Source organism: Trachypithecus francoisi, unplaced genomic scaffold (genome assembly GCF_009764315.1).
Source record: "Trachypithecus francoisi isolate TF-2019V2 unplaced genomic scaffold, Tfra_2.0 Lachesis_group12, whole genome shotgun sequence".
Taxonomy (NCBI): Eukaryota; Metazoa; Chordata; class Mammalia; order Primates; family Cercopithecidae; genus Trachypithecus; species Trachypithecus francoisi.
Window position 1 is genome coordinate 114943985 of NW_022681457.1, and position 141678 is coordinate 115085662.

Genomic DNA, 141678 nt, shown 5'->3' on the forward strand with positions numbered 1-141678 from the left:
GAGCCACCACGCCTGGCCTGCCTGGCTAATTTTTTTAAAGTTTTTTGTAGAGATGGGGTCTCACTATGTTGCCCAGGCTGGTCTCAACTTCCTGGTCTCTAGCAATCCTCCTGCCTCAGCCTCCCATGCTTGGGATTACAGGTGGGAGCCACCATACCAAGCACCAAGTGAATTTTGGAACTCTGGAGATGGAGCGTGCAGGACTGCCCTTCCCAAGCCTCCCTCGTGATCTGCTCTCAGCTCTGGCCCAGATGACCCAGCAGCTCACCTCCAATCCTCTGGGCTCAGCGCCCATCTTCTCTCCACTTCCCTTTTTCCCTCCAGCTCCGGAACGGGTGCCCCGAAGCCAGGAGCTCTGAGCCTCAGCCGCAGCTCACCGTTCTCACCCTGGCTTCAGGAGGCCCAGACGTGTATGCCTCCTGCCACCTCCCCTCAGAGCTGAGCCCTGGAGATGCCTGCATGGAGCTAAGGGGCATTTCATTCAAGCATTCATTCAATGTTTAATGAGGCCCAGCTACGACCCAAGGGCCCTGCTCTCGCGGAAATGACATTCTGTTTTTTTTTTCTTTTTTTTTTTTTGAGACGGAGTCTCGCCCTGTCACCCGGCTGGAGTGCAGTGGCCGGATCTCAGCTCACTGCAAGCTCCGCCTCCCGGGTTCACGCCATTCTCCTGCCTCAGCCTCCGGAGTAGCTGGGACTACAGGCGCCCGCCACCTCGCCCGCTAGTTTTTTTGTATTTTTTTTTTTTTTAGTAGAGACGGGGTTTCACCGTGTTAGGATGGTTTCGATCTCCTGACCTCGTGATCCGCCCGGGAAATGACATTCTCATGGGGGAGGCACGCGGTCCAGCGGTCACGAGACATTCACAGCCCAGATTTAGTGGAAGTGATTTGCGGATATTGAGAGCATAGGGTGAAAAGGCCTCTCACAGGCGGCGGGTGGCCCTTTAGGATGAGAACTGAAGGATGAGAGTTGCTTGCTGTGTGGTTGTGCAGGCTCCAGGCAGGGAACAGAAGGCAGAGGACTCCGGTGGGCATCTCTGAAGCGTCCAGTGCAAATGTTCAAAACTAAGCTGACAGCCTGGGCTACATGGTGAAACACCGTCTGTACCACAAAAATATAAAATTTCTTTTTTTTTTTTTTGAGATGGAATCTTGCTCTGTTGCTCAGGTTGGAGTGAAGTGGTGTGATCTTGGCTCACCGCAACCTCTGCCTCCTGGGTTCAAGCAATTCTGACTCAGCCTCCTGAGTAGCTGGGATTACAGGCGTGCACCATCTTTTTTTTTTTTTTTTTTTGAGACGGAGTCTCGCTCTGTCGCCCAGGCTGGAGTGCAGTGGCCGGATCTCAGCTCACTGCAAGCTCCGCCTCCCGGGTTTACGCCATTCTCTCGCCTCAGCCTCCCGAGTAGCTGGGACTACAGGCGCCCGCCATCTCGCCCGGCTAATTTTTTGTATTTTTTTAGTAGAGACGGGGTTTCACCGTGTTAGCCAAGATGGTCTCGATCTCCTGACCTCGTGATCCGCCGTCTCGGCCTCCCAAAGTGCTGGGATTACAGGCGTGAGCCACCGCGCCCGGCCTACGTGCACCATCCTGCCTGGCTAATTTTTGTATTTCTAGTAGAGACGGGGTTTCACTATGTTGGCCATGGTTGGCCGGGCTGGTCTCGAACTCCTGACCTCAGGTGATTTGCCCGCTTCGGCCTCCCAAAGTGCTAGGATTACAGGCATGAGCCACTGCGCCCAGCCCCCAGTTTTTTTTATTTAGCTGGGAGTGGTACACGTGCCTGTAGTCCCAGCTACTCCGAAGGCTGAGGCCTGAGAATCCCTTGGACCCAGGGGATGGAGGTTGCAGTGAGTCAAGTTCGTGCCACTGCACTTCAGCCTGGGTGACAGAGCGAGACCGTTTCCAGAAAAACAAAAACAAAAAAAGAAAACAAGACCCTGAGAAACTAAATTCACAACCTATGCGACGCCCCTGCTAGCATTTCCCTTGGCCATGAAGGGGCTCCTCCACCGAGCCCGCCGTGTAAGTCCAAAATCCAGAGGCCACCTTGTGTCCCCTCCTCCTCCTCCCCCCAGGGACTGGTGGGTCGTCATCCATCTGCTCTCTGAGCCACCTGGCAGCACCTGCTGGCTCTTTGATTGCTGGGTTCTTCCAGCCCAGTCTCCGTGTTCAGCTGAGTGTCTTTTGCAAATGCAAAATTTGCTCCTGTCTCTGGCTTCCCCTTTGTTCTTAGGATGAGACCCAAAATCCCTAACGTGGCCTTTGAGGGCCTTTCCTGGGTGGCTCCTACCCTCTTCCTCCTAGTGTGGTTCTTGCCACGCTAGCCTTTCAGTTCCTGGAAAGCTGGCCCCAGGGCCTTTGCACCAGTGTCTCCTCCCAGCTAGAGGCAAGCTTGCCTTCAGCTTCAGCTCCACCTCCCAACTATTCCCACTGCTCTGCTGCTTTTTTTTTTTCCCCTGGTGTCACCATACCTGGCTAATTTTTCATATTTTAGTAGAGACAGAGTTTCACCATGTTGCCCAGACTGGTCTGAAACTCCTGAGCTCAGACAATCTGCCCACTTTGGCCTCCCAAAGTGTTAGGATTACGGGTGTGAGCCACTGCGCCCAGCCTCTGCTGCAATTTTTTTTTTTTTTTTTTTGAGACGGAGTCTCACTCTTTCGCCAGGCTGGAGTGGAGTGGTGTGATCTCGGCTCACTGCAACCTCTGCCTTCCAGATTCAAGCGATTCTCCTGCCTCAGCCTCCTGAGTAACTGGGATTACAGGCACGCACCACCAAGCCTGGCTAATTTTTGTATTTTTAGTAGCGACGGGGTTTCACCATGTTGGTCAGGCTTGTCTCGAACTACTGACCTCGTGATCCGCCCACCTCGGCCTCCCAAAGTGCTGGGATTAGAGGCGTGAGCCACCACGCCCGGCCCTCTGCTGCACTTTTAAGTGGATAATCACATGAGTATTTGTGTGCCTGCCCAAGCCTGACCCCTCCTCGAGGTAAACTCTCTGGGACAGGGACAGCTCAGTGTTGCTCACCATTGTATCTCCTCGGCCCAGCACAGCCTGGCACACGCTAGTGGCACCACATTGATGGCTGCACAGTGGTCGAGGATGGATGAACTAAGGAAAGAACCTGCTGTGGAAATCCCGGATTCCTCCCCTCCTTCACTGTGGTCCAGCTCAGTCCCACCCGGTGAACGGGGCTGGACTCGCACACTTGGGGGCCGGTGAACGGGTGTGTGAACTCCGAGTCCGCACCAAGCTGAGGGGGCTGCACTTCGGCCCTTTAAGGACTGAAAACAGCTTTCCCCACTTCCCTCTGCCTTTGTAGCAAGATACCCTCGGTGGCTATCACAGAAAGCATTTTGCAGTGGTAGAGCCACTCTGGACCCCACAGAAGACACCTATGGTGGGGGTGGGGGGAGAGTTCCTGCCTCTGATCATCCCTCAGAAGAAAGAGGGGTCACCTAGGCCCTTTCCTGTTGCACCGAAGGGTCCAGCGCCACACGGCTAGTAGGTGGCATGGTGGGTGGTAATGCTACAGTTTTTGAACTTAAAAAGAGAAAAATCAGTAGACTTTTCTGATGTAAAACAGAAAAAAGTGGGTTAGCACAAGACACAGGTCATAAAGACCTTACTGAGAAAACGGTTTGCAGTAAAGAAGCTAAAACCCACCAAAACCAAGATGGCTTATTTATTTAGAGGTGGAGTTTCGCTCTTGTAGCCCAGGCTGGAGTGCAATGGTGTGAACTTGGCTCACTGCAACCTCCGCCTGCCGGGTGCAAGTGATTCTCCTGCCGCAGCCTCCTGAGTAGCTGGGATTACAGGAATGCTCCACCATGCCTGGCCAATTTTTTTTTTTTTTTTTTTTTTTTTTTTTTTTTTTTTATAGAGACAGGGTTTCTCCATGTTGGTCAGGCTGGTCTTGAACTCCCGACCTCTGGTGATCCACCCACCTCGGCCTCCCAAAATGCTGGGATTACAGGTCTGAGCCACTGCACCCGGCCCAAAATGATTTCTTTACCGCAACCTGTAAATTCATCAGTTGAAACCCTGCCTAAGAAACCTGAGCTTTTCTGCTAGAGAGGGGCGGTGCCAGGCACCCTGCCTGCCTCTCTTCCCCTCTCCAAGTTCCTTCCTGATCTTCTGATTAGCTTTCAACTGCACTGTAGAAGATGCCTGGGAACCAGCGACAGGTTTCTAAAGCAAAACTCAGCTCAGGTACAAAACTAAGTTTTCTGTACCTTTCTGTAATGCAACACACAAAAAAAGCTTTAGCATCTTTTTGAGACAGGGTCTTGCTCTTGTCACTCAGGCTGGGCAGTGGTGCAGTCACAGCTCACTGCCGCCGTGACCTCCCAGGGACTCAAGCAATCCTCTTGCCTCCGCTTCCCGAGTAGCTGGGACAACAGGTATGTGCCACCACATCCAGCATTTTTTTTTTTTTTGAGATGGAGTCTCGCTCTGTCGCCCAGACCGGAGTGCAGCACCACGTCTGGCTAACTTTTTGTATTTTTAGTAGAGACGGGGTTTCACCGTGTGAACCAGGATGGTCTTGATCTCCTGACCTCACGATCCACCCGCCTCAGCCTCCCAAACTGCTGGGATTACAGGTGTGAGCCACCGCGCCCAGCCCCAGCTAATTTTCTTATTGTTTTTATAGAGATGAGTTTACACTGTATTACCCAGGCTGCTGTTGAACTCCTGGGCTCAAGAGATCCTCCTGCCTCGGACTCTCAAAGTGCTGGGATTACAGGCATGAGCTTACGTTGGACCCTTGGGATAATAATTGAGAGGTAAATCATTCTACTGAAGATTCTGGCCAGGCACGGTGCTCACACCTGTAATCACAGGACTTTGGGAGGCTGAGGTGGGTGGATTGCTTGAGCTCGGGAATTTGAAACTAGCCCGGGCAACATGGTGAAACCCCTTTTCTATAAAAAGTACAACAAAAATTAGCTGCATGTGGTGGTGTGCACCTGTAGTCCCAGCTACTGAGGGCTGAGACGGGAGGAATGTTTGAGCCCCTGAGGTTGAGGCTGCAGTGAGCTATGATTGCATCACTGCACTCCAGCCTGGATAACGGCGAGACCGTCTCAAACAAAACCACCACAAACAGATGCCAATATCTTAAATGCCAGGAGTATGAGTTTTTTTTTTTTTTTTTCTTTGCTCACTTCTATTTCTAGGTTTTCTACATAAATGTGTTACCTTTTGATAAGAAAACCATAGATGGCGTTACTACTGGTGCTCCCAAGGCGGGGAGAACCCTCCCAGCTGACGGCGTCCGGCTCTCTGCTGCCCTCACTTGGCCTCTCCACACCAGGCCCCGGTAGGAGCTGAAGCCGCTGCTGGACCTCAGGTTTAAACATGGTGTTCCCAACATCTTGAGGACCTGAGGTTACTGAGCTCAGAGGCGTTTGTGGCTCCCACTGCAGACAGCTCCTGATAGGGAGCTGGCCCAGCCCTGCACCCTCATCTGCCCTCAGGGTCTGATTCAGGTTGGTCCTGCCAGCCCCTGGGAGTCAGTCCCCTGCCACTCACTGGCTGTGGTCCTCCTGCCCGCTGGGCACTGAGCCAGAATGACAGGCCACCGTGGTAGAGCTCCCTCTGCACTGTGCTGTGGCTTAAGGTCCTCACATCAGCCCTGGATGGCCGTCCTGTTACTTCTGTGTCAAACTGAAGCCAACAGAAATGCAGATCTGTCACCAGGAAGGTGACCCCAGAGCTTGTGCTGTGACATCCTGGCCATTCCCCATCCCTGCCGCCTCAGCCTGGAGCCGTGCAGCAGCTCCAAGCCCTCTCTGAGGAACACAAGGTCTTTTTTACATGCTGACCCTGGTCCCTGCAGCCAGGGGCAAGGACTGTCAGGGATGACTAGTAGACTCAGGTTTTCTGAAGAGCTGAGCTGAGTGCTTCCTGCCCGGACACCCTTCTTCTCTGTGCAGCAAACTCTGGGGTGTCCTTCCGGCTCTGGGGTGCCAGGCTCAGCCAGGCAGCGAGTCTCCTGTCCAAATCCCTAAGCCCCTCCGGGGACACTGTCCGGTCACACTGTGGCTACCCCAACCCGAGTCCCCCACTGAAGAGGAAAGAGAAAGTGGATGAGAGCCCCCTTAGCAGGACCCTGCCCTACCTGGAGGGCCCAAGCTGCCCAGGCAAACGAATACAAACAGCCAGCAAGCATCATTCAAAGGCTGTATCGTTTTTGGTTTCCTTTTTTGCTTTTGTAAAGAAAAATAAGGTTGTGTTTTCTATCTGAAACAAAACATAAAACGCCCTCCCGCCGGGCCTGTACCCTGGCTCTGGGGGATGCTGGGACCACAGGTCCGGGCAGGAGAGGCCAGGCTGCCTGGCTGAGAGAAGGGAGCGCCCTCAGAGCCAGAGAGGAAGGGCATTTGGGAATGGAGTTTGGTTTTGTTAAGCAAAAAATAGAAAACCTCAACACACACGCCCACTATACAAAAATGGGGACCGTGAGGCGCTGCCTGTGAGTTGGAACCACTGCGGGCAGCTGGACTCAAAGGTCCTGACGCTGTCCTGGGGCCCCCGTGCCCCATGTTTCAGGGGTAGCCAGGGCAGGAGGCAGCATCCACAGCTCTCAGGGGTCAGGGGAGAGGAGGGTGACGTCAGAGCAAGCTCCTTCCCCACGTTAAAAAAAAGTATTAAAAAAGCACCCAAAGCTTAAAAAAATGAATCCTCCATGGCAGGGAGAGTTGGGGGCATCCTGCTTACTAGCAAAATGCCTGACCTGGCAAAATGTGTAGAAAAATAAAATTAAACTTTATCCCTGAATGGCAGAGTGAAGACCCTTCCTCCCGCCCCACAGTGAGTCTCAGAATCCACTGAGGCAGCTGATTCTTCTCCAACTGGCAAAAGCACACGACCAGCAGACACGCGCTGCCCCAGGCCCGTGGCCGGGGCCCAGGGCAGGACGGCGGGGGGCTCTGAGAGCCACGGGCACACAGTCCCTCCTCTGCCTCACAGCATCGGGAGGGCCCCTCCTCAGTGCCAGGAAGGAGCCCCAGCAGGGGAGTGGGCAGGTAAACCAGGGGAAGATGGGATTCTCAGGGGCTGAAGGGAGGCAGTGCCCAGTAGGGTGAGCGAAGGGGTGCAGTCTCATCGGAGATCTGAAGGCCCCCGTCAGCCTGCCCTGCAGGTCCATGCGCAGCTGAAGGACCAGACGTGTGCAGCCCTGGAAACACAGGGCGAGGTGGGCCAGGGCTCTCTGCGTTCTCAGGGTAATGGGACTGCTTCCTGGAAGGTCAACAGAGGTCACAAAGCGGGGGTATCTGGCTGGGGAGGGTGGAGCAGGGGCTTGTGCTGGGCGTTTGGCTGCTCAGACCTGGGAGCTCTGAGGATCCCGGGCACCGTTCTGCCCACTCCACAGGAAGGGGCAAGACAGGGCAGCTGACAAGGACCATGCTTCCCTCTCCCCCAGGGGGCCTTCAGCTTAGTGGGGCTCTGAGGTCGCCCCAGGTGGGACAGGGGAGTACAGTACAAAGATGTGACCACGCCTGTGGGCGTGGGGCCGGACGGCGGGCCGGGCAGCTCCTGCTGCAGTTACAGTAGTACTGGCGTCCCTGCCAGGCAGGGCTGAACGGTGTGGGGCACCCCAGGGTCATGCAGCCCCTTGGGGCTCCCTGGCTTCGGGATCCGAGTGTCAGCACCAAACACAGCCGATGTCAGCCAAGGAGGTGGGCGGCAGAGAGTGTGATCCCAGACACACACTCAGCCCTGCAGTCCGTTAGGTGAGGAGGGGCAGGTGTCCTGAGGACAGTCACAGTCCAGTGAGGTCAAGGCCCTGGAGATGAGGGCAGAGGCGGCAGCCCCTCCAGGGAGGGTCCTGAGGCCGGCAGTGGTGAAGCAGCAGGCACCGGGTTGCTCCCCTCCGAGGGGCTCCAATAGTGAGTCAGCGCAGGCTCTGGTACAGAAACGCCGAGGTGAAGAGGGCATTGGCGGCCAAACTCACGGCCAGGAGGCCCCGGACCAGGGAGGGGCCAAAACGACCTGCAAAGCAGAGAGACCCCGTCAAAACGTGTGTGTGGGTGAACAGCCCCCCAGAGCATGCAGTTTGTGGGGAGCTCAAGGCTCTGCGCAGGGTGCTCCCCGAGGCTGGTGAGGCTCACCCCCAATTCTCTTGGCCAAAGGCTTCCCTAGCAGGAAAGATCCCCCATCCCTGCCTCCCTGAAGGTGCAGCTTTTCCTAACCCTAAGCCACCAGGAAGGCCGTGGGCTGGGCCGTCATGAGCTGGGGCCTGGGCGATGAGGCAGTGACCACAACGGCCACTTTACAGATGAGGACATGGGGGCTAGGGACAGGAGCACCCCGTCCAGGCCTCCGAGGGAATAAGCGGCCAACTCAGGTCCGCCTGCCGCAGCCTGCGTCCTCATCAAGGCCTCCAAGCTGCCGGGCCACCCTCCAGCCTGGGGCAGCACTGGCTTTGAGAGTCAGTGCAAAATGATCTGCCCAGGAAAAGCCCTGCTTGCTGATCCATCCGTCTCCCTCAATACACACCCCTCCCCACCCGGGGAGTGACGATGTGGACCAATGATCTGGTCTCTTGCCCCTGAGCCCGGGGTCAGTGAGCAGAGAACCTGGGATCTGAGCCAGGCAGCTCAGCATCTGGTGCAGGCTGCAGCCCCAGAGTGATTGTGGTCGCGGCGTGCCCAGGCTCTCCGGGTACTTCCAGCCAGGATGGCAGCCAGGGGCCACAGGTGCCTACTGAGCACTTGAAATATGGCTAGTGCAGCTCAGGAACAACATTTCAAACTTGATTTAATTTTAATTCATTAATTTAAATAGCTGCCCGGGGCCAGAAGCCACTGGAATAGCGCAGATCTGGGCCCAAATCCCGACGGTGGGAGTGCCATCTACTGAGTCCCTGATCCTGGATTCGGAGGCGCCGGGTGGGTTACTTGTTGGTCACTCAGGGACTGCAATGTCCTGGAAGATTCTGTCAGCGCTCTGGACCCACCAGGGGGGAGATGGTGGCTTTGGATGCGTGCCTGCCCCCCTCCCCTCCCACACCTCAGGGTGCAGACCTCTCCAAGTGGCAGCCTCCTCCGAGCAGCCCCTGGTGGTGGTGTCTACCACACAGGTGGATGACTGGGAAGAGTCGTCCTCTTTCTTGATGGAGTGGTTGCTGCAGGCACTGCCTCTTTCCAGCTTGGATCTCAGGTCTGCAAAGAGAAGGGTGTGCATCTCAGTGGCGCTCACGGCTCCCCCCAGCGACAGACATGGGGCAGCTGCACTTCCACTCTAAGGACAGTTGTCAGAAGTGGTGAGCCAGCCTGTCCCAAGCCACTCATCCACCCTGGACAGTGGGGGGCCAGGTCCTTGCTCCACTGTCGTGCCACCTCTGCCTGCCAGTATTCAGTGGCCAAGGTGACCAGATCTCTGACATTGTAAGAGACACAGGAAATCTAAATATTCGAGGCTGGGTGCAGTGGCCCACACCTGTGATCCCAGCACTTTGGGAAGCCAAGGTGGGTGGGTCACTTGAGGACAGGAGTTCAAGACTAGCCTGGGAAACATGGTGAAATCCCATCTCTACTAAAAATACAAAAATGAGCTAGGCATGGTGGTGCGCACCTGTAGTCCCAGCTACTTGGGAGGCTGAGGTAGGAGAATCTCTTGAACCCTGGAGGAGGAGGTTGCAGTGAGCCAAGATCACGCCACTGTACTCCAGCCTGGGTGACAGAGTGAGACTCCATCTCAAAAATAAAAAAAAGGAAATCTACAAATTCATGTGAAAGTTGTAGGTTTTGAAGGTTGGGGGCTAACTTTAAAAATTTTAAATGCTTTGCAGTACAGCACCATTTGCGTGAAACTATCTGTGGCCACACGCACCTGGCAATGTGTGATGTATTTTCGATCAGTTCCAAGGAACAGAAGACCCTGAAGGTCAACTGCAAAAGGAGAAACTGAAATCAGCCAGTAGAGGACAATGTCCCAGAGGGTTCGAGTCATGAGGACCACAGTGGGGTGCCTAGAGCTCCAGGGCAGGAAGGCACACACTGGAGTCAGAGCAAGGATGAGGCCCCCCACCGCTGCACAGCCAGGCCTCTTGGCAGCAGAGGCCCTCCCGCAGCCCCTCGGGGCTGTCAGAAGGCCTTACCCAGGGCGTGCGTCATGTCCTGCAGGGGCGGCTTCCGGGGAACCTTGGGCGGCTCCATGGTGAAGAGGCTGCCGTTGTGAGGCGAGTGCTCATCCGAGCTGCTGGGCGTGGTGGGGGCCTCTCCAGGGGGTGATGGGAACAGCAGCAGCTTCTGTCCCTTCAGGTTGAGCCGGGCAGGGCTGATGAGGGGCCTGCGGTGGCGCAGAGAGCCGGAGCTGGAGGCCACCGAGCCAGCCACGGAGGGCGCTGGGGAAGGGAGTGGGGAGGAGGGGCAGCTCCCCGACAGCAGAGAAAAGTAATCTGGAGAGAGGGAGGAAGATGATGTGAACGTGGGCTCTTGTCACTGCAACGCTACGATGCACTATTTCATTTCTGGGGGCTTTCTTCTATTAACCCTGGAAGAAAGGAAAGGTGCAGAGACTGGGGGCAGGGGGAAGTCCTGCTGCACAGCTGAGGGAGGAGGTGGCTGCCCGCTACCAGGCACCTGAGGGAGGGGAGAGATCCTGGAGCCTCAGCCACGACCTCCTGCCCTTGATTTCCATCCAAAGCCCCGGGCACCATCAGCTGAGAGCCAAGGCCAGATAGCAGCAAATCCTGGAGGTACAAGGCCAGCTCACCCAAGGCCCTGCTGCCAGCTGGCGCCTGGTGCACCAGCTCCAGCCATGACCGCCGCTGAGGACGGCAGAGCAGCATGGTACCATCTGATCCTAGCGACTGCCATTCCCATGTCACGCAAGTGGAAACTGAGGCACAGGCCTGTGGGTCACTTGCACAGGGCTGAGATGTGAACACACACTTGAGGCCTGTCTGACCCCAAAGCTCACATAAACCACTGTGCTCTGGAACGCCAGGGACTCACGCTGCCCCGTCCCCCCCTTAGCTCTCTGTCCTCCTCACCTGAAATGGGAAACTCCCCAGATCGAGACATCTGAGACGGTGGGCGGCTACCGCTGAACAGATAGCCTGAGTCTGGAGACAGAGAGAAGCAGACATGTCAGGCCTGTGGACTACGTGCAGAGGCCCCCAGAAAGGCTCTGTCAAAATCCCAATCCAGCCTTTGCTCTTCACAAATGTGCTTTCATGAAAACACAGGTGCTCCCGGATCCCTTGGACTGCCATCTGAGGGGTGCTGGGCACGTTCCCTTTTTGCAGATAAAGAAACCGAGGCTCTGGCTGGACATGGTGGCTCATGCCTGTAATCCTAGCACTTTGGGAGGCTGAGGCGGGCAGATCACGAGGTCAGGAGATCGAGACCATTCTGGCTAATATGGTGAAACCCCATCTCTACTGAAAATACAAAAAAATTAGCCGGGTGTGGTGGTGTGCGCCTGTAATCCCAGCTACCCAGGAGGCTGAGGCAGGAGAATCACTTGAACCCAGGAGGCGGAGGTTGCAGTGAGCCGAGATGGCGCTACTGCACTCCAGCCTGGGCGACAGAGCGAGACTCCGTATCACACACACACACACACAAAAACCGAGGCTCATGGCTCATGGCAGGTGGTGAGAAGAGTCAGCACCAGGCATATTGTCCACTCCTCAATCCATGCCCTCCTTCTCACACAAGGGCCAGCTTTTCCAGCCGTCTAGTCCCACTTTCTCCACTAATCGCAGGCCCTGACTGCCTGTGCTCTCGAACCCAGGTAGCAGCGACCATGATGCCTTTTCCTACATCAGGTGCATGTGCCCCAAGGGCAGGGGCCCCAATTCCAAGTGGCTGGCTGAGAGCTGAATGTGGGACCCGGGGACTGCCTGCCTCGTGTCCTATTGCCACCTGCAGGCTCTGAAGGGTCTGTTGCAGCACGCAGATAACCCTCCCCTCACCAGGCCAGGGGATAGGCTGGATAAGGGTGATCACAAGAGCCCAGCACGCCAACCAGGGTCCTTCTAGAACCCATTCTATGGATGCTGGGAGAGGCCGTTTTCCTGTTGGGCATGTGCTGCAGGACGCAGAGATGAGGCGTGCGGCAGGGGAGCAGACTGAGGACAGACAGGGAGACAGCAAGCTGGATTCTGGCCACAGCGCCTGAGCGCGCTCCAGCGGGTCTCTGAAGACATGAGCCAAAGCCCTGCAGGAACTCCTTCCCCTGACCCACCCTCTGGCGATGGAGACCAGGTTCCTCCCCCCAACCACCCTGGCAATGGAGACTGGGGTCCCATCTGTCACCGGACACTCCAAGACAAGCTTGTGCCCCACAGACCTCTGCTGCCGCCTCAGACAGGCCGCTACTGTGTCCCTGCCTTCAGCCTCAACAGGGAGATTGCCTGTTCTTCTCTACCGGCGGGAGGCCCTGCCTCAGAGGCCTGAACTGGCCCTGGGACTGCCACGCTCCCCTCCCAAGGGGCTTGAAACAGCAGTCCCTGAGCTCCACCGCTTCGGCCAGTGTGCAGTTTACTCGGAGTGCTCAGGCCCAGGGCAGGGCTGCTCCTGGCACCTCCCACCCCAAGTTCCATTCAAGTGCCACCAGGCTGGGGCGTCCTGAAAACGGGGGTCTCTCTGCTTAGGGGAAAAGCAAAAGCATCCTAATATAAACCTCGGCGTATGTGCAAAATGGCCTGCCCTTTAACCGCAGGAGAGGAGAGGGCCTTGGCTGTTATCAGCATCTCCTCCCCTAGAATAACTGCAGTGGCCCCATTTGCTGAGGGGCATGTTGCAATTTTAGAGGAAAAGATAAGGGCACAGCACGGTGCACACATTTCCCCAAGGTCATGCCACCAGAGCTGGGACCAAGCGGCCATGCTGGGGTTCCCAGATGATGTGGCAATTCTGGGCACTTTATTTTTATTTTTTTGACAGGGTCTTGCTCTGTTGCACATGGTGGAGTGCAGTGGTGTGATCATAGCTCACTGCGGCTTCCAACTCCTGGGTTCAAGCGATCCTCCCACCTCAGCCTAAATAGCTGGCACTATAGGCACACGACACCATGCCCAGTTAATTAAAACACCTTTTTTGTAGACACAGCGTCTCCCTATGTTGCCCAGGCTGGTCTTGAACTCCCAGCCTCAAGCCATCCTCCCACCTTGGCCCCCCATAAGTGCTGGGATTAAAGGCATGAGCCACCTATTCCTAGCTAGCCCCATTTCTTTGAGGGGAAACTGAGGCTCAAAGCTCCATTCTGCCTGTCTCTGTAGCGGGAACACTAACCACTCCCGGCCCTCCCTACACTATGTACCCACCCACAGTTCTGTCCCAGCTGCCCCCAGCCCTGTCTGCCAATGCCTGGGCACCCCTTACCTGCTCGAGTCAGAGAGGGTATGGTTCCCAGAGAGAGAGCCCGGCTGAGGCGGCCGGGCAATGAGGAGGGTGAGGCCCGTCGAGGAGACTGGAAGAGCTGCTGGTTGGCAAGGGGCAGGAAGCTGGGCGGGCTGGGGATGAACAGAGACGCTGGAGAGCCTCCGACACTCGGGTGAGGGATGGCCAGGCTGGGGCTGGTGGGGAAGAGGCCGGCCGAATCTCCTGGGAAGAACCTGCAAGGGCCGTCAGGCACGGGACAAGAAGAGGGTCAGCGGGAGGTCCTGGAGGCAGCCTTTCTGTGGGTCCCACCCCTCTCCCACGGTGCAAGGTGGGGGCCTCAGTTAGGGTCCCAGAGAAGGCGTGCGTTAGTTAAAGCAGAAAAGCAATCCGACCGCATTCACGCCATTAGGAGCGGGTGGCTGGGAGGTGCCAGCAAGACCCGGCCCTCCCTGCATGCCCCCTCCTACCCCCTGGACTCACAGCAAACTATCTCCACTACGAGTCTCGGTATTAAAGTGACACTGTCGCCCTTGCCAACCTCATGCCAACCCTTTCGCCTTGAAGCAAAAATTCCCAGCCCCGTGCCAGGCACTCAATGAAGATTAATGGACTTGGACTCCTTGCCACTTCTTGTGCTGTGCCGAGCCTCCCCACAGAGCGGCCGGGCTCAGGGACACCCTGGCTCATCTCCCAGACGGGCCTGGATCACAGGAAGTCAGGCCCCGCACGGCTCTGGGCACCCTCTGTTTCCAGGCATGACTCCTGGAAGTTCTCCCACAGCTCTCCCCTTTGGAGGCTGCCTCCTGCTCTCTGGCCTCGCACTCTGGAAACTCCTCTGAACTCCTGGTAGAGCAGAACTGGTGCGCAGCCAGGCCTTGGAATCCCCTGGAAGAGGCTCTCACGGGAAAACACCAAAACCAAACTTACAAGAGACCCGTCAACGACCGCAAGGCTGCCTGAAAGACGGAAGGTGACAGTGTCTCTTTAACTCGAGATGGTACAAATCACACAGCAGGACTTGATGGCCCCACGCCAGGACATCAACCATGCTTCTGATTAAGGCACCCAATTACAGAGGGAAGAGAGGGACAGAGGCAGTTAATACATTAGTCCACCGTCTGGACGGAGCTCCAGGGGTCCAGCCTTACCTCGGTGCCAAGGGACAAAGGAGCCCAGCGGACAACGTGCTGGTGAGCGGGCAAGCTGGCCCAGGCCCTGCAGGAGCCAGGGGCTTGCTAAGGGACCTGTGCCTATCACGACTGAATGCTCGGGGATCGCTAGCCAAGCCGCACGCCACCAACCTCCCAGCTACTTTCCCTCTAAAAAAGTTTTATAAGGAAAGTGTGAGGCCAGCTGTTGACTTCCCAGAGAATCATGTAACCTTTCTAATGCCTTCCAAGGTACCAGGAGGTCACCGGGACTTTGGAACCAAAGGCGAGGCCATGTTTGGGGAATTGGGCATGAAAGCAGCTGAGCTGGGGACCCTGGGGAAGGGCCTGGACAGCAAGACTGGACACACCCTTGCTCTGCCCACTGACCTGTGCTTCCCAGGCCCAATGCCCGCTGCTTTGCCCTCAAGACTCCAGGGAAGGCTCCACCTCTACACAGAAGATGAGATTTTGCGTTGTCATGTTAGAACTGTGATTCCATTGGGCAGGACAGCTCAGCGACTTCAGGGAATGACCCTGAGGGCACCCTCAGGCAGGGGCAGTGAAGGTGTGGCTGGGACCTTAAGGCATGAGCCTCCATGGGAGGAAGCTTGTGGGGCAGGGCTCTGGCCTCGAGCAGCGCCCCCAGCAGATGGCAGCAGGGCTCCACTCTGGGTTTCCTGTGTCCACCCTGCCCAGCCGCACCGATATAGCCAAGAGTCGGCCAAGGGTGACCAGGTCTCCCAGTGACCTGCAAGTGCCGCTGGGGGACGCATGAAAGGAGGGTCCTATGTGTGCTGTGGGTATGAGGTGGTCGGCTGGGCCCCGCAGCTCCTGGCCCTGAGGGGTCGCCTCCAGCAGGAGCGGCTGGGTCTTGCCAGTGCGTCCCCAGTCTTCCCAGCTCTTGCTCACACCACCCGGGGCTGCCTCAGTACTTAAAAGCTGAATCTCCTGGCTACCTGGCACAGGTGCTGTTGTTCCCAGTTTGGTGCCACTGAAGATGGTGCTGTGGGAACTTCCTTGGCAGTCTGACCCCCTCACTGTGATATGTGGGAACATCACTCAATGAACAAGACCTCGTAAATCGCTCCCAGGGATGGGCATGAGGGGCTGGGCTCTGTACGGGGGCCGCAGCAAGCATCCCCCAGCTAAAGGAGCCCAATCTGTTGGACCCTGGAGAACTCCAAAGGTGCTGACATTTCCTTTGGTGAGAGGCCCCCCGACTGCCCTGTGCCCTCAAACCATGTCTCAGAGAGGGATTAAGAGGCCAGGATCAAGCCTGGATGCTGGCTCTGGGGAGTGCCGGCGTGGATACACTCATCTGATACCAAGGGGAGATGTCTGGTCTTCTCCGACCCAATCCCAGCCCACGTCAGGAGTGGAAGGAGAGAGACCACGTTTTAAGCAGCAGTTTATTGAGATGGAAAAAATATGATCAAGCAAAGGCGAGCGAGGTGAGCCGGGCCCCCTAAGCCAGCTGGTGTCATTGTCACTGACTCCCAAACCTGACTCCTGTGGATGTGTCTGTACCCCAATCGCAGCTGCCCACCCCAGCCCTGGCACAGAGCCCTTCTGAAAGAAAGAAAAGAAGAAAGACGCGGCACCTGACGCCAGCGGGTAAAAGCAGGGCCCCAGAGGCATTTATTGAAAGCACAGCATCCAAAACACGACATCTAGGCCAGGCGCGATGGTTACAGTGATGAGAGGGTCACTAGACAATTATCCACAATTCTACGACACGAGACAGAGACTCGGCAACAGTCACAGACAGAAAGGTCACAGGTTCCTTCCTGGGCAGGACAGGGAGGGGTGCGGCAGGTGCGGCGTGGAGGCTGCGTCCTGGTGGGTTGCTCCCAGGCAAGGGGTACAGGGAGTCTGCTTGGCCTGGGTGGGGACCCCAAGTCTGAGAGTGAGGATGGCCGAATCTACCTCGCTTATGTCTCAGAGACGGTCACCCATTACCGGGATGACCCCACCTGGACCCTGGAAGGTCTGATGGCCATCCCAAGTCCCCTGTGAGGAGGAGTTCCCTGGCAGGGGAGACATTCCCAGTCAACAAGCCACAACACAGTGATGCCTGCACTCCCTCGGTTGTTGCCACAACACTCGAACGTGCTGGAATTTTCTCCACATAGTGAAACTTTAAGGGATAGATGGATAATTTAGAAAGTCACACAAAACTCTAAAAAAGGCAGGAATCCTCACTCTGCTGAGAGCTACCTCCTGAGATGTCGTTCCGGACCCCGGCAGAGGGCAGGAGCGACACCAGCTCGGCAGGAGGATCCTGGCCAGTGCGAGGGCTGGCTCTGGTTATTATAAATAATCTAATTTAAATACACACATACACACAGATGTCCTGCTTCTACCCAATGCCAAGAAAAGCAGAAATTAGCATCACACTGTCAACACTTCCTCGAGAACTGAAGATTCGAGACGCAAGAAACAGCATGGCCAGCCGACAGGACGCTTTCTCGTCCTGGCTCCGCCACGTCCTTCTCTCAGATGGGCTCTCTGTGGGGTGGTGGGGCGGCGTGAGTGGACAGGCAGGTGGTTCCCTGCCCCTCAGGCAGACACCACTGGGGGCCGCTTCGGCTCACCCACCCCCACTCCTCACTGCAGAACCAGTGGGAAGTGTGGCCCCATTCACCTCTTTTCAGAAGGGTTTTCTCCCTCACACTCCACACAGAACAAGCTGAGCCCAGTAATGCTGAAGCCTTCTCTGAAGCCCCACAGGTCATCGGGCACAGAGGCCACAGAAGCCCCTGAGGGTCTCCCGATGCATCTGGGCTCCTCACTCGTGAAGCTGGGTGAGGTGTGAGTTGCTACCCAATCTCTGAGGTAGGGCAGCCTCCAGGACCCCCAGGCGTGGCGGCTTCACAGCAGTGAGGCCTGGCACCCGCCCCCCACTCCCATCCCGGCAGACCAGCTGGCGGGTGTAACCCTCATGCACCTGTGATCGGCTCTTGCCTCCCCAGGTTCCAACACACAGGAGAGAGGAGCTGGCACACCCTGGCCACATCTGGAAGGTGAGCTCATGCTCAAGAGTGGCGAGTGGCAGGACATGCAGGCCCCGAGGGATTGGGCAGCAAGAGGGAACATGCCTGGCAGGGGATGGCCTCAGGCCACTCTTGACTGGGACCCCTGGATGAAGCCCCCAGGCCGGGAACTTCCTCTGCACGTGGCAGCCCCTCGACTTCCAGAGAGTCCTCAAGAGCCACCTCATGTGATCCCCACACCCACTAAGGCTGGCACCCAAGGGCTCTGGAGAGGGGTCCCTCTCATTTCATAGATGGTAAACTGAGGCTGGGAACAGCAGGGACCTGGCCAGGCCCTGCTACTGAGGAGCAGGTCTGTGGGCTGCCCCCTCACCTAAGTCGGAGGGCAGAGTGAGGCTGGGTCATGGTGAGCAGGTGCCTCGGCAGCATCCAAGAGCCACTGCCAGGGCCTGGGGAAACTTGTGACAGGCCAGGGAGGGAGGGGATGACAACAATCTGATGTCACTGAAGGCCTGCACACCCTGGGTCCCTTACCCTCGGAAAAGCTCAGCTTCCCCAAGGTCAACACAGGCTCCTACTGCCCATCTCAGGCAGGGTCTCACTCCCCAAACTCATGGCGAAGGCCAGGCTGGGCCCAATAACTGCACTCTCCATTCCCAGGGACTTGGGAGGGTCTCAGAGCAAGAGGCCGAGCAGCAGACACAGAGCAGCAGCCCTGCCTCCTTGACGGCTCCACCATCTCCTGCAGGGCCGGTCCAGCCACAAGCAGGACCAAGGGGACAGACCGCAGGTGCTCCTCAGGGGCCAGGTGGGGGCTCTGTGTTGCCCCAGCCTCACTCTGTTCCATGGTTAGGGCATGCCAGGGGGCCAGCCTGCAGCCACGGTCACCACCCCTGTGCAGGGGCTCAGACAGGACCAGGCTCCTCACCCAACAGTGTCAGAGCCAGGAAACGGCATTGTGAGATGGGGGTGCCTGGAGCTACCAGCAGGAAGCCACGGGTCAGAGCCTGTGTGGGTGCTGCCCACGTTCCAGCCACCAGGCCAGTGAAAGGGCCATTTGGCCAGAGAGGTGGCAGCAGTGGTGAGTGGCTACAGGGCACTTCGGGATGGCTGGTGGTGCCGGAAAGGAAAAGGCGGGGCAGACGGACTCTTCGAGGCAGTGGAGGGACTGGGCCAGGACCTGGGGCTGTAGGGTGGGGGTGGGAGGGCGTGAGCAGGTGAAAAGAGGCAGGACAGAGAGGGGCCCGCTTCGGACTGGGCAAAGCCTGGGCCTGAGCATCGCGTGTCCTCCCCCCGCAGTCACGGCTGCTTCTCTGACCTTCGGGGCCGGAACCTCCGCGGGCCCGTCGCCTTCCTTGTGGCCACCGCCGCTGCGAAGCCAACCAGGCAGCACAAAGATGTGGCGCTGAACTTGAGCGTGTCCAGCCAGCTGGGCGGGGCGGCCTGCAGGTGCTGCTCAGCCAGGTGCAGCCCCAGCAGCAGGGCCCACAGGCAGGTGCAGAAGGCATCGATCCTCCGGAGCCTGAAAGGGAAAGCAGTGGGGTCACCCCAGGGGAGGACAAGACCTCCTGGGTCCACGCCTCCCTTCCTGCCTCCTCTGTCTATACCTGGCCCTGCTCAGAGAGTCCAGAGCCAGGAGAGAGCGCAGGCTCAGAATCCCCTCACACTCACACGCTGCCCGGCTCCGAGCAGGTGGCTCAGTGTTTCTCCTGGGCCTCTAAGTTCCAGCCTGTAACAGGGCTAAGGAAAATTTCTCTGAGTCGGTGGCGGGGGGCAACAGGGACACGGCACTCACAGGACATGCTTCCACTCAGGGAACCCCAGAGCCTCCCACGTAAGCCCCCACAACCCAGGAGGCAGGTGGTTATCATTATCCTGACTTAACAGAGCCCGAGGAGGAGAAGGAGGCAACTGGGCCCAGCTCACAGCGGGTGTGCAGAGGGCTGGCTCAGAGGGCGTCTGCTGTGCCACCTCACCTCACCTATGACTCCCAGTCCCTGGGCTTGTACCAGTGACATGGTGGAGTTCAGCCTAGGGCTGTGCACCCAATGGGGTCTCTTGGCCCCCACCCTAGACAGTAATCCAGCACACAGTCTCCCGCCTGTCAACTCCCAGCCCCATGCACACCTGATGCGGCCAGCCAGCAGCATTGCCAGCAAGCAGGTGAGCAGGCCCAGTGCCACGACGCCCGTCTGGTGGCTCTGCCCGAAGGCCCAGGCCTCCCACAGCTTCTCCGCCATGTGCTCGGGGAGCAGGCCCAGCAGCTGCCGCCAGCCCTCGGCCCCAGGGGCAGTGCCATTGTCAGGTGTGGCTGAGCCATTGCCACCAGGTGGCAGGGCCAGGGGCACAGTGGTGCCCGGGGCGAAGGGGTCGCTGGCCCCATACAGTGTGGTGGTCAGTAGGAAGGCGCAGGCCAGGAAGGCGAGGGCACGGAGCAGGATGACCTGGACCGGGGACTTCACGGTGGAGGAGCAGAAGCTCTGCAGAGGAGGAAGAGAGGCAGTTAGTGAGATGGCCAGGGAGCCACCCCCAGCCATCACTGGTGTCACTCTTTGAGGGGTTCCGGCCAGACCCACGTTCCCACACACCCTGGGCTTGGTTCAAAAACTCACCACTGAGTTCCACTGGCCCGCCTCCCTTCTGGGTGGGGAGGAGCGCTGCTCAACCACACTCTCCTTTTAAAGAAATCTGTCCATATTGTAGAGACCTTATTTTGGCTCACTGCAACCTCTTCCTCCCGGGTTCAAGCAATTCTCCAGACCCAGTCTCCCCAGTAGATGGGATGACAGGTGCCCACCACCACACCCAGCTAATTTTTGTATTTTGTTTTGTAGAGACGGGGTTTTACCATGTTGGCCAGGCTGGTCTTGAACTCCTGACCACAGGTGATCCACCAGCCTTGGCCTCCCAAAGTGCTGGGATTACAGGCATGAGCCACCACGCCCGGCCAAGTTGAGCCCCTTGACTTTGGGGAAGCAACATGCCCATGGGGCCACCTCCCTACCCCGCTCCCCAGTCCCCTGCATGTCGTTAGCCGGGTGCGTGTCCCGGGACAGTGACTGGTATCACCATGCGTCTGTTATGTGCGTATCTGAGCATGAGTTTTGGGGTGGCCCCACTGTTTCTCAGCACTCTCCTGGCATTTGCATTCATCTTCCTAGCAGCCTTGGTGGTGGACTCCAAAGTCCTGGACCCATTTACAGCTATGGAAACCACACTCAGGCAAGCCGAGAAACTGGCACAGGGCCACGTATAAAGCCCATACCTGGTATGCAGTGGCTCCAGGATTTAAGCCCAGGACCATCTGGCTAAAACCAATTTTTATCATAGTACTCAGTTGATAGAATATTCTGGTTGTTTAAAAACTCAGATATGGCCAGGCGCGGTGGCTCAAGCCTGTAATCCTGGCACTTTGGGAGGCTGAGACGGGCGGATCACGAGGTCGGGAGATTGAGACCATCCTGGCTAACACGGTGAAACCCCGTCTCTACTAAAAATACAAAACACTAGCCGGGCGCGGTGGCGGGTGCCTGTAGTCCCAGCTACTCGGGAGGCTGAGGCAGGAGAATGGTGTAAACCCGGGAGGCGGAGCTTGCAGTGAGCTGAGATCCGGCCACTGCACTCCAGCCTGGGCGACACAGGGAGACTCCGTCTCAAAAAAAAAATAAAAACTGAGATATGGTAGCAAGTAGGTTAAGTAGTAAAATCTACCCCCACAAAGAAACTCCTATCCACCCCTTTGTGTCCATAGATGTGACCTGGGTCTGACTGGTATATGGTTTCTAGTCTGCAGCTGGGACACAGCCAGCCACCTCTGCCCTGCCACATGTCTGTATAGCAGCGCACCAGGTGGAGCCTGTCCTGGAGCTTCTGGTTTTCATTCTGACTACTTTGTTCCTGGTCCGAATAACTTACTACTGTACTTTTAACGTTAACTTTTGCCAGTTATCTGTCCATTTATGTCAGTTCCAATTAAAATCACAATAGGGCCGGGTGCGACCACCACTTTGGGAGGCTGAGACTGGCGGATCACGAGGTCAGATCGAGACCATCCTGGTTAACACGGTGAAACCCCATCTCTACTAAAAATACAAAAAAAATCAGCCGGATGTGGTGGCAGGCGCCTATAGTCCCAGCTACTCGGGAGGCTGAGGAAGGAGAATGGTGTGAACCCAGGAGGCGGAGCTTGCAGTGAGCTGAGATCCGGCCACTGCACTCCAGCCTGGGGGACACAGCGAAACTCCATCTCAAAAAACATAAAAAAAATAAAAATAAATAAAATCACAATAGCAATTTTTGGTGAGAACTTGACAAAAGGATGGAAACAGTTATTTGGAGGTTGAGTGTGGTGGCTTACGCCTGTAATCCCAGTACTTTGGGAGGCCAAGGCTGGTGGATCATTTGATGTCAGGAGTTCAAGACCAGCCTGAGGAACATGGTGAAACCCCATCTCTACTAAAATACAAGTATTAGTCAGCTGTGGTGATACGTGCCTGTAATCCCAGCTACTCAGAAGGCTGAGGCAGGAGAATCGGTTGAACCCGGGAGGAGGAGGTTGCAGTGAGCCGAGATCGCGCCACTGCACTCCAGCCTGGATGACAGTGTAAAACTGTGTCTCAAAAACAAAAAATTAAAAATAAATGAAAGGTTGGGCGTGGTGGCCCACGCCTATAATCGCAGCACTTCAGGAGGCCAAGGTAGGAGGATCACCTGAGGTCAGGCGTTCAAGACCAGTCTGACCAACATGGTGAAACCCCATCTCTACAAAAATACAAAAATTAGCGGGGCATGATAGCAGTTGCCTGTAATCCCAGCTACTTGGGAGGCTGAGACGGGAGAATCGCTTGAACCCGGGAGGCAAGGTTATAGTGAGCCGAGATTGTGCCACTGCACTCCAGTCCGGGTGACAGAACGAGACTCTGTTTAAAAAAAAAAAAAAAAAAGGCCAGGTGCAGTGGCTCACACCTGTAATCCCAGCACCTTGGGAGGCCAAGGCAGGTGGATCACCAGAGGTTGGGAGTTCGAGACCAGCCTGACCAACATGGAGAAACTCCGTTTCTACTAAAAATACAAAATTAGCCAGATGTGGTGGCGCATGTCTGTGATCCCAGCAAAACTTCATCTCAAAAATAAAATAAAATAAAATAAAAATAAGTAAAAATAAAGCGGCTCAGCTCTGAAGAGCTACCCTCTGGTCACTGGGGCCCAGTCTCCTGGGAGGGTTTCCTGAACAAACTCAACGGCCCCACCCCCGCCCCGTGGACGCTGCTTCTCACCTGTGCGTGGGTCTGGTCGGCCTCCCGGCGCTTGAACTGGTGGCTGAGCAGCAGGGCGCGCAGCTGGCGGTTCTGGTGCTTGATGTAGTACTCCACGGCTGCTTGGCATGGCCGGCACAGCTTGTACATCTGCTCCAGGTGATGCCGGTACACCTCGACCTCCTCGTCATACCTGCCCTGCGGGGTGGGGGGAACGGGCTCGGGGTCTGCAGGGGTGGCTGAGCTGCCTCCGTCTTACAGGTCAGACATGGAATCAGATCCTGACCTGCCACTTACTAGGGGATGATCGGGGTAAGTCGACCCCACTCTGAACCTGCTTCCCCTCTGCCCAAAAGGACAAATGCCCACTGTGTATAGCCATGTGGGCTACCGGGAGTGAGAGCCAATCCAGGGCAGGGCCCACAAGTGATGGGGACACTAACAAGATTCTGTTGCTCCAGGGATGCACCTGCAGGCCAGGAGCTCAGGGTCTGCTCCCCAGATACAGAGCTCTAAGAAGGTGGGTGAACACGGGGAAAGGTGGCTGCGGGCTGACACTACCTGGACTGGGGCAGATGGACAACCCAGACTGTGGTGCCTGCCCTTCCCCTTGAATGCTAGAGAACCCCTGGCCAGGCCTGTCTCTTTGTGGCAGGTGAAGGTTTCTTTCGGCTTCTGGAATAGCCCAGAAGACAAGTCCCCTCCCTCCTATCCCTCAGATGTGCAGCACTGTGACTCTCCCTCCCTGTTTCTGAGGGAGCAAATGTTTTGGCCTGCAGGGCCGGGAGGGTCAGGAGTGTGATCCCTTGCTGGGACCAAGCATGCCGAAAAGCTGCCTGGCTGCCAAGTCACCCCTGCCTTCCCCTTCCCGCAGGTTCCCCATCCGTGCCTTGGCCTGAGTTCACCTCTGTTCTCCCTCCCTCCCAGACTGGACCCCAGGAAAGCCAGTGTCTCTGGGCCCCAGCTGGGACCTGCCTCTTGAGGTGACAGGGCCCCTGGGCTGGCCGAGGGCAGGAAGGAGCAGCCAGTAAGCAAGGCTCCTGGACTCCATGGAGGGCACAGGCAAGGCGAGGCTCCCGGCTCAGCCCAGCTCCTAATGCCAAGCCTCTCAGCAATGTCTAGCCTCCTCCTCCTCCCAGAAGCCAGTGGCATCCTCCACCAACCCCACAGCAGACTGCTGGGGCCACCAGCAGGCAAGGCTGATTCAGAGAAATAGGACAGAGTGGGTTCAAAAGGGCCCCACCTGGAGCCCAAGATCCCTTCCTCCCTCTGCCCAGGGACAAATTCCTCTGGACTGGCAGGTGCTGAGGTTTCCACAGTGTTCCTAGGCCTGGAACCCAGATAGCAGTGACTGTAAGACACGGGGAGAAGCAGCTCAGCTCCAACGGGGGATGGAAGAACTAACACATCCTGGAATGTGCTGGCAGCGGCCAGGATGAGGGGCCCCTTTGGGCACTCAGGACAGAAAAGCCGCTGTCTAGCAGAGCAGGGGCCAGAGGCCCAGAGCCAGCACCCTGCACGTGCCTCTCCCCGCGCTGCTCTAAACACCCCCAGCCCCAGCCAGGGCCCCTCCCCTCCCAATCCGGCCTCACCTCCTCGCGGGGAGCGAAGGCGGCCAGCTGCTTGATCTTGGTGGTCTGGTGGTGGTTGCACCTCTTGCACAGCAGGACTTGGCTGCTTACCCACTGCTGTGGCTGCGAGGGGTCGCGCAGGCTGGGCGCGCTGCTCACCACGTGGTTCAGGTGCTCCATGTACTGGGCGGGGATCGGCTTGTTGTAGTCACCATTCTGCGGGATAGAGGTGGGACTTGGGGTTGGTGGGGAGCCTCTTCCCAGTGGGTAGGCAGCCTTCCCAGCCGGCTCAGGCTCGGTGATGTCCCTGAGGGCCCACTCCAGGCAAGTGACCGTAGATCTCAAACATCTCCATTCTTTTTTATTTTTTTGCACACAACAGCAGCTGCTTTTCTTCTCAAGACATCTGCATGGAACCCAAAGGCCACCTAGCCCAAGCGCAGAGCAAGGCCTGCAGCCCGCCGCCCACCCACACACCTCTAGCCAGCGTCTGTCCTCAGAGCCCCACCCTCTCGGAACTCAGTCTGCAAACCCCGGTCTAGTCCAGGGGACGGCACACTATGACCCGTGGAGGAGCTGCCTATTTCTGCAGTCAAGTTTTATTGGAACACCGGCAGGCTAAGTCACTCTTGTATTATTTATGGTGGCTCAGCAGGGTTAGCAGTTGTGACAGAGACCAAATGGCTTCCAAAGCTGAAAATACTATCTGGCCCTTTGCAGAAAAGGTTTGCTAGCCCTGATATAGTACAGAGAATGAGACGCAGAGCCAGAAAAGACCTGGGTGTGAACCCGAAATCTGCCACTTTTAGTGGTATAATCTTGGACAAATTGCCATGGCTCCCTGCGCCGGGTTCCTCAAGTGAGGGGACAGCGCCAGGGCAGTGGTGAGAATCCAGTGAGACAATGTACATGACACACTATGCTCAGGGCCTGGAGAGGACAGGGTGTGGGGCCCACTAGCCCCGAGGCAGGGCAGGGACACCGGGTGGTTTCAAGGTGCAATCTCAGGATCCCCACCCCCACGAGCCCACCCGCCCGCCTGCCTGTGACCCACACCTCCTGGAAGCCGTTGTACTGCTCGCAGTGGGGACAGTCCCAGCAGTTGCGGTTCCCATAGGGCACCAGTGTATCCTGGTTGCAGAACCAGCAGTTGACCATCGTGTGCGTTGGCTTCACCCTGTGGACCAAGTAAAGAGCGGGTCAGCCTGGAAGACCCCAGCACCTGCTGGAGAGGGATCTCCATGCCCTGCCCCAGGGCCACCAGGGAAAAGGTACTAGGAGTGGGATCTGGGGACGCAAAGCTGGACATGCTCGCCCCAGGCTGACAGGAGGAACAAGGGCTCTGAAGGAGAGGAACACAGACTGGGTGCAGCTGCGTCCACCCAGGAGGACCAGACAGGGAGGCCCCGGCCAACCTGGGCTTCTCAGTCTTCAAGGGGAGGAGGCCAGCTGGAGCCTCACCAGATCCCTAGGCTCCAGTGCAGCCACATGGGGACCCAGGGCCACCAGCTCCTGGTGACCTGGGGCTCACATGGAGGGCAACAGGAGCCAGGGCTGGCCAAACCACAGGGCTGACTGGGACCAGGTTCTAGGACCACCCCTCTCCTACGAGGTCCTCGATCCTGGGCTGCAGAAAGGGTGCGCCCCAGGGATATTCCAGATTGAAAGGGGACTCCTGTGCTCCAGAGAGAGAGAGTCCTAGGACGTGAGAGCCAAGGAGGCTGAGGGGAGGGAGCAAGTGACAGCTGCCCAGCCTGGGGCCAACCCTCTCTGGTGGAGGGGACAGTGGCCCTTGCTGGCTACACGTGTGGTGACAGGTGGGGCCTTGGGATAATCCCAGCCCAGACACTGGGGGATCTATGCTCTGGGCCCCCCTCTACCCTCCTCATTGACTGTGGGACACTGGGGGCCTGGGAGGGGTAGGGAGAGAGACCGCCACTGCCCAACAAACCCCCCCAGTTCCAGGAATCCAGAAACAATGTGCGTGACAGGCAGCAGCTGTGGGAGCCCTGGGGCCCCAGCTTTGCTGCTCCGACTCCCCACCTCTCCCCCATGGGCCACCTCCAGCTCAAGGACACTGCTTGGGCCCCTGCCAAAGTGGGCAGCCACTCCCTGCACAGACAGCCCCCCTTGTCCACAGGACCAGAGAGCATGGCCCTCTGGCCTTTCATCCTGAGGTGCTGCTCAGAGAAAGGAGGACGGAGCCCCGGGAAGTTCCTGTGCTCTCAGCCTCAGTGTCCACATCACCCTGGCTTCTGCGTGCTACAAGGATGCAGTGACACAAGACAGAAAGGTGTTGTGCTCAGCAAAGAGCCAGCTCTGCCCCTAACCCATCTGGCTGGCCAGAGGCCGGAGGCTGGGCCCTGGGAAGCAGGGCTCCCGCTTCTGACACCACTGCTGCTGCCCAGCCCTCCCCTCCACCCCCTTCTGACCAGGGGCAGATGAAGGGAGATCTCTGATCACCTGTCAGTTGGGGACAAAAGCACCTCCCCCACAAGGGACTGCTCGTGGGATGCACTTAACAGTGCCTGGCCTAGAGCACGTACCCAAAAAAGCCAAGTTACACTGAGGGTGGGGAGGCTTGGGAGAGAAGGGGAGATGGGACCAGGCCCTGCGGGGAAGGCCCGGGGCCCACAAGGGCAGCTGGGATCTCCCTCAGCAGCCTCGGCCCACACCCTTCTCACCCCACACCCCCTGCCCCAGCACAGGCCCGAGCCCTCACAGAGGACAAGGACTGCTACATCTTGTCAACAGCATGGAGACAGTGGGCAAGGCCTGCGGACCAGCGACAAAACAGAGCCAGCCAGCTAGGCAGGCAGCACGGCAACAGGCACAGCCTCGGAGAGCAGCTCTGCCTTCTAGGGCCGCCGTCTCATCCCTCACCTGTCAAAGGGGGCTGCTGAGCATCCCTGCCTCAGGAGAGGCTACTGTGAGGATCCTAAAGGAGAATGCAGAGAGGCGCTCAGTGCTTGGCATTAGGACAGCGCCACCGGGCGCCGACTACACAAACAGCCAGCGCAGGAGACTCGCTCTGGGGCGTGTGGAGACCTGCTCTGCTGCAGTGCCCGCATCTAGCACTCCCGGGCAACTAAGCACGTGGCTTTCTCTGTGCTAATTACTACCTGTTTTACAGGCTTCTTTGTAACTGTGCACAGGGGCGTATCCTGATGGGTGATGACCTGCTTGTGTGACCCCCTACCCCAGAGCCCCGCGCCGGGACAAGGCACTGCACCTAACTGCCTTTGGGTGATGGGCTTCCTATCCCCATGGAGGGCCCCTCGGGCCTGTTTGAAAAGGAAGGTGAACCCTTGAGCCTGCCTGGGGGACCAATGACAGCTGAGCAGGGGCTGTGGCTTCTGTCCAGGGCGCCTGCCATGAAGCCCCGCCCACCCCAGGAAGTCATGTTTCCATTCTGAATCTCCAGCTCTGTTGCTAGGGAAATGGCTCCACTGATCTAGAATGAGCCGGCCTGGAAGGGGTGGGGGGAGGCAAGGGATTAGCCCTTGTCCCTGGGGCCAGCAGCTCTAACTCCGGTCACTCTCAGCCCTGGGTAATCCCTGCCAGAGTTGAGGGTGGGCTCTCTCATGGCCACGGCAGCTGCCACCCACTTTGGCCAGGCGGGCCCTACCTGCTAGGGGGTCCTCTCCCACAATGCCTTTGCGGGCAAGCCCTGAAAAGTCCCAAGAGGCAGGTAGGCCAGGGGGCGATGGGGAGCTGGGCATGAACTGCAGGTCCCCCAGGCGCCAGCGCAGCGGCGTCAGACACATGACCTCATATGAAACACTGTCCACAGCTCAGAGAAGGTCCCCATGCAGGTGGGGGCAGTCCTGGCCCCCGGCCTCTGCGTGCCTCTGCCAGGCCTGTTGAGGCAGCATCTGGGCCGATCTCTTCTGAGCCAGCCTAGACTGGACCCTGTTTTCGCTCTGGGAGATGCCCCCAAGTTTCCCTGATAAATCCCTCAGCTCACTTCTCTTCTGTAAGCTAACAACCTCCATCCTTAACTTGACTCTGGGACAAACCACAGTTGGTGTACAAGGTTTGAGGTGACATGACAGAATGTCCCTGCAGCACAAGCAAGAGAGGAGCTCGGGCCTGGAGGGGCTGCCCCTGCCCATAACGGTCCCAGCTCTGGGGGGACAGCAGCTGGCCCTATAGCTCCCATTGGATGGGTGGACACGAGGGCCTGGAGGCCACTCACCCAGCTCCTGCTAGCTCGATGCTGAGCCCCTGGGAAGCCTGAGGAAGCCCGGAGGGAGATGGGTCCCTCAAAAAAAGCTAGGGCAGCTGCACGCTCTGTACCTGCCCCGTCCACAAGCCCAACATACACACTGAGGGAAAATAAGACAGGCAAGTGTCCTTAATGATGACACCACTCCAGAGCCCTGAGCACGGACATGTATTAAAACAAAGCTCCTGCGGGACGCCTCACTATTCCCTGCAGGTGGGAGGGGCTCTGTTCTGGGTGTGAGCCCAGCGCTGGGTCCTCAGCCTAGGAATGTGCCAGGGAGGGGGCACTGGATGGGGCTTGGTCCCTGCCCTGGGGAGCTCAGTGGCTGCAGCAGGCTGGCCATCTCCCGGAGTCTCTGCCCAGCCCTGGGAAATCACCACCTCCTCAGACAGGGGCCTAGTACATTGCTCGGGACCTATGTGCTGGCCCCAGCGGGGGGTTGGAAAGACTGTAAGAGTCAGGTTCCCTCAGGGGCCCAGCGAGCCAGAGGCCAGCCTCCCAAGCAGCTCCTCGCCTGCACTTCCTGCTTAGGTGGGCAACACTGTGTGTCACTGAACCAGAAGGACCAGAGAAGAGGCCTCCTGGGCTTCAGCGACAGCAGCATCAAAATGCAACTCAGAACTTAGCACTGCCCATCTCCAAGCAAAACATACTTGAATCCACAGCAGTAACTCCAACACCAGGATGGAAAAAGCCCCAATCCACCATTCTAGGGTCAGACCCCAGCCTGGTGCGAGCGGAACATCCCATCAGTTAAGCAAGAACCACGCTAGGCTGGCAGAGATGCAAACATGAGCAAGACAAGAAGGACGACCTCCCAGGGCAGCTAGTGACAGATGCCACAGGACAGAGGCCAATAGGCGGGGCATCTGCGGTCGCCCTGAAACACAGCTGTGCCCACCAGCAGGGCAGATGGCAGAGGGAGGGGACCACCCAATGTGTGCCCAGGGTGCGACGGTCGCTCAGAGAGAGCGCGCAGCAGCAGGAGAGTGAGTGGGAGGGGTGAGCCTGGAAATGGGAGGGGTACAGGGGACTCTGACTTCCAGAATGAGGCTCTGCTGCATATCCTCTGGGAGGCTGCACCCTCTTTGTCCCCAAACACTAGATAGGAGACAATCCCAGTAAATACCAACAGAACCCCAGAGGCGGGACGGTGGTGTGTGCAGGGATGTGCTGGCAGAGCACGGATCCTGGGCATCGTTTGAAGAGGGCTGAGGACAGGCACCCGAGCAGCAGCGTTCAGGGAACAGGGAGGCCTAAAAGTCACAGCCTTCCCAATGGCCTGGACACAGGGAAGTGAAATTGGGGCATCTGCGCTGACTATGGTGGCTTCCCATGGGTGCAGAGAAGCAGCCAGGGGGCTCTGTGAGCACCTGGAGGTTGAAGCTGGGCTGACAGCTGAAGTTCTGGTGCGAGGCAGGGGCCTGCCATTTAACAGCGGGGTAATATGGGGCAGGTAGCCCAACTTCCCCAAGCTTTGGTTTCCTCATCCGTAAAATGGGAGAACAGTATGGCCCGCCCTGGCGGTTTCACGAGGAGACAGTGTGCTGTGCTTCCAGCCATCAGCTGCTCCCATCAGTAACAATCATGGGAGTAAGAGGACTCCGTGCGTGGGGAAGCCAGGACGGGCCCTGACTGAGGCTGTGGGAGGACTCAGTCCTTCAGAGAAGCAGCCTCCTTCCCAGGTGCCTCAGCCAATCCTAAAGCACAAAGTGGGGCTGACCTGCCCGCTCCCTCTACATCTTCCTCTCTGCCATCTCTATGCTGAGCCTGCAAACACCCACCCAGCCAAGTCGCCTTCCAAAAACAGCTCTCCTTACATGCTCTCCCGAGGGTCATTCAAAACCCACACTGCAGCCAGACTCAATGTTTGGTTCCTCGCTGTCACAGCACTCTCCTTCTCAGAGGAAGGCTCAACTTCTTGCTAGGTTGGTCTGGCTTCTGAATCGTGACAATGGCCAATTTATGACCTCCAGGTGAAACCCAGTGCTCTGTGAGGACATCTGAAAGCATCCTGGGAAAGGCTGGCCCTTCTCGGCCCAATCAACAGCAAGGGACCCAATGCCACACCATGACCCGCTGGTGTCGTCAGGGGCGTGATAGGACTGCCAGGCACCCTCCTAGTTCCCCTGGCACCAGCTAGTCCAATACCTCTTCAAGGCCCCAGACTCTTGTTTCAGGAGATGGAGTGCTGTGGCCAGCAGGGCAGGAAGGGGAGACAAGACCCCTGAGGACAGCCGCAGTGTGTGGCACAGTGAGCCACCCAGTCCAAGTCCAGCCTCCATAAACACAACAGAGGCACTGTATGGCTGGGAGACTATCCCCTTGCCCAGGCTCTGATCCTTGGGGCAACACCCCTCGTCCTGGGCTAGCTGAGAGGCAGCCTCGTCCAGGAAGAACACCGGGTGCTGGACCAGCTCAGCTGGCAACATGCTCTGGGCATCTAAGCAAATCACCTGAGGTCTCTGGACCTCAGTCCCCTGGGTATAAAACCACCGGCTTGGACAAGCTGGTCCTGCAGATGCCCGGCTTCCAGAAATCCAGCAGAAACTGACATGGAGAGACTTGGGTTGTCAGGGACCCCTGGGCTGGGGTCACTCAATCCCCAGCTACCGTCCTTAGTCACATCTGGCTGATCCTCCAGACACAGGTGATGTCCCTCCCATCCCTTCCTCCTCTGGGACGCCTCTGCAACTCAACCACCTGTACTACTTTTTCCGTTTTCCCCCTGGAGGAGAGAAGCAGCACCAGTAGGGGTTAAGGAAGAACACACAGACCAGCCAGACGGTCAGGGTTCAACCCCAGCTCTGCCACTTGCTGCTAAGTGGGCAAGTCCCTTCTCCCCTTTTACTTAAGGGTGTGAGCTCCCTGCATCCCTTGCTGAATGCTGCAAACCCATCCACTCTTTCTAGGATGTTCTCACAACCCCAATTTCCCCCCTGCTCTCTGGAAAGGTGGACCAGGTGGAGAAACAGTAAGCTACCTGCGAGGCTCTGCTGAAGCAAGAGGCCACTAAGCTTTTATACCAGGCGATGGAGGCCGATGAAAGAGGCCGGATCTGAACACGGGAGCCCACATGGCCCGTGAGTGGGGCAGGGATGAGGGTGGCCCGGCCCGTCATGAACTGTTTTGAGGCATCTCAGGCCTTGCCCACCTCTGGGAGTTGGCTCATTCTAGGGATCTGCCCTGCAGGCTCCATGGGCTCAAACCACGATTCCTCTCGTTAACAGCAATTTACTCAGCCTCCCTGTCCCTCAGCTGCTCTAGTGGAAGCAGGGGCTGTGGCTCTGAAACGCGCGGATGTGAGGCGTGTAGAAAAACACCTGGGACGTCACAAGCCGAGCGGCAAGAGCCAGCCGCGATCGCCAGCATCGCTGTACATCGGAGCTCAGCACCGGGCTGAGGGCAGGGGCGGCCCGCGCGCACCGGCTCCAGCCCCGCGCGGCTCCCGGAGGAAGTTTGTGGGCCCCGCGCCGCGCTCCCGCCCGCACCCCACGTTCCCGGAGTCCTCGACCCCCCCGACTCCGCAGCCGCTTCCCGACTGTAGTCCCAACCCGGTTTCGGGGGGCGGCGGCGCGCGCTGGGGGGTCTCCACGCGCCCGCGGGCAGGCCGGGTCCCGGCCGAGGAGGGCAGCGGGCCAGGGCGGCGCGGAGGCGGGCAGCGGGCCGGGGCGGCGCGGGGGCGGGCCCGGCGGGCGGCGCCGAGGGCCGCGTGGGGCCAAGCCGTGCACTCACCTCCGTGCGATCCGGTAGAGCAGCACGCCGGCCGCGGCGCACGCCGTGACCCCCAGGCCGCCGGCCAGGCCGGCCGTGGGGCAGCGGGCGAGCAGCGCGCTCACTCCCTCCATGGCTCTCCGCGTGAAAGGACGGCAGGCCGGCAGGCTGGCAGGCGGGCAGGAGGCGGCAACGCCGGGGCCGGGGGCCGCAGGCGGGACGCGGGGAGGCGGCGCGCGCCACCTCGCGCCGTGACCTTCGCCGCTTTGTAGCGGGCGCGGGCCCGCCCCCTGACTCGGCGCGCTCCCGTCGCGCAGCCAATCGGGACGCGGGGAGAGCCCGGGTGGGCGGGGCGGCGGCGGAAGCGACAGCGCCGGCCAGGGAGCGCCCCCACGCGGCCGGAGGTGGAAGGCGGCGTGGGGAGGGCGGGGCACGGAGCCCGGTGGGAAAGCCCCGCCCTTTGCCTCCGCGCCCGCAGCCAGGCCGGGAGGTCTGGCTGCAGACAGTACACCGAGCTTCTGCGAAGGGGAGCATCTCCAGAGTACGCAACTGCTTGTAATTAGTCTTTTTCCCCCTCCCTAATCCTGTCTAGTCAAACCCAGCCTCTGCGCCCAGTGCTGTTTAGCAGCTCCTTAAGTCGCTCCAATGGTTGAAAAACTAGTTTTTTAGAAACACTATCATTCACGGATAGGGACATGGTTAAATAAATCACAGGACAGCCATAGTTCGGAACATAATGCAACCATTAGAAAGAATGCCAGATCCAGGCAGGGCGCGGTGGCTGCACTCCCAGCACTTCCGGAGGCTGAGGCGGGCGGATCACAAGGTGATCGAGACCATACTAACACGGTGAAACCCCATCTCTACTAAAAAATTAGCCAGGCGTGGTGGCGGGCGCCTGTAGTCCCAGCTACTCGGGAGGCTGAGGCAGGAGAATGGCGTGAACCCGAGAGGTGGAGCTTGCAGTGAGCCGAGATGGCGCCACTGCACTCCACTCCAGTCTGGGCGACAAAGCCAGACTCCTTCTCAAAAAAGAAAAAGAAAGAAGAAAGAAAGAAAAGAGAAAAGAGAAAAGAAAAGAAAAGGAAGGAAGGAAAGAAAAAAGAAAGAAAGAGAGAGAGAAAGAAAGAAGAGAAAGAGAGAGAGAAAGAAAGAGAGAGAAGAAAGAAAGAAAGAAAGAAAGAAAGAAAGAAAGAAAGAAAGAAAGAAAGAAAGAAAGAAAAGAAAGAAAAGAAAGAAAGAGAAAAAGAAAAGCCAGCCAGATCTGGAGTTATTGGCATAGATGGATGATACATTGTTTTTAAAAAGCAACATGCAGGAAGGGCGCGATGGCTCACACCTTAATTCCAGCACTTTTCAAAAGTTCAAGACCAGCCTGGGCAACATGGTGAAAGCCCGTCTCTAATGAAAATACAAAAATTAGCTGGGCGTGGTGGTGCACGCCTGTAATCCCAGCTACTCAGGAAGCTGAGGCACAATCATTGCTTGAACCTGGGAGGCGGATGTTGCAATGAGTCAAGATTGCACCACTGCACTCCAGCCTGGGTGACACAGGGAGAAAAACAAAAACGACAACAAAAAAGCAACATGCAGGCCGGGCACATGGTGGCTCATGCCTGTAATCCCAGCATTTTGGGAGGCCGAGGGGTGGATCACAAGGTCAGGAGTTCGAGACCATCCTGACCAATATGGTGAAACCTGGTCTCCACTAAAAATACAAAAATTAGCTGGGTGTGGTGGTGCGCGCCTGTAGTCGCAGCTACACGGGAGGCTAAGGCAGGAGAATTGCTTGAATTCAGGAGGTGGAGGTTGCAGTGAGCTGAGGTTGCGCCACTGCACTCCAGCCTGGCGACAGAGTGAGACTCCATCTCAAAAAAAGAAAAAAAAAGAAAAAAGCAACATGCAGATTGATTTTTAAATAATATCCAAAGCTTAAATAAAGCCTTATGTGCTTGTAGGAAGTGGAGAATAGTTAACGCTTAACTGCAAACTGACTACCTGGTGGTGGGAGATTTGAGAGGAAGAGTCACTGTGTTTCATTATTGATTTCAGCTAAATTACTAGTTTTTAAAAAGTAAACAGAAAATATTTGTATCTAATTACACACTATGTTCCACTGTTCTGACAACTTTGCTTTTATTTATTTTTTTCAGGAGGTTAACATTGTAAACTCTTTGTGGGTAGTGACAGATTAAGGGCAAATTTTTTTTGCTCCTGCAGCCAGTTCCTCTGTCCACACCCGAATCACACACATTCACTAGGTGGGAAAGAGGACTGAAGCAGACAGGAAACCTGGAGGTTCACTTGGGTCTGGACCTCCTTTCTTGTGAGTATCCCAGCAAAAGCCTTTCCATGCGGTCTTGATGCTTTCACCAGCCATGAGCAAACAAAATAATCATCTAAGGTTTATCTTCCCTCAAAACAGCAATTGTGTTTAAGTACCATTTGCTTCCCAAGGAAGATTGTTTGCATGTCCCACCCAAAGGAATCTTTATGTGGCCAATTCTGTTATGTGCATTATCAGCCGTATCATCCATGGATTTGTAATTCTTAAGTAAATGGAATGAAATGGTTTGTCAGGTCTTGACTTTGGAGTCAGACCATTCTACAGGCTCAGATGCCCCTCGTGCTCTGTCGTCCAGATTGGGGTACAATGGCATGATCCCATGGCTCACTGCAGCCTCAACCTCCTGGGCTCAAGGGATCCTCCCACCTCAGCCTCCCAAGTAGCTGGGACTACAGGTGCATGCTCAACTGATTTTTTGTAAAGAGAGGGTCTCCCTATGTTGCCCAGGCTGGCCTTGAACTCCTGGCCTCAAGCAATTCTCCTTCCTCAGCCTCCCAAAGTGCTGGGATTATAGGTGTGAGCTACCGCGAGGTGGCTTACACCTGTAATCTCAGCACTTTGGGAGGCCAAAGCAGGCAGACCACTTGAGATCAGGAGTTTGAGACCAGCCTAGCCAACATGGTGACTAAAAATACAACAACACAAAAATTAGCCAGGTGTGGTGGCGGGCACCTGTAATTCCAGATACTTGGTAGGCTGAGGCAGGAGAATTGCTTGAACCCGGGAGGCAGAGGTTGCAGTGAGCTGAGATCATGCCGTTGCACTCCAGCCTGGGCCACAGAGCCAGACTCCGTCTCAAAAAAAAAAAAAAAAATTGTTTTTATTTAAAAAATCTTGGCCAGGCACAGTGGCTCAAGCCTGTAATCCCAGCATTTTGGGAGGCTGAGGTGGGCGGATTTCGAGGTCAGGAGATCGAGACCATCCTGGCTAACACAGTGAAACCCTGTCTCTACTGAAGAATATAAAAAATTAGCCGGGTGTAGTGGCGAGCGCCTATAGTCCTAGCTACTCGGGAGGCTGAGGCAGGAGAATGGCGTGAACCCAGAAGGCGGAGGTTGCAGTACGCCGAGATTGCACCACTGCACTCCAGCCTGGGCGACAGAGCGAGACTCCGTTTCAAAAACAAAAAAACTCTTTATATGAAGAAAAGAGAAGGAAAAAAGCATAACCGGGTGACTACAGTCAATAATAATTTAACTGTACTTTTGAGACAGGGTCACTCCTGTCACCCAAGCTGTAATGCAGTGGTGCCATCTCAGCTCACTGCAACCTCCGCCTCCTGGGCTCGTCATTCATTCTCCTGCCTCATCTTCTGGAGTAGCTGACACCACAAGTGCACACCACCACTACACCCAACCTTTTTTTTTTTTTTTAAATACAGGGTTTCACCATGTTGCCAGGCTGATCTCGAACTCCTGAGTACAAGTGATCCTCCGCCTGCCTCACCCTCCCAAAGTGCTGGGATTACAAGCGTGAACCACCCAGCCCCAACATTAACTGTACATTCTTTTTTTTTTTTTTTTTTTTTGAGACGGAGTCTCGCTCTGTCACCCAGGCTGGAGTGCTGTGGCCGGATCTCAGCTCACTGCAAGCTCCGCCTCCCGGGTTTACGCCATTCTCCTGCCTCAGCCTACCGGGTAGCTGGGACTACAGGCGCCACCACCTCGCCCGGCTAGTTTATTGTAGTTTTTAGTAGAAACGGGGTTTCACCGTGTTAGCCAGGATAGTCTCGATCTCCTGACCTCGTGATCCGCCTGTCTCGGCCTCCCAAAATGCTGGGATTACAGGCTTGAGCCACCGCGCCCGGCCAACTGTACATTTCAAAATAAGAGTGTAACTGGATTGTTTGCAACTCAATGGATAAATGCTTGAAAGAAATGGAGATCCCATTCTCCATGATGTGCTTATTTCACGTTGCATGCCTGCATCAAAACATCTCATGTACCCCATAAATATATACACCTCCTGTATACCCACAAAAATTAAGAGAAAAACCACAGATATTTCCCATGTTGAAAGCTAATGAGCTTTAAACTTTAAAGCTTATAGAGGAAACATCACTTCTTTCCTACTTTGGGTGCCTAAGCAGCTTGCCTTTCCATGCCCTGGGGCAGGAGAAGCAGAAAACTAAAATTATAATTAGTTACTAATTTATTCATTCAAGAATGAGTTAAAACAAAGCAATTTTACACCTTCATATTAGATACAATCTTGGAAAACAGGTTTTAATATGGATATAGGAGGATGTTGCTAAGTGCCATCATCGAATATGAATACTAAAATAGGAATGTGAATATTAAAATAAGATGTTACTCTGTAATCCCAGTCCTTTGGGAGACTGAGGAGGTAGGATCGCTTCTGGCCAGTAGTCTGAGACCAGCCTGGGCAACATAGCAAAACCTTGTCTGCACAAAGAATGAAAAAACATTAGCTGGGCATGGTGGTACTTTCCTGTGGTCCAAGCTACTTTGGGAGGCTGAGGTGGGAGGATCCCTTGTGCCCAGGAGTTTGAGGTTACAGTGAGCTATGACCTTGCCACTGTATCCAGCTTCAGTGACTGAGTGATACCTTGTCTGAAAACAGTAACAACAAAAAGGGCTTGGGGGCGTGGACCAGGCCAGGTATGGTGGCTCACTCCTGTAATCCCAGTATTTTGGGAAGCTGAGGCAGGTAGATCACCTGAGGTCAGGAGTTTGAGACCAGCCTGGCCAACATGGTAAAACCCCATCTCTACTAAAAGTACAAAATTAGCCAGGTGTGGTGGTGCACGCCTGTAGTCCCAGCTACCCAGGAGGCTAAGACAGGAGAATTGCTTGAAACCGGGAGGCAGAGGCTGCAGTGGGCTGAGATCGTGCCACTGCACTCCAGCCTGGGAGACGGAGAGAGACTCCATCTCAAAAACAAAACTTCTGGAATAGCATTCCTAACATGTATTGTAAAGTACAGAAGCTTCACTAAAGTCACTCATTTTGACTTCTATATAGTTGTCGGAGCAATTATACTAGAGTCAAGAATCCCAGTTAACTTCCCTTATGATTATATAAAGGTGAATAAAAGGAAACTCGATTTAAATATAACTTGGAAATATCCTCCCCTTAACCCTACCAGAGTGTCTGCAAGTAAACCTGAAACTACAGTGCATAGGTATTAGAAATGAGTATCTTTCTAGACGTTCGATTGAAAACCCACCTTCATGTACAATATACTGAAATTCCAGTGATAGCTAATGGAAGACTAGGGGCTTTACTTGCCTTCTTAGTATCATCTTTTTCTTCCCTCATTAAATTTGCTTTAAAACCAAGGGAGTAACACCTGGCTTTTTTTTTGGAGACAGAGTCTCACTCTATCATCCAGGCTGGAGTGCAGTGGTGCCATCTCGGCTCACTGCAAGCTCCATCTCCCGGGTTCACGCCATTCTCTTGCCTCAGCCTCTGGAGTAGCTGGGACTACAGGCACCCACCACCACGCCCGACTAACTTTTTTGTATTTTTTAGTAGAGACGGGGTTTCATCGTGTTAGCCAGGATGGTCTCGATCTCCTGACCTCCTGATCCGCCCGCCTCGGCCTCCCAAACTGCTGGGGTTAAATTTTTTTTTTTTTTTTAACGTTGAACTAGGATATTTAAACAATCCCAGTACTTTCTATCAGAATAAAGGTGAGCTCTCTGACGGGTGAGCCATAGTCCTACGTTGTGCTCCTTTTCTGCAAGAGCAGAGGTCCAAGAACAGGGCTAAAACCTCAGTGGTAATGACCGTTCTTCATCACATTCTGGATTCACAGCCAAACAGGGCGGCTGTGCTGTCACACACTTAACAAGGTAACTGGTCTTAACTTCCAGAACTATATCCAGGAGCCAGGCCACTGATAACCAGTTCTTTAAAAATTCTTGCCTTTGGTTCAAAGTAGGGAGAAGAGGATCACTTCAGGAAATTTTTTATAGCTTAAAATATTTAGTGTCAGAAAGTTATATATATTCATCTCAGTAGTCTGAAAGCTTAGATGATCAATCTGCATGTAATTGGAAATATACAAAGGAGAAAAATTGCTGGGAAGTTTGTCCTGGTCCACACACCACCATCAAAATGTGACGCTTTTTTTTCTTTTGAGATAGAGTCTCGCTCTGTCAACCACGCTGGAGTGAAGTGGCACGATCTCAGCTGGCTGCAACTTCCGTCCCCAGGAGGTTTCAAGTGATTCTCCTGCCTCAGCCTCCCAAGTAGCTGGGATTATAGGCGCACACCTGGCTAATTTTTATATTTTTAGTAGAGACAGGGTTTCGCCACGTTGGCCACTGTGGTCTGGAACTCCTGACTTCAGGTGATCTATCTGCCTCGGCCTCCCAAAGTGCTGGGATTACAGACATGAGCCACTGCACCCAGCCAAAATGTGACATTTCTTCCCTATCTAACAGTGCAAGATCTTAAAGTCAGATTACAAAACAAGTTGTATTCTGACTTCATCATTTTTCTATGCATTTCTAGGGCATGTTTATCTGAACTACTTAAGTCCTTCATAGTACAGTGAGCATAAAAGAGGACACAAGCCAAATGTATACTTAAATTAAATAGCATGATTTAATTTAGTTGGTGCTTAACCCTGAATCCTCTTAAGTTAAAAAAAAATGTTATAATTAACTATTAACGTTAATGAATTTAAACCTTCCAGAAAGCATGAATCCAAAAGGAAATGTCCAACGGGTGATATTAGCCAGATATTTTATGGCCTTTCCTGTTTCGGTCTCAAACATTCTAAACATCAATGGGGGAAAAAAATTCTCTAGAGTTTTTCAGTTTTATTCTTCTAGAGCACAATTTTCTGGCATGTTACTGAGTACGGTCTTCTAACAGGTACACAATTAACTCGTAAGTAGACAACACAATGGCAGTATTTGGGATCTGCCGGATAAGCTGGGCAAAGAGTCCTCTATAAAAGGCGAGATAGCCTTCTTCCCGGAACACCAGGCGCGCTGTCTGGACAAAAGACTTGTACTTGGTGCCCTCTTCCCGGAGCCTTGTCCTTATGACTTCTGCAGAGAAACAAAGACCTACTTTACTCCACATATTAAATGGGGAAAGAATCCACAGCACACAACTTTAAAACTGTCAAGGTTAGGCCGGTTGCGGTGTCTCACACTGTAATCCCAGAACTTTGGGAGGCAGAGGTGGGCGGATCACTTGAGGCCAGGAGTTGGAGCCAGCCTGGCCAACATGGTGAAACTCCGTCTCTACTGAAAATACAAAAATTAGCCAGGCATGGTGGTGCACACCTACTATTAGAGTGGCTGAGGAATGAAGATCGCTTGAACCCGGGAGGTGAAGGTTGCAGTCGGGATCGTGCCACTGCACTCCAGCCTGGGCCACAGAGCAAGCAAGACTCTGTCTCAAAAAATAAATAAATAAAATAAAATTGTCAAGGTTACAACTATGTCTGTTTCCCACTTCAGCTGTATTTGGACAGGAAAGTCACATACCTAGAGAGACGATGAAAAATTAAGTTCTTTTTAGAACCATTTCCAACTCTAGGATTTGATCAACTATTGACGCTTACATATACACAAAAGTACAAAATAACTTTTTTTTTTTTGGAGGCAGTCTCACTCTGTCACTCAGGCTGGAGTGCAGTGGGTACGATCTTGGCTCACTGCAACCTCTGCCTCCCTGGTTCAAGTGATTCTCCTGCCTCAGCCTCCTGAGTAGCTGGGATTACAAGCACCCGCCACCATGCCTGGCTAATTTTTGTATTTTTAGTAGAGACGGGGTTTCGCCATGTTGGCCAGCCTAGTTTCGAACTCCTTTTCTCAGGTGATATTCTTGTCTTGGCTTCCCAAAGTGCTGGGATTACAGCAAAATAACTTTCAAGGGGTTAAAAAAAAAGCTTAGTTTAAATGGGACTTAATGTTAAAATAATTCATGGTTTTCTACTCCCAATTAAGCAAATGCTAATTTCACTGAAGGTGTAATTTGTATGAAGTATGGCAGTATCTTCAACAAATTCTTTTCTTATACTTTTCAGTTTTCTTTTCCTCCTGGAAACATTTTCTACTCTGCCCAGCTCAAAAGCCACCCTCTCCTTTTGCCAGCCTTTGCCCACCTGGGCCTCCTTCCCGGACACCTACAGTTGGACATTCATCATTTCTGCCCTCACACAGACCTTAGACCCTGGGAGGCATCACTGACCTCTTTCCTCAGATGTCCTCTGGGGTCAGCTTAGTGTCCCAGGACACAAGGGGGACTCAGCACCTGTTACTGAGTTGACTGTATTCATTTGTCATAGCTGACAGTAAGTAGGCTTATGAAAATAAAATCCGTTTTTCATGGCACAATAAACTAAGCATTTTTAAAAACAAGTAGGCCAGTAGGTCAACAATTCCATAACTTAAAAAATAAACTTACCCAAAGTAGCCTTACTTAAGGCTCCATTAGAAATGGAGGCTGATTTTTATTTTTATTTTTTTTGAGACAGAGTCTTGCTCTGTCACCAGGGTGGAGTGTAGTGGCTTGATCTCAGCTCATGGCAACCTCCACCTCCCAGGTTCAAGCAATTCTCCTGCCTCAGCCTCCCAAGTAACTGGGACTACAGGTGTGTGCTACCATGCCCAGCTAATTTTTGTATTTTTAGTAAAGATGGAGTTTCACCATGTTGGCCAGGCTGGTCTCAATCTCTTGACCTCATGATCCACCTGCCTCAGCCTCCCCAAAGTGCTGGGATTATAGGCATGAGTCACCATGCCCGGCCGAGGCTGAGTGATTTTTAAGTTTGGCTCCCATATTATTATTTTGATTCAAGGAATATTAAATACAATCCAGATTTTTAGCTTCCCTGAAAACAGCAGAAGTTCAGCAACTCAGGGCCTGCGTTTCTGCACAGCAAGTTTTGGCTATAATCAGCTGGAGCTGAGTAAGGTCGAGTTCCCACCACTCATGTGACCTCCATCCATGTGGTTAGAGCCGTTTCCCTCGTACTCACTGACCTTACCTGCAGGGATCCTGTGCCACAGAAGTCTAGATATACCCACAAATGACAGACTTGACAGCTGTTTTACTGCTCTGGAAGAACAAAAGCAAAACATACCGTGTGGATAAGCAATGCAGGAGGCACAGCCCTTAGAAAGAGCAGCAGCTGCCATAAGTCCAAAAAAACTTGTGGAATTTTTCTCAGTCTCATTTGCAGACGAGGCTAATGGAGCTTCTTTCAGATACTTCTTTAAACTTTCATAAATAGCAAAGCAGATTATAGTTTCGGAAATTCCAGCATACGAAGCAGTTAATCCTCTATAGAAGCCACGAATGCCTTCAGTCTGGTAAACGTAACGAGCACACTGGAGTGTATTCATCTGCTTAGAGCCCCTCACTCTGCATAAGAGACCAGCACAGGCTGTTTAAGAGACACATCATGGCAGAACACAGAGACATCACACAGTAGGAGAATGGGTCTTCCTTGTGGTGTTAGGATACCTGTTTTCGTCCTCATTCCTGGCTCCTAACTCTCATAGCCCTTGTCTTTTGTTACAATGTGGGGTGTGTGAGGCCACAGGGGCAGCCTCTGATAGTCCCTTGATCTCCTTTCGCCTGCCCCAAGGCCATCCTCTAATGTCCCTACCCTGTTGTTCTTACTCCATGAGTCCCCTTCTATCCCCTGGGGGAAGGAATGCTGCTGGCATGAAGCTTTCAGAGCTGATCGCATGCAGGCTCCTGGAGGGTGGCCTCTGGGGAGAGTATGAAAGTTCTGCGCCCCTTACTCTGTACCTGGCCCTACCTATTTCTTCTTCTGTATCCTTGCGATGTCCTTTATAACAAACCAGTAAATACTAAGTGTTTCCCTGAGTTCTGGGAGCCACTCCAGCAAATTAACAGAATCCAAAGAGAGGGGCATGGGAACCCCAACTTGAAGCTGGTTGTTCAGAAGCTCTGGAGGCCCAGACATGCAACCGGTGTGTGGGTGGGTGGGGGATGGGCAGTCCTGGGGACTAAGCCCCCAATCTATGGGGCTGTCTCCTGGTAGACAGTGTCGGAACTGAATGAGAGGACACCTAGCTGGTGTCCGCTGCTCGGTGTGTGGGAAAAAACCCCTGCACATTTGGTCACAGAAGTCATCTTTTGACTGTTGTGGTGTGACAGTGGAGGAAAAACATGGTTGGGGCCGGGCGCGGTGGCTCAAGCCTGTAATCCCAGCACTGTGGGAGGTCGAGACGGGTGGATCACGAGGTCAGGAGATCGAGTCCATCCTGGCTAACACGGTGAAACCCCGTCTCTACTAAAAATACAAAAAACTAGCCGGGCGAGGTGGCGGGCGCCTGTAGTCCCAGCTACTCCGGAGGCTGAGGCGGGAGAATGGCGTAAACCCGGGAGGCGGAGCTTGCAGTGAGCTAAGATCAGGCCACTGCACTCCAGCCTGGGCGACAGAGTGTCTCAAAAAAAAAACAAAAAACAAAAAACAAAAACATGGTTTGAGGAGAGTTTTTCCCACATATCTCTGTACTGTTGTCAGCTGACCCCCAGCCCACTGAGGCCAGACCAATTAGCTGGCACATCTGACAGGCCCACAGAATACTCGCTACATCTTTATCAAGAGTCAGAGAAACATGTTCATAAAAACATTAACATTTGACCTAATTTTAGAAAGAGCTGCAGGGAGCAGTAAGGCTCATCACAGAGGAACTACAACTGCAAAACAATCAGAACACTTCAGATAGCTGACCATGGTACACCTGCCAGATTAAGTCACAAGGCCGTGAGACACAGGGAATGCTTTCAGTGGAAAACAGGACTAAGTTAAAGGTAAAGGATGATCACAAGGGCTAGGCGCAGTGGCTCACACCTGTAATCCCAGCACTTCAGGAGGCTGAGGCGGAAGGACTGCTCGAGGCCAGGAGTTCAAGACCAGCCTGGCCAATGTAGTGAGGCCCCATCTCTACAAAAAAATAAGTAATAAGAAAGAAAAACAGGAACATTCCAACCTGTTGGTGAGGCTACTTATTAGATTTCTGATTGCACTCATCTCCAAATAGATTCTAATTATTGCTAAATTTATAAAATCATAAAACATCAAAATAAAACAGCAAATGAAAAGCCTCAGGTTTAGAGGCTCCTACCCCAGGACATAAAGCATTTATGAACTGCCTGGCTGCAAGGCAGGAGTGAGCCACTGGATGAGCGTAGTCAGCTGTGCACCAGTCACACGTCACAGACCCCTCCGAGCAGGCGCAGACCTGGGGCTCTTGGGCTTCACTCAGTCTCAACTGGCCTCTCTCCCTTTATTATCTCCGCATAGACTGTTACCGCTCCTTAGTCGCAGTGACCTTTCTAACACAAATCCAACCATGCAACTCCTATCCAGAGGCTGGGTGCAGTGGCTCACTCCTGTAATCCCAGCACTTTGGGAGGCCGAGGCGGGCAGATCACACGGTCAGGAGATCGAGACCATCCTGGCTAGCACGGTGAAACCCCGTCTCTACTAAAAAATACAAAAAATTAGCTGGGCGTGGTGGCAGGCACCTGTATTCCCAGCTACTTGGGAGGCTGAGGCAGGAGAATGGCATGAACCTGGGAGGCAGAGCTTGCAGTGAGCCGAGATGCGCCGCTGCACTCCAGTCTGGGCTACAGAGCAAGACTCCATCTCAAAACAAAACAAAACAAAACATCCAGAGTTTCTCACCCTTGGCACTATTCACATTTGGGGCTAGACCATTCAGTTTGGGGAGAAGCAGGCTGTCATGTGCTTTGTAGGATGTTTAGCAGCATCCCAGCCTCTATTCACACTAGACACCAAAAACACCCACCTAAGTTGTGGCAACTTCAAATGTCTCCAAACTTAGCTGCTGAATGTCCCCTGGAAGGCACCCCCTACTTCCATCCTCCATTTCCCGAGGACCACTGCTCTGATGACTTTCCACTGCCCTCAAAGTCCAACTCCAAATTCCCTTTCAGGCCTGGGAAGGATTGGGCTCCCCTGCTCTTCCAGCCTTATTCTTCCATAACTCCCTTCTCCCCAGAGCAGATGCACATACTATACGCCAACCACACTTTGTCTTACAGCTCCCTAGAACTAACCACGCTTTCTTTTTTTTTGAGACGGAGTCTTACTCTATCCCCCAGGCTGGAGCGCAGTGGTGCGATCTCAGCTACAACCTCCAACTTCTGGGTTCAAGTGATCTCCTGCTTCAGCCTCCCTGGGACTACAGGTGCATGCCACCACATCCGGCTAATTTTTGTGTTTTTTGTAGAGACGTGGTTTCACCATGTTGGCCAGGCTGGTCTTGAACTCCTGACTTTGTGATCCGCCCTCCTTGGCCTCCCAAAGTGCTGGGATTACAGGCGTGAGCCACCACGTCCGGCCTGCCTCCTTTCTTTAGAGGCAGCTGAAAATCCGAGTGGACTGGCTGGAAGTTTCCAGTGCACACATTTCCAGGCAACACAGTAGTACAGGGGTTCTTAATAGAATGCTGGTAGTTCATTCACTTGGACTGGGGAGAAAATGGCATCTTTAACCCTAATCCCTAACCGAAATCCAAAAGTTAAATTGTTAACTATTGGAGTTTAGGGCTAAGCATAGTGGGGTATCTAATCCCAGTTTGGGTCTTAGCTATTGTGTCTTCAGAAGTATTAAAGCCACCTTCGTAGTTTATTTTATTTCAGCTAGGGTTTTTTAGAACCTAGATGAAACTTAGCTTTACTGATGATAAGTTTAAAACACTCTTGGCCGGGCGCGGTGGCTCAAGCCTGTAATCCCAGCACTTTGGGAGGCCGAGAGGGGCGGATCACAAGGTCAGGAGATTGAGACCATCCTGGTGAACACAGTGAAACCCCGTCTCTACTAAAAATACAAAAAACTAGCTGGGCGAGGTGGCGGGCGCCTGTAGTCCCAGCTACTTGGGAGGCTGAGGCAGGAGAATGGCGGGAACCCGGGAGGCGGAACTTGCAGTGAGCTGAGATCCGGCCACTGCACTCCAGCCTCAGCGACAGAGCAAGACTCCGCCTCAAAAAAAAAAAAAAAAAAAAAAACAAAAAAAAAAACCACTCTTTACGCTGGGTTCCATTAGCTTGGGTTAATTGTATTTATTACAAATGTAAATAAACAGGCCACAGTAGTACTAGTAGTAGTACCTGTGATTTGACACACAGAAATATTTTCATGTCACATTACATTTGTTGAAAACATCACAGGACACGGTTTATCATTTCTTAGAAATTGTGGCAGTTACTGGACTACTGCTATATCCTGTTAATTTAATGTGTTAAAGACGCATACTACTATATCACTGATAAGTATATTTTTAAAAACCTTATTGTAAGGCCTGGTGTGGTGGTTCACGCCTATAATCCCAGCACTTTGGGAAGCCGAGACAGGAGGATTGCTTAAGCCCAGGAGTTGAGACCAGCCTGGGCAACATGGCAAGATCCATCTCTACAAGAAAAACAAAATTAGTTGGGTGTGGTGGCATGCACTTGTGATCTCAAACTACGTAGGAGGTGAGGCTGAGGCAGGAGGATTGCTGGAGCCTGGGAGGTCGAGGCTAGGTGATAGTTGAGACCCTGTCTCAGAAAAGGGAAAAAAAATACATTATTCTACCTGGGAGGCATAGGTTGCCATGAGCCGAGATTGCACTGCACTTCAGCCTGGGCAGCAAGTGAGACCCTATCTCAAAAAAAAAAAAAACACCCAAAAAACAACATTATTCTAAAAAGGGCCTGCAGGTGTCACCAGACTACCACAGGAATCCACAGCCCTACAAAATGTTACAAACCCTGGGCTGGAGTACGAGGGCAGAAGCCTATTATAGTTTAGGGCCTTTGGAGATTAAAATTAGCCCTCTGGGCCGGGCGCGGTGGCTCAAGCCTGTAATCCCAGCACTTTGGGAGGCCGAGACGGGCGGATCACGAGGTCAGGAGATCGAGACCATCCTGGCTAATACGGTGAAACCCTGTCTCTACTTAAAAAAATACAAAAAACTAGCCGGGCGAGGTGGCGGGCGCCTGTAGTCCCAGCTACTCAGGAGGCTGAGGCAGGAGAATGGCGTAAACCCGTGAGGCGGAGCTTGCAGTGAGCTGAGATCCGGCCACTGCACTCCAGCCTGGGTGGCAGAGCAAGACTCCGTCTCAAAAAAAAAAAAAAAAAATTAGCCCTCTGAGGTCCGAGGACACTCAGAGTTCTGCCTTTACTGTCTTCCCTTTTGAAAGGGAGACCATGTGGAGGAGAACCCACAGCACTTCAACTGGGATGGGCTCTGCAAAGGAGAGACAGTCACTGACTCTCTGAGACAACAGGCGGGACTGTGGATCAGGGAATGCAACCAGATAAATCCCCTCCTTCCCCTGTTTGTCATCTCTGTCGCCCTCATCTTCCAATGATGCTCACAACACAAACCTCAATGCAAAAGGAATCCTGCATGCACTTAGATTAAGAAAACGAGGAGGGGGATAGCTAATGAATCTGTATATCTCATTCCTTAGAGATGTGGGGGAAATGGGGCAAAAAAAAAAAAAAAAAATCCCAAAAATCCTTTCATTAAGGAAGGAACAAATAATAACTTACTTCTGTTCTAGCTGCATTCGGGTTTTAACCATCCATATAGGATTCATTAAGGAGTTTGTGATAAAAGCTGGAAAAAAAAAAACAAAACAGTAAAGGTCAACACTGTACATAGTCAATACTTATTAAAGATGTGTATTATCATATAATAAACTTTGAAATCAGGATTTCAATGGCCTAATAAAAAGACAGTAGGAAGCAGTTATTTCTTTTTCTTTTCTTTTTTTTTTTTTTTTTTTTTTTTTGAGACGAAGTCTCGCTCTGTCACCTGGGCTGGAGTGCAGTGGCCGGATCTCAGCTCAGTGCAAGCTCCACCTCCCGGGTTCCCGCCATTCTCCTGCCTCAGCCTCCCGAGTAGCTGGGACTACAGGCGCCCGCCACCTCGCCCGGCTAGTTTTTTTTTTTGTATTTTTTAGTAGAGACGGGGTTTCACCATGTTAGCCAGGATGGTCTCGATCTCCTGACCTCGTGATCCGCCCCTCTCGGCCTCCCAAAGTGCTGGGATTACAGGCTTGAGCCACTGCGCCTGGCCTCTTTTTCTTTTTTTTTGAGACGGAGTCTCGCTCTGTTGCCCAGGCTGGAGTGCAATGGCGCGATCTCAGCTCACTGCAAGCTCTGCCTCCCAGGTTCACGCCATTCTCCTGCCTCAGCCTCCCGAGTAGCTGGGACCACACGCGCCCGCCACCACACCCAGCTAATTTTTTGTATTTTTAGTAGAGATGGGGTTTCACCCTGTTAGCCAGGATGGTCTCAATCTCCTGACCTCATGATCCACCCACCTTGGCCTCCCAAAATGCTGGGATTACAGGCGTGAGCCACCGTGCCCGGCCGGAAGCAGTTATTTCTATCCTGCAGATAGAAGCTTCAGTTTCCCCATTAAGTGTAACATCTATTGGTATTGCTGGATCTAAAATAAATTTCTCTTAATTTTCTGGAATCCCTTCTAGTCTTTTCAACCTCTAGATGGTGCTGTTGATATCTGTGTTAATGTGATTCCTACCAAAAATTCTAACTGTCCTAAAACTCAATTTATAAGCCTCAGATCCAGAAATAATTTAACTTTTAAGACTGATCTGCTTATAGGAACCATTTGGTCAGTAAGCCTTCTCCATCTCTTTTTAAATTTTTTTTTTTTTTTTTTTTGAGACAGGGGTCTCCCTTGTTGCTCAGGCTGGTCTCAGTTCCTGGGCTCAAGTGATCCTCCAGCCTCAGCCTCCCACAGTGCTGGGATTACAAGCATGAGTCACCACACCCAGCCAAGCCTTCCTCACCTAAACATTGTGAATCATTCTTGGACAACCAAAAAAAGCAACACCATGGTATTAGTCTGACATACAGTATCTTTTCTGTAATACCTCACACCCTCCACAGTGCTGTGGAAGCAGATTAATTTGATACTAGGAAGATACTGGGTTTTTTTTTTTTTTTTTTTTGAGACAGAGTCTTGCTCTGCCCCCCAGGCTGGAGTGTAGTGGCGCGATCTCGGCTCACTGCAACCTCTGCCTCCTGGGTTCACGCCATTCTCCTGCCTCAGCCTTCTGAGTAGCTGGGACTACAGGCACCCGCCAGGCCCGGCTAATTTTTTTTTTTGTATTTTTAGTAGAGATGGGGTTTCACCGTGTTAGCCAGGATGGTCTTGATCTCCTGACCTCGTGATCCGCCCTCCTCGGCCTCCCAAAGAGCTGGGATTACAGGCGTGAGTCACCGCACCCGGCCGACACTGTTTTTAAGAACTTCCTTGAGGTCTGCTTTATTTATCAAGGGTTCTAAGTTAACTTTGCAAAAGTTACAAAATGGATTAATAGTTGTTAGCTTATGGTAACTCACCACTGGCCTTTTTTTTTTTTTTTTGAGACGGAGTCTGGTTGTGTCGCCCAGGCTGGAGTGCAGTGGCGCGATCTCAGCTCACTGCAAGCTCCACCTCCCGGGTTCACGCCATTCTCCCGCCTCAGCCTCCGAGTAGCTGGGACTACAGGCGCCCGCCACCTCGCCCGGCTAATTTTTTGTATTTTTAATAGAGACGGGGTTTCACCATGTTAGCCAGGATGGTCTCGATCTCCTGACCTCGTGATCCACCCGCCTCGGCCTCCCAAAGTGCTGGGATTACAGGCTTGAGCCACCGCGCCTGGCCGCCACTGGCCTATCTTTAAGCAAAGAGCAACCTGTTTTGGAACTCTGCCTTTCCTCCTCAGAGCTCTGTATTACATAGAAACGGCTTCCTTGTATAAAGCAACTTTAACATTTTCTATTCAGGGTCTAGAAATAATTAGCTATAAATATTCAGACAGGTTGGTCATACTTGTATTTGGAGTAACAATGGCACACAAAAATGATGTGTACATCTTACAGACTGGTAGGAGATGCAAATTTTTCGTAAAATGCCAATTTAAGTTCTCTAAAATATCTTTCTAGGCCTGGCGTAGTGGCTCATGCCTGCAATCCCAGCACTCTAGGAGGCTGAGGTAGGTGGGTCACTTGAGCTCAGGAATTCGAGGCCAGCTTGGGCAACATGGTTAAACCCCATTTCTACAAAAAATACAAAAACATTAGCTGGGCATGCTGGTGTGCGGCTGTAGTTTCAGCTACTCAGGAGGCTAGAGGCAGGAGGATGGCTTGAGCCCAGGAGGTGGGGATTGCAGGGAGCTGAGATCATGCCACTGAACTCCAGCCTAGGCGACAGAGCCAGCCAGCCAGACCCTGTATCAAAACAAAACAAAACCAATTAAAAAAAAAAAAAAAACCCTTCTGTTTAAATGGACATAGAACTCTATACAGCCTTCTAGACATAGCCTTCTTGGCCAGGCGTGGTGGCTCATGCCTGTAATCCCAACACTTTGGGAGGCTGAGGCGGGCAGATCAAGACCATCTTGGCTAACACGGTGAAACCTCGCCTTTACTAAAAATACAAAAAATTAGTTGGGTGTGGTGGCCGTGCCTGTAGTCCCAGCTACTCGGGAGGCTGAGATAGGAGAATCCCTTGAGCTCGGGAGGAGGAGGTTGCAGTGAGCCGAGATCTTGCTGTTGTACTCCAGCCTGGGCGACAGAGTGAGTGAGACTCTGTCTCAAAAAAAAAAAAAAAAAAAAAGAGCCTTCCCTTCTCTCAGATATCTACACGTTCATGTTTTACAAGTACATCCTGGGGAAGAAGTCCTGCTATGGCTTTTCATTAGGAAGTGGAATGGTTCCCTCAAAAGAGAACAGATGCCCTATGAGCTGTCACTGACCCTCCTGAAAAACTCCACTGCAAGCCCTACACCCTCACTGCATAACCCATAGTTGAGGACAGGAGTGCCAATTGTACACAGGGTGTGTGGGACCCCGTGGGGAATCTGAAGAAAGAAACTCTAATTTTAGAAAATCATCTGATGGGGCGGGGCCCGGCACAGTGGCTCATGCCTATAATCCCAGCACTCTGGGAGGCTGAGGAGGGTGGATCACTTGAGGTCAGGAGTTTGAGATCAGCCTGGGCAACATGGTGAAACCCCGTCTCTACTAAAAATGCAAAAATTAGCCAGGCGTGGTGGCAAATACTTGTAATCTCAGCTACTCAGGAGGCTGAGGCACAAGAATCACTTTAACTTGGGAGAAGGAGGGTGCAGTGAGCCGAGATTGCACCACTGCACTCCAGTCCAGCCTGGGTGACAAAGTGAGACTGTCTCAAAAAAAAAAAAATTAAAATAAATAAATCTATCTATATATATAATTTGATGGGCAAACAGGAAGACATGAAAAACCTATGAATATTCCTTTAGAAGAACAAAATACCAATAGCATGCATAGAACATGTAAATTTTGAGGGCAAATAAAGAGCTTTAGTGGGCAAGGAAAATAAAATCAAGCTACAAACTGCTGTCACTCTCCTATCAGTTGTAACATCAAGCTTTAGAAAAACAATTTTAGGTGCAAAGGAAGAAAGGAGCTAATTTCTAATTCCTGGAAAAACTGTTTGGCAGAATGCATGCTTTAGAAAAGCGAGAGAAACCCTCTCTTCACTCACTAGGGTAACATACCTGCAGAGCCAGCTGAGAAAATATGCACAATATTGCTGTTAGGCACGAAAATGCCATTAAATTGCTCTTTGGCTTTGGAGTAACATGCAAAGTATACAGCCCTGTTAGAACAAAGAGAACATTATAAAGAAATCATCATAGTGCAACTTTATATGTCCCTCCAGAATACCTGAAAAATTTTCAGAAAATAAAATGGGAAAGACACTGCCACGCACCCAAAAATCTTGTCCTCGCCTGTGCTAAAACCAAAACCTGCCACAGGCGCGCTCAGGAAGCTCATGTGTCCCTCCAGAAATGATTTAGTGATGACAGAGGGGTTCAAAAATAATTGAGGAAAGTGAGATTTGGGGAAGACATCTACAAAGTCCTTTTACATTCTTCGTTCTGGATAAATGCTAATCCTTTAAGCATCAACACATTGGAAGTTTTAAATTTTTGTTTGTTTCTAGAATAGACCACACTTTTTCACCTTGTGCCAAAATGAGAATGTCGAACATAATCTGAACTGTTTTTGCATGACTCAGGATCACACAGGAGCAGCCATCATATCATACCTGTGTTTTCATAAAGAGTCCTCCCACTACCCCCTGCCTTGAGTACCACAGAGTGGTCCCGTCACCTTTGTTTTCTCTTCACTTTTCCCCCTGCTATCTTCCCTCTTTTGGGGCTGGGAAATAGGAGCTACTTGGCACTTTTCCTGCTCTTTCGCCAGCAATGCAGGGAAAGTGTTTCTTTCTTCTGCTGGTCAATGAATCTTAATCATAGAATATATTTTTCAGTTTAGGATCTTAACTACTTATCATTATTGTGTTATAAAAGTCTTCCTTTTCCCCTAAACCCCAATTGTTCTAAATGGGTGAGGCGGCCAGGAATCTGCATCAGGTTACCAGGGTTACACTGTAGGAGCACTGCCTGTGAGGAGCGAGGGCTCTTCTCACTTTGTTTACTACAGATGGGCAGTAGTTTCCCATCTATGAATAATGCACACCCCAGATCATCTCACAGACTAGTACTTTCTGTTTTTAAATACATCATACATACTTGCTACAAAATTCTAAAGCAACAAAAGCAGTAAAAAAGTCTGCCTTTTTACAACATCCCCAGGTGATGTTTTTGGTTTGTTTGTTTTGAGATGGAGTTCTTGCTCTGTCACCCAAGCTGGAGTGCAGTGGGGTGACCTGGCCTCACTGCAACCTCCACCTCCTGGGTTCAAGCCATTCTCCTGCCTCAACTTCCCAAGCAGCTGGGATTACAGGTGCATGCCACCACGCCCAGCTAATTTTTATATTTTTGTAGAGATGTGGTTTCACCACGTTGGCCAGGCCAGTCTCAAACTTCTGACCTCAAGTAACCCGCCTGCCTCGGCCTCCCAAAGTGCAGAGATTACAGGTGTGAGCTACTGCACCCAGCCGATTTATGTTTAAATTGGAGCACTGATCTGGAGGAATTCTATAAGCTTTTGGTCTTCACCCTATATAAGACAACATTCTCATTTTTGTTGAAAGACTTCATTTTCTTTCAAGTCTCTTGGAGTATGACAAGTTAAGTGTCCTGCCCCTGCCACCCAGTTCTCTTCTCAGGAGGTCCTTTCTGGAAGAAGTTTTTTTGTTTTGTTTTTTCTTTTTGAGATGAGTTTTGCTCTTTCACCCAGGCTGGAGTGAAGTGGCACGATCTCGGCTCATTGCAACCTCTGCCCCCAGAGTAGCTGGGATTACGGGCGCCCGCCACCATGCCTGGCTAATTTTTGTATTTTTAAGAGAGACAGGGTTTTGCCAAGTTGGCGAGGCTGGTCTCCAACTCCTGACCTCTAGTGATCCACCTGCCTCGGCCTCCCAAAGTGCTGGGATTACACGGGTGAGCCACCATGCCCAGCCTGGAGGCAGTTTTTAATCTGCTTTCCAGACATGATATTCTCTCTCTGCCTCTGTTACTTTTACAATCATACATTGTTATCCTCTCTATCCTATCTATCCAAGAGAACTTTCTGCCAAGATGGGATGCCATGTATCTCTGCTCTTCTATACAGTAGCCATTAGCTGCATGTGGAGACTGAATGCTTGAAACATGGCCAGGGAGCTGAGCAACTGAACCTTTAATTCTGATTAATTTACATTTAAACAGCTCCTTGTGGCCAGTGACTATGTTATATACTGTGACAGTACAGTTCTGTATATTTCAAACTGGCTTTCAGGAGAAGCCCTGCAAAAATATGAGGATGTCATTTTATAGAAAATGAAGTTAAAAGCCTTTACAATTCCTCCGGATCAGTGTTTCTAAGTGCGTTGGAGTCACCCGGGGGTTCTGTTAAAATGCAGATTCTGATGTAGGTCTGGGATGTGCCCTGGGATTGTGTGTTTATAACAAGCTCTCAGACAGTACTAATACTGCTGGCCGCATGCCATACTTAGAGGAGCAAACACTTGGAGTACATTATAGTAATGATAGCAGATTAATTTTCACGCTTAAGAATATGAAGAATACGGTAAGTAGAATCTCTTTCACACACTGAAGACACATCTACAATTCTCAATGACTATTCGCTATGTCCGCTATATTTAGGCAAATCCAACACAGAAAGACACTAGTCATTCAGCAGCATCACCCTTTGATAAGAAAGGACCCAGAATTCCACACTGCTTAGCACAGGCTAGCTGGAAAGTTTAATGCTTACCTTGATGGTGCAACTCCAACCAAATTTGGACCCAAGCCTCTAAAAAGTGACTTTGGTCCCTCTTTCTCCAAGATCGACCTGAATAATAAGAAAAGACAAACCTTTAAAACCCCTCAGGCAAGGTCTATTAAAAATGATAGACCTTAGAGATGGACCTTGATAGACCTTGAGATCTCAAGTTCAACTCTTACCTGATTTGGTTACAATGCAGAATGGGAAGTCTGCAGAATACTGCTATCATTAACACAGTGAAAAAAACATGCTTCAAAAAGCATCAGTTAGACATATTTTATTTTTCTGCCTTTCTTTTTTTTTTGAAATAGAATCTTCCTCTGTTGCCCAGGCTGGAGTGCAGTGGTATGATCTCGGCTCACTGGAACCTCTGCCTCCCCGGGTTCAAGCAATTCTCCTGCCTCAGCCTCCCAAGTAGCTGGGATTACAGGCACTCACCACCACACCCAGCTTTGTTTATTTATTTATTATTTAGACCGAGTTTCACTCTTGTTGCCCAGGATGGAGTGCAATGGCTTGATCTCAGCTCACTGCAACTTCCGCCCCCCAGGTTGAAGCGATTCTCCCGCCTCAGCCTCCCAAGTAACTGGGATTAAAAGGCGTGCACCACCAGGCCCAGATAACTTTGTATTTTTAGTAGAGATGGGGTTTCTCCAAGCTGGTCAGGCTGGTCTTGAACTCCTCACTTCAGGCGATCTGCCCGCCTCAGCCTCACAAAGTGCTGGGATTACAGGCATGAGCCACCACGACCGGCCTAACACAGGAGGAAGCTGTGCAGAGTCTGTACTATACAATGAAATCCTGTGAAAGTAGGATGAATACCTGGCAGAGGGTTCCACACAGGGAACAATTTCCTCATCATAATAAGATTAACTGAGAAATAGGTTCAGAGATTTCTTTTGGATTTACTGCTTCTAACAATCCTATCTTCTAGATCTTTACCTCATATAGTAGAAACTTACACAGGGATATAAGAAATAAGGCCAGCTCAGTGCTTATATCCGTAATCTCAGGACTTTGGGAGGTCCAGGCACGTTTACCCAGGAGTTCCTGACCAGCCTGAGCAACACAGTATAGACCCCATCTCTACAAAAAATGAAAAAAATTAGCCAGATGTGGTGGTGTGTGCCTGTGGTCCCAGCTACTCAGGAGGCTGAGGTAAGAAGATAGCTTAGCCTGGGAGGTCAAGGCTGCAGTGAGCCATGATCACACCACTGCACTCCAGCTTTAGCAACAGAGAGACACCTTGTCTCAAAAATGGAAAACAAAAAAAAAAGTTGGCGGGTGGGGGGGGAGGTGGAATTTAAGGAATAGAAAACTCTAATAATGTTCATGGACAGGATGATGATTATTTAAAACCAAAGCCTAGTAAGTATCTCAAGTCCAAAGATTATACCATGACTGCTTCTGCTGTTTTTTTTTTTTTTTTTTTTTGAGATGGAATCTCACTCTGTCGCCCAGGCTGGAATACAGTGGCACAATCTCGGCTCACTGCAAGCTCCGCCTCCCAGGTACATGCCATTCTCCTGCCTCAGCCTCCTGAGCAGCTGCGACTACAGGTGCCCGCCACCACGGCCGGCTAATTTTTTGTTTTTAGTAAAGACGGGGTTTCACAGCGTTAGCCAGGATGGTCTCAATCTCCTGACCTGGTGATACACCAGCCTTGGCCTCCCAAAGTGATGGGATTACAGGCGTGAGCCAGTGCGCCCAGCCAATTGCTTTTTCTTTTAAACTTTTTTTTTGTGGTGACATACACATAATAGAAAAATCTACCATTGTAACTTTTTTTTTTTTTGAGACAGAGTCTTGCTCTGTTGCCCAGGCTGGAGTGCAGTGGTGCAATCTTGGCTCACTGCCGGCTCCGCCTCCCAGGTTCATGCCATTCTCCTGCCTTAGCTTCCCAAGTAGCTAGGACTACAGGCATCTGCCACCATGCACAACTAATTTTTTGTATTTTCAGTAGAGACAGGGTTTCACTGTGTTATAGCCAGGATGGTCTCCATCTCCTGACCTCGTGATCCACCCGCCTTGGCCTCCCAAAGTGCTGGGATTACAGGCGTGAGCCACATTGTAACCATTTTTAAGTGTACAGTTGAGTGGCATTAAGTATATCCACACTGTTGTGCAACCATCACCATACCACCATCTACCTCCAGAACCTTTTCATCTTTTCAAACTCGACCTCTGCACTCATTAAGCACCAGCTCCCTAGCCCTCCTTCCTGTCAGGCCCCGGTAGTCACCATTCTACTGTCTCTATAAATCTGACAACTCTAGGTATCTCTTATCAGTGGCATCACATCTTTTTTTGTGACTGGTTTATTTTACCTGGTCTTTGAGGTTCACCCACGTTGTAGCATGTGTCACAGTTTCTTTCTTTTTATTTTATTACTTATTTGAGACAGGGTCTCACTCCATCACCCAGGCTGGAGTGCAATGGGGCAATCTCGGCTCACCACAACCTCCACCTCTTAAGTTCAAGCAATTTTTGTGCCTCAGCCTCCCCATTAGCTGGGATTACAGGTGAGTGCCACCACGCCCAGCTAATTTGTGTGTGTGTGTGTGTATATAACTTTTTTTTTTTTTTTTTTTAAATAGAGACAGGGTGTCACCACGTTGGCCAGGCTGGTCTCGAACTTCTGGCCTCAAGTGATCCACCCACCTTGGACTTACTAAGTGCTGGGATTACAGCTACTGTGCCCACCCAGAATTTCCCTTTTTTTTAAAGGCTGAATATGATTCCACTGCTGTATACACCACATTTTATTATCCATTCATCCATCGATGGACACTTGGGTTGCTTCCATGTTTGGCTGTTATAAATAGTGCTGCTATAAACATGGTTGTACAAATATCTGTTTGAGTCCTTGCTTTGGATTCTTTTGTGGAATCCAAGTGGAATTGCTGGATCACACAGTAATTCTATGCCTAATTTTTTGAGAAACCGCTAGGCTGTCTTCTATACTGGTTACACCACCTTACATTCCCGCCTGCAACATAAAAGGAGTTCCAATTCTCTATAACCTCGCCAATGTGCTTTTCACAAAAAAAAGTTAAATACTGTTACCGATTAAAAGCGACTCAGAAAATCCTAAAAGGATTGTATGGAACACTCTTAGAGGCATTTTTCTGCTGCAGCACAGTTATTCAAGTTGGTTAAATTTACTCTCTTCAATGGTTCAATTTCCATGGTATCGAATAGAATTTACATTGTTGTATTAGGGTCTTCTCTAATTTAATCTCCTTTTCTTACTCAGGATTTTTCTTTACTACTAGTACCGTCCATCTGATAGCACTCAAGGTTGATATAGCTCACAAATAATCATATGCTAGTCAAAAGTTAATAGAATGGCTGGGAGCAGTGGCTCACATCTGTAATCCCAGCACATTGGGACGCTGAAGCGGATGGATCACTTGAGATCAGGAGTTCGAGACCAGCCTGGCCAACAAGGTGAAACCCCGTCTCTACTAAAAATACAAAAACTAACCAGAAATCACTTGATCATGGGAGGCAAAGGCTGCAGTGAGCCGAGATCATGCCACCGTACTCCAGCCTGGGCAACAGAGCAGGACTCTGTCTCAGAAAGGAAAAAAAAAAGTTAATAGAATGTTTTACCTTCATTACAACACACAGAAAGTATGATGAAAAGATCTTTCACTTTATGGAAAAGATGTTCCTGTAAAGCTAATAGTAAAGTAAATCCTGTCAATTCTACTTCTATGACTTCCACTTTCTCCACAGGGAAAGTTTCCCAAATTAAGCCGGTTTTTGGTGCAAAAGAGGTACAGCTGACATTCTGGTCCATGGCATACTGGATAATGTTAAAGTTTCACCTATTTCCAGCTCTCCTTCCTCAGATCACTATGCAACTTTTCATGCTCTAAATTCTCTGAATGTATAAATAAAATTTTGAATCTTAGCTTCTCTTCTCCTAATTTTTGGATGTTTAAAATAAAGAATATCTGTACCTTCAAAAAGAGCTTTCCTAAAAAGTAGGCTAACAATTAGACGAAAAAGAGTGGAAAGAAAAAAGTAAAACTATGTCTATTCACAGACGACATGATCTTTTGTTGAAATACTAAAGAATTGGCAGGGCACGGTGGCTCACACCTGTAATCCCAGCACTCTGGGAGGCGGAGGTGGGCGGATCACGAGGTCAGGAGATCGAGACCATCCTGGCTAACATGGTGAAACCCCGTCTCTACTAAAAAAAAAAAAAAAAAAAAATTAGCCAGGTGTGGTGGCGGATGCCTGTAGTCCCAGCTACCGGGAAGCTGAAGCAGGAGAATGATGTGAACCCGGGAGGTGGACCTTGCAGTGAACTGAGATTGTGCCACTGCACTTCAGCCTGGGCGACAGAGCGAGACTGTCTCAAAAAAAAAAAAAAAAAAACCACTAAAGAATCTACTAAAACAATTATCTCTATGAAGCTATTATTGGCTGGGCGTGGTAGCTCACACCTGTAATCCCAGCACTTTCGGAGGCTAAGGTGGGCAGATCACTTAAGGTCAGGGGTTTGAGACCTGTCTGGCTAATATGGCAAAACCCTGTCTCTACTAAAAATATAAAAATTAGTCAGGCGTGGTGGCATGCACCTGTAGTCCCAGCTACTCAGGAGGCTGAGACAGGAGAATTGCTTGAACCTGGGAGGCAGAAGCTGGAGTGAGCCGAGATCATATCACTGCACTCCAGCCTGGGGGACAGAGAGACTCCTTCTCAAAAAAAGAAAAAAAAGTTATTATTTTAAAAAGTAGTAAGCCAGACCTTATTCCCATGTGTATGTGTATATATATGCATATATATACACATATATACGTGTGTGTGTATGTATGTGTGTGTGTGTGTGTGTGTGTGTATACATATTTTTTAAACAGAGTTTTTTGCTCTTGTTGCCCAGGCTGGAGTGCAACAGCGTAATCTTGGCACACCACAACCTCTGCCTCCCGGGTTCAAGTGATTCTCCTTCCTCAGCCTCCAAATAGCTGGGATTACAGGCACCCGCCACTATGCCCAGCTAATTTTGTATTTGTAGTAGAGATGGGGTTTCTCCATGTTGGTCAGGTCGGTCTGGAACTCCCTACCTCAGGTGATCCCGCCCGCCTTGGCCTCCCAAAGTGTTGGGATTACAGGCGTGAGCCACTGCGCCTGGCCCATTTATATAATTAAATTACATAAAAATATTATGGAGAGAAAGTAGTCTTATTTTCTAATCTAATCATTTTCCTTACTGACAGGTGTAAGACCAGGCCCTTGTAAGTGATCCCATACAACCTCTGCCTCCTGGGTTCAGGCAATTCTCCTGCCTCAGCCTCCTGAGTAGATGGGATTATAGGTGCCAGCCACCCTGCCCTGCTAATTTTTTTTTTTTTGAGATGGAGTTCTTGCTCTGTCGGCCAGGCTGGAGTGCAGTGGCTCCATCTCGGCTCACTGCAGCCTCTGCCTCCCAGGCTCAAGCGATTCTCCTGCTGCTTTTTTTTTTTTTCGAGACGGAGTCTCACTCTGTTGCCAGGCGAGTGCAGTGGCACGACCTCGGCTCACTGCAACCTCCACCTCCTGGGTTCAAGCAGTATTGCTCTTTTAAAAGACTGAGCTCTCTGAACTAAAACCTCTCTCAAGTAACATGTTGAAGTGGCCTATACTTTATAATATAGCACATAATCAAGATTTTCAAATGCTAAGAGTATCGAGAAATTGTGTTAAGTTTAGATCCTCTCTGTGGTCCCCATTAATGTACCCTGTTTAGCTTCAGGAGTCATTTAAATACAATTAAGGGAATCTCTGGCTCCAGGAAGCTTGAAGCCGCTCATCCATAATGCAGTAGAGAACTCGTGTCCCGAAGTGACTCAGGCCTGTTAAGAACTTAAGAAAGACGGTCTCCATAGTTACACATATTAACAGTTGGCAAAAAGCCAAATCTGTTACATAATCCAAACTTCTAACCTAGCTGGATGTTTACAAAACTTTTCTGGAACAATTAAGATCCTACTATAAATGGTAAATTTCAGCTGCAAAATCAAGCCCAGAAGGATCCAGACTCATTTTCCCACAGTCACAAACTTTCATTTAGGAAAAAAATGAAAACAAAACAAAACAAAAATCAGGGTCTTGTTTGGAGCATTTTATTCTCTTCACTAGTTTTATATCATAATATGAATACCACAGACTAATCCAAGAGAAATGTCTCATCTGAACACTGCAGTTCTTAAAAGATAGATAGGAGATCACTAACACATTACTTTTTAGATGACAAAGGCACTTGAAAGAACAAAGAGGGCCGAGCGCGGCGCTCACGCCTGTAACCCCAGCACTTTGGGAGGCCGAGGTGGGCGGATCACGAGGCCAGGAGATCGAGGCCATCCTAGCTAATATGGTGAAACCCCGTCTCTACTAAAAATACAAAAACAAATTAGCCGGGTGTCGTGGGGGGGGCGCCTGTAGTCCCAGCTACTCGGGAGGCTGAGGCAGGAGACTCGCTTGAACCCGGCAGGTGGACCTTGCAGTGAGTGAGCCGAGATTGGGCCACTGCACTCCAGCCTGGGCGACAGAGCAAGATTCCGTCTCAAAAAAAAAGAAAAGAGGCCGGGCACGGTGGCTCAAGCCTGTAATCCCAGCACTTTGGGAGGCCGAGACGGGTGGATCACGAGGTCAGGAGATCGAGACCATCCTGGCTAACACGGTGAAACCCCGTCTCTACTAAAAAATACAAAAAACTAGCCGGGCGAGGTGGCGGGCGCCTGTAGTCCCAGCTACTCGGGAGGCTGAGGCAGGAGAATGGCATAAACCCGGGAGGCGGAGCTTGCAGTGAGCTGAGATCCGGCCACTGCACTCCAGCCTGGGTGACAGAGCAAGACTCCGTCTCAAAAAAAAAAAAAAGAAAAGGAAAGAAAAAACAAAAAGAATGTATCTCAGCTGTTTAAATAGTAAGAACTCTGCTGGAAAATATTAAGCCAGAAGATTTTTATTTTTTTAAAAAGCAGATACCTGAAATACACATACTATTTATTACTCTGGCAAATTTAATAGCAGAAGCCTAGATCTGTTAACATATTGCCTTTTTGCTTTTTAAGTAACTTTAAAAAAAAAAGATAGGTTCTTCAATGGAGAATATTTTTTCTTTGAATTTTGAAAAATAAACTTCCTATAAATAAATTCCATTCTCTGACAAGTCTTTTAAAGTAGCATTCCCCAAATGAGTAAGACCATTAATAAGCAGACAACTTTTTTTTTTTTTTTTTGAGATGGAGTCTTGTTCTGTCACCCAGGCTGGAGTGCAGTGGTGCGATATCGGCTCACTGCAAGCTCCGCCCCCTGGGTTCACGCCATTCTCCTGCCTCAGCCTCCCAAGTAGCTGGGACTACAGGCGCCCACCACCATGCCTGGCTAATTTTTTGTGTTTTTAGTACAGACGGGGTTTCACTGTGTTAGCCAGGATAGTCTCCATCTCCTGACCTCATGATCCACCCGCCTCGGCCTCCCAAAGTGCTGGGATTACAGGCGTGAGCCACTGCGCCTGGCCATAAGCAGACAACTTTTAAACAAATGACCATGTTATTTGTGTGGGTTTTTTTTTTTTTTTTTGATATGGAGTCTCGCTCTGTTGACCAGGCTGGGGTGCAGTGGCATGATCTTGGCTCACTGCAACCTCCACCTCCCAGGTTCTCCTGCCTCAGCCTCCCGAGTAGCTGGGATTACAGGCATGTGCCGCCATGTATTTTTGTATTTTTAGTAGAGACGAGGTTTCACCATGTTGACCAGGTTGGTCTCTAACTCCTGACCTCAGGTGATCCACCTGCCTTGGCCTCCCAAACTGCTGGGATTACAAGAGTGAGCCATTGTGCCCAGCCTTGTATGGGTTTTTGATAAACACACAGTCTTCCAAAAATGTCAACAGGAAACTAACATGGGCTTTGTAGATAAGACCGAGGCCTGTACCCTTGTTCTTGTTTGATCACTTACTAGATAAAGACCCTCTCTGTAAACCATCGTGCTGTTAGCTTAGGGATGGTTAATGAAGAAACAGAAAGCCAGGCCGGGCGTGGTGGCTCAAGCCTGTAATCCCAGCACTTTGGGAGGCCGAGAAGGGCGGATCACGAGGTCAGGAGATCAAGACCATCCTGGCTAACTCGGTGAAACCCCGACTCTACTAAAAAAAAAAAAAAAAAAATTAGCCGGGCGAGGTGGCGAGGTGGCGGGCGCCTGTAGTCCCAGCTACTCCGGAGCCTGAGGCAGGAGAATGGCGTAAACCCGGGAGGCGGAGCTTGCAGTGACCTGAGATCCGGCCACTGCACTCCAGCCTGGGAGACACAGCCAGACTCCGTCTCAAAAAAAAAAAAAGAAAAAGAAAAAAGAAACAGAAAGCTGTACAATAACCCAGGTGAGAGAGGATCGTGGCTTCAACCCACATGGTAGCAGCCTGTAAAGGAGCCACCCTCTCTTAAGCCACTCTAAAGGTTCCTACGTTGGTATATTGTTTTTATGTAAGTCCTGAGTTACAGACTCTGCTTTTAGAACTTATTAACAGGAAAAGATACACATTTCCCCTGAAGAGTAAGTACGCTTTCTTCACATGAGAATTACGTAATATGATATTCCCCTTTTTTGGCCTCTATTAAAAGACTTGAAGGTGAAAAAAAAACAAAAACAACCTTGTGTTTAAAAGCAGATAGTAGCTATTATAATGACAGAGGCTTTTATTATTTACATGGAGGGAGGGTGTTAAGCCCTTGATATGCAATATCTTCCTGACATGCCAAAACTCATGCGTTCAATTTGTATGGAATGCTTGCTATGTGCCAGGCAACGTTCTCGATGCTTGGGGACGATTTCAGCAATCAAAACAAACCAAAGTCACTACCTCCAAAGAAGTCCCATTGGAGGGGGTGGTGAAGGAGGAGAAAAGAATAGAAATAAGTAAACTACACTGTATGTTGATGGACGTAAGTATGATGGATAAAAATAAAGCAGTAAGGTAGGCTGGGGTGTTGGGGAGAGTTTGCTTTTAAATAGCATGGTCACTTTAGGGTCTTCCTGCAAGGTGATGACAGTGGAAGTCAGCCATGCAGACAATGTCTACTGCAAACACCCTGCGGTGGGAAATGTTCCTGGCCTTTTAAAGGAACAAAAAGGAGGCTGGAGAGGCAAAGGGGAAAATAGGAAATGAAAAGTCAGAAGTAATGGGAAGGGTGACAATCGTGTAGAGCCCAGTAGGCCGCAGGGATAGCTGTAGCTCTTACCCAGAGGGAGACAGCAACTCTGAACAGAGGATTTGAGCAGAGGGTTCTCTGGGTGCTCTGCTGAGAACAGACTGAGGGTAGAGGACAGCAAGCTTTCAAAACAGAGCAGTCAGGAAGCGAATACACCAATATAGGTGAGATACGGTGGCTTCCATCAGGACAGTGGGGGAGGAAGTAGTGAAAAGGGGTCAGATTCTGTATTTATTTTGAAGACAGACTTGATAGGATTTTGCTGCAAGGTTCAGAAATAAGATCCAAGGATGACTATGAGGCTTGAGATCTGTGTAGCTGGAAAGATGAAGCTGCCTCTAACAGAGACAGGGAAGACTCTGGGAGCAGCAGGTTTTATGGAGTTCTGTTTTGCTCATGTTACTCTTGGATGGCTAATAAACATCCAAGCTGTCAAAGAGGCAGCCGGATGGAGCGTGTGAGGCTCAGAGCAGAAACGCTGCCAGCTTACAGATGGTATTTACAGCCATGAAACTAAGTGCGCCCACAGAGGGAGTGGCAGTAGCTAGAGAAGGCCAGGGTTTGGGCACTGGACCCTCCAACAGCCAGAGGTTGTAAGGCTGCAAGACAGCAAAGGAAACAGAAGCAATAGCCACGGAGGTAGGAGGGTGCAGTCCGAGGAGTCTCTGAGCTGGGAACTGCTGCTGCCTTCGCAGAGAAGCAGCAGAGGCTCAGCCTTGTGTCTGGGGCTTGTTCGTTTCTTACTTTACTTTAGCGGCTTCAAGTCTTTCTTAGAAACAAGATGGATATACTTTGAACATGACTTTGGGCATGTCACTTAACTCTTAACCCGCATATTCTCTTCTCTAAAATAGAGGTAATATCACACCTGAGTACTAATCTGTTAAGGTTGTGAAAAATCAATGAAATACTACTACGTAAAAGGAGTTTTCTTCATAAATGTATACACCTACTACGTACCCAAAATTTTTCTGAAGTAGTCCTTTAGTTGAAGGTTATTAAATAGTTGTGTGAGAGAATCTTTTTTTTTTTTTTTTTTTGACACACAGTCTTATTCCATTGCCCAGGCTGGAGTACAGTGGCACAATCACAGCTCACTGCAGCCTTGATCTCCTGGGCTCAGGGACATCCTGTCTTATGTAAATTGTGCCTAAAAGTGCTAAATGTGTGGTTTTTGCAACAGAGCACCTACATTTTATTACGTCTTTTTCTAACACTTCCCAAATATATATTTTTTTATTCTTTTGAGACGGAGTCTTGCTCTGTCGCCCAGGCTGGAGTGCAGTGGGTGCGATCTCGGCTCACTGCAAGCTCCGCCTCCCAGGTTCACACCATTCTCCTGCCTCAGCCTCCGAGTAGCTGGACTACAGGCGCCCGCCACCACGCCTGGCTAATTTTTTGTATTTTTAGTGCAGACGGGGTTTCACCGTGTTAGCCAGGATGGTCTTGATCTCCTGACCTCGTGATCCACCCGCCTCGGCCTCCCAAAGTGCTGGGATTACAGGTGTGAGCCACCACGCCTGGCTCCCAAATTCATTTCTACACTGATAAGTAGCTTTCCTGATAAATGTCTGTCTTGAACACGCTCTTGCCCAAGAATCAGTTTCAGAGATCTGAATATCATGCTCAGTTATACTCAACTCCTAAGCTCAGCCTCCTGAGTAGCTGGGATTATAGGTGCATGCCGACATGCCCAGCTAATTTTTTGCATTTTTTGTAGAGATGGGATTTTGCCACATTGCCCAGGCTGGTCTCAAAACTCCTGGCTCAAGCAATCCGTTTGCATTGGCCCCTCAAAGTGCCAGGAATACAGGCATGAGGCACCATGCCCGGCCCTGAATTCTTAAACTATGTAATAAAGTTGAGGAAATAAAGCTTAAATACAACAGCTCTTGGGTGAAAAATGCCACTTTACAAACACCTTCCTAACAAAACATTATAACTAAAATTTTACTTAATAACGCCATTGTTTGTATTTTGATATCAATAAAATAAACTGATTTTAAAAGTATTCATGCTGGGTGCGGTGGCTCACGCCTGTAATCCCAGCACTTTGGGAGGCTAGGCATGCGGATCACCTGAGGTCAGCAGTTCGAGCCCAGCCTGACCAACATGGAGAAACCCCATCTCTAATAAAAATACAAAATTAGCCGGGTGTGGTAGCACATGCCTGTAATCCCAGCTACAAGGCGGGCAGATCACCTGAGGTTGGCAGTTTGAGACCAGCCTGACCAACATGGAGAAACCCTGTCTCTAATAAAAATACAAAATTAGCCAGGCGTGGTAGCACATGCCTGGAATCCCAGCTACTTGGGAGGCTGAGGAAGGAGAATCGCTTGAACCTGGGAGGCAGAGGTTGTGCTGAGATCACGCCATTGCACTCCAGCCTGGGCAACAAGAGTGAAACTCTGTCTCCAAAAAAAAAAAAAAAAAAAATTAAAGTATTCATATATAAGTGATGGCTCATTATTGTGTAGCTGTGGCTGTGTTAACCAATGAAGCCAGTGGGCCCGTAATGAAAATAGTTTGTCTTTTGTGTGGTGTGGAAGTTGTTCCTGTATTAAAACACGGAGTGGGGCCGGGCGCGGTGGCTCAAGCCTGTAATCCCAGCACTTTGGGAGGCCGAGACGGGCGGATCACGAGGTCAGGAGATCGAGACCATCCTGGCTAACACGGTGAAACCCCGCCTCTACTAAAAATACAAAAAAAACTAGCCGGGTGAGGTGGCGGCGCCTTTAGTCCCAGCTACTCGGGAGGCTGAGGCAGGAGAATGGCGTGAACCCGGGAGGCAGAGCTTGCAGTGAAAAAAAAAAAAAAAAAAAAAAAAACACGGAGTGGCTTTTTTTCCTTTGATTTAAATTGTACTAAACAATTGCCCTAATTGAGGGGAGGGAACAGATACACACAGACACACACACACAGACACACACACACACACACAGAATCTCTTATGGGGGAGTGGATTTACTGGAGATTAGAAAGCCATAAGAATCCAAAATGTTCTAAAATCAGAAACTTTTTGAGTGACAACGTGATGGTGAAAGAAATGCAAACATTCCAAACTCTGAAATCCACATTGCTTCTGGTCCCAAGGATTTCGGATAAGTGACACTCAACCCACATATCCTGTAAAACCTAAAATGGAGAAACATTCCCATTTACCTTCCATGCTTGGCCCTGCTGACACCCACACTTTTGGGTAACAGTTCCCCAGTTATAGTAAATCCAAATTCACTAGTCATGAGTTATTTGGCAAGAGGAAGTTCATTCTGAATGTTACTGAAGTAACATTACCTGTCTCAGTTTCCTTATGTCCAAAGCACGGCATGTTCCTTAGAAGGTGTCACCAGGATACTGGCACTGCCTAAGCACGTGAAAAGGCAAAGCAGGAGGGTTGTTCTCACAGTCCTGTCTTGTTGGGGGCCATGGACTCAGATCTGTCCTGAGAGCAAAGTGTCCCTCCACATCTCTGTGCTTCTGTCCCTCCTGTACCCACCCCCAACCTTCCTGCTCAGTGTCTCCACTCCTCTTCTTAGCATTTAATTTAAAAACCTGATTCTCACCCAGGCACAGGGGCTCATGCCCATAATCCTAGTACTTTGGGAGGCCAAGGCAGGCAGATCTCCTGAGGTCAGGAGTTCAAGGCCAGCCTGGCCAACATGGTAAAACCCTGTCTCTACCAAAAATACAAAAATTAGCCAGGTATCGTGATGCACACCTGTGATCTCAGCTACTTGGGAAGCTGAGGCAGAATCGCTTGAACCCAAGAGGCAGAGGTGTCAGTGAGCCGAGATCGTACCACTGCACTCCAGCTTGGGTGACAGAGTGACAATCTGTCTCAAAAAAGAAACCAAACAAACAAAAATCCCAATTCTCCTGGAGTCTTGGACACCAATCTCCCCTGTTCCCTCACTAGGCTTCTGATGCACTCACTTGTCCTTGACATCTGGTCTTGCTATTCAGTTTTGCTCAGTAAGCTTAGATGTACCGGCCAGGTGCAGTGGCTCACGCCTGTAATCCCAGCACTTTGGGAGGCCGAGGCGGGTGGATCACAAGGTCAGGAGATCGAGACCATCCTGGCTAACAGGGTGAAACCCCATCTCTACTAAAAATACAAAATGTGTGGTTTTTATTTTTTTTTTATTTTTTTATTTATTTTTTTTTTTTGAGACGGAGTCTCGCTCTGTCGCCCAGTCTGGAGTGCAGTGGCGCAATCTCGGCTCACTGCAAGCTCCGCCTCCCGGGTTTACGCCATTCTCCTGCCTCAGCCTCCCGAGTAGCTGGGACTACAGGCGCCCGCCATCTCGCCCGGCTAGTTTTTTGTATTTTTTAGTAGAGACGGGGTTTCACCGTGTTAGCCAGGATGGTCTCGATCTCCTGACCTCGTGATCCACCCGTCTCGGCCTCCCAAAGTGCTGGGATTACAGGCTTGAGCCACCACGCCCGGCCAAAATGTGTGGTTTTTAAAACAGAGCATCTCCATTTTATTACTTCTTTTTCTAACATTTCCCAAATAAATTTCTACACTGATAGCTTTCTTGATGAATGTCTTTCTTGAACACTCTTGCCCAAGAATCAGTTTCAAAGATTTGAATATCATGCTCAGTTAAATTCAACTATTATTTATAGAGGATCTCAAAGTACAAGGTCCTGAGCTAAAAATCAGACACTCAATCAGTTCTCCTCTGAATTTGATTTTACCTTAAGCACAGACTGATAAGCCAAATTTGACTTAAGAATATTTAGCTACTTTATAAGCAAATGAATTATTTTTAACTACAGTAAAAATAATAAAATGGGCAGGTAGCTCAGGTATAAAACAAACTTTAAAACCTATTTTATTAAATATAACTTTTCTATACATTTAAAAATATTTCCCAATAAAAAGCAAAAAAATTGGGAGGCCAAGGCAGGCGGATCATGAGGTCAGGAGATCCAGACCATCCTGGCAAACACAGTGAAACCCCGTCTCTACTAAAAATACAAAATAAATAGCCAGGCTTGGTGGCGGGTGCCTGTAGTCCCAGCCACTTGGGAGGCTGAGGCAGCAGAATCGCTTGAACCCGGGAGGTGGAGGTTGTGGTAAGCCAAGATCGTGCCATTGCACTCTAGTCTGGGCAACAAGAGCAAAACTCCGTCTCAAAAAAGAGAAAAAAAAATTTTTTTGTTTCTTTTAAAAATATTCACGGCTGGGCACGGTGGCTCACGCCTGTAATCCCAGCACTTTGGGAGGCTGAGGCGGGCGGATCACCTGAAGTTGGGAGTTGGAGACCAGCCTGACCAACATGGAGAAACCCCATCTCTACAAAAAATACAAAATTAGCCAGGCATGGTGGTGCATGTCTGTAATCCCAGTTACTCGAGAGGCTAATGCGGGAGAATCGCTTGAACCCAGGAGGCAGAGGTTGTGGTAAGCCGAGATCCCGACATTGCACTCCAGTCTGGGCAACAAGAGCGAAACTCCGTCTCAAAAAAAAAACAAAAAAAAATTTTTGTTTCTTTTAAAAATATCTGTGGCTGAGCGCGGTGGCTCATGCCTGTATTCCCAGCATTTCGGGAGGCCAAGGCGGGCGGATCACCTGCAGTGAGCCAAGATCGCACCATTGCATTCCAGCTTGGGAAACAGAGCGAGATTCTTCTGTCTCAAAAAAAATAAATAAACAAAATAAATAAAATAAAATATTCACAACTCTTCTGTTGTGCAATTTAAAATTTTACTCTACCACCTCTTATCTTCATTTCCCTCAAGAGCTTTGAGCAAGAGTGACAATGTGATGCAACAATTTACACGTGGATTTTTGGTTTGCTTTGCTAGGTTTACTCTAACTGCCCTGGATGATGGTCACATGTACACTGGGACCCCCGCTGCCAGGGGAGCAAGGTCACAGCTCAAAGGTATTGGTAAAGAAACCTAACTCTTAAGTTAGGACCAAGGCCATGCAAACAGAACATCACATTTGATAAGCCTGATGTGAACATTCTGGGTTGACAGTGGTGGTACAGGGTGTGTAGGTGGCAGGAACAGAGAAGATTGAATGGAGACTGAACTTACTTCAGAACCTGAAAGAGTCCAGGTGTCACAGATGTTGGTCTCACCATTCCAGCTCCACTAATGGTCCCCAGATGAACCTGAGGATAGTAGACTGTCCGGAGAGCTAATCTCGAAGACTGCAACCGCGTCTTAATGACTTCTAGTGGACAAGTGAAAATAGCACCAACTGTGCCTCCACACCTGTAAGAAGGGATCAAAGCAGATCAGAGAAGCTATACTATTCTCTACACAATGGAATACGAAGTTTAGCTTTTCTCTCTTTAAAACTAGAACATGCTGGGCACAGTGGCTCATGCCTGTAATCCCAGCACTTTGGGAGGCTAAGGTGGGCGGATCACGAGGTCAGGAGATGGAGACCATCCTGGCTAACACAGTGAAACCCCATCTCTACTAAAAATACACACACACACACACACACACACACACACACAAAATTAGCCAGGCGCGGTGGCAGGTGCCTGTAGTCCCAGCTACTCAGGAGGCTGAGGCAGGAGAATGGCGTGAACCCAGGAGGCGGAGCTTGCAGTGAGCCGAGATCGCTCCACTGCGCTCTAGCCTGGGTGACAGAGCGAGACTCTGTCTCAAAAAAAAAAAAAAAAAAAGCTAGAACACAACAGAGGTTAATAAAATTAGTTGCAATTGGCCAGCTGCAGTGGCTTACGCCTGTAATCCCAGCACTTTGGGAGGCCGAGACGGGTGGATCACCTGAGGTCAGGAGTTCGAGACCAGCCAGGCCAACATGGTGAAACCCCATGTCTACTAAAAATATAAAAATTACCGGGCATGGTGGTGTATGCCTGTAATCCCAGCTACTCAGGAGTCAGGAGGCCGAGGCAGAGGTTGCAGTGAGTGGAGATCTCTCCATTGCACTTCAGCCTGGGCAACAGAGCAAGACTCCATCTCAAAAAAAAAAAAAAAGTTGAAATCCCAGAGCTAAAGGGATAACTACTATTCCCACGTTAGCACATCCGTTGGGGCTTTCCATTCTTGCCATTTTCACCTAACCCCTTCCCAGTATCTAGGTATTCTGAGTGCCCTTTTACGGCAAATTATGCACCTGCTTCATCATTTGCAATGGCTTCATACTATCTCTACCTTATCGATTGATAAGATTTTAACCAATTTCCTACTGTTGGACATTCATGTAATTTCCAATTTCACTACCATGCTGCAATGAATACTCTGGAAAAGTATTTTTGCACATTCAAACAAAATAGTTCATTCAGGTGAATATACTATTTTGAAAATCAATATTTACCCCAATACAGACTCTTCTTAGAATTTGATTAATTACTTTCGGCCAAGCACTGTAGCTCACACCTGTAATACTACCACCCTGGGAGGCTGAGGCAGGTGGATACTTGAGGCCAGGAGTTCGAGACCAGCCTGGCCAACATGGTGAAACCCAATCTCTACTAAAAAAAAATACAAAAATTTGCTGGGTCTGGTGGCGCCTGCCTATAATGCCTGTAATTCCAGCTACCGGAGAGGCTGAGGCAGGAGAATAGCTTGAATGTGGGAGGCGGAGGTTGCAGTGAGCCAAGATTGTGTCACTGCACTCCAGCCTGGGTGACAGAGCAAGACGGTCTTAAACAAAAAATAAAAATCTGATTAATCACTTTCAACAATGAAGTCCTTGTGTTTCCCTCATTCACAACTAATCAGTCAATCCTGTGTTTTCACCTCGCACACTGTCTCTCTGGATCAGGGTTCCCCTAAGCCAGTCATTTGAGTATTACCCTTATAACATATTCATATCGAGATATTACCTGAATTACTATTAAATATTTTTCTTCAAGACAACTCACTTATTTATCCTAAAATACTTAACGTCCATCATCTCTTAAACAATACTACCAGTGAAATAACATGTTTGATGGGTTAGTTGTAAATAACAATGTCAAGGGCCATAGACACATCCTCACCCATGCCTACCAGTGACACAGGCCTCACTCTGGAAAACATCACTCTATAATCTGATGAGTTCCTCAAGATCCAGACCTAGGGCCTTACTTATCTTTCCATCCCTGGCATCAGGGCTCAACAAGTTCCTAAACAGTATTTACTAAGCAAAGGAATTATTCAATTGAGATTTCAAGGAAAATGTCTTCCAAGGTTTCTAAGTATTTGAAAAAAAGTATTTCTCACTAGACTGGGAGCTCCTTGGAGAAAAGCAGTTCATACATTCTTGCAAGTAGAGTATACCAGGCACCTGGCATAAAATAGGTGGGTCAATAAAAATGGTAGACCACCAGCATCTCCGCCTGGGAAAGGTAACAACAGGAAGGAAAAACAGGCCTGGACGTATAGAATGTTTATGCAGTTTCCCTATTCCACGAGAGGCAAATGTTGGAAATCTAGAAGCTAACCTAGTACCTAACACAGACTCTGAAAGTAATGAATGAAGTAAAATCCCCATGAGGGATTATTTTATTTATTTACCTATTTATTTTGGGGGGACAGTTTCACTCTGTCACCCAGGTTGGGAGTGCAGTGGTGCAATCTCAACTCACTGCAACCTCTGCCTTCTGGATTCAAGCAATTGTCGTGCCTCAGCCTCCTGAGTAGTTGGGACTACACGTCTCAGCTGTATTTTTTAGTAGAGACGGGATTTCACCATGTTGGCCAGGCTGGTCTTGAACTCCTGACTTCAAGTGATCTACCCGCCTTGGCCTCCCAAAGTGCTGGATTACAGGTGTGAGCCACCCGCCTGGCCTATTTTTATTTTTAATCAAGTTGTGGGCCTAGCTTAATACTAGTCTGTGTAATTTGCTCTAAGTACTAGAATATATCTAAAGAAAATAGGCTCCCGGCCACTGCACTCCAGCCTGGGCGACAGAGCGAGACTCCATCTCAACAAAAAAAAAAAAAAAAAAAAGAAAATAGGCTATAATAAGAAATATTTAAAAAAAGATAGAAGTGGCCGGGTGTGGCAGCTCATGCCTGTAATCCTAGCACTTTAGGAGGCCGAGGAGGGTGGAGCACTTGAGCTCAGGAGTTGGGAGACCAGCCTGGACAACAGGTCGAAACCCTGTCTCTACCAAGAATACACATTAAAAAATTAGCTGGGTTTGGTGATGTGCACCTGTAGTCCCAGCTACTCGGGAGGCTGAGGTGGGAGGATGGCTTAAGACCAGGAGGCAGAGGTTGCAGTGAGCTGAGATCGTACCACTGCACTCCAGCCTGGGTGACAAAGCCAAGACTCAGTCTCAACAAATAAATAAATAAATAATAAAAATAAAAATGTTAGACGTAAAAACTTTCTTTTTTTTTTTTTTCTCCTTTTTTTGAGAACAGGGTCTCGCTATATTACCCAGGCAGGTCTCGAACTCCTGGGCTCAAGCTATCCTCCCGCCTCTGCCTCCCTGAGAGCTGGGATTACAGGCGTGAGCCACCGCGCCCGGCTAGACGTAAAAACTTTCTAACCCATGTCTATTCATACAAAATATTCTTACCTGTCATAATAACCTCATGCCTAAAAGGCATAACATTTAAAGATACTGAAAAACTTACCAGCAACATAGTAAAATAAAGAAATATCTGAAATCTGTTTGTGTTCAATAACGTAACTCCAAATCATTGGAAAAAAAAGAGCTTCTGGGTAAATCTTTTCATCAGAAAGCCAGTAAGTTCAAATACCATACAGGTCAACCACCTTTGCTTTGTCCCTAAGGAAACTGCACTCATTACTTTGGCCAACTGTCATCCAAGTCTATGTCACTAATCAAAGGATGGTGTGTTTGTCCAAAAAAGCAAATGCCCTAGTAACAGTGAATCAGTGACCTCTTTCATGGTGGCAGGCCACACTTGCTTTTTTTTTTTTTTTTTAAAGAGAGAGGGTCTTGCTCTGTTACCCAGGCTGGAGTTCGTCTCTACAAAAACAACAACAAATTAGTCAGGTGTGGTGGTGTGCACCTGTAGTCCCAGCTACTTAGGAGAATCACCTGAACCCAGGGAGGTCAAGGCTGCAGTGAGCTGAGATGACACTACTGCACTCCAGCCTGGGTGAGACCGCATCTCAAAAAATATATATATTAAAAAAAAAATAAGTTGGGCATGGTGGCTCACACCTGTAATCCCAGCACTCCGGAAGGCCAAGGTAGGCCTTACTTGCAGTAAGGAGTTTGAGAGACCAGCCTGACCAACATGGTGAAACCCTGTGTCTACTAAAAATACAAAAATGAGCTGGGCATGGTGGCAGGTTCCTGTAATCCCAGGTACTCAGGAGGCTGAGGCAGGAGAATCGCTTGAACCTGGGAGGCTGAGGCAGGAGAATCGCTTGAACCTGGGAGGCTGAGGTTGCAGTGAGCCAAGATTGCACAACTGCACTCCAGAGCAAGACTCCGTATCAAAAAAAAAAAAAGGTTTGTGGCCGGGCGCGGTGGCTCAAGCCTGTAATCCCAGCACTTTGGGAGGCCGAGACGGGCGGATCACGAGGTCAGGAGATCGAGACCATCCTGGCTAACACGGTGAAACCCCGTCTCTACTAAAAATACAAAATCTAGCCGGGCGAGGTGGCAGGCGCCTGTAGTCCCAGCTACTCGGGAGGCTGAGGCAGGAGAATGGTGTGAACCGGGAGGCGGAGCTTGCAGTGAGCTGAGATCCGGCCACTGCACTCCAGTCCCGGTGACAGAGCGAGACTCCGCCTCAAAAAAAAAAAAAAAAAAAAAGGTTTGTGAAGTACTGGAGGCCTTGGTGAATGTTATTTCATTGCAGATGGCGTTCAACCTACTATGAGTCTCAACACTGGGAACTCTCATTGATCCCACCAGCAGTTCATCCACCCATCTCTTTTCTGCCTTACTTGCCCTGGGGAGCCTGCGGGCAGAACTAGGTGTCTTCCCTTCCTTTGGTCCCCATGTTCCTTGACATCAAGGCAATGGGACCTCTAGGAGTTAACAAGATTGGCTCAAAGTGGGAGTCACTGAGTGTCCTTCCCAAGCACACCACCCAGTCCCTTCTCATCCTGCTGGCTTGGGCTGATGCACCAGCCTCTCACTTGTAGGAGGCATCTGGCCACAGAGCAAGCTACCAGTCTCCCTGTCTTACCAGCTCTCTCAGTCTGTAGCCCAGACCTACTAGGGGCTGGGGATAGAGTTGGGGACAGTAGGAAAATCCTCTCTGCCCACAGGCCACAGTGTTGACACCCACAACCATTGTTCTCTCATAAACAGTCTGGTCAATGGCAGCAGGGCAGGTTCTTCCACCTAAGTCTTAGACTAGGATCCTCTCAGTTCATCTGAGGGCTCCAGTAGCCAGTGCTCAGACAGTAGGAAAAGTCATATTCAACCGCCAGTTACATGCTGACACAGCATTAGCCTCACATAGTTGGAAAATTAACTAATCTGACTGGGAAGCAGTATTTTAGACAAGGAATCTCCAAACTGGGTTATATACTCTTAAGAGATGTGCACCATGACCCACTGGCATACAGAAAGAAATGACACTTTGTTTATAACCTCCACCATTTAATTTCTATTTTGTTTGTTTGTTTTTTTGTTTTTGAGACAGAGTCTCACTCTGTCACCCAGGCTAGAGTACAGTGGTGTGATCTCGGTTCACTGCAACCTCTGCCTCCCAGGTTCAAGCTATTCTCATGCCTCGGCCTCATGAATATCTGGGATTATAAGTGTGCGCCAACCACACCTGGATCATTTTTGTATTTTTAGTAGAGACAGGGTTTCACCATGTTGGCCAGGCTGGTCTTGAACTCCTGACCTCAGGCGATGCGCCCGCCTGGGCCTCCCAAAGTACTGGGTTTATAGGCATAAGCCACCGCGCCCAGCCCATTTAATTTCTATTTTGTGTATAGGTCTTATAATATGTATCAAAGTAATAGGGTAATATAATTATACATAAGATATGCACAAACATTTTAATCATAGCAGTGTATGATTAAAGTTTGAAGGCCATGGCTGGGCACAGTGACTCACACCTGTAATCCCAGCACTTTGGGAGGTCAAGGCAGGCAGATTGCTTGAGCTCAGGAGTTCCGAGACCAGCTTGGGCAACGTAATGAAAACTCATCTCTGTAAAAACTACAGAAATTAGCTAGGCATGGTGGCGTGCACCTGTAGTCCCAGCTACTCTAGTCTCAGCTACCTAGCTACTCTGGAGGCTGAGGTGAGAGGATCGCTTGAGCCTGGCAGGTCAAGGCTGCGGTGAGCAATGATCATACGCCTGCACTCCAGCCTGAGTGACAGGAAGGGAGAAAAAAAAAAAACAACACTCAAAACCCCAAAACAAAATAAACAAGAAACCCACAAAAACTTAAAAAAAAAAACAACTTTGAAGGCCACTATTCTAAACCAGTAGTTCTCAATTGGGGCAATTTTGTCCCCACCCCAGTAACAAAATGTCTGAAGACATTTTGGGTTTTGAAATGGGGGAGAGGGGGTTACTCGTATCTAGTGGGTAGAGGCCTGGGACGCTGCTAAACATTCTACAATATACAAGGCAGCCCATCCCTCACAGACAATCAATCATCCAACCAAAGTTTAGAAACCCTGCTCTAGACCAATAAAATGGGTACTATTTGAAGACCATATAATGGATTGGTGGCACTGCTGGTTGCCTCCCCAGCATCCATCCCCCTCTTCCTTTGTCTTAGCAAGATCCCTCATTTCTTTTTTTTTTTTTTTTTTTTGAGACGGAGTTTCGTTCTTGTTGCCCAGGGTGGCACAATCTCAGCTCACTGCAACCTCTGCCTCCTGGGTTCAAGCAATTCTCCTGCCTCAGCCTCCTGAGTAGCTGGGATTACAGATATGCGCCACAATGCTTTGCTAATTTTTTTTTTTTTTGAGACAGAGTCTCCCTCTGTCGCCCAGGCTGGAGTGCGGTGTCCGGATCTCGGCTAACTGCAAGCTCCGCCTCCCGGGTTCCCGCCATTCTCCCGCCTCAGCCTCCCGAGTAGCTGGGACTACAGGCGCCCGCCACCACGCCTGGCTAATTTTTTGTATTTTTAGTACAGACGGGGTTTCACTGTGTTACCCAGGATGGTCTTGATTTCCTGACCTCGTGATCCGCCCGCCTCGGCCTCCCAAAGTGCTGGTATTACAGGTGTGAGCTACAGCGCCGGGCCCAATTTTTGTATTTTTAATAGACGGGGTTTCACCATGTTGGCCAGGCCGGTCTCAAAACTCCTGACTCAGGTGATCTGCCCACCTTGGCCTCCCAAAGTGCTGGGATTACAGGCATGAGCCACTGCACCTGGCCAAGATCTCCAATTTCTTAAGCCACACAGTGTGGACAGGATTGAACTCATGTCTAGTTTTGGCCTGACTCACTGAAGCCTGTCCATATCATAACATCCACTTTGCCTTGTAATCTGTTTAGGGACAGGCATATGATTTCAGCCCAAGTACTCAGCATAATTTCCCTGGGAGTAATGACTGGTTTAGAGCAAGGAGTACATGTCCTAGTGGGTCCAGAATTACACTGAAGATTTGCTCAATGGTGGGAGAAATACAAGGAGCTGCTACTGGAAGCCCTTCTGTGGCTACGCACGGCCAGCCTTACAATGAAGCAGGTTACTGGAGGCCAAGCAGGCATGGGTGGGCCCCTCCCGGTGACACTGACGCACTGCTCAGCTAAGCCCTCACCTTAAGCCTGCGCTCCTTCTAGAATTCAGGTTTTTGTACCCATAATCAAGCCAGTTTGAAGTTGAATCTTCTATTACTTGCAACTGAATGCTCCTAAATGAGCCTAGTCCAAAAAAAAAGGTATACCTAAACTTTTCAAGAAAGCAGTTAAAGAGTTTTACTAATATAAATAATCTTCCAAAGGCCAGTTGGGACTCATGCTTGTCTTAACAGTTCTGAGTAAACATCCTGGACATTAATTTAATTTTGCTCCTAAGGTAACAGTGTTCTAGTCAGTCACTGATGCCAAAGTGCAGAGAAAATTCTCTGTGGGGCTGGGCGCGGTGGCTCACGCCTGTAATCCCAGCACTTTGGAGGCCGAGACGGGCAGATCACAAGGTCAGGAGATCGAGACCATTCTGGCTAACACGGTGAAACCCCGTCTCTACTAAAAATACAAAAAATTAGCCGGCCATGGTGGTGGGCACCTGTAGTCCCAGGTACTCGGGAGGCTGAGGCAGGAGAAAGGCATGAACCCAGGAGGTGGAGCTTGCAGTGAGCAAATATCGCGCCACTGCACTCCAGCCTGGGTGACAGAGCGAGACTCCGTCTCAAAAAAAAAAAAAAAAGAGATCCACCTGCCTCGGCCTCCTTTTAAAGTGCTGGAATTGGCCAGGCGCGGTGGCTCATGCCTATAATCCCAGCACTTTGGGAGGCCGAGAGGGGTGGATCACGAGATCAGGAGTTCAAGACCAGCCTGGTCAAGATGGTGAAACCCCGTCTCTACCAAAAATACAAAAAAAAAATTAGCCAGGCACAGTGGCAGGCACCTGTACTCCCAGCTACTCAGGAGGCTGAGGCAGGAGAATCACTTGAACTCGGAGGGCGGAGGTTGCAGTGAGCCGAGATCTCGCCACTGCACTCCAGCCTGAGCGACAGAGTGAGACTCCATCTCAAAATAAATAAATAAATAAAAATAAAGTGCTGGAATCACAGGTATGAGCCACCACACCTGGTCTATGTATTCATTTTCTTAAAAGATAAAAATAGGCTCCCCGTGAATCGCCTGAACCTGGGAGGCGGAGGCTGTTGTGAGCCAAGATCACACCACTGCACTCCAGCCTGGGCAACAAGAGCAAAACTCCGTCTCAAAACAAAAAAAACACTCCCCTCCCCATTCCTCTATCTTCTCTCATTATTCCTTTCCAAAATTGAAGGCTTATATTTATTACATGAAGATATAGTTAACCTTCCAATCCTTTTACACCCATGCTGCCCTAGTTTAATTTTTCCCCTTGTGGCTTAGGCACCTCACCTCCAGTTGACAGCAGAGTAAAACTACAACATTACTACTATAATATATACTGGGATTTTTAAAAAGTATCTTTATGTGATCAGAAGTCATAAAATTTTAAATTATGCACACAGAATTGTGCTTTTTAACTCTGAGTTTAAACTATCAAGGAAAATTTGTAAAAACCAACTGTCTTCAACAAGAGCCTCTGTTCCCTATGCATACATGCATATCAGGAACTAAAACCAAGGTCTGTATGCTTTTTCTGATAATAATCACTACCCCGCTGATGGTAAACTGCTTTCCAGGCTCACAGCTTATCCACATTCTGCCAACAAATGATACTGCCAGACATCCTGCAATCCTAATCTTTGGAGGTTTGGTAACCGCCATTTCACCTGCTACCTCTATCGTGCTATTTGAAAAACATTAGGTGTTTTTCTGTATACACTGTAAATTTTTGCAAAGTTTTACTTGAAACCTGACATTGGCTGGGCTCGGTGGCTCACGCCTGTAATTCCAGCACTTTGGGAGGCTGAGGTGGGCAGGTCACCTGAGGTCAGGAGTTCAAGACCAGCCTGGCCAATGTGGTGAAACCCAGTCTCTACTAAAAATACAAAAAATAGCAGGGCGTGGTGGTGCGTGCCTGTAATTCCAGCTATTTGGGAGGCTGAGGCACGAGAATTGCTTGAACCCAGGAGGTGGAGGTTGCAGTGAGCCGAGATGGCACCACTGCACTCCAGCCTGGGTCACAGAGGGAAACGCTTCTTCAAAAGAAAGAAGAAAAACAAAAAAGTAACCACCAGCCGATAAAGATTTAATTTGTAGGGAAAAGTACCTGAGTACACCTGGCAACAGCTGCCCATACTAGGTGGGAAAACTGAATTTTGAAAATATCTGCGTCTTATTATAGTTTAATTTTTTTCTTTTTCTTTTTTTTTTTTTCTTCTGAGATGGAGTCTCTCTCTCTCTCTCTGTCCCCCAGGCTGGAGTGCAGTGGAGCGATCTCGGCTCACTGCAACCTCTGCCTCCCAGGTTCAAGCGATTCTCCTACCTCAGCCTCCAAAGTAGCTGGGATTACAGGCGCGTGCCACCAAGCCCGGCTAATTTTTGTATTTTCAGTAGAGATGAGGTTTTGCCATGTTGGCCAGGCTGGTCTCGAACTCCTGACCTCAGGTGATCCACCTGCCTCGGCCTCCAACAGTGCTGGGATTACAGGCGTGAGCCACCGCGCCTGGCCTAGTTTAAGATCTTAAAGATACCATACTCCCATTAAAATACATTTTAAAGGCTAGGATGACAAAACAAAAAAGCATGCCATAAAAATAAGACCCAAAGCAACTAATCCAGGATCAACCTCTAAATCTAAGGACAGCTTAGCCCAGCTATTTCAGGTACTGGGTATATCTAAATGGGCACCGTGCTATGTGAAGTGCCTGCCCAGCATATGAAGGACATCACTAACACTAACAGAACCAGAACCCCCATGCTATTTGATGGGGAAAATTTATACGATTTTCGTCTTCAGCAAATCAAGCCTACACACAGAAGGGCCACCTCAGAGCACTTCTGTGTTCTTCTTGACGAGGTGGTTTAAACAATAGAAAAGGAATGACAGGGCTGGGTCCAGTGGCTCACACCTGTAATCCCAACACTTTGGGAGGCTAAGGTGGGCGGATCACCTGAGGACAGGAGTTTGAGACCAGCCTGGCCAACATGGTAAAACCGTGTCTCTACTAAAAATACAAAAACTAGCCAGGCATGGTGGCATGTGCCTTTAATCCCAGCTACTAGGGAGGCTGAGGCAGGAGAATCACTTGAACCCAGAAGGCGGAGGCTGCAGTGAGCCAAGGATGTGCCACTGCACTCCAGCCTGGGTGACAGAGAGAGAATCCACCTAAAAAAAAAAAAAAAAAAAAAGACAGGTTTTGTACAATAAAATGTGCTTGAGTACTTCTCTTTTTTTTTCTTTTTTTTAACAATATCACCCAGATTTGGGGGTAAGAGGGAAGAAAGCAGAAGACAGCAGAAACCCTAAAGGCAGTAAACATCAAATAAATAAGGTAAGCTCATGCAGAACTCACCCTGAAAGACAGTTTATGAATGTGCTGTGTAGGTACCAAAAACCTTAAAAACCTTTGACTCAGCAATTGTACTTGTACTGGTTTATTCAAAGGAAATAAAGCACATATGTAGACATAAGGATGTCTAAGTATTTATAATGGCAAAAAAATTAGCAATGATAGGAGATTAGAAAGAAATTACTTAATCGACCGGGTGTGGTGGCTCATGCCTGTAATCTCAGCACTTAGAGAAGTAAGGCCCAGGCAGGTAGATAATCTGAGGTCAGGAGTAAGAGACCAGCCTGGGTAACATGGTGAAACTCTGTCTCTACTAAAAAAAACTAAAAAATTAGCCAGGCGTGGTGGCGCACACATGTAATCCTAGCTATTCAGGAGGCTGAGGCAGGAGAATTGCTTGAACCTGGAAGGCGGAGGTTGCAGTGATCTGAGATCACACCACTGCACTCCAGCCTGGGCAACAAGAGTGAAACTCCCTATCAAAAATAAATAAATAAAAATAAAACAGTTTTTCAGGCAGGGCATGGTGGCTCACACCTGTATAATCCCAGCACTTTGGGAGGCCAAGGTGGGTGGACCACCTTAGGTCAGGAGATCGAGACCAGCCTAGCCAACATGGCAAAACCCCATTTCTACTAAAAATACAAAAATTAGCTGGGCGTGGTGGCACACGCCTGTAATCCCAGCTACCTGGGAGGCTGAGGCATGCGAATCGAATCGCTTCAACCCAGGAGGCGGAGATTGCAGTGAGCAGGGATTGCACCACTGTGCTCCAGCCTGGGAGACAGAGTGAGGCTCAATCTCAAAAAAAAAAAAAAAAATGTAATCCCAGCACTTTGGGAGGCCAAGACGGGCGGCTCACAAGGTCAGGATATCGAGACCATCCTGGCTAACATGGTGAAACCCCGTCTCTACTAAAAAATACAAAAAACTAGCCGGGCGAGGTGGCGGGCGCCTGTAGTCCCAGCTTACTCGGGAGGCTGAGGCAGGAGAATGGCGTAAACCCAGGAGGCGGAGTTTGCAGTGAGCTGAGATCCGGCCACTGCACTCCAGCCTGGGCAACAGAGCGAGACTCCGTCTCCAAAAAAAAAAAAAGCTTGTTCAGTATCATTAATTAGCAACAGTATTAAACTTATTTGCTGTTATAGTTTCCAATGGCTATTCAAAAAACAAGAGAAATGTGACAGATTTTTAAAGTAGGGGCTCTGACTTCTTTTCAAAGGAAGTGCATCTCGTTTTCTGGAAAGACGCCAGCTTAACAACAGCGGCGTGGCAACTAGTTACTTGGAGCAAAGCAGCACATATTCCACCAGAGTAGGTGGGACCTCTGCGTGGACTCATTTTAACCATACAATACAGCCATTTTACACTCAGCTCCTTTCACGTTCTTCCCTAACAGGAAGTGAAGTAAAATATTTTAGGCTAGTGAGAGTGGATCAAAATCCAATTAGTTACTCTGAAAACATCCTTTTGGAAGCTGTCTTTTCTTTCTTGAATCTCAAACTGCTGCCAATACAGGAAGGGAAACTTGTTAAATACAATGGCTTCAGGTGACACCCTAATAAACTACCTACATCTTAATCAAGCAGGAGAACTCTGCCAGCCACTGCAGATTTACTCCATCACAAGGTAAAAGGCTAGTGCCCTAGTAGGAGAATCTGGCAGCCAGAGGGCACAGTGAAGGGTACAGAGGGAGATTCAACAAGACAGGGCCATCCATTTCACAGTGCGCCTCAACAGAGGTTGCTCCAGCATGCAACTCTCCTGGTTTGGAATACAAAGAAAAAATTTAAAAGACCACCTCACTGGCCGGGCGCGGTGGCTCACGCCTGTAATCCCAGCACTTTGGGAGGCCAAGGCAGGCGGATCACGAGGTCAGAAGATTGAGACCATCCTGGCTAACACTGCGAAACCCCGTCTCTACTAAAAATACAAAAAATTAGCCAGGCGTGGTGACGGGCGCCTGTAGTCCCAACTACTCGGGAGGCTGAGGCAGGAGAATGACGTGAACCCGGGAGGCGGAACTTGCAGTGAGCCGAGATTGCGCCACTGCACTCTAGCCTGGGTGACAGAGGCTCCGTCTCAAAAAAAAAAAAAAACAACACACACACACAACAAAACAAAAACCACCTCACTAAAAACAGTAAGTCAAAATCACTGAGCAGAAACTTTTTTTTTTTTTTTAATGATCCTTCTTGGCTTAAAAAACGTGTGAGACAAAAAAAAAAAATGGCCAACTTGTTTAAAATTCCCAAGAAAGACAAATTTATATAGAGTGGCTTAATTTAAGAAAGCTTCCCCATGTGTTACTCTGAAAGGAAGTCTCAGCCTGGCGTGGTGGCTCACGCCTGTAATCCCAGCACTTTGGGAGGCCGAGGCGGGCGGATCACGAGGTCAGGAGATCGAGACCATCTTGGCTAACACGGTGAAACCCCGTCTCTACTAAAAATACAAAAAGTTAGCGGGCGACTGTAGTCCCAGCTACTCTGGAGGACTGAGGCAGGAGAACGGCGTGAACCCGGGAGGCGGAGCTTGCAGTGAGCCGAGATGGCGCCACTGCATTCCGGCCTGGGAGACAGAGTGAGACTCTGTCTCAAAAAAAAAAAAAAAAAAAAATAGCCGCTCGTGGTGGTGGGGGCCTGTAATCTCAGCTACTCCGGACGCTGAGGCTGGAGAATCCCTTGAATCCAGGAGGCGGAGGTTGCAGCGAGCCCAGAGATCGCACCACTGCACTCCAGCCTGCGCGACAAAGGAAGACTCCCTTTCAAACAGAACAAAACAAAGGGCCGGGCGCGGTGGCTCACGCCTGTAATCCTAGCACTTTGGGAGGGGAGGCGAGGCAGGCAGATCACCTCAGGTCAGGAGTTCGAGACCAGCCTCAACATGAAGAAACCCCGTCTCTACTAAAAATACAAAATTAGCTGGGCGTGATGGTGCATGCCTATAATCCCAGCTACTCGGGAGGCTGAGGCAGGAGAATTGCTTGAACCTGGGAGGCGGAGGTTGCGATGAGCCGGGATCGCACCATTGCGCTCCAGTCTGGGCAACAAGAGCGAAACTCCATCTCAAAACAACAACAACAACAACAACAACAAAAAACAAAGGAAGTCTCAATGGAGACATGGAGGTAAGGTTTGCAAGGGAATGACAGGGAAGAGATGAATGAGAAACTCTTCCTATCTATGAAGACCCACTAAAGTTTTTGGTTAAAGTAACCTGGTGACTGCCCACAATACAAGCACAAAAAAGGTCAGGGACGCTTTCATCAGTCATCTTCGAAGGTAAGTTTCTCAACCATTGTTTGTTGTAAGGAACATATCCAGGTAGGAATCCAGGCTGCAACTAAACTACTCAAGCCAAGATGATCATCCAGGTTAAACTATTTTATGCAAAATATCCTACACTCAAAAATTGCTGTGCCAGGCCCATGAGGTCCTCAAATTAAGACTCCAAACATCTGGAAGACTCCGAAAGGACCCCAAGCCACCGTCTGTGATAAAGGAAAAAAGAGAATTACTAATACTCAAAAATATTTTACTTTCTCGCGGAGGGGGGAAGGGGGGAGATGGTGAGGTGCAGGGAGGTAAAAAATCACCTCCCTTCTTAACTGCACAACTCAACCTCCTAAAAATGCATTGTCTCCGCTGGAAAAAAGGTGCCTGATCATAGACCTAATGCAGCTTTCAAAACAAGGAACACTTTACAATTCTGCGGTCTCCGGCGTTGGAAGCGCCCACCAGCCGGCGAGAAGTGTCTCAACACACCTTTCAGACCTCATATTAGTCTGGGTCCCAGGCTTAGCCATCCCGCGTGTGGCCGCCAGCATCATCGTTCCCCAGCACCATCCAGGCCTTGCTGGCGTCCAACGTCCGCAGACCGTTTTGCCCGTCCGGACGACCTCCCGCACTGCCCTGAGGAACCTCGGGCACACCCGAGCATCAGCGATCCTGCCCCGGGCTCTGAGGCGCTGCGCTTCGGGAAAGGCCCCGGGAGAAGGGGGCGGGGGAGGGGGACCGCGCCACAGCGTCCAGGCAGGACCGCCGCCGAGCAACACTCACCGGCCACTGACTGTTCAGAATGGGAAGAAGCTGGGGACGCCACGGGGAGGACGGGAGGCGGTGCACAGCCGCCCTGGGGGCTTCGGTCAGGACGGGGGGTGAGGAAGGCCCGACCCCCTCCCTTGGCCCTGCCCACCAGCCCCCGACGCCGGGACTTCCTCCTCCCGGGCGCCGGCGCCGTAGCCCGCGGAGGGCCGGTAACCGCCGCGGGAGGCTGGGACCGCGCCCGGGGCGAAGGCCGAGGGGACCGTAGGCGGCGGGGCGCGCGGCTGGGCCCGGAAACTCACCCGCCGGCGAAGAGGTGAAGCAGCGTGTTCTCCTTCTGCTGGCCGCCGGTCGCCATGGCCGCGCCGGCTCCGCGGCCCGTCGCCACCCGGTGGCTAGAGCGCGTGTCGGCTCGAGGGATGCGCGAGGTCGCCGGGTCGTGTCTCCCCGCTGCCCTCAGGGGCCTGCCGGCAACGCCTCCATGCGCACGCGGGCCCCAACGCCCGGCTCTGCTCGGCCCGCGCCCTCCGCGGCGTGGCCGCCGGCGCCTCACCGGCCTCTGAGGCGCGAGCCCGGCGGGGAGCGAGAGCCCGGCGCGCGGCCGTCACGTGGCGGGGGCCGGGCCGTGACGACACGCGACGCGCGAGTCTGGGGCGGGGCGTGACGGGGGTGTGGGCCCAAATCTCGAGCGCCCATTGGTTAGGAAGCAGATGTAGGCGGGGAGCTTGCGCAGTTCTGGGGCGGAGCCAGCCCCGAGCGGATGACTGGGGAGAGGGGCTGGCGTAGGCCGGGGCGTGGAGGCAGTGGAAACTAGCTGTGACTGCCTGGTCGTCGCTCCTCAGAGAAGCCTCGCGAGGCCCTAGGCCTTGCCTTATTTTAAAAGTTTACTTTGTGATATTTACGTGTGCAAAAGGTGTAGAAATTACGTGTTACATCTCACACTTCTGTACTCACCACCCCGTTTAGGAAAAAAAAAAAAAATCTAAAAAACCGTAAACAGCCTCAATCAGTGAGGCCCTGCGCTGTGGCTCACGCCTGCAATCCCAACACTTTGGGAGGCCAAGGCGGGCGGGCGGATCGCCTGAGGCCAGGAGTTACAGACCAACCGGGCCAAGATAGCGAAACCGTGTCTCTACTAAAAATACAGAAGTTAGCTGGACGGGGTGAGGCGGCGCACCCCTGTCATTCTCAGCTACTTCGGTAGCTGAGGCTAGATAATCGCTTGACCCCGGGAGGCGGAGGCTGCAGTGAGCCGAGATCGTGCTACTGAACTCCAGCCTGGACGACAGAGCGAGATTCTGTCTCAAATAATTAATAATCATTATTATTGTGTGTATTTTTCATCTCCTTATAGTTAGTATTATATGCTGCGCATATTTTGCAGTATGCTTTTTGCTTCTTTTCTGATCATCTCCAGCCGAGACCTAGATATCCAAACTGCTTCTCTCAGGCTATGTCCCTAGGTCATTGTCATACTCAGCCTGACATCGTCTAATCTCCAGGTCTCCCCCAGATGGAGTCTTCCCTGGCCGCCTTTGCAGAGCAGTCTGTCACATGACTATAGAACCAGGCTTGTGCAGTTTGTTGATTTATTTAAGTTGTCCTTCCCATACAGGAATGTAAGCTTCAGGAGAGCAGGGACCTTCTTTCTTTCGTTCACGGTTGTTCCTGACACGGTACCTGCCACCTAGTAATGCCCAAGGAGCTAATGAATAAAGCTCCCAAACTGAACTTATCATTCTTCCCCTCCCCCAAACCTGCTCTGCCTCTCCTATTTCCTGTCCTGGCAGTGACACCACTGACTGTACAGGCACCAGTGCCAGAAGCTTTCCTGTTACCTTAGACTATGTCTCTCTGTCTCTCTCTCAGCAGCCCACCATTCACCTGTAGAACGTACCAACCCTTTCTCTTCCGTCTCTCAGAGCTCCAGAAAGCTGTACCTTGACCAGAACAGGCAGTTAGATGTCCTGTGTGTAAACATAGAGAGCTTAAGTAGGAGGGAATTGTGTGGAAACAGGCGAACTAGCAATCCAACCTGTATTTGATTGCTGGGACTCTTTAAATAAAAACAGCTCTTAGGCACAGTCCTCCAAAATGCAAATACAGTGATTACCATTAAACCAATTGCTCCCAGGCCTAGGAGAAGGGGAAACCATGCCAGGGCATGAGATATCTGACAAAAAGAAGTAAAGAAAACCCGGCACGGTGGCTCATGCCTGTCATCCCAGCACTTTGGGAGGCTGAGAAGAGCGGATCACTTGAGTCCAGTAGCTCAAGACCAGCCTGGGTAACGAGGCAAAACCCTGTCTCTACAAAAGAAAAAAAAAAGTAAAAATAAATAATTTTTATTTAGTTATTTAGTTATTTTGAGATGGAGTCTTACTCTGTCATCCAGGATGGAATGTTGTGGTGTGATCTCAGCTGACTGCAACCTCTGCCTCCTGGATTCAAGCGATTCTCCTGCCTCAACCTCCTGAGTAGCTGGGATTACAGGCACATGCCAGCTGGCTAATTTTTGTATTTTTAGCAGAGACAGGGTTTCACCATGTTGGCCAGGCTGGTCTCAGATTCCTGACCTTGTGATCCACCTGCCTCGGCCTCCCAAAGTGCTGGCATTACAGGCGTGGGCCACTGAGCCTGGCCTGTTTTGTTTGTTTGTTGGTTGGTTTTTTCGAGATAGAGTTTCACTCATGTTGCCCAGGCTGGAGTGCAATGGCACGATCACAGGTCATTGCAGCCTCCACCTCCTGGGTTCAAGCAATTCTCCTTCCTCAGCCTCCCAAGTAGCTTGGATTACAGGCATGTGCCACCACACCTGGCTAATTTTGTATGTTTGGTAGAGATGGGGTTTCATCATGTTGGTCAAGCGGGTCTTGAACTCCTGACCTCAGGTGATACGCCCACCTCAGCCTGCCAAAGTGCTGGGATTACAGGTGTGAGCCACTGCGCCCAGCCATCCTGCCTGCTCTATCTATCTATCTATCTATCTAGATATTTATCTATCTATATTTTGTTGTTTAAATGGTCTTGCTTTGTCCCCCAGGCTGGAGCGCAGCAGTATGATCTCAGCTTACTGCAACCTCCGCCTCCTGGGCTCAAACAATTCTCCTGTCTCAGCCTCCTGGGGAGCTGGTATTACAGGCGCCTGCCCCTGTACCTGGCTAATTTTTATTTTTATTTTTATTTTATTTTTTATTTTTTTATTTTTTTTGAGACGGAGTCTCGCTCTGTCACCCAGGCTGGAGTGCAGTGGCCAGATCTCAGCTCACTGCAAGCTCCGCCTCCCGGGTTTACACCATTCTCCTGCCTCAGCCTCCCGAGTAGCTGGGACTACAGGCACCAGCCACCTCGCCCGGCTAGCTTTTTGTATTTTTTAGTAGAGACGGGGTTTCACCGTGTTAGCCAGGATGGTCTCGAACTCCTGACCTCGTGATCCGCCCGTCTCAGCCTCCCAAAGTGCTGGGATTACAGGCTTGAGCCACCACGCCCGGCCTTTTTTTTATTTTTAGTAGAGGTGGAGTTTCATCATGTTGGCTGGTGTGGGGAAAAGAAAGAGAGATCAGCCTGTTACTGTGTCTATATAGAAAGAAGTAGACATAAGAGACTCCATTTTGTTCTGTATTTGAGATGCTGTTAATCTGTGACCCTACCCCCAACCTTGTCCTTGCAAGAGACATGTGTTGTGGTGACTCAAGGTTTAATGGATTTTGGGCTGTTAAGGATGTGTCTTTGTTAAACAAGTGCCTGAAGGCAGCTTGCTGGTTAAAAATCCTGCCCGTCCCTGGGCAATGGAACATCTCCGTGTAAAACCCGATTGTATGCTCTGTTTACTGAGATAGGAGAAAACCGCCTTATGGCATAAGGTGGGACTTGCTGGCAAGACTTGCTGGCAATGCTGCTAAAAGGTTTATGGAGATGTTTGCATATGCATCTCAAGGCACAGCATTTTCCTTTGAACTTACCCATGTCACAGAGATCTTTATCCATATGTCTTACTGCTAATTTTCTCCCTAAAATGATCCTATTGTCCTGCCACTCCCTTATCTTTAAGATGGTAAAGATAATTATCTTTTTTATTTTTTTATTTTTATTTTTTTTGAGACGGAGTCTCGCTCTGTCGCCCGGGCTGGAGTGCAGTGGCCGGATCTCAGCTCACTGCAAGCTCCGCCTCCTGGGTTCACGCCATTCTCCTGCCTCAGCCTCCTGAGTAGCTGGGACTACAGGCGCCTGCCACCGCGTCCGGCTAATTTTTTGTATTTTTAGTAGAGACGGGGTTTCACCGTGGTCTCGATCTCCTGACCTTGTGATCCGCCCGCCTCGGCCTCCCAAAGTGCTGGGATTACAGGTGTGAGCCACCGCGCCCGGCCTAAAGATAATTATCAATAAATACTAAGGGAACTCAGAGACCGGTGCCAGCGTGGGTCCTCTGTATGCTGAGCGCTGGTCCGCTGGGCCTTTTTCTTTCTCTATACTTTGTCTCTGTGTCTCATTTATTTTCTCAAGTCTCTCGTTCCACCTAACGAGAAACGCCCACAGGTGTGGAGGAGCAGGCCACCCCTTCAGGCTGGGCTGCTCTCAAACTGCTGACCTCAAGTGATCTGCCTGCCTAGGCTTCCCAAAGTGATGGGCTTACAGGCGTGAGCCACTGCACCGGGACTCTGGGCAGGATTTGAAGCTCTAGGAAGTGCTATCCTTAGAGCACGGCCCTTCATCTTTGCTCACGGAGATGTTTGAGGCTGGGACTCAGGCTCTTAACTCCAAGGTGGCACCTGGCCTCCTGCCTTCTTTTCCCAAGTATTGTCAGTGCGGTGCTCTGATACACAGACAGACAGGCCTCCCTACCTCCCTGTCAATAGCAAGGCTGCCTTCCTATGAGAATTTTCCTAAGGCGTTTCATGTTTTGTTTTTTCAAGACCTTTTCCAAGGTCCCATTGAATACTCACAATGTTTGGTAGCCCATTTGCTTTCCTTGCCTTTTTATGGATAAGCAGGATAGATTTGCCCAGGGTTACACAGCTACTTAGCAGCTGATGCAATGATCTTTCATGCACCAGCCTTTGAATCTGCTGTTTTGTTGTTGTTGTTGCTTTGGTTTTCTTGTTTTGGTTTTGTTTTTTTGAGACCGAGTGTCACTCTTGTTGCCCAGGCTGGAGTGCAATGGTGCCATCTCAGCTCACCGCAGCCTCCGTCTCCCGAGTTGAAGTGATTCTCCTGCCTCAGCCACCCAACTAACTGGGATTACAGGCATGTGCCACCATGCCTGATTAATTTTGTATTTTTAGTAGAGATGGGGTTTCTCCATGTTGTCAGGCTGGTCTCAAACTCCCAAGCTCAGGTGGTCCGCCCGCCTCGGCCTCCCAAAGTGCTGGGCACGAGCCACCATGCCCAGCCTGTTGTTATTGTTGTTGTTTTGATATGGAGTTTTGCTCTGTCTCCCAGGCTGGAGTGCAGTGGCGCAATCTTGGCTTACTGCAACCTCTGCCTCCTGGGTTCAAGCAATTCTCCTGCCTCAGCCTCCTGAGTAGCTGGGATTACAGGCACGCGCCACCACACCGGGCTAATTTTTGCATTTTTAGTAGAGACAGAGTTTCACCATGTTGGTCAGGCTGGGTCTCAAACTCCTGACCTCATGAGCCACCCACCTCAGCCTCCCAAAGTGCTGGGGTTATAGGCATGAGCCACGGCACCTGGCCTATTGTTTTAAGAGGAGGCCTCACTCTATCACCCAGGGTGGAGTGCAGTGGCACCATCTTGGCTCACTGCAAACTCCACCTCCCAGATTCAAGCGATTCTCCTGCCTCAGCCTCCTGAGTAGCTGGGATTACAGAAGTGTGTCACCATCCTTGGCTAATTTTTTTTTTTTTTTGACGTGGAGTTTCACTCTTGTCACCCAGGCTGGAGTGCAATGGTGCGTTCTTGGCTCACTGCAACTCCTGCCTCTCGGTTTCAAGTGATTCTCCTGCCTCAGCCTCCCAAGTAGCTGGGATTATAAGCGCCCGCCACCATGCCCGGTTAATTTTTGTATTTTTAGTAGAGACAGGGTTTCACCATGTTGGCCAGGCTGGGCTCGAACGCCTGACCTTGGGTGATCCACCTGCCTTGGCCTCCCAAAGTGCTGGGAATTACAGGCGTGAGCCACTGTGCCTGGCTTGAACCTGCTGTTTTCCCTGACTAGGATGACCCCCTTCCTCTGCCAGCCAGACTTCTAGAGCTCTCTGACACCAACTCAGGCATTGGCCATGGCCATGTACTGGGTATACAACAGAGATTCCAATAGATCAAAACCTTTAGTGAAACATTGGCAATCAAATCCAGCAATATAGAAAAAGGATAATACATCAGGACGAAATGAGAGATGCTCAGGAATTAGAGGTTGGTTTAACATTCGAAAATCAATCCATGTAATTCAGCATATTAAGAGAATAACAGAGGCCGGGCGCGGTGGCTCAAGCCTGTAATCCCAGCACTTTGGGAGGCCGAGACGGGCGGATCACGAGGTCAGGAGATCGAGACCATCCTGGCGAACACGGTGAAACCCCGTCTCTACTAAAAATACAAAAACTAGCCGGGCGAGGTGGCGGGCGCCTGTAGTCCCAGCTACTCGGGAGGCTGAGGCAGGAGAATGGCGTAAACCTGGGAGACGGAGCTTGCAGTGAGCTGAGATCCGGCCACTGCGCTCCAGTCCGGGCGACAGAGCGAGACTCCGCCTCAAAAAAAAAAAAAAAAAAAAAAAGAGAATAACAGGGACACATGTTCCCAGGATCTCCTGGGGCTGTGTCAGCAGCAAACAAACAAACAAACAAAAAAACAAAAAAACAGTGAAAGAGAAAGAGAGAATAATGGAAAAAAACCTGATGACCATGTAAATTGATGCAAAAAAAAAAAAGCATTTGACAAAACTGAACACCTATTCATGAAAAAAAGCTCTCAGCAAACTAGGAACAGGAGGGAATTCTGCTATCTGATACAAAGTGTCTACGCCAAACCTCCAGCTAACATCACACACAACATTAAATAACTGACCAACTGCCCCTAAGATTGGCAATAAGCAAAGATATTTGCTGTTACTACTTACTCAGTGTTGTACTAGAGGCCCTAGTCAGTGCAGTAAGGCAAGAAAAAGAAAAAAAATGTGTAAAGATCAGAAAGTAGTGAAACTGTCTTCAGTCACAGATGATGTAACTGTTTACTAGAAAATTCTAAGTAATCTATATAACAACTACTAGAACTAGTGAATTTAGCAAGATCACAGGAAATAAGGTCAATATACAAAAAAAAAAAGTTTTTGCTAGCTGCAAACAATTTTTTTTTGAGTCGGAGTCTTGCTCTGTCACCCAGGCTGGAATGCAGTGGCGCGATCTCGGCTCACTGTAAGCTCCGCCTCCCAGGTTTACGCCATTCTCCTGCCTCAGCCTCCCAAGTAGCTGAGACTACAGGCGCCTGCCACCTCGCCTGGCTAGTTTTTTTTTGTGTTTTTTAGTAGAGATGGGGTTTCACCATGTTAGCCAGGATGGTCTCGATCTCCTGACCTCGTGATCCACCCGTCTCAGCCTCCCAAAGTGCTGTGATTACAGCCTTGAGCCACCGTGCCCAACCGCAAACAATTTTCATATAAAAAATTTTAAAATTATTTTTAGGCCAGGTGCGGTGGCTCAGGCCTGTAATCCCAGCACTTTGAGAGGCCGAGGCGGGCAGATCACCTGAGATCAGGAGTTCGAGACCAGCCTGGCCCACAGGGCTCTACTAAAAATACAAAAATTAACTTTGGCATGGTGGTGGGTGGCTATGATCCCAGCTATTTGGGAGACTGAGGCAGGAGAATCTCTTGAACCTGAGAGGCGGGGGTTGCGGTGAGCTGAGAATGCGCCATTGCACTCCAGCCTGGGTGACAAGAGTGAAACTCCGTGTCAAAAAAAAAAAAATTATTTTTACAGGCTGGGTGCGGTAGTTGCTCACCTCTATAATCTCATCACTTTGGGAGGCCACGGTGGGAGGATCATTTCAGCTCAGGAGTTTTGTTTTTTTTTTTTTTTTGAGACGGAGTCTCGCTCTGTTGCCCAGGCTGGAGTGCAGTGGCCGGATCTCAGCTCACTGCAAGCTCTGCCTCCCGGGTTCACGCCATTCTCCTGCCTCAGCCTCCCGAGTGCCTGGGACTACAGGTGCCTGCCACCTCGCCCGGCTAGTTTTTTGTATTTTTTAGTAGAGACGGGGTTTCACCGTGTTAGCCAGGATGGTCTCGATCTCCTGACCTCGTTATCCGCCCATCTTGGCCTCCCAAAGTGCTGGGATTACAGGCTTGAGCCACCGCGCCCGGCTCAGCTCAGGAGTTTAAGACTAACCTGGGCAACATAGCAAGACCCTGTCTCTATTTTATTTTACTTATTTTTATTTATTTTTTTAGACGAAGTCTCACTCTGTCACCCAGGCTGGAGTGCAGTGGCGCAATCTCAGCTCACTGCAACCTCCCCCTCCCGGGTTCAAGTGATTCTCCTACCTCAGCCTCCTGAGTAACTGGATTACAGGCATGTGCCACCATGCTCGGCTAATTTTTTGGTATTTTTAGTAGAGTCAGGGTTTCACCATGTTGGCCAGGCTGGTCTTGAACACCTGACCTCAAGTGATCTGCCTGCCTCAGCCTCCCAAAGTGTTGAGATTACAGACCTGAGCCCCACACCTGGCCCCCATCTCTATTTTAATATTAAAATTTAAAAAAGAAATTATTTTTACATCCCTTCTCGTCCTTTTGCCTAAGATCAAGTGTAAAATTATTTTTACAGCTAGATGTGATGGCACATACCTGTGGTCCTGGCTACTTGAGAGGCTGAGGCAGAAGGATGGTTTAAGCCCTGAGGCTGGGCATGGTGGCTCACGCCTGTAATTCTAACACTTTGAGAGGCTGAAGATTGCTTCAGCCTGGGATTTCAGGACCAGTCTGGCAACACAGACAGACCCTCACTCTGTAAAAAATTCTTAAAATAAGCTGCGTATGGTAGCGTGTGCTTGTAATCCCAGCTACTCTGGAGGCTGAGGTGGGAGAATCGCTTGAGCCTGGGAGGTTGAGGCTGTTGTAAGCCATGATTGCACCACTGCACCCCAGCCTGGGAGACAGAGCGTGACTCCATCTCAAACAAATAATTAAAAAAATAGTAAAAACAAAGAAAGAAACCAGACATAAAAAGTATATGATTTCATTTATATGAAATTCTAAAAAAGATAAAACTAATCTTTAGTGACTGAGAACTGATAAGTGAATGAATGCCCGGGGCCGGGGATAGGAGGGGACTGAGTGCAAAGAGGCAAAGAGGCTGGAAAAAACTTCTTAGGGGTGACAAAAATGTTTCATACCCTGATCAGGGCGTATACACACAATGAAAATCTTTCTTTCTTTCTTTTTTTTTTTTTTGAGACGGAGTTTTGCTCTTGTTGCCCAGGCTGGAGTGCAATGGCGCCATGTCAGCTCACTGTAACCTCCGCCTTCCATGTTCAAGCAATTCTCCTGCCTCAGCCTCCTGAGTAACTGGGATTACAGGCACCCGCTACCATGCCCTTTTAGTAGAGATGGGGTTTCATCATTTTGGCCAGGCTGGTCTTGAGCTCCTGAACTCAGGTGATCCACCCGCCTCAGTCTCCCAAAGTGCTGGGATTGCAGGCGTGAGCCCCTGCGCCCGGCCCATACATTGAGAATTAAACTCGTTAAAAGTTATACTTAAAACAGGTGCATTTTGTTGTACGTTAATTATAACGTATTTTAGAAAAGTTGACCGTAAAGTAGGCCAGGTGAGTTGGCTCACGCCTGTAATCCCAGCACTTTGGAAGGCTGAAGGTGGGTAGATCACTTGAGGCCAGGAGTTTGAGACCAGCCTGGCCAACATGGCAAAACCCCATCTCTACTAAAACTACAAAAATTACCCAGGCAGGGTGGCAGGCGCCTGTAATCCCAGCTACTTGGGAGGCTGAGGCAGGAGAATTGCTTGAACCCGGGAGGTGGAGGTTGCAGTGAGCTGAGATAGTGCCACTGCACTCCATCCAGCTTGGGCAATAGAGCAAGAGTTTTGTCAAGAAAAGGAAGGAAGGAAGGAAGGAACGAAGGAAGGGAGGGCGGGCGGACGGACTTATAAAAGTAAAAAAGCAAGGTGGATTATAGACATAAATATATGTAGATATGTATGACATGCCAGGTGCAGAGGGGAGGAAGTTCACACAGTCATACTCAGAGATTCATTTAGGTGTCCCTGGGTCTCTGACTTGGTGGGGTGGAAGAGGAGAAGCTTGTTTGGGCTTCTTGTAACCATTCCAAATCTGAAGGGCCTGAGGCTTCCTGCTGACCTGTTGTGGATTTCTTTTGCTCTCTCCTCTGATTGCTTGTTGGCAAACCACTAATTGCTTCTTTAATCCTTGTTTTTCTGTAAAAACTGCTGGCTATTGGAAAAACCTCCATCCTCTCCCAAAAGTTTGGGGCTTCATTTCTTTGCAGGGGATTGTAAGGAGCATTTCAGTTTAGCAGAGAGCCAAAGGCCAGGGCTGGACCTCTCTGGAGGCCTCACTTAGGGTGAGAGGAAGCTGTGAGGCCTGTTTCTGCCCAGGGGCAGCAGAAGCAGGTAGTGCAATTTGGGGGCAAAGGACAAATACCCAGCAGGTCCCTGGTCTCATTTCTCCTCAACCCATCCAGCCTGAGCCAGGTTTCCAGCTATGGGCCTAATGAGACTGCAAGTCAAGCCTTGTTAGTGAAAGGCCTGTGTTGTTCCAGCTCTGACAAGGAAAAGCCGCTGCCTGTTGAGAGTCCTGCCCTGTGCCTACAAGGCTGCAACGTGTTTTCCCAACTTTCTGTGAGCTCTTTGTTCCTGACCACAAATGTTCACGATCATTTCTTATAAGGAGGCACCTTTGGTGCACTATCTCAAGTCTAAGAGGCCCAGACTTGTGTTTCTAATGTGTGTGTGTTTTAACTTCTTTTTTTGAAATGGAGTTTTGCTCTTTTGCCCAGGCGAGAGTGCAGTGGCGTGATCTCAGCTCACTGCAATCTCCGCCTCCCAGGTTCAAGCAATTCTTGTGCCTCAGTCTCCCAAGTGGCTGGGATTACAGGTGCAAGCCACCACACCTAGCTACTTTTTGTATTTTTAGTAGAGACGGGGTTTCGCCATGTTGGCCAGGCTGGTCTCGAACTCCTGATCTCAGGTGATCCACCCGCCTCAGCCTCCCAAAGTGCTGGGATTACAGGCGTGAGCCACCACGCCTGGCCTCTGATATGTTTTGAATCATGCTTGGAATTCGGCAGCTGCTCAAAATGAATTGATGACATGATACTGTCATGGGAATGACTGGCTGGGCAGCTACTGCCAGGGTAGACAATGCCCTTTTCCCTCCCTCCTCCCTCCCTCCCTCCCACTCTTCCCTTTGTCTCTACTTCTGAGAGATATCAGGATTCTACTGGTATCTATTTGCATCCATTGAAATGCATAAGAATGGAAGAGTAGGGTGGGCTAGAGATAAAGAGGTTAAGAACATACATAATCCCGTGGCTGGTGCGGTGGCTCATGCCTATAATCCCAGCACTTTCGGAGGCTGAGGCGGGCAGATCAGCTGAGATTGGGAGTTTGAGACCAGCCTGACCAACATGGAGAAACCCTGTCTCTACTAAAGATACAAAATTAGCCGGGTGTGGTGGCGCATGCCTGTAATCCCAGCTACTTGGGAGGCTGAGGCAGGAGAAGTGCTTGACTGGGAGGTGGAGGTTGCAAGCCAAGATCATGCTGTTGCACTCCAGCCTGGGCCACAAGAGCAGAAACTCCATCTCAAAAAATAAAAATAAAATAAAATAAAATAACAAATATAATCCTTAATAAAGTGGCGGGGTGCATTGGTTCACGCCTGTAATCCCAGCACTTTGGGAGGTGGAGGTGGGAGGATGGCTTGAGCCCAGGAGGTCGAGACCAGCCTGGGCAACATGGCAAGACTCCCCTCTCTACAAAAAATTAAAAAAAATTAGCCAGGTGTGGTGGCAGGCACCTGTGGTCCCAGCTACTTAGGAGGCTGAGGCGGGAGGATCACTTGAGGCTAAGCAGTTAAGGCTGCAATAAGCCGTGTTCACACTATTTCATTGCAGCCTGAGCGACACAATGAGACTCTGACTCAAAAAAAAAAAAAAAAAAAAGAGGAGGGTCCGCCGGGCGCGGTGGCTCAAGCCTGTAATCCCAGCACTTTGGGAGGCCGAGATGGGCGGATCACGAGGTCAGGAGATCGAGACCATCCTGGCTAACACGGTGAAACCCCATCTCTACTAAAAATACAAAAACTAGCCGGGCGAAGTGGCAGGTGCCTGTAGTCCCAGCTACTCGGGAGGCTGAGGCAGGAGAATGGCGTAAACCCAGGAGGCGGAGCTTGCAGTGAGCTGAGATCCGGCCACTGCACTCCAGTCCGGGCGACAGAGCGAGACTCCGCCTCAAAAAAAAAAAAAAAAAAAAAAGAGAGGAGGGTAGGAAGGAAGGACAATTATTTATTAAGTATCTGCTGTACGTCAAACTTATGCAGAGGATGCTATAAACACAGTCCCTCATCCAAAACCTTCATTGTATTTCATACATTGGAGTTGCTCTGACAATTTTAGAGAAGTCAGACAGATGGTGCGTATAACACATATTACATGACACCCCTAGGCCTGGGCACTCTGTCATCGAGCACATAATATCTGGGAATACTCACATTGCATGAGATTTAAAAACACCCTGCCGGGCGCAGTGGCTCACGCCTGTAATTCCAGCACTTTTGGAGGCCGAGGAGGGCGGATCACTAGGTCAGGAGTTTGAGACCAGCCTGACCAACATGGTGAAACCCCGTCTCTACTAAAAATACAAAAATTAGCCGGGTGTAGTGGTGCATGCCTATAATCCCAGCTACTTTGGGGGCTGAGGCAGGACAATTGCTTGAACCTGGGAGGCAGAGGTTGCAGTGAGCCGAGATTGCACCACTGCATTCCAGCCTGGGCAACAGAGCGATACTCTGTCTCAAAACACATACACACAGACACACACACACACACACACACACCCCACCCAGAGGCTGGGAGCAGTGGCTGACGCCTGTAATCCCAGCACAGTTTGGGAATCCAAGGTGGGTGGATTGCTTGAGCTCAGGAATTTGAGACCAGCCTGGCCAACATGGTGAAACCCCATCTCTACAAAAAATACAAAAATTAGCCAGGCGTGGTGGCAGGTACAGGTGCCTGTAGTCCCAGCTATCTGGGAGGCTGAAGTAGGAGGATGACTTGAGCCCAGGAGATGGAGGTGGCAGTGAGTCAAATTTGTGCCATTGCACCCCAGCCTGGGCAAGAGAGCTAGATGCTGTCTCAAAAACATAAAGAAATACCTAATCCAAACATAAAATAAATAAAATAAAAACACCCTGAAACTGCATCAATTTGCCTCTAAATGAAATGGAGCTATGTTGGGCTCTGCTGTCAAGGGAATTAAACTCCAGCTCTCTGGGCTTTTGGGTTTCAGAATTGTGGGTGAAGGACCGTGGATCTCTGTTTCATTTCATCCACCTGACAACCCTGCAAGTGAATATTCTCAAGGCTGGCCGGGCTGAGTGCTTTGCCCGAGGTCACAGAGCCCGTGCTGACCACACTTGCAGGAGCACATTCCTTGAGCACTGACCACCCGCCCACACTTCACGTACCTGAACTCATTTAGGCCCCCAACAAACCGTGTCCTTTTTCTTTTCTCTTTTCTTTCTTTCTTTCTTTTTTTTTTTTTTGAGATGGAGTCTCGCTCTGTCTCCCAGGCTGGAGTAAAGTGGCATGATCTCAGCTCACTGCAACTCCTGCCTCCTGGGTTCCAGTGATTCTCCTACCTCAGTTTCCCAAGTAGCTGGGATTATAGGTGCCCACCACCATGCCCAGCTAATTTTTTTTTTTTTTGATACGGAGTTTTGCTCTTGTTGCCCAGGCTGGAGTGTGATGGCGTGCAATGGAGTGATCTCTGCTCACCGCAACCTCCGCCTGCCGGGTTCAAGAAATTCTCCTGCCTCAGCCTCCCAAGTAGCTGGGATTACAGGCATGCGCCACCATGCTCAGCTAATTTTTTGTATTTTTAGTAGAGACAGGGTTTCTCCATATTGGTCAGGCTGATCTCGAACTCACGACCTCAGGTGACCTGCCTGCTTCGTCCTCCCAAAGTTCTGGGATTACAGGCATGAGTCACCGTGCCCGGCCTCATTTTTATATTTTTAGTAGAGATGGAGTTTCACCGTATTGGCCAGGCTGGTCTCGAACTCCTGACCTCAGGTGATTCGCCCACCTCGGCCTCCCAAAGTACTGGGATTAAAGGTGTGAGCCATGGCGCCTGGCCGCCATGTCCTCTTATTCCCAATCTATAGATGAGCAAACTGAGCTTGGGAGAGGTTAATAACTTGTGCGGAGTTATGATGTGAACCCAGCTACCCCTGCCTGCAGAATGGCAGTGCTTAACTCAGAGCTGGGGCAGAGGTCAGCACACGCTCCCTTAGGTCGGGCCACGTAGGTTCAAATCCCAGCACTCTGGGCACCTCACATAACCTTTCTGATAATGTTTCCCAAACTGTTGAGGGCAGATGGAACTGCCTCAACAGGACCTGGCTCACAGGGTTGTGGTGAGGATTACAGACGTTAACTGTGCCTCAGCCAGAGAAAGTGCCCAGTAAGCAGAAGCCCCATCATTGTCAAGTTTTCGGTCCCCAGCCCTCAACATGAGTTTCAACCGGCCAAGCGCCGTGGATCACGCCTGTAATGCCAGCACTTTGGGAGGCCGAGGCATGTGGATCATTTGAGGTCAGGAGTTCAAGACCAGGCTAGCCAACATGGCAAAACCCTGTCTCTACTAAAAACACAAAAATTAACTGGGCGTGGTAGCAGATGCCTGTAATCCCAGCTACTTGGGAGGCTGAGGCAGGAGAATCACTTGAACCCGGGAGGCAGAGGTTGCGGTGAGCTGAGATCGCGCCATTGCACTCCACCTTGGGCAGCGCAGTGAAACTCCATCTCAAAAAAAACAATATATGTGTGTGTGTGTGTGTGTGTGTGTGTGTGTGTGTGTGTATGAGTTTAAGCCACATTGATTGTGGGCGGGCAGCTGCCCAGTTGGAAAAGCTACTGGGAGAGAGACTTGGAGGACCCTCAGCATACGAAGTGGGTTCTATGTTCTTGTCTCCAGAGTGTTGCTCTCCTCAGCCTGATACCCAGTGCCAGCTACTCTGAATACCAAGGGGTGCTGTGCCAGGGGCATCACCATGGATGTGGCCATCTCCTAGGGAGAAGCCATAGCATCTGGACCCAGAGCAGCTTCCAAGCAATGAGTGAGGTGGGGCAAAGCAAGAGAGAGCACAGGGCTAACCTGTTGCCCAGGCTGGTCTGGAACTCCTGTGCTCAAGCAATCCTCCCACCTCGGCCCCCAAAGTGTTGGGATTACAGGCGTGAACCACCATGCCTGGCCAACAGGGTAACTGGTAGGCAAAAGACATAAGACATGAGAATAAAGCTGGGAGTCCCAGAGGCTCAGGGCAGACAATGCAGGTAGGCGTAGGCTCCTGCTGGTGTCACTAGCAGTGACTTCTGCATGCATCAGGGAGCTGCTGAGACGCGGAGCAGCTTCAGGCTCTGAGAAGTCACTTTCATTTTTCAATGGGCTGTTTTTTGTTTTTTGTTTTTTGTTTTTTTTTCTGAGACCAGTTGCCTGGGAGGCAGAATCAGGACACTCTCTTAGAGGGCCAGCAAGCCCTGGGGCTTTGAAGATTTCATCACCACCTAGAAATTATTCTTTGTTCACTGCCCTCCCAGGGGAGCTGGCTCAGGTTGCAGACCTGGCATCACCACCGTCTAAGTAGGGCAGAGCTGGGACACTGCCGCTCTAGGCCCAGCAAAACAGAGGTGCAGGCCTGCTGACGGGATCCAGACCCTAGCGAACTTCCAGAGAGTGCCGGCTCTGCGCTTTCGTCATATTGACTCAATTGTTCCTGCAACACTGTCAAGTGGGGACTATTTTATTGCTGTCCCCATTTTACAAATGAGGTGACTGAGGCACAGAGGATTCGAACCAGTGCATTTCAGCTCCAGTCTGTGCTCTACCCCTTCCTAGGATGGATTGGAGATTAGGCAGGAAGCGTTCCCAGCTTTCCTTCCTCTAACATAAATTAAGCCAACCTGTAAGCCAACTTTCCCCTTGACCAACCTCTTTGTGCTGATTTTTAAAAAAAAATTATTTATTATTTTTAGACAGAGTCTCACTTTGTCGCCCAGGCTGGAGTGCAGTGGCACGATCTCGGCTCACTGAAACCTCCGCCTTCCAGGTTCAAGCGATTCTCCTGCCTCAGCCTCCCAAGTAGCTGGGATTACAGGTGCCTGCCACCATGCCTGATTAATTTTTGTGTTTTTAGTAAAGACAGGGTTTCCCCATGTTAGCCAGGCTGGTCTTGAACTCCTGATTTCGGGTGATCCACCTGCCTTGGCCTCCCAAAGTACTGGGATTACAGGCATGAGCTGCCGTGTGCAGTTCTCTTTGTGTTTATTTGTAAATCTGTTGCCAGTGAGGGGAAAGGAAGGAAAGACAGGTGTGGAAGGAGATGCACTGGGTTCTTATTACCAGAGGGCTATGGCTGCCCCAGCCATGGTTTCATGAGGGCCTGTGAGATGCTCACCATCAGAACTCATGAACACTGAGCACTTCAAGGCATGCTCTGCCACTTACAGGAGTGTGACTAGGACTACAGGTGTGTGCGACCACACCTGGCTAATTTTTGTATTTTCAGCGGAGACAGGGTTTCACCATATTGGCCAGGCTGGTCTCAAACTCCTGACCTCATGATCCACCTGCCTCGGCCTCCCAAAGTGCTGGGATTATAGGCATGAGCCACTGATGGTTAATATTAAATGTAAACTTGATTGGATTGAAGGGTGCAAAGTATTGTTTCTGGATGTATCTGAGACAGCCAAGGAAAAAGGGTTCCCTGGAGATCGTTTAAGCGGCCTGTAGGCCGGGCGCGGTGGCTCAAGCCTGTAATCCCAGCACTTTGGGAGGCCGAGACGGGTGGATCACGAGGTCAGGAGATCGAGACCATCCTGGCTAACACAGTGAAACCCCGTCTCTACTAAAAATACAAAAACTAGTCGGGCGAGGTGGCGGGCGCCTGTAGTCCCAGCTACTCGGGAGGCTGAGGCAGGAGAATGGCGTAAACCCGGGAGGCAGAGCTTGCAGTGAGCTGAGATCTGGCCACTGCACTCCAGTCCGGGCGACAGAGCGAGACTCCGCCTCAAAAAAAAAAAAAAAAAAGCGGCCTGTATACAGGGAGGAGTGCGCACTGGGATGGAGCCTTGGGAAGTTTGGGCCCTTTGCAGTGGTGGGGAGGAATCTGGACTCTCCAGTTCCTGGGTGGTCACCTGGGATTCTATCTGTGAGGTGGGAAACCTGCCAGCAGGACCCTCGCTTTGCTGAGAGTTCCTGTTTCCCCTTTTTTCCTTTTTGCCCGGTAAATTTCATTTTTCTCACCCTTTAAAGTGTCTACGAGCCTAGTCTTTCCTGGTCGTGTGACAAGAACCTGAATTTTCTTTTTTTTTTTTCTCTGAGACGGAATTTCATTCTTGTTGCCCAGGCTGGAGAGCAGTGTCTTGATCGCGGCTCACCAAAACCTCCGCCTCCCTGGTTTAAGCGACTCTCCTGCCTCAGCTTGCCGAGTAGCTGGGATTACAGGCATGCGCCACCACGCGCGGCTAATTTTGTGTTTTTAGTAGAGATGGGATTTCTCCAAGTTGGTCAGGCTAGTCTCAAACTCCCGACCTCAGGTGACCCACCTGCCTTGGCCTCCCAAAGTGTTGGGATTTTCCTACAACATATCTGGGTGTTGTGAGAAGAGATTAACATTTGAGTCAGTGGACTGGGAGAGGAAGAGCCAACTTCAGGAAGACCCACCTTTAGCGTGGTGAGCACCATCTAATCAGCTGCTGGCACAGCCAGCCACCACACCCGCCACCATGCCCGGCTAATTTTTAGTTTGTATTTTTAGTAGAGTGGTGGTTTCATCATGTTGGCCAGACTGGTCTTGAACTCCTGACCTCGTGATCCACCTGCCTTGGCCTCCCAAAGTGCTAGGATTACACGTGTGAGCCACCACACCGGGCCAGGTCTCAGTTAATTTGGAAAGTTTATTTTGCCATGGTTGAGGACGTGTGCCGGTGACATATAGTCTCAGGAGGTCCTGAGGACATGTGTCCAAGGTGGTCAGAGCACAACTTGGTTGTATACACTTTAGGGTGACATGAGACATCAATCAACACATGTAAGATGAACATTGGTGGCCAGGCACGGTGGCTCACACCTGTAATCCACTTTGGGAGCACTTTGGGAGGCTGAGGCAGGCGGATCACCTGAGGTCGGGAGTTTGAGACCAGCCTGACCAACATGGAGAAACCCTGTCTCTGCTAAAAATACAAAATTAGCCAGTCAGGGTGGTGCATGCCTGTAATCTCAGCTACTCAAGAGGCTGAGGCGGGAGAATCGCTTGAACCCGGAGGGCGGAGGTTGTGGTGAGCCGAGATGGCACCACTGCACTCCAGCCTGGGCAATAAGAGTGAACCATCTCACACACACAAAAAAACATTAGTTTGGTCCAGGCCAGGTGCGGTGGCTCACGCCTGTAATCCCAGCACTTTGGGATGAAGGAGTAAGCAAAATGTGGTCTTTACATACAATGGAACATCTTTTTTTCTTTTTTCTTTTTTTTTTTTTTAATACAACGGAACATCATTCAGCCTTCAAAAGGAAGGACATTCAGTTCTGGCGTGGTGGCTCACGCCTGTAATCCCAGCACTTTGGTGACCAAGGTGGGTGGATCACCTGAGGTCAGGAGTTCGAGACCAGCCTAGCCAATATGGTGAAACCCTGTCTCTACTAAAAATACAAAAAGTAGCCGGGTGTGGTGGTGGGCACCTGTAATCCTAGCTACTCAAGCGCCTGAGGCGGGAGAATCGCTTGAACCCGGGAGGTGGAGGTTGCGGTGAGCCCAGATGGTGCCATTGCACTCCAGCCCAGGCAACAAGAGTGAAACTTTGTCTCAAAAACAAACAAACAAACAAAAAACCAAAAAACATTGGTCTAGAAAGGCGGGACAACTCAAAGTGGGGAGGGGGCTTCCAGGTCACACATAGGTGAGAGACAAAGTTTGCATTCTTTTGAGTTTCTGATTAGCCTTTCCAAAGGAGGGAATGAAATATGCATTTATCTCAGTGAGCAGAGGAATGACTGAATAGACTAGGAGGCAGGTTTGCCCTAAACAGTTCCCAGCTTGACTTTTCTCTTTAGCTTAGTGATTTTGGGGGTCCAAGATAGTTTCCTTTCACAGAACGAGCTTAGATTGTGTGAGGAACTGAAAGGAGGTCCATGTGGCTGAAGCCTGGGTAGCCAGGGGTGAGAGATGTGGGGGATGGAGAAGCAGGCAGGGTTGGTGCCAGGCCAGGCAGGTTGTGTGGGTGTAGACATGGACTTTTACCTGGACAAGGTGGTTTTACCCTCTTGTCCAGGGACTGTCTCCACACATCCTGCTTCATACGCTGAAACTTCATTCAAGCCTCATGACTTTGAGACGTGGCTGAGCCACACGTCTGGGGAGAACAAACTGGCTTACAAAGCCAATGGTGTGGACAGGATTGCAGAAGAGATTCAGCTCCAGAGCCTGCACTCTGGAGCTGATGGGGATTCTGAGTGACTGACAAGGCCCAGATTCATCCTTCGGTCCCTGTGATTGTTAATCCCTCCCTCCCTCCCTCCCTCCCTCTCTCTCTCTCTTTCTTTCTTTCTTTTTCTTTCTTTCTTTCTTTCTCTCTCTCTTTCTCTCTCTCTCTTTCTTTCTCTTTCTTTCTTTCTCTTTCTTTCCTTTCTTTCTTTTTCTTTCTTTCTCTCTCTCTTTCTCTCTTTCTTTTCTTCCTTCCTTCCTTTCTTTCTTTTTCTTTCTCTCTCTTCCTTTCTTTCTTTCCTTCCTTTCCTTCCTTTCCCTCCCTCCCTCCCTTCCTTCCTTCCTCTCTCCCTCCCTCCCTCTCTCTCTCTCTCTTTCTTTCTTTCTTTCTTTCTTTCTTTCTTTCTTTCTTTCTTTCTTTCTTTCTTTCTTTCTGTCTCTCTTCTCTCCCCTCCCTCCCTCCCTCCCTCCCTCCCTTCCTTCCTTCCTTCCTTCTTTCCTTCCTTCCTTCCTTCTCTCTCTCTCTTTCTTTCTTTTTGAGCCAGAGTCTCGCTCTATGGCCCAGACAGGCTCACTGCAACCTCTGTCTCCCAGGTTCAAGTGATTCTCCTGCCTCAACCTCCCGAGTAGCTGGGATTACAAGTGTACGCCACCACACCCGGTTAATGTTTTTGTATTTTTAGTAGAGATGGGGTTTCACCATATTGGCCAGACTGGTCTTGAACTCCTGACCTCAAGTGATCTGCCTGCCTCTAAGGGGGGAGACCACCCCTCATATTGTCTTATGCCCAATTTCTGCCTCCAAAGAAAGAAGAAGTAAAAACTAAAAGACAGAAATTAAATCCACAAGCAGACAGCCCGGCACTGCACCCTGGGCTTGGTAGTTAAAGATCGACCCCTGGCCGGGCGCGGTGGCTCAAGCCTGTAATCCCAGCACTTTGGGAGGCCGAGACGGGCGGATCACGAGGTCAGGAGATCGAGACCATCCTGGCTAACACGGTGAAACCCCGTCTCTACTAAAAAAATACAAAATTAGCCGGGCGAGATGGCGGGCGCCTGTAGTCCCAGCTACTCGGGAGGCTGAGGCGAGAGAATGGCGTAAACCCGGGAGGCGGAGCTTGCAGTGAGCTGAGATCCGGCCACTGCACTCCAGCCTGGGCGACAGAGCGAGACTCCGTCTCAAAAAAAAAAAAAAAAAGATCGACCCCTGACCTAATCGGTTACTTGCGTTAAAAAAAGCACTGTGAAGATCCCTGTCCTGTTCTGTTATTTTTCTAACCACAGGTGTATGCAGCCCCTAGTCACCTACCCCCTACTTGCTCAATCAATCATGACCCTCTCACGTGGACCCCCTTAGAGCTGTAAGCCCTTAAAAGGGACAGGAGTTGCTCACTCACGGAGCTCGGTTGTTGGAGGCGTGAGTCTTGCTGAAGCTCCCGGCCAAATAAAGCCCTTCCTTCTTTAACTCGGTGTCTAAGGGGTTTTGTCTGAGGCTTGTCCTGCTACACCTCAGCCTCCCAAAGTGCTGAAATTACAGGCGTGAGCCACCATGCTTGGCCCATGTGATGGTTAATTTCATGTGTCAACCGGACTGGGCTAAGGGTACTCAGATAGCTGGTAAAACATTGTGTGTGTGTGTGTGTGTGTGTGTATGTGTGTTGTGGGAAGTCAGGGACCCTGAATGACCCTGAATGGAGGGACTGGCTGAAGCCATAGCAGAAGAACATAAATTGTGAAGATTTCATGGACATTTATTGGTTCCCCAAATTAATACTTTTATAATTTCTTATGCCTGTCTTTACTGCAGTCTCTGAACATAAATTGTAAAGATTTCATGGACACTTCTCACTTCCTCAATCAATACCCTTGTGATTTCCTATGCCTGTCTTTACTTTAATCTCTTAATCCCATCATTTTCTTCGTAAGCTGAGGAGGATGTATGTCATCTCAGGACCCTGTGATGATTGTGCCAACTGCACACATTGTTTGTAGAGCATGTGTGTTTGAACAATATGAAATCTAGGCATCTTGAAAAAAGAACAGGATAACAGCGATGTTCGGGGAACAAGAGAGGTAACTTTGAACTGGCCACTGGTGAGCCAGACAGAACAGAGCCATATCTCTCCTCTTTCAAAAGCAAATAGGAGAAATATCGCTGAATTCTTTTTCTCAGCAAGGAACATCCCTGAGAAAGAGAATGTGCCCCTGAGGGCAGGCCTCTAAACAGCCCCCTTGGCAGCCTGCCGTCTTTTTTTTTTTTTTTTTTTTTTTTTTTGAGATGGAGTCTCGCTCTGTCACTCAGGCTGAAGTGCAGTGGCGCGATCTCGGCTCACTGCAAGCTCCGCCTCCCGGGTTTATGCCATTCTCCTGCCTCAGCCTCCCGAGTAGCTGGGACTACAGGCGCCCGCCATCTCGCCCGGCTAATTTTTTTGTATTTTTTTAGTAGAGACGGGGTTTCACCGTGTTAGCCAGGATGGTCTCGATCTTCTGACCTCGTGATCCACCCGTCTCGGCCTCCCAAAGTGCTGGGATTACAGGCTTGAGCCACCGCGCCCGGCCCGTCTTTTATAGTCAAAGCTGAAGGGATGAAACAAGCCCCCGTCTCCTGTAGCGCTCCCAGGCTCATTAGGATGAGGAAAATTCCCGCCTAATAAATTTTGGTCAGACAGATTGTCTGCTCTCAAACCCTGTTTCCTGATAAGATGTTATCAATGACAATGTGTGCCAAAACTTCAGTAGCAATTTTAATTTCACCCCATCCTGTGGTCCTGTGATCTCGCCCTGCCTCCACTTGCTTTGTGATATTTTATTACCTTGTGAAGCATGTGATCTCTGTGACCCACACCCTATTCGTGCACTCCCTCCCCTTTTGAAAATTGCTAATAAAAATTTGCTGGTTTTATGGCTCGGAGAACATCACGGATCCTGCCAACATGTGATGTGTTCCCCGGACACCCAGCTTTAAATTTCTCTCTCTTGTGCTCTTTCCCTTTATTTCTCAAACCAGCTGAGACACTTAGGAAATAGAAAAGAACTCATGTAACCATCGGGAGCGGGTTCTCCCGATATATGTGTATGCTTCCAGAAGAGATCAGCATTTGAATTGGGAGATCGAGTAAAAAAGATCTACCCTCATGTATGTGAGTGGGCATTGGCCAATCCTGAATAGAGCAAAAAGGCAGAGGAAGGTGAATTCACTCTCTGCTAGAGCTGAGACATCTGTCTTCTCCTGCCCTTGGACATTGGAGCTACTCGTTGTTGGGTCTTCAGACTTGGACCAGGACTTATACCATTGTCTTCCCTGGTTCTTAGGCCTTTGGGTTTTGACTAGAATAGCACCACTGGCTTTCCTGGGCCTCCAGCTAGCAGACGGCAGATTATGGAACTTCTCAGCTTCCATTATCCTGTGAGCTTATCCCTCATAATAGATCTCTTTTTTTTGTTTTGTTGAGATGGAGTTTTGCTTTTGTTGTCCAGGCTGGAGTGCAATGGCGCAATTTCAGCTCACTGCAACCTCCACCTCTTGGGTTCAAGCGATTCTCCTGCCTCAGCCTCCCTAGTAGCTGGGATTACAGGCGTGAGCCACAGTGCCCGATCTTAGATCTCTTTCTATATATCCATATCTATCCAATTATTTATAATTGGTCTTGTTTCTCTGGAGAACCCTGACCAATATAGTCCCAGTGCCTCTGCTTCTAGAAATATGACACATCTGAGATCCTAAAAAGCCCCCCGTACTACAAAACTCCTACAGATCCAAAATGAAACAATAAATAGGCCAGGTGCAGTGGCTCACACCCGTAATCCCAGCATTTTGGGAGTCCAAGGCGGGTAGATCACAATGTCAGGAGATCGAGACCATCCCGGCCAACATGGTGAAACCCCATCTCTACTAAAAATACAAAAATTAGCCGGATGTGGTGGCGGGCACCTGTAGTCCCAGCAACTTGGGAGGCTGAGGTAGGAGAATTGCTTCAACCCGGGAGGCCAAGATTACAGTAAACTGAGATTACACCACTGCATGCCAGCCTGGGTGACAGAGCGAGACTCCATCAAAATAATAAATAAATAAAAGAGATAGAGTCTCGCTCTGTCACCCAGGTTGGAGTGCGGTGGTGCAATCATAGCTTGCTGCAGCCTTGAACTCTCAAGCTCAAACCATCCTTCCACCTCAGCCTCCATAGTAGCTGGAACTACAGGTGGTGGCACCACACCTGGCTAATTTTTTTTTTTTCAGCCAGGGGATTGCTTTGTCACCCAGGCTGGAGTGCAGTGGGGCGATCCTGGCTCACTGCAACCTTCCTTTCCCATGTTTTCGCCATCCTCCCACCTCAACCTCCCAAGTAGTTGGGACTATAGGTGCGTGCGGCCACATCTGGCTAATTTTTGTATTTTTTGTAGAGACGAGTTTTGCCATGTTGCCCAGACTACACCTGGCTGATTTTTTGTAATTTTTTCTAGAGATGGGATCTTGCTTTGCTGCCCAGGCTGGTCTCAAACTCTTGGCTTCGAATGATCCTCCCGCCTCAGCCTCCCAAAGTGCTGGGATTACAGACAATAAATTCCTTTAAAATACAAAGCAGTTTTCTTCTTTATTTATAATTGTAATAAAATATATATAACATAAATTTACCAAATTAACCTTTTTTTTTTTTTCTTTTTTCTGAGAGGGAGTCTTTTTTTTTTCTTTTTTAAGATGGAGTCTTGCTCTGTCACCCAGGCTGGAATGCAGTGGCACAATCTCGGCTCACGACAAGCTCCGCCTCCTGGGTTCACGCCATTCTCCTCATTCTCCTGCTTCGGCCTCCTGAGTAGCTGGGACCACAGGCGCCCACCACCACGCTCAGCTAATGTGTTTGTTTGTTTGTTTGTTTGTTTGTTTTTTGAGACGGAGTCTCACTCTGTCGCCCAGACTGCAGTGTAGTGGCATGATCTTGGCTCAGTGCAACCTCCGACTCCCCGGTTCAAGAGTTTCTCCCGCCTCAGCCTCCCAAGTAGCTGGGACTATAGGCGCCCACCACCACCCTGTCTAATTTTTTGTATTTTTAGTAGAGATGGGGTTTCACCGTGTTAGCCAGGATGGTCTTGATCTCCTGACTTTGTGACCCGCCCGCCTGGGCCTTCTAAAGTGCTGGGATTACAGGTGTGAGCCGCCTTGCCTGGCCCTTTTTGTATTTTTAGTAGAGACAGGGTTTCACCATGTTAGCCAGGATGGTCTCAATCTCCTGACCTCATGATCTGCCCATCTCAGCCTCCTAAAGTGTTGGGATTACAGGAGTGAGCCACTGCGCCCGGCCAAGAGGGAGTCTTGCTGTCACTCAGGCTGGAGTGGCACAATCTCGGCTCACTGCAACCTCTGCCTCCTGGGTTCAAGCCATTCTCTCCTACCTCAACCTCCCCAGTAGCTGGGATTACAGGCATGCACCACCATGCCCAGCTAATTTTTGTATTTTTAGTAGAGATGGAAGGTTTCACCATGTTGGCTTGAACTCCTGACTTCATGATCTGCCCACCTTGGCCTTCCAAAGTGCTGGGATTACAGGCGTGAGTGCACCCAGCCCATATTAACCACTTTTAAGTGTACAGTTCGGTGGCATTAAGTACAGTGTCACTGCCACCACCATCCACCCCCAGAACTTTATCTTCCTAAACTGAAGCTCTGTCCCCATTCACCACTCCCATTCCCTGCTCCCCCAGACCCTGGCATCCACCATTCTACTTTCTGTTTTTTTTTTTTTCTACTTTCTGTTTCTATGAATTTGCATTTCTAGTACCTCGTATGAGTGGAATCACACAGTATTTGTCATTTTGGATCTGGCTTACTTCACTGAGCACAACGTCCTCAAGGGTCTCCCATGATGCAGCATGTGTCAGAATTTCTTTCCTTTTGGCTGGGTGCGGTGGCTCAAGCCTGTAATCCCAGCACTTTGAGAGGCCGAGACGGGCGGATCACAAGGTCAGGAGATCGAGACCATCCTGGCTAACATGGTGAAACCCCGTCTCTACTAAAAATACAAAAAACTAGCCGGGCGAGGTGGCGGGCGCCTGTAGTCCCAGCTACTCAGGAGGCTGAGGCAGGAGAATGGCGTGAACCCGGGAGGCGGAGCTTGCAGTGAGCTGAGATCCAGCCACTGTACTCCAGCCTGGGCGGTAGAGCGAGACTCCGTCTCAAAAAAAAAAAAGAATTTCTTTCCTTTTTTTTTTTTTTTTTTTTTGAGACAGAGTCTTGCTCTGTCATCCAGGCTGTAGTGCAGCGGGGCAATCTTGGGTCACTGCAACCTCCACCTCCTGGGTTCAAGCAATTCTCCTGCCTCAGCCTCCCGAGTAGCTGGGATTACAGGTGCTCACCACCATGCCTAACTTTTGCTATTTTAGTAGTGACGGGGTTTTGTCGTGTTGGCCAGGCTGGTCTCGAATTCCTGACCTCAGGTGATCCACCCACCTCGGCCTCCCAAAGTGCTGGGATTACCCGCGTGAGCCACCATGCCCGGCCTGAATTTCCTCCATTTTGAAGGCTGAATGATGTTCCATTGTATGGATAGACCGCTTTTTTTTTATTCCTTCATCCATGGATGAACATTTGGGTGGCTTCACAATGACCTTTTGGTCATTGTGAATAATGCTGATGTGAATGTGCAAATATCTCTCTGAGTCCCTGCTTTCAATTCTTTTGGGTATATGCCCAGATGTGGAATTTCGGGATCACCTGGTCATTCTATGTTTAATTCTTTAAGGAACTGACCATACTATTTTTTCATAAAACCATGAGAAATCTCCAAGGGTTAGAACTCCCTCCCTTGAGTTGTTTGCTGAACTTTGTAGCCTCGCTGTGCAGGTTCAGATGGCCAAGGAAGTAGGGGTGCAGGTAAGGGGCCCTCCAGGGCCTGCAGCCTCTGTGAGGCATGAACTTTCCCATACCTGCCAGCAAAGGTGGGTGAGGAAGTCAGCCTGTCCGTCTGCACTCAATGAGGAAGGATAAAAAGCTCCTTTGAAAATGTGTGCCTACAAGAAGAGAAAACCAAACACCACATGTTCTCACTCATAGGTGGGAACTGAACAATGAGATCACTTGGACTCGGGAAGGGAACATCACACACTGGGGCCTATCATCATGGGGAGGGGGGAGGGGGGAGGGATTGCATTGGGAGTTATACATGATATAATGATGAATTGATGGGTGCTGACGAGTTGATGGGTGCAGCACACCAACATGGCACAAATATACGTATGTAACAAACCTGCACGTTATGCACATGTACCCTAGAACTTAAAGTATAATTAAAAAAAAAAAAAAAGAAAGAAAATGTGTGCCTAGGGCGGGTGGGGTGGTTCACGCCTGTAATCCCAGCACTCTGGGAGGCTGAGGCGGGCAGATCTGCTAAGGTCAGGAGTTCGAGACCAGCCTGACCAACATGGTGAAACCCTATGTCTACCAAAAATACAAAAATTAGCCAGGCGTGGTGGTTTATGCCTGTAACCCCAGCTACTCAGGAGGCTGAGGCAGGAGAATCGCTTGAACCCGGGAAGTAGAGGTTGCAGCGAGCCGAGATCATGCCACTGAACTCCAGCCTGCACAACAGAGTGAGATTCCGCCTCAAAAATTATATATGTACGTAATTGCAGATCCTTTCACCATGTGATATCTGCCATGCCTCTGAGCCTTTGCACATGCTGTGCCCCTCCCTGCCCTTTCCTGCTGGTAGAGTCAACTCCAATGCCACCTCCATATGGAGCCCTGGCTGCTCTCCCTCCCCAGCCCTTGCTAACCACACCTCTGCCTGCGCCCTCAGTGCCCCAGCGATGTCCCCATGGAGACATTTATTTCTGTGTGTCTCTCCTGCTCTGGTTTTTATTGCATCGCCTGTGTAACACGAACAGCTAACAGGATTGTGGAAGGTGTGCCCTCCCCAACCTCCCTCTTATCCTTTCATCAAGGGAGAGTCTTACTGCAAAAGAGAGGTAGAACTTGATTTCAAGAATCGGTGTCCATGAACATCGTAACATTTCATTTCTTTTTCTTATTTATTTATTTATCTTTTGAGATGGAGTTTTGCTCTTGTTGCCCAAGCTGGAGTGCAATGGCACGATCTTGGCTCACTACAACCTGTGTCTCCTGGGTTCAAGCCATTCTCCTGCCTCAGCCTCAAGTAGCTGAGATTATAGGCATGTGCCACCACGCTTGGCTAATTTTTGGTATTTTTAGTAGAGATGGGGTTTCACCATGTTAGCCAGGCTGGTCTCGAACTCCTGACCTCAAGTGATCCACCCGTCTCGGCCTCCCAAAGTGCTGGGATTATAGGTGTGAGTCATTGTGCCAGGCATTTCATTTTAAAAAAAATCATCTGTGAATTTTAGATGGAGTCTCCCTTCAAGGTGTGGGCACCAGTATATTTTGTTTGTTTTAGTTTTTTAAAAATCGAACTGCAAGTCATCACATATTCAGTGGGGTTTTAAATGCATCTCCTAGTTTGAGGCACGTGGGGCTGACTTGGGGCTGCCTTCCCTTCCCTGTTTTTGAGTCCATGGGAGACTGGCCTGTCCTGGCAGGATGCCTGCGGTCCCTGGGAACTTGGTGTCCTAGGAGAGGGCTGGTGATGTTTTCTTCCTACAGCTGTTCCCTTTCACGCCAAGGGCTTTCCCTCTGAGGGAGGTGGGGTGTGGTGGGGGCGGGGGTCATCTAATCCTCCAGGAGAAGCTTGGAGTTGCCAGCACTTCTTAGGCAAGCAGACAAGCCAATCTTCTGGCCCAGAAGCTGGGCTGGCTCTTCTCCCTGGTCGTACAATGAGGACATGGTGGGGACTTGGCCCCCTCCTCTGCACCTTCACAGGCACCCCTGATGATCATGGATCACATTTCCAGCCCCAGAACTTTAGAAGCATCTTGTTCCTGGATGACAGATTAAGTCACAAGTCCTGAATGAGGAGCAGCTGGGAAGGTGACCATGAGCACGTGTTTTCATTCAAATATCAAGTCCCCAGGAGGGGGGTGGATGTAGGGGCATCTATCTGTGGAAATAGCCCTGCTTAACTGTATATAGTTTTTTTTTTCTTTTTTTTGAGACAGGGTCTTGTTCTGTCACCAGGCTGGAGTGCAGTGGCGCAATCACGGTGCGCTCGTGCTCAAGTGGTCCTCCTAGCTTGGCCTCCCAAGTAGCTGGGCATACAGGTGCATGGCACCATGCCCGAGTAATTTTTGTTTTTTTAATAGAGACTGGATCTCCCTATGTTTCCTAGGCTGATCTCGGACTCCTGCTTAGGCAATTTACCCACTTCCCAAAGTGTTGGGGTTACAGGCATGAGCCACCACACCTGGCCAACTTTTACTTTTTTTTTTTTTTTTTTTTTGAGGCGGAGTCTCGCTCTGTCGCCCGGACTGGAGTGCAGTGGCCAGATCTCAGCTCACTGCAAGCTCCGCCTCCCGGTTTCCGCCATTCTCCTGCCTCAGCCTCCGAGTAGCTGGGACTACAGGCGCCCACCACCTCGCCCGGCTAGTTTTTGTATTTTTAGTAGAGACGGGGTTTCACCGTATTAGCCAGGATGGTCTCGATCTCCTGACCTCGTGATCCGCCCGTCTCGGCCTCCCAAAGTGCTGGGATTACAGGCTTGAGCCACCACGCCCGGCCAACTTTTACATATTTTATAGCTCAGATTTGACATCAGGAATCAGATCCATCCACAGGGATTGAAAGAAAGAAAAACTGAGTAATCCGTCCCAGGGTTATATGTCAGGACATACGTTTATTATACATCTGGATTTTTAAATTAGCGGAAGGCCCATGAGACTACAGTCCATGGGTAGCCTGTTTTTGTATCTCCAGGTCTGGGTAAGAATGATTTTTACATTTTTAGATGCTTGGGGAGAAAAAAAAAAAGCGAAAAAAGAATATTGTGCAACATGTGAAAAGCATAGAAATTCACATTTTCCTGCTTATAAATAAAGTTTTATTGGGACCTAGCCACACCCATGGCAGAGCTGAGTAGTCAGGTCAGAAATTGTGTGGCTGCAAAGCTGAAAATAGTTACTATTCAGCCCTTAACAAAGCGTTCACTGAGGCTTGGGTTAGAATATTGGCAATAGCCGGGCGCGGTGGCTCAAGCCTGTAATCACAGCACTTTGGGAGGCCAAGGCGGGTGGATCACGAGGTCAGGAAATCCAGACCATCCTGGCTAACACGGTGAAACCCCATCTCTACTAAAAATACAGGAAATTAGCTGGGCGTGGTGGCGGGCGTCCGTGGTCCCAGCTACTCGGGAGGCTGAGGCAGGAGAATGGCGTGAACCTGGGAGGCGGAGCTTGCAGTGAGCTGAGATTGCACCATTGTGCTCCAGCCTGGGCAACAGAGCAAGACTCCGTCTCAAAAAAACAAACAAACAAAAAAAATAAAAAATAGGCTGGGTGTGGTGGCTCACACCAGTAATCCCAGCACTTTGGGAGGCTGAGGCAGGCGGATCACCTGAGATCGGGAGTTGGAGACCAGCCTGACCACCATGGAGAAACCCTGTCTCTACTAAAAATACAAAATTAGCCAGGTGTGGTGGCACACGCCTGTAATCCCAGCTGCTTGGAAGGCTCAGGCAGGATAATTGCTTGAATCTGGGAGTGGAGGTTGTGGTGAGCCGAGATTGTGCCATTGCACTCCAGCCTGGGCAACAAGAGTGGAACTCCATCTCAAAAATAAATAAATAAATAAATAAATAAATAAAATAATAAAAGAAACAAAAAATAAAATAATAAAATAATAAACAGGGTGGGTCCTGAGGTGCAGGGCTCTGAGGAACGCTCATTCAAGGCAAGTGACCTTTAGCCCTGTGACCTTTCCAGTGCCAGCTGGGGAGCTCGTCTGGCTGTCCGGCCAGAACCAGTGAACAACAGGCACCCAGGAAAGTCACCTGAGCCACCTCCCTGTGTTCCCTCCCCTCCTTGGAGTGAAATAACAGCTCAGCGGATGCCATGGTGTGAAACTCGGGCCCAGGAGCCGCCAGCCCCTTGTGGGGACAGACTGTGTGGCCCAGGCTCCTCCGGGCCCCGCCAGCGTGGTTATTTATAAGCCCTGGCTGCCTCCAATGTGCCTGGATCAGACTGGCTTGTTTGGGTCACCGGTGCCAAGTTTTTTCTTTCTTTTTCTCCAATAAGAATCTGCATCTGAGCATGGACAGAATCCCAGAATCAAATCACTGGATCAATACTTGCTCACCAAACACACTCAAGGCCTCCAAAGTTCAAAGGTGAGGTTTTTCTTCCACCTTTCCTCTGGACAAAGATCTTGACTGTGGGAAGGAAACGGTGGAGCTATGGGCTGGAGGGGGAGGTGCTCCCAAGAGCATCTCCCTAGAATTTGCCCTGATGGTGCCGTTTCTCAGAGATGGACATATCGAACTCCCTTTTCTTCTTCCTTCCCTTCCCTTCCTTCCTTCTTTCTTTCCTTTTCTTCTTTTTTTCTTTTTTTGGAGACAGGGTCTCGCTTTGTCACCCAGGCTGGAGTTCAGTGGCACGATCATAGCTCACTGCAATGTCCACCTCCCAGGGTAAAGCGACCCACTTGCCTCAGCCCCCAAGTAGCTGGGACTATAGGCATGCGCCACCATGCCTGGCTAATTGGTTTTTTTCTTTTTTTTTTTTGGTAGGGATGGGGGTCTCCTCATGTTGCCCAGGCTGGTCTTGAACTCCTGAGCTCAAATGATCCTCCTGCCTCCGTCTCCCGTAGTACTGGGATTACAGGCATGAGCCACTGCACCCAGCTGAGAGTTCCATTTTTATTTACAAAGTAGACTGAAGTCCCTGGAGAAAAGGCTTCAAAAACATATTTTATAGGACTTAGGGCTGTGCTGTGCTTTTCACAGGCCCTGGGTACTTTTCTTTCGTGAGTACCTTCCTCCATGAACATTTTTAAAAAATTATATTTTGGCCGGGCGCGGTGGCTCAAGCCTGTAATCCCAGCACTTTGGGAGGCCGAGACGGCGGATCACGAGGTCAGGAGATCGAGACCATCCTGGCGAACACTGTGAAACCCCGTCTCTACTAAAAAATACAAAAAACTAGCCGGCGAGGTGGCGGGCGTCTGTAGTCCCAGCTACTCGGGAGGCTGAGGCAGGAGAATGGCGTGAACCCGGGAGGCGGAGCTTGCAGTGAGCTGAGATCCGGCCACTGCACTCCAGCCCCGGCGACAGAGCAAGACTCCGTCTCAAAAAAAAAAAAAAAAAAAAAAAAAAAAAAAAAAAATTATATTTTATAGCTACATTGGTATAAAGATAAACAAAATCCAAGCTGGAGTCATTATGATACATATTTATTATTATATTCATATTTTCCTCCTTATTTATTTATTTATTTATTTATTTTGAGAGGGTGTCTCCCTCTGTCACCCAGGTTGGAGTGCAGTGGCGACATCTTGGCTCACTGCAATCTCCACTTCCTGGGTCCAACTGATTCTCCAGCCTCAGCCTCCCAAGTAGCTGGGATTACGGGTGTGCACCACCATGCCCAGCTAATTTTTGTATTTTTAGTAGAGAGGAGGTTTTGCTGTGTTGGCCAGGCTGGTCTCAGACTGCTGACCTCAAGTGATCTGCCCATCTCGGCCTCCCAAAATGCTGGGATTACAGGCGTGAGATACCATGCCTGGTCATTTTCTCCTGATTTTATAAAAGAGTTAAAACATTTTCTCAGGGTTCTAAATGTATCAGAGCCCCTGGGCCCAAATGCTGAATCGGTCCTGGGGGTGCTGGTGTCACCCTCCCTTCGCTGTTTTATTCTTTGTTTCTGCTATCGAGGTTTACCATGCGAAGCGATTTACATGCAAAATCGTATCTCTTCCTCACAACCGGCTGTAGGGTAGGTACCCTTGCTACCTGCTGTACCCACAGACAAAGACGCTGAGAAATCAGATAACTTGTCCAAGGTCATGGACAGCTGGGACTAGATCCATGGCTTGTCACACTCCATGAGCCTTATTCTTTTTTGTTTGCTTGTTTTTTTGAGATGGAGTCTCGCTCTGCAGCCCAGGCTGGAGGTGCAGTGGAGCCATCTCAGCTCACTGGAAGCTCCGCCTCCCGGGTTCACGCCATTCTCCTGCCTCAGCCTCCCGACTAGCTGGGACTACAGGCGCCCACCACCACGCCTGGCTAATTTTTTGTATTCTTTTTAGTAGAGACGGGGTTTCACCGTATTAGCCAGGATGGTCTCGATCTCCTGACCTCGTGATCCGCCCGCCTTGGCCTCCCAAAGTGCTGGGATTACAGGCGTGAGCCACTGCGCCTGGCCCCACGAGCCTTATTCTTAACCTCTCTGCCTGATGCCTCTTGACCCACATTCGACTTGGAAAAAGTGTACGCACTTGGTTCATTGGAAAAAGCCACACACAGCTGCCTGGAGGCCTCTGTTAATCAGTAGCTGGTTGCATTTGGCCCAGTGGGCAACACCAGGAGGAGAAAGTACAGAACAGAGAGAACGGCAGGCCAGCAGTTGCATCTGAACCCACGCTCTCCCTCCCAGCCCTTTCCCTTGTCTTCATTCAGCCGTGTCCTCGGTATCGCCCAGCACAGGAGGCAGCCGGCTCACTCCAGCCTTGACCAGGGCCATCGCGGGATCAGAGCCTCCTCTGTGAGAATTAGAAAACAGTATCTCTTCCTCAAGACGCTTGACTGCTAGGAAATTGACACCAAAAACCTACAAATCTACAATGTCCAGTATGTAGGTGATGTGCATGCCTCTCTCTTCAGTGTGCAGTGTGCACACCCTGCCCACCCTTACAGGGCAGCCCTGTCCAGGCCTTCAAATGTCCCAGTGCCACTGCCTGCTGTCATGGGGTTCTAATCTAAAGGGTGAGATGCCAGTCCCGGGAGAAGGCTAGTGATGAAAGTTTCCAGGATAACGGTTAATATACAAAAGTCAATTACTTTCCTAATGCCAGCAATTAAGTGGAATTTTAAATTAAAAACATATTACTATTTACATTAGCATCCCTCAAAAATAAGGCCGGGCACAGTGGTTCACACCTGTAATCCCAGAATGTGGGAAACTGAGGCAGGTGGATCACTTGAGGTCAGGAGTTTGAGACCAGCCTGGCCAACATGGTGAAACACCGTCTCTACTAAAAATACAAAAGTTAGCCATGTGTGGTGTATGTATCTGCAGTCCCAGCTACTCGGGAGGCTGAGGCACGAGAATCACTTGAACCCAGGAGGCAGAGGTTGTGGTGAGCCTAGTTCATGCCATGGCACTCCAGCCTGGGTAACAGGGAGATAATCTGTCTCAAAAAAAGAAATGCCTAGGTATAAATCTCACAAAATATGTACAAGATCAGAGGAAAATGGTAAAACTCTGATGAAAGAAATCAAAGAACTAAATAAATAGAGAAATAATCCATGTTCATGGATAGGAGACTCAATATTGTGAACTGAGCCCAGTCAGTTCTTCCCAACTTTATATATAGATTCTCAGCATTTAATTTTGTGGATATCAACAAACCAATTCTAAAGTTTTTCTGGAGAAGCAAAACACCCAGAATAGCTAACTCAGTGAAGGAGAACAAAGTTGAAGGACTGACACTACTTCAAGAACTCTTGGCCAGGCGCGGTGGCTCACGCCTGTAATCCCAGCACTTTGGGAGGCCGAGGCAGGCGGGTGACTTGAGGTCAGGAGTTTGAGACCAGCTGGCCAACATGGTGAAACCCCATCTCTACTAAAATTACAAAAACTAGCCAGGCATGGTGGTGTGTGCCTGTAATCCCAGCTACTTGGGAGGCTGAGGCGGGAGAGTTGCTTGAACTCAGGAGGGAGAAGTTACAGTGAGCTGAGATGGCACCACTGCACTGCAGCCTGGGCAGCCAAACAAAACTCTGTCTCAGAAAAAAAAAAAACAGAAACAAAAAAACAAAAAACTTACTCTAAAGCTACAGTAATCAATACAGTGTAGTACTGGTGAGAGAGTAGACAAATAGATCAATAGATCAATGGAACAGAATGGAGAACCCATAAATCAACCCACATAAGTACAGTCAACTGATCTTTGATAAAAGAGCAAAAGTAATACAACAGGGCAAAGATAGTCTTTTCTTTTTTTTTGAGATGGAGTTTCGCTCTTGTTGCCCAGGCTGGAGTGCAATGGCGTGATTTGGCAACTGCAACTTTCACCTTCTGGGTTCAAGCAATTCTGCTGCCTTAGACTCCCAAGTAGCTGGGATTACAGGTGTGTGCCACCACACCAGGCTAATTTTTTGTATTTTTAGTAGGGACGGGGTTTCTCCATTTTGGTCAGGCTGGTCTCAAACTCCGGACCTCAGGTGATCCACCCACCTCGACCTCCCAAAGTGCTGGAATTACAGGCATGAGCCACTGCACCCGGCCAAGATAGTCTTTTCAAGAAATGGTGCTGGAAAAAAAAATAGAAATGGTGCTGGAACAACTGGACTTCCACATGCAAAACAAAACAACAACAACAAAAATCTAGATACAGACCTTATAGCCTTCACTAAAAGTAAAATCAAAATGGGTCATAGACCTAAACATAAAACATAAGATAATAAAACTCCTAGAAGATAACATAGGAGATAATCTAGATGACCTTGTGTATGGTGAGGGCTTTTCAGACACAATACCAAAGGCATGATCCATAAAAAAAAGAACTGATAGACTAGTTCCATTAAAATTAAAAACTTATACTCTGCGAAAGTCACTGTCAAGAGAATGCAGAGACAAGCCACAACCCAGGAGAAAATTTTTGCAAAAGACATATCTGATAAAAGTTTGGGCTGGGAGTGGAGGCTCATGCCTGTAATCTTAGCACTTTGGGAGAATAAGGCAGGAGGATCGCTTGAGTCCAGGAGTTCGAGACCAGCCTGGGCAACATAGGGAGACCCTGTCTACCAAAAATGTTAAAATTAGCTGGGTGTGGTGGCACACCTGTAGTCCCAGCTACTTGGGAGGCTGAGGTGGGAGGATTGCTTGAGCCAGGGAGGTTGAGACTGCAGAGAGCTGTGATTGTACCACTACACTCCAGCCTGGGCAACAGAATGAGACCCTGTCTCAAAAAACAAAACAAAACAAAATCTAACACACAGACACATGATTGTTATTCAAAATATACAAATAAGCCGGCACAGTGGTTCACACCTGTAATTCTAGCACTTTGGGAAGCCAAGGGGGATGGATCACTCGAGGCCAAGAGTTTGAGAACAGCCTGGCCAACATGGTGAAACCCTGTCTCTACTAAAAATACAAAATTTAGCTAGGTGTGATGGCACATGCCTGTAATTCCAGCTTCTTGGGAAGTTGAGACTCAAGAATTGCTTGAACCTGGGAGGTAGAAGTTGCAGTGAGCTGAGATTGTGCCACTGCACTCCAGCCTGGGTGACGGAGCAAGACTCTGTCTCAAAACAGTGACAATAATAAACAAACAAAAAACCAAAATATACAAATAACTCTACAATAAGAAAATGAGCAACCTGATTTTAAAATGGGGCCAATACCTGACCAACCCCTCACCAAAGAAGATATGCAGATGGCTAATAGGATATGAGAAGATGTTCAATATCATATGTCATTAGAGAACTGCAAAGTAAATCAAAAATGAAAATAGTGCATACCTATTAGAATGGCCAACGTCGCCGGCGCGGTGGCTCACGCCTGTAATCCTAGCACTTTGGGAGGCTGAGGCGTGTGGATCAGAACAGCCTGGCTAACATGGTGAAACCCCTCTACTAAAAATACAAAAGTTAGCCAGGCGTGGTGGCACACACCTGTAATCCCAACTACTCGGGAGTCTGAGGCAGGAGAATTGCTTGAACCTGGGAGGCGGAGGTTGCAGGGAGCTGAGATCGTGCCACTGAACTCCAGCTTAGGCAACAGAGCGAGATTCCATCTCAAAAAAAAAAAAAAAAAAAAAAAGCTAAGTCCACAACATTGACAACACCAAATGCCAGCGGGGATGTGGAGCAACGGGAACCCTCATTCACTGCTGGTGGAATGTAAAATGGCACAGCCACCTTGGAAGACAGTTTGGCAGTTTTTTACAAAACTAAACATACTCTTACTATACGATCTGGCCACTGAATTGAAAACTTACGTCCACACAAAAAGCTGCACGTGGATGTTTGTAGCAGCTTTACTCATAATTACCCAAACTTGGAAGTAACCAAGATGTCCTCCAGTAGGTGAACAGATAAATAAACTGTGGGCCCCTGGGTGCGGTGGGTCACACCTGTAATTCCAGCACTTTGGGAAGCCGAGGCAGAAGGATCATTGAGCCCAGAAGTTTGAGACCAGCCTGGGCAACATAGGGACACCTTATGGAGGTCAGGTGATCAATGGAGTTTTAGCTTAGGTCTGACTCCTGGTGGCTCCCATGGATCCCTGAACCCATCCTGGGGTTATTTCCTGGTTCCAGATTTGTAATTTACATACTTAGCACCTAGCGGAATCCCCACACTGGTTCCCTACTTGTGCAGTGAGGGCTATTATGGTGGGAAAGGCCAAATGGAAACCGTTAGCGTTGCCTCTGCTTAGGAAAATAGTACATCAAAAGCAACATTGCGTCCCTGGGGCGGGGGCTGGGGAGATTAACACCACCATCAAGGACTTGGAGGATGCAGGGGTGGCGGTCCCCACCGCATCCACATTCAGCTCTCCGATTTGGCTGGTGCAGAAGACAGATGGACTTTGGAAACTGATAGTGGATTATTGTAAACTTAATCAAGTGGTGACTCCAAAGTTCACACATCTCTGGTCCCTGGTACTGCATGCAGCTGTTGATCTGACGAATGCCTTTCTCTTTATACCTGCCCATAAGGCCCACCAGAAGCAGTTTGCATCCAGCTGTTAAGGCCAGCAATGCCCCTTGATGGTCTTGGCTCATGGGTATATCAGCTCTCCAGCCCTCTGTCACAGTTTACTTCACAGTCATCTTGATCACCTTTCCCTTCCACAGATATGCTAGGGCTGGACGCAGTGGCTCACTCCTGTAATCCTAGCACTTCTAGCACTTCAGGAGGCTGAGGCAGGAGGATCGCTTGAGTTCAGGAGTTTGAGACCAGCCTGGGCAACATAGTGAGACATCATCTCTTTTTTTTTTTTTTTTGAGAAAAAAAATGGTGCAATCTCGGCTCACTGCAACCTCCACCTCCCAGGTTCAAACAATTCTCCTGCTTCAGCCTCCCGAGTAGCTGGTATTACAGGCATGCGCCACCACACCCAGCTAATTTTTTGTATTTAGTAGAGACAGGGTTTCACTATGTTGGTCAGGCTGGTCTTGAACTCCTGACCTCAAGTGATTCACCTGCCTTGGCCTCCCAAAGTGCTGGGATTACAGGCATGAGCCACCGTGTCCGGGTTGACATCGTCTCTATAATTTTTTTTTTTTTTTTAAATTAGCCAGGCATGATGGTGTGTGCCTGTGGTCCCAGCTACTTGGGTGGCTGAGGCAGGAAGATCGCTTGAGCCCAGAGTTCCAGGCTGCAGTAAGCCATGATTGTGCCACTGCACTCCAGGCTGGGTGACAGAGTGAGACTCTGTCTCACAAACAAAACAGAAAACCAAAAACCCCCAAAACGGTGGAACTTCAGACAGTGGAATATTACTTAGTGCTGAAAAGAAATGAGCTACCAAGTAAAGACAAGACAGAAGGCTTGAGTGCATATCACTAGTGAAAGAGGCCAGTCTGAAGAGCCTGCATGCTGCATGATTTCAGCTATGTGACATGCTGCAAAAGACAAAACTGTGGAGACAGTAAATAGTTCAGTGGTGGCCAGGAGTTGGGGGCGGTAGGAAGCGGTGAACAGGCGAACAACAGAGGATTTTTCGGGCAGTGCAACTATTCTTACGCCGCTACAATAGTGGATGCACGCTGTAATACATTTTACATTTGTCAAAGCCCGTAGAATGAAAACTACCAGGAGTGAGTCCCGGTGTCAGCTCTGACTTTAGTGACAATGACATGTCGATTGTAACGGAGGTACCACACTCTCCTGGGGTGGTTTTGGTTTCGGGGGAGGCTGTGTGCAGGGCGATTGAGAAGCAACGGCGGGGGCAGTTGAGAGCCTTCCCCTGGGCTTGCATCCCGGCACCCTCACCTTCCAGCTGGGGTAGTTACCACCCCATGCCCGCAGTGCGGGTGAGGACCGAGGGGTAGCAGTGCATGACGCAGCGCGGCCGGCGGCGGGCGCATTCTTCTCGCAGGCCATCGCGGCCCCTTTCCCGTGCTTCCTGCTGGCGCCGCTGCGCCCCCTGGTGGCTCCATGAGGAGCGGCCGCTCTGGGGCGCTACTTGGGGCGGGACCGCACTCGCGTCCGCAGCGGCCACCCTTGCGGTGGGCACTGCGGTATGACCTACTAATCAAGGTCCCTGACGGTAGCCACGCTGAGTCTTCTCCCCGCCTGCTTTCTCGAGGGTCCTGAGCCGCCATCTTCAGAACCAGATTGGTGGACCCTTGGCGGCCCCTCTGGAAGATGGTACCCTAAAGCTCTTTACCCAGCCACTACCAACCTTACCCAGGACGAAGACCAAGCCCCTCCCCTCCCCGCTCTGCCCCTCGGGCTCTCCCAGGACACACCCCAAGAGGCGGAGAGAGGCAAAACTCCTCCCCCACGGAATGCCCACACCAGCCCAGGCTAGCCCATCCACTCACTAAGCCAGAGCTGCCGGGGTGGGGAATGCAGACAGGCCCCCTCCCAGGAGCCTCCCTCTATTAGTGAGAAGTCCAGGGAAGGGCTCTGCCACTTGGTTTTTGAGGGAGGCTGAGTGTTAAGACACACAGAGGTGATGCTAAAAGGAGAGGGTGCCAGGGCTTTACCTGCCCCTCCTTCTCTCCCAGCAACTCCAAATAAGAATTTATATATGTGTGCGTGTATATATATATATATTTTTTTTTTTTTTTTGAGACAGAGTCTTGCTCTGTCGCCCAGGCTAGAGTGCAGTGGCGCGATCTCGGCTCACTGCAAGCTCCGCCTCCTGGGTTCATGCCATTCTCCTGCCTCAGCCTCCCAAGTGGCTGAGACTACCGGCGCCCGCCACCAGGCCCGGCTAATTTTTTGTATTTTTAATAGAGACGGGGTTTCACCGTGTCAGCCAGGATGGTCTTGATCTCCTGACCTCGTGATCCGCCCGCCTCGGCCTCCCAAAGTGCTGGGATTACAGGTATGAGCAACCTTGCCTGGTTGAGGATAAAGTATTGTTTGATAACATCTTTTTTTTTTTTTTTTTGATGAAGTCTTGCTCTGTGCAGTGGCATGATCTTGTCTCACTGCAACCTCTGCCTCCCGGGTTCAAGCGATTTCCAGCTAATTTTTGTATTTTTCGTACAGACGGGCTTTCACTATGTTGGCCAAGCTGGTCTTGAACTCCTGACCTCAAGCGATCTGCCTGCCTCAGCCTCCCAAAGTGCTGGGATTACATCTGTGAGCCACCGCACCTGCTCAATAACATCTTTTTGTATTATTTTCTGTTATTGTCCTCTGATGGCTGATGACATCTTTCATGTAAATGGGCCCCTGGCCGTAGGCCAGCTAATAGCCACCCCTGTGTCCTCCTTTGAGGGAGCCCTGAAGTCCCCCCTTCCCCAGGTCTTCCTTGTTAGTAAGGTGTGAGTCCCAGGACATCCCGAATGTGGCTGGATTCTGGAGGCAACTGGCCAACAGGTGCAGGTGAGCTGTCCCACAGCTGGGTGGTGGCCACAGCCACAGCCGGAAGAGCAGACTGGGAACCATGACAGGAGTGAACTGAGAACTGGAAGAAATTGTGTGTTTGTGTCTGTGTTTGTGATTTTTCTTTTTCTTTTTCTTTTTTTTTTGAGATGGAGTTTGCTCTATCGCCCAGGCTGGAATGCAGTGATCTCAGTTCACTGCAACTTCCGCCTCCTGGGTTTAAGCAATTCTCCTGCCTCAGCCTCCCGAGTTGCTGGGATTACAGGTGCCTGCTACCATGCCTGGCTAAATTTTGTATTTTTAGTAGACATGGGATTTCACTGTGTTGGCCAGGCTAGTCTCAAACTCCAGACCTCAAGGGATCCGCCTGCCTCGGCTTCCCAAATGTGCTTGTGATTTTAGTGTGGACCTGCACAGGCTGTGAAATCAGGGCATTTGAGCCATGTTTGTCTAAATTTCAAAGGGCTGTGTTGACCCAAAGTGACATCTGAGTTGGTCACAATATACAATATTGAATTTTTTTTTTTTTTTGAGATGGAGTTTTGCTCTTGTTGCCCAGGCTGGAGTGCAATGGCACAGTCTTGGCTCACTGCAACCTCCGCCTCCCAGGTTCAAGTGATTCTTCTGCCTCAGTCTCCAAAGTAGCTGGAATTACAGGTGTGCGCCACCAAGCCTGGCTAATTTTTGTATTTTTAGCGGAGACGGGGTTTCACCATGTTGGCCAGGCTGGTCTCGAACTCCTGACTTCCTGATCTGCCCTCCTAGGCCTCCCAAAGTGCTGGGATTACAGGTGTGAGCCACTGCACCCAGCCAGTATTGAAGTTTAATGTCATTGATGTCCCCCTGGAAATCAGGGTGCCACCAGGAAACTGGCTCTGTGGCCGGTGATCAGGGCTGGAGGATGGCTGACTTTTCTGGCAGGAGTGGAGAGCAGTCAAGGGCTCCTAGTCCAGACTGTGGCCGAGCTATGGAGCAGGTGCGGGGAGAGGCCAAGCAGTGGCCTCTGCTGCCGAGTCCAAACCTGGTCTCAGGTGCTTGGAATTCCTTGTATTTCACACCACAGGATCATTCACAGGCTAACTCATTCTTCTCAAGAGGCTCAGAAATCTCAGAAGGACTCAGACAAATGCTGGTCATTTGAAAGAGTGTAGGGGTCAATTGTACGGTATTTTTCCTTTTTTCCCTGCCAGTGCCTCAGGTACATTTTCTGTTTAAAAAATAGTTTTTCTATAAAAAAGGGATAGAACCACAGAGAGTTGGGGAAACTAGGACAGAAAGACGAATAAAGCCCCTATAGCCCTGACCACAGAATTCGCTGACTCAGTTCATTAACACATGACCCTGTTCGTTAACACAACTGCAATCCCAGGCCACGTGCATATCTAAATTATACGTTAAAATAGAAGAGGTGGTTTTTACAACAAGTGATTTGCAAGTTAAAAACAAAAAGGTAAACAGAGAACCTAAAGATAAAAAGATTTAAATGGAAGAACAACCAATCTCAGTGGATCTTGATTCAAACTGACTTTAAAAAAAGAACAGCTGGGTGCAGGGGTTCACGCTGGTAATCCCAGCACTTTGGGAGGCCGAGGCAAGAGGATCTCTTGAGGCCAGGAGTTCAAAACCAGACTGGGCAACATAGCGAAGCCCTACAAAAAATTTTTTAAAAGAACATTTCTGTCATTGATAAGACTGTTGATAATATGACACTGATAAGTGAGTGATGTTGAATCATTTGTTTTAGGTGTGTGTAATAGCATTGTGTTGATGTTAAAGAGTCCTTATCTTTTATGCATGTGCAAATATTTGCAGATGGAATAATATGTTATCTGGGATTTGCTTTAACATAGTACCATTGGGGGTAGTGGATGCAGGTGAATATGAAATGAGAACAAGATTGGTCAAGTGCTTTTTTTTTTTTTTGAGATGGAGTCTCATTCTGTTGCACAGACCGGAGTGCAGTGGCACGATCTTGGCTCACTGAAACCTCCGCCTCCGGGATTGAAGCGATTCTCCTGCCCCAGCCTTCCGAGTAGCTGGGATTACAGGCGCTCACCACCATGCCCTGATAATTTTTTGTATTTTTAGTAGAGACGGGGTTTTGCCATGTTGACCAGGCTGAGCCTTGAACTCCTGACCTCAAGCGATCCACCCGCCTCGGCCTCCCAAAGTACTGGGATTACAGGCGTGAGCCACTGCACCCGGCCAAGTGTTAATTGTTCATGAGATTATTCTGTTTTTTAATGTTTGAAACTCTCCATAATATGATGTTCTTAACAACTGGAAAAGAGGTTTTGCAGGAGCTGGGACTCACCTTATCTGGGTGTGAAGGGACCTACCTTATGACAGGCACGCAGTGGGCTGGGAGAAAGTGCTGGACAAGTCACACTTGGTCCAGCCGCCACCTGCCTCCAGATGCGGCTTTCTATGGCTCAGTGTCCGCCAGGGGGAGCCCGAGACCAAGCTAATCCGCCCAGGACGGCGAGGCTGGGCAAGGGCTGAAGCTGGGTAACCCGCTCTGAGATCTGCGGAGATTGCAAACGCCTTGCTGGGGGAAACTTTACACGCAAACCTGAGACGTGCATGAGGCGAAGGCGAAGGCCAACTTTTGGGCCTCCCAGAGTTCTGTGATTATAGGCGTGAGCCACCACACCCGGCCTTATCTGAGTTTTTGAGATGGCGTCTTTGTTGCCTAGGCTAGAGTGCAGCGGTACGATCATAGCTCACTGCAGCCTTGAACTGGCCTCCAGTGATCTTCCTGTCTCACCTCCCAAAATGCTGTGGTTACAGGCACGGCCCACTGTGCCCAGCCGTGAGCAGGCTTCGTTCCCTCCCATGCTGGAGCTGAGAGTATGATGGGGACCCCTGAGCCTCCTGCCCTTTCCCTGGGCGAGCTTGGTCCAGAACACGGAAACTGCAGATTGCTATGACAGGCTCTAGACTGCTTGATGAAACTGGCTCCTCGGAAAGCAGACTCTGATGAGTTGGGGTCTACAGCATGTGTTCACATCCCACAATGCACACATGTGTGCTGCCCACGTGTATGCCCAGGGAATCAGACCAGGGAGATGAGCCATTACAGTTCACACAGGTCCAACCCGCCACCCCCAGACATTTCTATGGGGACAGGAAAATCGATTGCAATGGCCGGTAGATTGGCAGTTCCTCAGAAAGCTGGACATGGAGTTACCATATGACCCAGAAATTCCACTTCTATGTATATACCCAAGAGAATTGGGAACATATGTCAGCACAAAAACTTGCCGCTAGCAGCACTATTCATAATAGCCCCCAAGTGGAAACAATTCAAATGTCCATCAACAAATAAATAAACAAAATGCATAGATTTCTTTTCTTTTTTTTTGAGACGGAGTTTCGATCTTGTTGCCCAGGATGAAGGGCAATGATGCGATTTCGGCTCACTGCCTCCCGGGTTCAAGTGATTCTCTTGCCACAGCCTCTTGAATAGCTGGGATTATAGGTGCACACCACCAGGCCCGACTAGTTTTTGTATTTTTAGTAGAGACGGAGTTTCACCTTGTTGGTCAGGCTGGTCTTGAACTCCTGATCTCAGGTGATCTGCCCGTCTTGGCCTCCCAAAGTGCTGGGATTACAGGTGTGAGCCAACATGCCTGGTCTAGAGTGTGTAGATTTTTAAAAACACACACAATGAAATACTGTTCAGGCCAGGCGGGGTGGCTCATGTCTGTAATCCCAGCACTTTGGGAAGCTAAGGAGGGTGGATTACTTGAGGTCAGGAGATCGAGACCAGCCTGGCCAACACGGCGAAACTGTCCCTACTAAAAATAAAAATAGCCAGGCATGGTGGCACGCACCTGTAGTCCCAGCTACTCAGGAGGCTGAGGCAGGATAATTGCTTGAACCTGAGAGGCAGAGATTGCAGTGAGCCAAGACTGCACATCACAGCACTCCAGCCTGGGCGACACAGCGAGACTCTGTCTCAAAAAAAAAAAAAAAAAAGAAAAACTATTCAGCTATAAAAAGAATGAAGTACTGATACATAGATGAACCTTGAAAACATGATGCTAAGCCAGACACAAAGGCCACAGAGCATATGATTCCATTGTTACGAAATATTCTGAATAGGCGAATTGGTAAAGACAGAAAATAGATTAGTGGTTGCCTGGGGCTGGGGAGGTGGGGATGGGGAATGACTGTTGTATGGAGTCTCTTTTCAGTGTGATGAAAGTGTCTTGCAATTAGACAGTGGTGATGATGACACCACATTGTGAATATGCTAAAAACCAGTGAGTTATACACTTTAGAATGGTAAAAATGGTGAGGATTTAAAATAATAGACTGAAATGCAGGAGCTGCCTTTTGGCCAGGGAGGTGGGCAGGATGTCTAAGGATTCCTTCTAGAACCGTGGTGAGGGGCAGGCCTTGAAACCTCCTCTGGGTAGCCACTTGCCCTCACTGCTCCCCTGAAATCAGCCTTGTCAAGCTCGCCGGTGACCTTGTCTCAGCCCTGGTCTTAACTCGACTAGCAAACAAATTCCTTCTCCTTCTCCTTCTCTTTCTCCTCCCCCTCCTCCTCCCCCTCCTCCTCCCTCCTCCTCCTCCTCCTCCTCCTCCTCCTTCTCCTCCTCCTCCTTCTCCTCCTCCTCCTCCTTCTCCTCCTCCTCCTTCTTTTATTGAGATAGGGTTTTGCTCTTGTTGCCCAGGCTGGAGTGCAGTGGTACAATCTCGGCTCACTGCAACCTCCACCTCCTAGGCTCAAGCGATTCTCCTGCCTCAGCCTCCCGAGTAGCTGGAATTACAGGCACGAGTCACCACACCCAACTAATTTTCGTATTTTTAGTAGAGATGGGGTTTCACCATGTTGGCCAGGCTGGTCTTGAACTCCTGACCTTGTGATCTGCCGGTCTCGGCCTCCTAAAGTGCTGGGATTACAGGTGTGAGCCTCTGCACCTGGCCTTCCTCTTCTTCTGCACGTCCTTCCTGGCTTCTGGACCACAGCACTCTGGATCCTCCTCCTGCCTCCTTGACTGCCCCTTCTCAGTCTGCTGCCAGCTTGCTGACGCTTACATGTCCTTAGATTGCTTCTCTGCTGGTCAGCTCACCCCCAGGTGCTCTCAGCAGTTCTCAGGCTGTAAGTAACACCCAGCCATCAGTCCAGCCCCAAGTGTCCCCTTACTGCAGACTCCATGCCCAGCTGCGTCCTCAGCCTCTCCACGGGAGACTCACTGAGAAGCTCATACTTAACTTCTGCAAAGCCACTTCCGTTTGCCTGGTGGGAACTTGCTTCTCCCAGACTTCCCTATCCTTGTTCCTAGCAGCCCCATCCTTCCTTTTGCTCAGGCTAGCAATATTGGTGTCACTTAAAAATGGTAGGGCCGGGTGCAGTGTCTCATGCCTGTAATCCCAGCACTTTGGGAGGCCAAGGCAGGCAGATCACGAGGTCAGGAGTTTGAGACCAGCCTAGTCAACATGGTGAAACCCTGTCTCTAAAAAAAATACAAAAAGTATTAGCCGGGGGCAGTGGTGCGCACCTGTAGTTCCAGCTACTCGGGAGGCTGAGGCAGGAGAATCGCTTGAACCTGGGACGCGGAGGTTGCAGTGAGCCAAGATTGCACCACTGCACTCCAGCCTGGGCAACAGAGTGAGACGCCATCTCCAAAAAAAAAAAAAAAAAAAGGGTTAAGGTGGCTGGGTGTGGTGGCCCACGCCTGTAATCCCAGCACTTTGGGAGGCTGAAGCTGGAGGATCACTTGAGCCCAGGAATTCAAGTCCAGCCTGGGCCACATGGTGAAACCCTGTCTCTACAAAAAATAAAAAAAAACTTTTGAGATGGAGTCTCGCTCTGTCCTCCAGGCTGGAGTGCAGTGGCATGATCTTAGCTCACTGCAAGCTCTGCCTTCTAGGTTCAAGCAATTCTCCTGCCTCAGCGTCCTGAGTAGCTGGGACTGTGTGGTGGCGTGCACCTGTGGTCCCAGCTGCCCAGGGGGGCCGAGGTGGGAGAATCGCTTGAGCCCAGGAGGTGGAGGCTGCAGTGAGCTACAATTGCACCACTGCACTACTGCCTGGGTAACAGAGTGAGACCCTGTCTCAAAAGAAAGAAAAAATAAGGAAAAATAAAAGGAAAAAATAAACCTGGATTTTGTTTGTTTGTTTGTTTGTTTGTTTGATGGAATGAGACAATGTGGCAAAGCTCCCTGGCAGTGCTGGGCACATGGGAGATGCTCCACTGACTTTTTTTTTTTTTTGAGACAGAGCCTCACTCTGTCTCCCAGGCTGGAGTGCAGTGATGCTATCTCGGCTCACTGCAACTTCTGCTTCCAGGGTTCAAGTGATTCTCCTGCCTCAGCCTCCCGAGTAGCTGGGACTACAGGTGTGCACCACCACACCTGGCTGGTTTTTGTATTTTTTGTAGAGATGGGGTTTTACTATGTTGGCCAGGCTGGTCTTGAACTCCTGACCTCGGGTGATCCTCCTGTCTCAGCCTCCCAAAGTGCTGGGATTACAGGCATGAGCCACCGTGCCTGGCCTCCACTGACATTTACAGGAGGCCTAGGATGCTGGAGTGACAGGAGGAGCTGTTGGGAATGGACTCGGGGCTCCAAGATTCCCCACTGGGCTCCTGGCTCTGCTCTCGGATGGAATGTTCTGTGGGGAGGAACAGAGACATAACAGGGAGCAGTCTCCTCTCACGGCTTGACAAAGAGGATCCGGAGAGGGCACAAACGCGGGCCAGAAAGAGGGGAGAAAACCCAGGCTGGATTCAGGCTCAGACAGAACAGAAACCCTTGAGTATTGCAAACAGTCTCCATCTGGCCGCAGCTGCGTCTGTAATCAGGCTGATGAGAAGTACTCACACCAAAAAGCACCCCTGGAAATAAGCGGATGCTTCTTATCAGGGGCCTTCCCTTTCTTTTGAGTCTTCCCGTATGGAATTCAGTGATGACTTTGGAGGGAATTTTGAGGAGAAAAGGCAATAAAAGTGATGGAGAGGCTGTCGGGCCTAATTATGAGGAGAGATGAAATGACAGCTTGGCTGTGGCACAGACCTGGGGGAGACACGGCCTCATGCTGACTGATGCTAAGGGTCCAGATGGAAGGAGAAGTTGAGGAGAGTCTGGGAGGATGTGAGGAGGAGGAATGAAGTGCTATTATGAAAAGGAAGTGATAGGCTGAGGTTCAAGACGATTTCTGGGCCAAAAACCCGTTGAGGAGAATAATGGTCTCCCAAGGGCCCTGGAAACACTCCATTGCTTGATATAGTCAACGTTTTACAAGATCAAGTCTCAGGATCTATTCTGTCGGGAGTGACCATCTCCTCCCCAACTTGGGCGTTTCATCTTCAGGCTCTCTGCCTCTTTTACACGTTTGTGTGGGTTTGCAGCCTCGGTCTTCTAGGCTGTGGACAGGGCTCTGGCCCTGGAACACAGGCCAGGAGGAGAGTTCAGCAAAGAGGACCAGCACGCCTGCTTTCTGCTCCTTCTAGGAAAGTCTCAAATAGCAGATGGGTGGAAGAGCCAGAGAGCATCTTCATCCTGCCAGGGGATGAAGGATGAAGGAGCAAACAGATGAAGTGGGATGCTCTTGGAATATTAGGGGTAAACAGTCAGTGGGCTTCTGGTCTCTGGTCTGAGCTGAGCAAACGTTTGACCGGTTTCTTTTCTTTCTCTGTTTCTTTCTTTTTTTTTTTTTTATTTTGAGATGGAGTCTCACTCTGTCGCCCAGGCTGGAGTATAGTGGTACGATCTCAACTCATTGCAACCTCCGCCTCCTGGGTTCAAGTGATTCTCCTGCCTCAGCCTCCTGAGTAGCTGAGATTACAGGAGCCACCACCATGCCCAGCTAATTTTTGTACTTTTGGTAGAGACGGGATTTCACCATGTTGGCCAGGCTGGTTTTGAACTCCTGACCACAGGTGGTCCACCAACCTCGGCCTCCCAGTGTGCTGGGATTACAGGCATGAGCCACCATGCCCGGCCCCATTTGACTGGTTTCTTTTGGGACAGTTTCTTTGACTTCTGTAATTCCTCTGTCCCATGGGGTCATGATGCCTCAACGCTTCTGACTCCCCCTCATGTTTACCAGTTTCAGGTTAATTGCCTCCTTTATCTATTCATCGTTAGTAGTTGAAGCCAACCTTAAGAGTGGCTAAACACATTCCAGATCTGGGGTTCATGGGAAAAGTTGGGGCTGGAGATATATGTTTGGGAGTTGTCACCATGTAGATGACGTTAGAGCCCTGAGTTGGGGAGAGCTCACTTAGGATGTGAAGGTGGGTGGAGAAAACAAGACTCCAGGCTTGAGGTCTGCGCCAGCCAATCTTAGAGGCTGAGAGACTTGGGGGAGGAGGAAGAGGAAGAGAAGGGAGTGGGCTGGACAAAGGATCCCAGTGAGCACTTACAGAGCATATACCATGTTCCAAGCACTGGGAGAGGGAGCTGGAAGACCCATGCCTGGCTCTCCAGTAGCTTCCGGGCCGTCGGAGGAGGCCAAGTAACAAACCGCCACCATCAGACTTGGCAACAAGTGCATTGAGGGGCTAGTTGCTGGGGCTTGGCAGTAAAGAGAGGTGCATCAGAACCCTACAGGGTATCCAGAGAGGGCTCCCAGAGCCTGAGACGCTGGAACTGTGTCTCAAAAAACAAGTGAGTGCTGGAAAGGCAGGGGCAAGCATGATCCCGATAACCCACAGGAGAGGTACGAACTGAGAACTGCAGTCGTTAGATGGGGGTCCATGCAGAGGGGCAGGGGATCCCTGACTGGCAGAGCACTGGGAGCCTTCTATTTGGGTTTAATTCCGTGGGGCTGTGGCCACAAAATCAGGTGTCAGGGGTCAGCAAACTATAGCCTGCAGGCCAAACCCCACCTGCCACCTGTTTTTGTACAACTTGCAGCAAAGGACGGTTTTTACTTTTCGTTTTTTTTGAGACAGGGTCTCACTCTGTCGCCAGACTGGAGTGCAGTGGTATGATCTTGGTTCACTGCAACCTCTGCTTCCTGGGCTCAAGTGATCCTCCTGCTTCAGCCTCCCGAGTAGCTGGGACTACAGGTGTACACCACCATGCTGGGCTAAATTTTTGTGTTTTTAGTAGAGACAGGGTTTTGCCATGTTGGCCAGGCTGGTCTTGAACTCCTGAGCTCAAGCTCAAGCCTCAGCCCTCTAGCCTCAGCCTCCCAAAGTGCTGGGATTACAGGTGTGAGCCACTGCGCTAGGCCAAGTTTGTACTTTTCTTAATGGTTGGGAATATAAATCAAAAGAAGAACAATAGTTCATGGCCGGGCGCATTGCCTCCTGCCTGTAATCTCAGCACTTCGGGAGGCCATGGCAGACGGATCACCTGAGGTCAGGAGTTTGATACCAGGCTGAACAACATGGCAAAACCCCGTCTCTACTAAAAATACAAAAATTAGCTGGGTGTGGTGGCGCATGCCTATAATCCCAGCTACTGAGGAGGCTGAGGCAGGAGAATCGCTTGAACCTGGGAGGTGGAGGTTGTAATGAGGCGAGATCACACCACTGCAGCTTGAGCAACAGAGCAAGACTCCATCTCAAAAAAAAAAAAAAAAAAAAAGAAGGGTAGTAGTTCATGACATCTGACAATGATATGAAAATCAAATTTCAGGCTGGGAGTGGTAGCTTACACCTGCAATCCCAGCATTTTGGGAGGCCAAGGTGGGCAGATCACTTGAGGTCAGGAGTTTGAGACCAGTCTGGCCAACATGGTGACAACTCATCTCTACTAAAAATACAAAAATTAGCTGGACATGGTGGTGGGTGCCTGTAATCCCGGCTACTCAGGGGGCTGAGGCAGGAAAATTGCTTGAATCTGGGAGGCGGAGGTTGCAGTGAGCTGAGATCATGCCACTGCACTCCAGCCTGGATGACAGAGTGAGACTCCGTCTCAAAAAAAAAAAAAAAAAAAAGAAAAGAAAATCCAATTTCAGTGTCCATATATAAGGTTTGATTGGGACAAAGCTTCATCCATTCAGAAGCTATAGGCTGTGTGTGCTCTCCAATGGCAGAGTGGAGGATTTGCACCGAGACTGGTGAACTGCAAAGCCTAAGCTTCTCACATCGAATCCTTTAGAGAAAAATTGTGGAGCCTTTGTGACATAGTATTTTAGACACCCAGTGGTATTTTAGGGACCCAGTGGTAAACAGGACAGACAGAAATTGGGGCCCTTGTGGTTTCCGTCCTGGAGGGGGATGCCTCTCTCCAGCATTGCCTCTTTCTGAGGGCAGAGACCACTTGGATGGGATCAGCTCCTGGTTCTAAGAGTTCTCCTTTTCCTCTTCCCAGGAGTGGAGTCAGCTGTCACAAGGAGCCGGTGACCCTTAAGGCCAGGACCTGCCGGAACCTCCTATGTTGCTGCTCGCTCTCCAGCCCTCTGGGAGAGGTGATGTGGGCCTCATGGGGCCAGCGCAGAGCACGCTCTCTGGCATGCCGTTTATGACACGGTTGTAATGTGCTCCAGGCCAGGAAAAATACATACCTGCTTCTACAAAAGCGAGTCCTTCTCATGAGCGCACTCCCTCTCCCTGGTGGAGTAGCAGCGGGAACATCCTTTACCCTGAGCTGAATTTTATTGTTTTGTTTTTCCTTCAGGGACAAACCGGTTGTTCACTCAAGGGCAGGCACCAAACCTTGTTGTCTGGGGAGGGGAGGCCACCTCCCATGGCTCCCCTGCAGAGACTCACATGGTCCTTGGAGCTCTCCCTTGAAGGCTGTGAACAAAGATGGAGCGGTCCAGCCCGGGAGTTCATAGTTCCCCTTGGAGCCTCTTGGCTCGGCAGGCCTCTGACCTCAAGGTTGCTTGGCTGAGCAGGGTGCTCCCAGAGTGCTCCCTCTGTGTTCCTTGGTGTCAAGATATGCCTGTGTCAGTCCCCGGGTGGCCCGGCAGCTGGCTCAGGCTTGGCCACCCTTGCTCAGCTGGAGAGCCCCTCCATCAGCCGAGGCAGCCTTGTCAGTGGCTAACAGCAGGGGCCTGGAGCCAGAGTGCTGGGGTACAAATGTCACTCTGCCACTTAGCAACGGGGTGACCCCGGGCAGGCTGCTTAACCTCTCTGTGCCCTTGCATCTATAAAATGTGGTAATAATAGTGCCTGCCTCGTAAAGTCTTTATGAGAATTAAGCAGCTTAGCGTTTGTAACATACTTAGAACAATGCCTGCGTGCAGGCCAAAGCAGCTCCGTCTAGGACACTAACCCACTGTGTTGACGTCTGATTAACACGAGTTCCAGGAATGCCTCTAAGATTTTTATTTTGTCTACTGCTCTTGTATAAGAACATATACTTACGGCAAATTCTGCCTTTAGGTCAAAATCACCTTTCAAAACATATATTAAAAAATATAAATAGAGACAGGGTCTCACTATATTGCCCAGGCTGGTCTTGAACTCCCAGCCTCCAAAGATCTTCCCACCTCAGCCTCCCAAAGTGCTGGGATTACAGGTATGAGCCGCCATACTCAGTCCCAGAACAACCTAGACCATAAGCTCTGCCCTTAGGCAGATTCATTTGGCATGCTTACCTTTCTCTACAATTGTCTTATACATTGCTTCCCTATTGGTGTATAAGCCCTGGGTCTGGGAGGGAATGGCCTAGGGATCCACCATCTTGCCTTGTGGCCGCCTGAAATAATGGCTTCTGTTCCTAAGTACCTATTAAATGTTCCTTTCTGAGCCTAGGTGCGGTGGTTCATGCCTGTGATTCCAGCATGTTGGGAGGCCGAGGCAGGTGGATCATTTGAGGTCAGGAGTTTGAGACCAGCCTGGCCAACATGGTGAGGTCCCGTCTCTACTAAAAATACAAAAATTAGCCAGGTGCAGTGGCAGGTGCCTGTAATCCCAGCTACTTGAGAGGCTGAGGCAAGAGAATCACTTGAACTCGGGAGGGAAACGTTGCAGTGAGTCGAGATCTGGACCCACTGCACTCCAGCATGGGTGACAGAGCGAGACTCTGTCTCAAAGACAGAAAAAAAGTTCCTTTCTGAGAAAAAATTTATCAGCCTCTTTGTTCTGCCTCTCAGCTCCCTTGGACTTTGGGAGTAGGTTTGCACAGATTTGCACACTGCAAAACAATGGTGGCACAGAATGTTCTATGTGTTTTTGCAACATAAACGAACAGAGGGTGGTCCTCAGAGGGACCCTGGCTCTCTCCTTCTCTCTGTTCCCAGAGCACTTTATGACTGTGTTCTTCTAGCACCTGGCTGTTCTGTTGTAGGGTCCAGGGTGGGCACTACCTGAAAAATCTGTGCCCCATCCATTACCTGGCAGAGCACCTGGCTCAGTGTAGGTGCTGGCAGAGCACCTGGCTCAGTGCAGGTGCTGGGTAAATGAATGAATGAATAAGACACCCCCACCTTTCCCAAATTGGTGGAAAATGTTTCTGGAAAAATGAGTTCCTGTGAAGGAAGCTTTGACCGTAATTTCCAAAGGAATTTCAAAGCTGGGTCCATGTTTCCAGGGTCATCCATCACGGATGCTGGGTCTGGCTGGGAACTTGGAGTTTCGCTAAGTGAGCCCAAAGCGAGCGTGTGGCAGAGAGGGAAGAGTAGGTGCTTGTATGACAGGAAGGTGAAGGAGGCTTCCAGAGGAGAAGCTTTGGGCCAGCCAGGACCTGCCGGGCTCAGTACAGGAGAGAAGCCACACCTGCTGGCACTCAGCCAGTGCTGGGTTCCCCCAGGACATTGTGGAAAGGGGGCTTGTTTGTTCTTTTAGGCTAAGTCTTAGGAGAGACTAGGTTATTAGAATTTTAGGGGCTGGAGCCAAGTGTGGTGGCTCATACCTGTAATTCCAGCACTTTGGGAGGCCGAGGCAGGAGGATCACCTGAGGTCAGGAGTTCAAGACCAACCTGGCCAACATGATGAAAACCGCCTCTACTAAATATACAAAATTAGCCGGGCGTGGTGGTGGCTTCTCTGTAATCCCAGCTACTCGGGAAGCTGAGGCAGGAGAATTACATGAACCTGGGAGACAGAGGTTGACGTGAACCGAGATTGCGCTACTGCACTGCAGCCTAGGTGACAGAGAGAGGCTCTGTCTCAAAAAAAAAAAAAAAAAAAAAAAAAGGACTGGCCGTGGTGGCTCACGCCTGTACTCTCAGCACTTTGGGAGGCTGAGGCAGGTGGATCACTTGAGGTTGAGACCAGCCTGGCCAAAATGGTGAAACCCTGTCTCTACTAAAAAATATAAAATATTATCTGGGAGTGGTGGCATGCACCTGTAGTCCCATCTACTCGGGAGGCTGAGGCAGGAGAATCACTTGAACCCAGGACGCAGAGGTTGCAGTGAGCCAAGATCGCACCGCTGCACTCCAGCCTGGGTGACAGAGTGAGACTCCATCTCCAAAAAAAAAAAAAAAAAAGAAAAGAATTCTAGGGGCTGGGTGTGGAGTTGGTCCAGGGGAGTTAAATATGATAGTTGGCTCCTAAGCCCAGCAGCTCCAAGGGGCATGGAGAAATAATCTTTGATCCCTGACAAGTCCGTGGTGGCACCAGCAGGGGAGCAAGTCCACCCCAAGGGATCATAACTGGCCTTGCCTGCAGTTCGGAGGAACTATGCATCTTGGTCCTTTGGTTCAGGTCCTCTCTTGGTAGCCAGTTTCCAAGCAGTCCTGGGTTACCCAGCTTAGCCCCACCCATCTGTCCACACCTTAGCTGGCATCCAGAGGCGATGGTCAGGCAAAAGGCCTGATATCACCATCTTTGCTGGCCTCCAAGTTAGAATCAAGTGAGGAAGTGGGGGACAGTAGATGACCCTGTCTAACAGTCTCTGGGCTTTCACATTGAAAAACGAGAATGTGGCTGGGCGGGGTGGCTCAAGCCTGTAATCCCAGCACTTTGGGAGGCCGAGGTGGGAGGATCACTTGAGGTCAGAAGTTCGAGACCAGCCTGGCCAACATGATGAAACCCCACCTCTATTAAAAATACAAAAATTAGCCAGACGTGGTGGCATGCACCTATAGTCCTAGCTACTTAGGAGGCTGAGGCAGGAGAATCCCTTGAACCAGGGAGGCAGACGCTGCAGTGAGCTGAGATTGAGCCACTGCACTCCAGCCTGGGCGACAGAGCAAGACTCCGTCTCAAAAAAAAACACAACAACAACAAAAACCCATGAATGCAGTCACTATAAGAGCATCAGACAGACTTTGGGTGGTGTTGAAAGGCCTGGTCAGATCACTGGGGCTGGGGGCGCGACCTCCACCCCTCCTCCAGCTGTTGGTGTCAGAGGTCTCTCTGTGAGCCACTGCAGGCAAGGGAGCAGGGGGGCTCCAGAAGTTGACCTCAGCAGAAGCAACAACTGATGGCTGCAGTATTAGAAATTGCATCCTTAAATATGGGACAGAATGGGAGCTGGCCACTTGCTCGGATAAAGGCTGCTGGCATAAATTTAAACTCTGTATCTTTGGAGAAAACTTGGAAAATAACCTCTTTTTTTTTTTTTTTTGATGGAGTTTTTGCTCTTGTCTCCCAGGCTGGAGTGCAATGGCGCAATCTTGTCTCACTGCAACCTCTGCCTCCTTGTTCAAGCGATTCTCCTGCCTCATCCTCTTGAGTAGCTGGGATTACGGGTGCATGTCACCATGTCTGGCTAATTTTTTGTATTTTTGGTAGAGATGGGGTTTCACCATGTTGGTCAGGCTGGTCTTGAATTCCTGACCTCAGGTGATCCACCCACTTCGGCCTCCCAAAGTGCTGGGATTACAGCGTAAGCCACCGCGCCTGGCCAATAACCTCTCTTTTAAAACAATGTTCCAAGGCATTGTGTTCATTCATTCATTCGACAAAGGTGAACTGAGGTCTTAATATGGCCCAAGCATGGTACTGGGCAGCCATGGCCAGATACATACCTTGCTCTGAAAAATCCCAGTGTGGCTGTGCTGGGGGCGGACGGCAGACACAGACAGATAACTGACAGGAACGTGAGGGTCAGTGCTGCGAGGAACCACACATGGAGTTGTGGGGGACCCAGGAGGCCGCCTTCCAGATGGAGGAGAGGAGGGTGCTGAGTCAGGGAAGCGTTTTTGGATGGGGTCACGCCTGAATTGAGTGTGAAAGGATGAGTAAGCGTTTAGGGGCTGGGAGGGGGCGATGAGAGTGTCCGGGCAGAGGAGACAAGAGCAAGGACGCTATGGCAGGAGGAAGTGTTGTGTGCAGGTATGCATGTGTGTATATGCATGTGTATATATGTGTGTATGTCTGTAGGTGCATATGTGTGTGTGTAGCGTGTGTGTATGAATGTATGTGCATGTGTATACATGTGTATGCCTGTGGGCACATATGTGTGTGTGTGTAGCGTGTGGGTATGCTTGTGTGTAAATGCATGTGTATATGCGTGTGTCTGTGGGTGCATGTGTGTGCATATGTGTGTAGCATGTGTGTATGCATGTGTATATGCAGGTGTGTATATGTGTGTATACGTGTGTGTCTGTGGGTGCATGTGTGTGCATATGTGTGTAGCATGTATGTATGCATGTGTGTATACATGTATGTGCATGTGTGTGCACGCATGTGTATACGTGTGTGGGTGCGTATGTGTGTATGTGTGTGTGTCTGTGGGTGCATATGTGTGCATGCGTGTGGGTGTGTCATGCATGTGTGTGTGTGAGAAAAATTGTGGGGCTGGTGTGTTAACTGAGAGGCAGGGGTACAAAGCCTCAAAGGGGAGGGAGGACCCCTTAAGAGGGAGGTTGCATTTTATTCCACAAGGAATGGGAAGGTGCCAAGGCAGAAGAGTGAAAGTGGAGTCCCGCTTGCCACAAATATTAATCAGGTCTCTTTTAGTTGCAAATTACAGACTAGTTCCAACTAAAGTACAGAAGGTATTAATGGTTTTCAAAAGTAAACAACCTCTAAGGCTAGTTCTGCCTTCAGGTAGAGCTGGATCCAGGAGCTCAGGTGATATTGACAGGAATGGGCCTCCCCTTTGTCTCTGTTTTCCTCCTTGTGGGTCTCATTCTCAAGTGGGTGTGCACTGCGTGGCAGCAAAGGTGACTGCGAGCGACTCCAGCCTCCTGTCCTGCAGATTCAGCAGATGTCCTGAGAGTGTTCTCACAGGCTGGGATTGAGTCACAAACTTCCCTCAGAAACTGATCATGATGACTCTGATTTGTACACCTTGGGCCATGTGCCTGCCCATGAAAGCAGGGGGTGAGGCAGTCATGGGGACTGAAGGGAGGTCAGGACAAGGAGAGAAGGGAGCTGTGCAGATGTCTGACTCCATTGGTATGAAATATCCAGAATGCATAAATCATAGAGTCAGAATGCTGACTAGTGGGTGACGGGAGTGATGGGACGTGAGGAGGAGTGACTGCTTCATGGGTAGGGAGTTTCCTTTTGGGGGGATAAAAATGTTTTGGAAATAGGTTGCATGACACTGTGATTGTACTAAATGCCACCAAACTGTTCACTTTAATTTCATTTATTTATTTATTTGAGACAGGATCTCACTCTGTTGCCCAAGCTGGAGTTCAGTGGTGTGATCACAGCTCAATGCAGCCTCAACCTAGGTCCTAGGCTCAAGCAATCCTCCTGCCTTGGGCTCCCGAGTAGCTGGGACTACAGGTGCATGCCATCATGCCCAGCTAATTAAAAAAAAATTTTTTTTTTTTAGAGGTGGGGTCTCACTATGTTGCGCAGGCTAGTCTTGAATTCCTGGGCACAAGTCACCTCCTGCCTTGGCCTCCCAACATGCTGGAATTACAGGTATGAGGCACCATGCCTGGCAAACTGGTCACTTTAAAAATGGTGAATTTTGGCCGGGCACGGCGGCTCATGCCTGTAATTCCAGAACTTTGGGAGGCTGAGGTGGGCGGATCCCTTGAGGTCAGGAGTTTCAGACCAGCCTGGCCAACATGGTGAAACCCCTTCTCTACTAAATATACAAAAATTATCTGGGCGTGATGGCAGGCACCTGTGGTCCCAGCTACTTAGGAGGCTGAGTTAGAAGAATTGCTTGAACCTGGGAGGCAGAGGCTGCAGTGAGCCGAGATTGCGCCACTGAACTCCAGCCTGGGTGACAAAGCGAGACTCCACCTCAAAAAAAAAAAAAAAATTTTTTTTAAGTGGTGATTTTTATGTAATGCAAATATCATCTCAGTAAAAAAATTTTAAAATGACAGTTGTCTCTGTCCCTCATCCCCAGACGTCCTGGGACACTCCCCACCTCCGTAGGGGCGGCTAGACGAGGTGACTCCTTTCCTTTCTTTTCTGCCTGTTTTCTCCCTTTTTAAACTTCAGAGGGTTTAGGACCCACAGTGGATTTTAAGCCAGAGGCTACTACAGGGTAATTCCG

The 141678-nt window shown here is 50.2% G+C and overlaps 2 protein-coding genes and 1 long non-coding RNA gene across 6 annotated transcripts; 1 reads left to right on the forward strand and 2 right to left on the reverse strand.

Moving 5' to 3' along the window:
- The first annotated feature begins 4688 nt into the window (after positions 1-4688).
- On the forward strand, positions 4689-9101 carry LOC117093352. The gene is made up of 3 exons (XR_004441109.1): positions 4689-4794; positions 5188-5398; positions 8801-9101. It is a non-coding gene; the product is annotated as an uncharacterized LOC117093352 (long non-coding RNA).
- Positions 6180-32562, reverse strand: TMEM201 (transmembrane protein 201). The gene is made up of 11 exons (XM_033228466.1): positions 32281-32562; positions 25374-25494; positions 24339-24533; positions 22768-22944; positions 19619-19971; positions 18810-19013; positions 13348-13580; positions 11013-11084; positions 10116-10415; positions 9040-9177; positions 6180-8005 (listed from the first exon to the last, which is right to left on the reverse strand). Exons 1-11 carry the CDS (start codon positions 32391-32393, stop codon positions 7908-7910), a joined length of 2004 nt encoding a protein of 667 aa, XP_033084357.1. The 5' UTR covers positions 32394-32562; the 3' UTR covers positions 6180-7907.
- Positions 32563-39156: 6594 nt separating this feature from the next.
- Positions 39157-84690, reverse strand: SLC25A33 (solute carrier family 25 member 33). Of its 4 annotated transcripts, XM_033228469.1 has the most exons (8): positions 84383-84690; positions 83440-83527; positions 69083-69262; positions 53816-53893; positions 51145-51245; positions 47138-47204; positions 41678-41958; positions 39157-39632 (listed from the first exon to the last, which is right to left on the reverse strand). In XM_033228469.1, exons 3-8 carry the CDS (start codon positions 69127-69129, stop codon positions 39430-39432), a joined length of 777 nt encoding a protein of 258 aa, XP_033084360.1. In that variant the 5' UTR covers positions 69130-69262; positions 83440-83527; positions 84383-84690; the 3' UTR covers positions 39157-39429. The 4 variants fall into 4 exon arrangements, with proteins under 4 accessions (XP_033084360.1, XP_033084359.1, XP_033084361.1 ...); XM_033228468.1 differs by lacking the exon at positions 83440-83527; XM_033228470.1 differs by lacking the exons at positions 83440-83527; positions 84383-84690 and adding an exon at positions 84096-84181.
- Positions 84691-141678: the final 56988 nt, after the last annotated feature.

Excerpts from the sequence above, each read along its gene's own strand:
- TMEM201 (XM_033228466.1), bottom strand. The coding sequence starts at position 32,393 with ATGGAGGGAGTGAGCGCGCTGCTCGCCCGCTGCCCCACGGCCGGCCTG. Across the intron at positions 13,581-18,809 it reads CGGAGGTTCCGGCCCCGAAG|GTTCTTCCCAGGAGATTCGG; the intron begins GTCAGAGAAGCA and ends CGGCCCTTGCAG. Across the intron at positions 10,416-11,012 it reads TGGGGAGTTTCCCATTTCAG|ATTACTTTTCTCTGCTGTCG; the intron begins GTGAGGAGGACA and ends CCCTCTCTCCAG.
- SLC25A33 (XM_033228467.1), bottom strand. The coding sequence starts at position 83,866 with ATGATGCTGGCGGCCACACGCGGGATGGCTAAGCCTGGGACCCAGACT. Across the intron at positions 69,263-83,801 it reads ACTAATATGAGGTCTGAAAG|GTGTGGAGGCACAGTTGGTG; the intron begins GTGTGTTGAGAC and ends CCCTTCTTACAG. Across the intron at positions 51,246-53,815 it reads GTTGGAGTTGCACCATCAAG|GGCTGTATACTTTGCATGTT; the intron begins GTAAGCATTAAA and ends TTGTTCTAACAG.